At 38.9% G+C, this 144,179-nt stretch overlaps 1 protein-coding gene across 2 annotated transcripts; it reads left to right on the top strand.

Moving 5' to 3' along the window:
- The first annotated feature begins 60,152 nt into the window (after positions 1–60,152).
- Positions 60,153–133,559, top strand: TFEC (transcription factor EC). Of its 2 annotated transcripts, none has more exons than XM_054225017.1 (8): positions 60,153–60,286; positions 91,165–91,416; positions 93,675–93,770; positions 113,928–114,042; positions 114,916–114,969; positions 119,013–119,088; positions 127,564–127,711; positions 128,615–133,559. In XM_054225017.1, exons 2-8 carry the CDS (start codon positions 91,336–91,338, stop codon positions 128,993–128,995), a joined length of 951 nt encoding a protein of 316 aa, XP_054080992.1. In that variant the 5' UTR covers positions 60,153–60,286; positions 91,165–91,335; the 3' UTR covers positions 128,996–133,559. The 2 variants fall into 2 exon arrangements, with proteins under 2 accessions (XP_054080992.1, XP_054080984.1); XM_054225009.1 differs by having other exon boundaries at positions 114,913–114,969.
- Positions 133,560–144,179: the final 10,620 nt, after the last annotated feature.

Below are 144,179 nucleotides of genomic sequence, written 5' to 3'. Positions count from 1 at the left end.
TGGGTCATAATACGTGTTAATGCCTCATAATACTGTGAGCATAATATCTTGAAATGATACTGTTTTTATCCACAAGAGCAGTAAAGATTCTACAAACTAGTCATGTCTAGTTAGAAGACTGTATTATGATATATCAGTTTAGTTGGGAATTTTCAAAACACTCTCTATATTAGTGTTTATACAGAACAAAACACAACTTTTTGTTACAAAAAAGAGATATAACAAAATCTTTACCGTCTTCTTCGCATTTTCATATTTGTATTTTTATCTCAATTGCTTATGCTGTTTAAAGATGTGAAATTAAAAATCACGAAGGGTGAATGGTATTTCCAACTGCCTCTATAGAAGAAAAAAAAAATGTTCAGCAAATTGTAAGGAAAGACCACTTGCTCCTATTTCCTGAGGCCCGGATACACTAAAACATTCTGTGAGTCTCCTACAGGAAAGGGTTAGTACATCTTAGGCCGACGGGCAACTAGGTGTCACATATGCATACAATATAGTATTCATGTTGGTAGTTCCTCATACGGGATCCTGGAGCTATATACGTGTGTTAGTCTGTGCATACCTTTAAACTCGTTACAGTGTTAGCTATTTGGCCTGTCCATGGAGTCTTGAGTTATGGTAATTTGGACGTTCTTTTTGAGAGTGCAATTTAACTTAGTGTTTTCTTGGTTTCTAATTTGTAATTTTTGAGCAGTGAAGTGGTGGGATGGTGGAAGTGCTTGAAAGTAATGTATCCCCGTTTTCCAAACATGCCATATTTTGCAGAGGCACAGACGCGGCAGGCGACACTAACCTTTTCCAGGACAGAAAACTGTCTAGCGTTTCCAGTCCTTTTTTGGCTCAGTGGATCAACTGCTTAGCAAGCCTTATAAATCATGGCATGACTCTTTCCTTTTGAGGCTCCTTGAGAAGCCCCAATTTCCAAAAATATTAGACAGTGGAGGGGCAGAGCAGCGACTTAGGGGGAAGCTTTTGGTAAGTAGGACTGAAAGTCATCCCATCTAATTTTTACCAAAGAAATGTTAAGCATTCAGTCTGAACTTGTTGTCTAGACTTCATACAGTGAGAGAGAGAGAAGGGAAGAGGTAGAAAAACTCCTCCCAAAGTTAGTAATTTTATCCTCTGAAGTTTTAAAACAGAGATGAAATTAATCATTTTCTATGTCTCCATTAAGGAGCCTAGATGGCGAGCTTAGACCACACATGAACTTTCAGCAAGATGAATTTAGTCTGGAAAAAGATGAGAACGATAAATAAGGCAGAGCTCAACTCTGTAGAAGAGGATAATGAGTGGGCTTATGTAGTCAACGAATTTTCCCTGCTTTATGGCATCAGGACACTTGAGGCATGGAGGAAGCATATGGTTTTCTAATAGGGACAGGACAAAGCAAAGTAGTCAGGAATGGGGAGGGAAAAATTTAAAAGCGCAGCACATGACAAAAAGAAAAGCTGAGGTTTTTACATTGTCTGCCAGAAGAACTCTATGGGTATTAAAGGGGAGTTCTAGTCCAGAGGAACCTCAGAGGGCCTTAGACAGTCTGCAGACAGGAAAGAGTAGAAGAAAACAGATGATCTGATATATCTGACGATATTTCCCCTGCTTGAATTCTGCAGAAGGGGAACCCCCAGAGAGCTTTAGTCAGCCCACCACGTGAACTTCAGGGAGGAAACGTTCTCCTTTTACATTGCCAGACATCCCTTGTGAGCAAGTTACATTTTGAACACTTTGAACATATTTTCTGCCACAAAAAAGTCAGAGAAATTTTGCACTGTATCAGTTCAGGTACTCTTCTAGTTTTGGAGAAAATCCAGCCACCCACAGATCTCCTCAGCTCTCTGTTTTGGTGGTATTGGGATGCTTTTGCAAATTTTAGGGTACAGAGGAGGCAAAAGTAAATCTCTGCACATAATTAAGGGAAACCTTAACTCTGTGGTAGCTTACCTCACTCTGAGAGTTTGTTAGTCTATGTAAGATGCAATGAGCATGCAGAACATATAAAAAAGATTAGTTCCTAGAAGCTGATACAACGTCACAGACTCCCACAGAGTTGGGATGGTTGAGTATTATCTCTGCTTTGCAGATAGGGATGCTCAGACAGGCAGCTCTTCAGGGACTTGAAGGTGACACAGGAAGCCAGCAGTGAAACTGTGCTGTAAGATCTTGTGACTTTTGGCCTACTGCCCTATCCACTTATTGCAATTTGTTTGGCTTAATTTGCTTGAGGCCTAAGTGAAGAAGTGCCAAACTAGTTCTGCTTCACATAGACCTTTCAAAAGGTGCTGCCTCCAGCTAGCAGTATGTAAAATAGGATGCACGCTACTCCAGCTGGCTGAGTTAAAAAAGGAGGAAAAATAAAGAGCCAGGGATCTCATCTGGCCTATGTTTAGCCAGGACAGATACTTATTTTCAAGATATTTGTGATATTGATGATGTTCTGTTTGACTTCTCTGACTGACCAGGAGGCAACTGGGGCTGCATGTTGCTGTGGGGGGGAGAAACTGCCCCGTTCGGTGAGACAGGGTGAGCAGACGCTGCTTTCCTGTCCTTCCACCATTTTGCCTCTCTCATCTCCCCCATGGTGGCTGCCCCACACTGGCGTGGCATTCCCTGTCTGCTGTCCTCCTGTCCCACCCCACAGAATCATAGAATGGTTGAGGTTGGAAGGGACCTTAAAGATCATCCTGATCCAACCCCCCTGCCATGGGCAGGGACACCTCCCACTAGACCAGGCTGCTCAAAGCCCCATCCAGCCTGGCCTTGAACACTTCCAGGGATGGGGCATCCACAGCTTCTCTGGGCAACCTGTTCCAGTGCCTCACCATCCTCGTAGTGAAAAATTTCTTCCTGATATCTAATCTAAATGTCTTCTCTTCCAGTTTGAAGACATTACCTCTTGTCCTGTCACCACATGCCATTGTAAAAAGTCTCTCTCTGTCTTTTCTGTAGGCCCCCTTTAGGTACTGGAAGGCCACTATAAGGTCTCCCTGGAGCCTTCTCTTCTCCAGGCTGAACAACGCTGACTCTCTCAGCCTGTCCTCACAGGAGAGGTGCTCCAGCCTGTGGCAGGGGTCCGGCAGCTCGGCTGTTCCTCCCCAGGGCCACATGCTGCCCCTCCGTCCGCTCACCCCATAGCTGGAGGCGGCAGGCACAGACTTCCCTGGGGGCCCCCGTTGTGCCCTGGGGAAATGGCTTGTGGTGACGTGGGAGTTTGCTCTCCACTCTACCGTCAAGGTGAGGGCGAGGGCAGGCGGCTGGGCCAGAGCCTCCCTGGGCCAGTGGTAGTCCCCAAGCCACCAAAACCAATCCAGCCTCCAGGCCTCAGCTCCACCTGGCCCACGTTCCACCTGGCCCACGTGCAACCCAGCGGCCGAGCGACAGGGCAATATAAGTGAGAAGGTGTGGAAAAGTTGTAAAACTGTGAAAATTCAGGCTGGTTCGTGAGGAGTTATTACTGAACCCCAGGCACAAGCTGTTGTAACTGACAGCAATTGAGAACATCTCATGGGCCAGATGCTCAGGTCCTGCTGCTGCATACGGGGACCAGAAAGCTGCTGTAATGGGGTCAGTGAAGATTTTCCCTGGCATGGGGGAATCCCTTCGTTGCTTACATATTAAGGAAGAGAAAGCAAACAACAGAAAGTTTTGAAAATATTTCACTCTATTCACTTTTATCTGCTTGGTTTCTGCTTCCCTGAATCTTGTGATGTTGTTTCGTCAGTTTTTAGGACAGCACTGATCGTCTGGGCTACAGAGGAAATTATTTTGAGAGGAACAAGCTGAAGATTAGACACCTAATTGTCTTTCCAAAACCAAACCCTGCACAAACCCTCCAAGATTCCTGTCATAAAAAAGCAGAAAAAGCCTTTCAGCAGCCTTCTCAGCCAGCTCAGTTTTAAGACTGCTGTTTTTCCACTGTAGAATTATTTAGAATGTTTTACACAAAAGGAAAAAAAGAGACAAAAAAAAGCCTGTTTCTGGTAGCGCATAGCATCTCACTTGAGTTCTGGAAACTGAAATACCTAAGTATCTGTAGCAAATATGCGGCAACAAGAGCACCTGGCTTTATTTCACTGTTTCTTACATCTATTCTTTGTTGGTATTGGCAGAATTATGCCTTTTATTGTCACAGTAAGTCCTGGTGGCTCTGCTGATGTGCCGTGAAACCACTGGAGGTTGTGGACCCCCAGTCAGTGTTTACCATTGTTCCAGGGATGTGTGTGAGCTGCAGAGTAAAAGGTCACTGAGAGTACTTGCTTTGGTGGGTTTTTTTTTCTCTCTGGGACAGGAACTGCTCATCTACAGAGCACTAATGTTTTACCTGATGCCCTGAGAGTCAGAAACATGCTGCTAGAGTGCTTCCAGTTGGAGACCCACTGGCGCCTTTTAGAAATCCTTATTGCATCCCTGAAAGCAAGAGGCACGCAGCCCTCCACTGCTCTAAGCCGCGGCGGAAGCACTTACAGCCGAGCGAGTGCAAAACCCAAAAGCTTCACAGAGCTTACTGCATTTGCAGAAAAGCCAAAATATTGTGAGATTAGTTCTAGCCCTGTTTACCTGCTTTAAGAGTCTATGTGACAGCTTTGTTTTCAACCTCCTACGCTTTGTTGCAGAGGCCATTTTGGGGAGGTGGGAAAGGCTTAAAATGAGATTTGTGATCATTCCAGATTTTGTTCTCATCTTACTTTAAAGATCCATTAAAGCTCAAATTAAGCAAGACTCCTGCTGTTAGCTCAGTCAACTGTGAATGGGCCTGTGCAACTGTTACGCATCCTTTGAAAGTGATGGAGTAACAAGAAAAAAACCTGCTAAGGCTTCCCTTTTGATATAGAAGGATTTTTACTGCAAGGATTTTCGTTTGTTTTAAGGCTTTGATTGCTTAAATATTTTCAGAGAAGAAAGCATGCATGATTCTTAATTGCTTCCTAAATTGGGAAGCTGCTATATCTTAAGCAGAGAATTAAATTATTGTGTTCTTCTTGAGGATTTGTGTCTTGCTAATCTTCCAGATAAAATGAACTCTGGAGTGAAAGTCATTAATCATGATATTTTAATAACATACGCTTCAAAAGAAGTATATACCCTTTCAGATTACCAAGATACCATCAGTGAAAGCCATACGTAATGTGACATGCTGGGGACATCTAGTGGAGAAAAAGTAAAATAGTAAAAACACACGACAGGAACGTTGCCTGCTGTTACAGTAAAATCAAAATCAGGACTCACACGACTAAGTAAAGATTCACTCTATTTAAACCCTAAATTAAACGTTTCTGCACAAAAGAAAACTGTTTTCTATTTCTAGAAGAACCAACTATCCCTCTGTAGTTGCCTTTAAATAATACATTATAATTAGTTTAATTTCATTTTGGATGTGGGAGTTTATTTAATGTTTTTTTTTTTCCTACAGTTTTATTTATTTGAAAAATAAATTGTTTACATATATTTCAGGTTCCTTTCCTGCGGTAAAAAAAAAGAGATAATACTTGCCAAATAATAGTTCCCAACTATTTTACTAATTCTGAGATACTTGGGTGGAAGATGTTAAAGGCGGTACATAGAGGTAGCTCAAATATTCCTTTCTTGTCAGAATTAAAGCTTTCAATGAACTTGATTTGTACCACTAATATTACCAGTGTTATTACATTTAATCTTTGACTTTTCGTATATGTCCATACAACTCAACTTGGTTTTGGAGCTGTACTGTCATATTAAGGAGCAAAACGGTTACTTTGACTACCCTCACCACAGATACAGACTGCTGAGCCCTTGTCAGGAATAATTTTAAGTGTTCAGGAAGTGATATTGACTTGCGTGGGATCCAGTGAGACTGGTAGACCCTGAGGCTGGTCAACTGAAGAACCCTGCAAGGCTTCAGACTAGAAAGCATGGGAGGGCAGGTGTTACAACATAATCGTAGGGCCACAGAATGGTTTGGGTTGGAAGGGACCTTTAAAGATCATGTTTCCAACTCCTCTGCTGCTGGCAAGGACATAATACTGCAGTATAGCTAGGACACCACTGATATGTGTCGATTTGCATTTTGGTTGGTGAAAGACATTTACATTTTGGGGCCAACAGTAAGAGTGGTTTCAGACAAGGACTTTGGGTGGTGCCTCTGTAAAGAAGCAGAGAAGCGTAGCTTGTGAAGGAAGCACCTTAAGGAAGAACCGAGTTACTTTGGATCTGAAACTAGAGAGAGTCAGGAAACAGAAGTTCCTCAGAGGTATTGTTCAAGCTAATCTACTCAGCCTATACTGTATTTTTCTCAGTGCATCAAGGGATCTTTGGATAAAGGAAACGGTGCCACAGCTTTTCATTTTAGCATAGAGGTTTTTGAGGTAGTTCTTCAGAATAACAAAATCTACAACTACAGTTAAAAGGGAAAAGTCAAATAAATGTACACAAGCCGTGAGCCTTCCCCATTGGGAGTTATTATAAACAGCATTAATCAGGAAGGCAGGTAGGTTGAGGAAGAGTTATCTGTAAGCAAGGGTAAAATTTGCTGCCTTCCTCTCTCTAGGTAAATGCTATGATAATCCTCTCTCCCACAAAATGGGTTACGCTAGCCAGGTTCTCACTAGCCCTGACTATTGTTTTCCAAAGACTTGTGAGAAAAATGTGCGATCAGGCATTATGTCTAGGGAGTTCTACTGTAAGATCAGCAAATGAAGAGACTCAGTATATGATAAAATTTTCAGGTATTGAAATCTATGGGACTGTGATAAAATGTTACTATATCTGCTGTTTGTTTACGGTAATCGTCTTCGGAAATCTTCCCTTCTGCATCCTGCATTTTTTAAGGGCTGAGGGGATAGTAAAAGTCTCTTTGAAGGAAGAATCAGTAGTGAAACTCTGACAGTTATTTGAGCAAAATTTTAAGCTTAAAAGAAATGTAAGATTTGCCAAGATTATGCAGCACATAGCTACATCACAGAGTATTGAAGCCCAACTCCTACTCCAGTAAGAACCAGTCCACTAGCGTCTCTAAGTAGCTAAATGAGGCAATCTACATTTTTGGGGTGTTTTTCAGATATTTCACACTGAGACAGTTCTCATTATAGTTCTGATGAAACTACATGTGAACTGGAAATAATTTGGACCTAGTTGTGTCTGCACAGTGGATTAAGAAAAAAAAAATCAGCTTCTGTTAGTCCAAATGGGACCAGAGATTGCTTTCCTGCTGTAACCAGAGTCTATCTTGGATCAGTAGACCTTTTTGATAGAAAGAGAGTCTGTCTGTCCTTCCATTAAATCAAAGGGAACAGAAATCAGTTCTGTAAGCAGGTGGTTGTCTCTGGGTGATGACCAAGGTCAGATATGCTATTTCTAACTCTTATATGAGTTACTGGAGAAACTGCCCATGGAATTGGAGACATTGTGAAGACAGGTTAATCAAGCTTTTCAGTATACAGTGTTCCCCTGCTAGTGTCACTGTGACCCAACACTAATGGGTCTTTACGAAAACAGAAAGGCTTAAATTCTCACCCTAGGACTGCAGAGATTTTAAACAAGCTGCACAGTGCATTCTTCCTTATAGAAGAATGCTATCTAAGTGTTATTGGCCTCTAGACTCGGTTTCAGCAGCTGGTGAACCAACTCATTAAGGAGAGTGAAGATATTTGCTCAATGATATATTAATAGCATTTTGTTTCTATCCAAGCAAAAGAAAACATGTTCCCAAGGGTAACGGTGAGTTTGATCACCTTCAAGATAAGGCACTGACTGCAAAGACTGAAAAATATAAAGTGAGATTGCTAGAGCTCATTTGTCAAAGTGACACACAGTCATATAAAGCCACATGTAGCATAGGCAGGACCTACTGAGGGTCGGTGAAGACCCCAAGAGCATGCCTGGTCCCTTTTAAGACATTGGACCTTTATGGGACATCTGTGCCCTGTTCAAATTTGCTTGGCTTAGGTAGTAAAAAGCCAACATTTTCTGAACTCGTTAGTGTGAAAAGTCTTTACATGGCACTCAGAGTAGCACAACATAAAAATCCAGGTCTGGTAAGTACAGATTTTGATTAAACTTCCAGAAACTTCTCAGTCACAGATCTGTCGAAGTACTGTGTTGGTGCAGAGTAGTGCTAGGGCAGGAATGTAACTAATTCTGCACTCAGGAAAACAAGAAAATCTTGTTTGCCGAGTAAGTTACTTGTAACTGTAGAAAAAGAGGGCCCTGAAATTTTTGAATCTTTAAAAGACGGGAAGCCTGACAATATTTTTGTCTAGGCACTGATCTTTTGCCCTCTGTGCTGTTTAAAACAATCACTTCTAATATTTTAGCTGCTTGATTTGAAAAAAGTGGGCATTGTAAATGCAAGCTTATTCGCTTCTCACGTCATAAAGTGATTTTGGAGATGCTGAAAAGTTTTTGGAAGAATAAATGAAACAACAGTCTAGTGAAATCTTGATATAATAAAGACAATGTAGGGTAATCAGTACAGGGCAATACCGTGGGGAAATCAACCGGGTAGTGGGTTGGGGATTTTTCAGCCCTGTCATTCTGTTTATAAAACTTGCTCCTAAAAACCTCCAATGATGTTTTCCAAGTAGCCTATTGAAATACTCAACTATCTTCATCCTTAACAGGTTCTTATTGGTAGCGAGCCTTAATCCTTTTAGTTTTCATCAAATCTGCAGAAGGCACAAAGAGCAGTGGGTGTCACACTAGCTATAATAACCTTTCATGTATTGAAAGAATATTCCCAAGTTTCCTCTAAACATTTTATCTTTTTTTTGAATTAAGCCAGAACAATTCTTTTAACATACCTTGCAGATCATATTTTCTAAATCTCTTAAATCCTCGTTATTTGCTGGGCTGTCTCCCAGTGGGGAGGTAATCTCTGTATTAGGTTGCAGTGCCCAAAAGTGAACACTGCAGTGTAGGTGACATCTCTCCTATGCTGAACAACTCTCATGTCTTGTAGATGATGCTCCTCAAAATACGTCCTGGAATGTCCTTTTGCAATAGTATCACATTCTGGACTCAAATTAAATGTCGGATTCACTGAAAGCCCACAGCCCTTTTTTTCAGTATTGCTGATTAGTCAGCTATTCCCCTGTTGTATTTACACATTTGAATGTTCCTTACTAAGCACTTTACTTAGTCTTTATTGAATTTCAGCATGTTGATTTCAAGCCATGCCTTTTGTTTATTAACATTACTAAAAATTTGAATCCTATTCTGCTGAGCGTTCGTAACCTGTTCCAGTTTGAACTTCACTGCAGATATTACAAATATGCTCTCTAGTCAGTCATCCAAGGTGTTGAGGAACATACTGAATGCATCCTACAGTGGATCTCTGCAGCTTCTTGCTTGGTATCTTCTGACAGACATAATTTTTGATAACTCCCTTGCGAGTGCTTTCTTTTTCCTGGGTAGTTACACAACTATTTCATCATGTTTGTCTATAGGTACTCTGTATTTGTGTATTTTGCTAGCAAGAATGATATTTAAAACAGTGTCTGTAGCCCTATATGCAGTGTATATCAAGTATCTGATAAAGTCTCACCCTTTGTGAGTGCTGAAGCAAAGATGATACTAACTTTTCAGCCTTTACTATCTGCTATTCTTTTTTCTTCCTTGTTAAGAAATAGACATTCTTTTCCTTGTCATCTTCCCATTTCTAAAATATTTTTATTCTTGCATTTTATGTTTCTGGTTAGATGAATTGATATATGCTCCATCTTATTCCTTTATAATCTCTTTTACATCTATACCTGTGGGTCCATGTTCCTGCTTTTGTATTTATATTTATATTTTTCTGCTTTCCTTTTTGTTGTCCTGGCTCTTAAAGAGCTTTTGATGGAGCCATATTGGTCTCTTACTATGCTCCATGTTTCCTTTGCATCATGACAGTCTACCATTGTATCTTTAATATAGTCCCTTTCACTAACTGCAAATTCTCTTGCAGTCCTTTTTTCCTTAGAATATCTTCCCAAGAGACCCTACCTTCCAGTTCCCTCAGTTTGATGAAGTCTGCTTTTTTGAACTCAATTGTCCTTATTCTGCTGCTCTCATTCCTCTTTTTCTTCAGATTTGTGAACTCTAGTTTTGTAATCACTTTCACCAAAATTACCTTCTACCTTCTACCTTCAGCTTCTCAACCAGATCCTCCCTATTAGTCAGAATCAGTTCTAAAACAGCTGCAAGCTCCTCAGTACCTTCTTCCATCTTCCTAAAAGAAAGTTGTCCCCAACATGTCCTGAAAGCTTACTGGACTTCCTTCATCCTGACATTATTTTCCAGCACGTATCCGTGTATAATTCAAGTCTTCCCTTACTATAAGTAAGAGGGCACCCTTTGGATGCTTCTATTAGTTACAAAAAACCCACCCTAAAAAAAGCACTAAACCCCACTCTTCTATGTCCTTCTGATGAGGTTATTTCTAGCAGGTCTCTATTATGACATTGCCTTTATTTTTTATCCTTTTTACCTTTTTCTTGAGATGCTCAATGCACCTCTCACCTCTTCTGGCAGCTGAGCAAGGATCTACATTTTTGATGTACAATGTGGCATCTTCTTCCTTTTCCCCAGAGCCTGTCTTTCATAAACAAAGTGTACTCCTTTATCCCGGCACTTAGAGGAAATAGCATGGAAACATGACCATTACACAGCAGTCATAGACAGCTGCTTAGTCCAACTGGGACTGTTTCTGTCTCACAATCAATAGCTATCTTAGTTCTAGGGAATCAGAAGACTTCAGAAATTTCCTCAGTTTTTGTCATACCCTTATCTGTGATTTTTTTACCTGAATGAAAGGTTTTAACAAGTTTGAGGCTTAGTAGAGTTGGAAAATTAACTTCTTGAGCAAAATACCTGTAACGATTTACACCATACACAATTGTGGTGAGAATTCTTAACTTAAATCTAGAGATAACTGGTATTAACTGGCCAGAAAATCATGTAATAAACAGGGATTGCAATATAAACACCAGATCTTAGGGGATGGAGACAAGGGAATTTTCCAGCAGAGCAGGGCTGATTTTTTTTCCCTTTCAAAATTGCAGCCCATTCCTGCTGCAGTAGGCTGTCTTCAGCTGTGAGTATATTTATTTGAAAAGCTACAGAAATACTCGTAAAATTGATGTACCTCTCTAACCTAGTGGTGGTTATTTGGATTACCTGGGTTATCAATAAGCCATACCAGTCCACTGACATCGCCCTTCCCAACACTGAAAGAGTTTTTTATGTTTCCATGATGGAAAATACAGCCTCTCCCTGTCTGGTAAATAGTTTTAATCCAAACAGCAAGTGATACCAGCTACAGGGCTCCCCTGGAATTATTCCATGATTGTGGAAACTTATTGAGAATGTTTATCATTCTCCCAGAAGTTGTTTCTGGTGTCTTTGACTCTCCTGCACTGAAAAAACACAGAATCACTGAATGGGTGAAGCTGAAGCACCTCTGGGGATGACCTAGTCTACTTCCTCTGCTCAAAACAGGGTCAGCTACAACACATTGCCCATGGCCAGTTTGTTTTTGAATATCTCCAACGATGGTGACTCCAAAACCTCACCAGGCAGTGTTTGAACAGTAAAACAGTTTTTTTTTTATGTTTGACTGGAATTTCCAATATTTCAGTTTGTGCCCACTGTCTCCTGGGCCTGTCCCTAGGCACCACTGAGCAGAGTCTGGCTTTACCTTCTTTACTCCCCTCCATCAGGCATTTAGTCTTCTCCAGGCTGACCAGTCTCAGCCCTCTCAGCCTCTTCACATAGCTCATATGCTCCAAGCCCTTCGTCATCTTTATGGTCTTATGCCATACTCCCTCCAATATGCCTGTGTCTGTCTTGCACTGAGGAGCCCAGAACTGACCCCAGCACTCCAGCTGTGGCCTTCCCAGTGCTGAGGACATCACACTCTCAACTTGCAGGCAATGTGATGCTGTTCCTGATGCAATCCAGGAGCGGCTGTTGATCTTACTTGCTGTAAAGGCTCGTTGCTGCTTCATTGTCTTCCAGGAACCCCAGGGGCCTTCTCTGCAAAACTCCTTTCCCACCAGTCATCCCCCAGCCTGTACTAGTGAATGCAATTTTTCTCCCCAGGGCTACTTACCTTTACTTGAACTTCTTGATATTCTTGTCTGCCCATTTCTCCAGGTTACCATGGTCCCTCTGAATAGCAACACAAACATCTACTGTATCAACCACTCCTCCCAGTTTTGTATCTTCTTCAGTCTTGCTAAGGGTGCAGTCTGTCCCATCATCTAGGTCATTAATGAAGATGTTAAACCACATTGGACCAAGTATTGACCCCTGGGGAACACGGCTAATGACTGGCCTCCAGCTGGACTTTGTGCCACTTTGAGTCCAGCATTTCAGACAGTTTTTAGTCCACCTCACTGTGTGCTTGGTTAGTCTGAACTTCATCCTTTTGCCTATGAGTATGTTATGGCATACACTTTTGAAAGCCTTACTGATGTCAAGACAGGCATCCACTGTTCTCCCCTTGTTCACCAAGGTAGTCATATCACTGTAGAAGGCTGTCAGGTTGGTCAGACATGATTTCCTCTTTGTAAATCCATGATGACTACTCCCAGTCACCTTCCTGTGCTTAATGTCTTTGCAAAAGGCCTCCAGAAGGATTTGCTCCATCAGCTTCACAGGGATCGAGGTGAGACTCCTTCTCACCCTTCTTGAAGGTAGCAGTGACATTTGCTCTCTTCCAGAAAAGATAATCAAGAGTGGCCTCACAATGACATGCTATAAAGTCACATGCACTTATTTATGTCCAGTTTTTCAAAAGTTCCCTAATCTCATCCTTCTCCAACAAGGGTAAGTCTTGTTGCTCCAGAGAAATGCCATAACAAGACTTGCCAGAGTGTGACGGGGTGACCAGTCTAATGGTATATTTTCAGTTGGAGATGTCTTCACAAAGCAACCTTATTTTTAGGCTAGAGTTCACTTTAATGTAGGCTATATTATTTATTTCAGCCTTAATTTAAAAAATCAAACAGAAATACCCCATCATAAAATCCAACCCAATGATCTTTCTCTTTCTTATGAAAAATTTAAGTCCAGACAAAGTCAAATACACAAATTATATCCTCTAACAAAACTTGTTTATTCATATAAAGTAAGGAGGAATCATGTTATAAAATGAAATTATCTCCTGAGAAATATGGTAGAAGAACATTAACTTCATTCTGAACAGGACTGAATAGAACATTGTTCTTTGTTGTTGTGTAGAAATATAGAACAGGACATATTAACAAGAGAGTACTCGATGACGATTCACTGATGCACACATGTACATAGGATATTTTATAATAAGTAAGGATGTTATGAATATAATTCTGCCTACTTATTTGGAATACTGAAAAATATAATTTGTATTTGCATGTCTGTTCCTCTTAGAATGCAAGGTAGAAAGTTGTCTTATAAATTTAAGATTATTTGGATTTGAAAAATTTACACCAACTTGCAAGTGTTGGCTGACGTCTTACAACCTTTTTTTTTTTTTCTTACCGTGCCCTTTTGAGAAACTCTCTGCAGCCCAAGAAATTAGAATGAAATTTCAAGAAGAATATTCTAGATCATAGCCTGGATCCAGAAATTTCCTTTCTTTGTAGAATATACAGCAGCAACCAGGAATAGTTAACTGGTGGGGGCTTCATTTTCTCCAGATAAAGGAGTGGTTCATACTTCTGGAAAATACCCAGTACAATATTAAACAAATGAAAAAGATGGTTTCTCAACCTCAGCTCTCCCACCTGCTTCTGCAGGTGAATAGCCGTCGTTGGGAGCTATGGATACAGGGAATGCTGCTTCTGTGTCATTCCAATCCTTTCCATCACTCCCAGAGGCCATGACTACACTCAATAGCTTGGACGCCATAGTTCTGGAAACAGATAGCCAGGATGGGAGAACCAGAATGGAGATTTACAGCAGACTTCCCTCAAGAAGGGTGGATATCTTCTCAGATGCCCATACGCAGTGCTGTGGTAGCAGCATGCTGGCAGTCCCTGTGGACAGGGGGTCTGCTCAGGCGTGGGGTGGCCCCGGCCGAACATCTGCCCGCAGAAGGCACAGGAGCGCAGGGGAGCGTTCTGCTGGGCAAGGGATTTCCCATCTTGCAGCTATCCCTGGGCTCATGAGTCATAACACTGAGCTTTTCTCCCTTTAAAAGGCAAGATTTAGTACTTTCTCTCCAAGAGGTCCCTGTCTGCCCTCTCTCCTTACTAGAAAAGCCTGAGAGAGGCTAAAAGAAGTGCTGACTTCATTACTTGGACTGAAATCAATGGGAGCAGAACCAGGTTCTCCATGGGTTTAGATAGGTTTGGATTTACAAAATGTATATTTTGTGTACAAAGTATACATTTCTCATTAAAACATTTTGATTGAAAATTAAATCCAAGTAATAATGCCATATTTTTTTTTTTAAATTTTTCAGCTCTCTGAAAAAACCACACTGGGTTGTAATGCAAATATGCCAACCCATACAGCCTTTCTTTCCAGGTATATGTCTTATGTTTTAAAAGCTAATGGCCTTACAGTTCCTTCTAACAATTTGCATACACTGAATCTACCATGTGGAATAAAAAATACCACTTCCATAAGGAATTGCACACACACAAAAAAGAAGGTAGGCAAAATAAACACATCAACTAGCTGAATGCTAATTACCTATACACAAATTCTGGAGACACTCAGTATGCAGAGCCAATCAGTTATTGCAGCGAACCCCTATAACTAATTTCCTCCAGGAAGAAAATTTTCCATTAGCTTTAGTGAATTTATACCCATTATAGAAAGGTTGTAGCTAAATAAATATTATTTTAGTTTAATTGGATTAAAAATTAGAAATGCAAATTCTGGTGCACCATGTCTCTAAGTCCTTGTCTCCCTTTTTATGGTAATACCCTTCTAATGGTTTAAGCCTATGAAGAAAAAACACTGAAGATTTTAACTAGCAGCTTTGCAGGGGGGCAGAAAGGAGCAAAGAAGATTTAGTGGTGAAAAGAGCAAATAAATAGGTGCTCCAAGATTAAAAAGAGGGTAGAAGTGCATGCTGAGCTGTTGAAAGACCTCTCTGTGTTTAAAGAAAAATATTGTTTGGTTCTTTCACCAGTGCATGATCAAAATAAGAGGTACAAATTAGTTCATGGCTGCTGAAGCTACAAAACATCATGCAGAGAGCTGTCTTTGGGAACGTTTTAATGAGGAGAAGAGGTCATCAGACTGTGACATTGCTTTTCAGAATTCTTCAAGAACAACACAGACTTCCTGTTCCAAATGTGGTAAAGAATAAAACAACCTTAGTAGTAATCGTACAACTTTTGAACCGTGTTCCTTGGAAATACTGTACCGTGCTCATTTTGTAGCTTTAGTTAGCTATCTCAAAGGAACTCTTCCATATTTTCCATGTGCCCTTATTTCAAAAGTACAGTGAAATGGTAGAGCTTCAACAAGGATTATATTTATAAAATAAAGTTTTATTCAGTCTTCTAAAGAGATTTTAATGTTTTCATTGCTCTAGGTGAAATGGTACACTGTGGCTCTGTTCATTAACATTTAGCATCAGTGCAAAAATCAAGGATTACCACATACAGGTTGAAAGGACATCCAAAATGACTTTGAAATTAAATTCACCACAATCTTAGTTTTGCAGCATTTCAAACGTGATTTTAAAATGCATAAGTTAAGTTAATGGCATTCCAGGTCAAATATCCCCAGCCCAATAACAAGTCCCACACAGAATGGCATTATTTAAATTTGTGGCATACAGTATATGCTGACTAGGATTGAAGAAGTCCACTGTAAATTTAATAAATAAGATGTATACTACAGTGCAGTTATTGGAAAAAAGCTTCCTTGAGGATATTTAGAGAGACTATTAGCACATACTGGTAAATCAAATAATTGTTCTAAATTATGGGCATCATTAGCAGAAACCTCACAACTGGAATGGCTTCAGGATTGCCAATAATTAGAAAAATGCCAGTAACTAGCAATTGACAGTGGGTTTTACTCCTGATAAACAATTGCTCCTGTGAAAGAAATAGGTATCAAAATCATCATTTCTAAACTTCTTTTTCAGAGGTTTCTGGCAGCAAGAAAGAATACAAATGTATGCCAAAAAACTTTAATGAATCAAGTGCTATAGTTAATAATTTTACTAAAAAATGACTTACTTATCTATTCATTAAAAAAGGAAGAGCTGTATTACAAACCAGCCCTTTTTCTTTTTAAAATAGTTGTAATAAAATTTCATTTGGAAAAGCATCAGCAGCAATGATACAAAGCTGGTGTAGAGGGACTATTGCTCATGCCATAGAAATTCGATTGTAATTCTTTCACTGCATATTCTTTTAAATTATAATCACTATGTTAAGAGAAGAAAGGATAATATAAACCATACTGTATGCCACCTGCCTCTTCCTTTTCCACCAAATAAAGGGAGAAAATGAATTTGGTAACTGCCTTCTGTAATCAGAAAGGAAATCTCTATCGTAGTGGCTTCACTCAGCTTTTCCCAGGTGGAAAGAGCACTGGCAACTGTCCGCCACCTGAAGAACATAATTCTAACCTGAACATTGAAAGTCTACAAAAGAAACATATATGTATTTTTTAACAATGGCATGGTGTCATTGACAAATACATATATTGAATATTAATGATTACCAGGTCATTGCACCCTGCAACATTCTCCCGTGAATCAGTTTACTTAAGCATTTATACTGATTTCATTTTCTGAGGTATAGTTTTCTTCTCTTTCACATGATGTACTAAATAGGCATTTAGAAATATTTTAGTTGGCTGTTTCACCTCTAAAAAAATCCCAATGCAAATTTTTCCCACAAGAGCTAACAAGTTTGTTGGTTTTCAGTTTAAACCTTTAATCCTGTTTGAATGGATTGATGTCTTTTTCCTTGATTTACCAGATTCTTCTGTCAGTGATTAGGACCTGGGAGTTTGGGCTAATCTGAGATTTCTCCTCTTCTTGTATTGTCATTCTAGTGCCCATTATTCTTCTCTTTTTTTTTTTTTCCTTTCCAAGAATACCACTGTATTCTATTCAATAACCATTGCTTGCTGAAAGAAGATGTCTTAGATAGCCAATTAGCTGTTATGCAGAGTTTTTAGCCAGCATGGTAGCAGTATTTGTTACAGGACTGTAAGCAAAGCATTGAAAAGTAAATGTAAAAAAGAGAGAGGGAGGAAAAGGAGATTCTGAAATTCTGATTTTTGCTTTCAATTATCCCAAACTACATCTACAGCCAGTAATGACAAATGTTAAGTTTTGCGAATCAACATGATAGGAGAAAAGAATCTTTGATTCAGTGGATAAACTGTGATGTAGAAATCCTGGAGCAGTTTTACTAGTAAGTATGCTTTTATAATTAGAGTATCAATGATTCTCTGTCTAATGCAAAATTGTTGCAGGGTCCTTTGATAGCAAATGTGGGCAGCTCTTAGAAACTTTTATATAGCTGTCATAAAACAAGACACTACACAATGTTCCTGAATTAAATGCCATGAATTCCAACGAATAACTTCACTGCAACAGATTTCTACTCATGTAAACAAAATCAAAAACTGCTCCTTGATACATGTAGATGTGAGTTTTGAACAAAATCCGCAATCATAGGCAGTTATAAAGTAAATGGGCATAATCTAGGAAAAAATGTATATATGTGTTTGTTGTAGTCAGAGTTTAAGCTACCAGTCTTCTGTCCAAATCTTTTTTGAGTAAAGAAAGCAAACAAAACCCATAACAACATCCAAAAGGATTATGTTAATTTTTTCATCAGCATAAAGTGATGTTTTTCATTAAATGGCAAACAGATATCCTCAAAATAGAATGATACGTAAGATAAAAGAATAAAATATCTGTAAGATTGTATAAACATCATGGTATATGCATATGACTAACATTATGTATTATTATTATTTGAGTACTTATTTGTATTACTATTAGTTATTTGCTATCTATTAATAAGATTATGGTTTTCATGCATATATTTTATCTTTTTAATCAAAGCATATGAACTGCAGTTTGATTTCAGAATGTCTCCAAAAATATTTTATATTCTTTCATTTGGCAAGTGACCTAAGATGTGCTTACATAAGCATTTTGTTTAAAAGTTTAAGAAATATTTTGTAAAATTCATATCTTTATGTAACTCTTGTGAAATTTTAGCAAATATCAATTGTACAGAAAAGTCACTGGTAGTTGTATCAAAATTATTTTTGCAGCTTCATTTAATCCAGTTTTGGTTTTCAGTGTGAATTCTTTTTTTTTTTTTTTAGTAAACAAAAGTCTGCAACATTTTTTAAGCAGACTTATATGCCATTTTGGGCAAAGTATTACAGCAGATCTTGAAAAAAGAAAGGGCGATCTCTATAATAAAGAAAAAGTTCCTTGTGAACTTTCTATTCTAGAACGTGATGTGTTAAACGCAGCATTTTCTATGAAGATGCCACTCTAAATATCTACTGGTGCTAAATGAAATGTCTGTTGGTACCGAAGTAACTGCGCCTGTATTTTAATAGTGCAGGATTAAATCCTATATACTCCACGTCTTGTTGGATTGTTCCTTAAAATTTTAACTCAGTGAAAACAAGCCATTCCAGTGAACCACTACTAAGCCATGCTTCGCAAGCAGATGTATACGTCTATGTATATTACTATGCACTGCATAAAATAACATACTGCTTTATCATGCTGTGCATGCTTTATGATCTTGTCAGGAATTAGGAAAGGTATTTTATGAACGTGAGACATACAGAAGGACAGTCTAGGTGCTGTACACTGCTATGGAAGTGATTTAGCGAATGGTTAGTTAATTATATTAAGAAAGTACCACTGTTACCATAGGGAGCTGTGAGATATTATGCATTGCCATGTTATTGTTCGGATGAAACATAAACCTTAGATCGGGTTTCATTGCAATCGCCACAAATTCCGTGGTAATTTTAGCAGGAGTAGGACTGTTGCACCCCGTACCCTAACCAAACTCCAGATGAATTGGTTAGATTCTGCTATTGCAAGAAAATACATCCATGGGGTTTCTTACTTCCTAACCTATTGCACAGTGCTGCACTGCCTTTGTAAAAAGCTGTTATGTGTCACAGGCCATCTTGTATTAATATTGGGAGCAGTGGCTCACATACATAAAGCGTACGGCTAAATAATTCATCCATAAAGCATACTTTGGCTTTGGGGATGTACAAGCAACCCTCGCAGAAGGCAGCGCTTTGTGCAAAAATGGGAGACACCATTTCTAAAATGGGTTTCCATAAGGTACCCATTAGCGGTGGGTACTTTGAGACAGGTGAACAGGGGGAATCCTAAATCATAGCATTCTGTAAAAGGTAGCAGCTGTAATTAATACAGAATAAGTCTTAAGAGCACAGTATGTGGTGTTTCTTCTACTGATGTTTATTTTTACATATATATATATATATTTAAACCTCGATGTTTATTTATAGCACAACAGTGTATGTATAATCAATCAATTAGATGCAGGGTCTCAAGGGTGCCGAGACAGGAGCGCTGATCTCCGCTTCCATCAGCAGAGAGCAATTGGGTGGCATTTAGTCTTCTCTCAACAGTAATTCTGCTTGTCCTCGGGACCTTCTGCGCATTCCTTCCATGCAGCCCTGCGGGTTCATGCTCAAAGACTGAAAGGTGAAAGAGAAGAGGAGAAAATCTTTCAGAAACCTAACAGAAGCAACCTAATAGACAGTCAAAGTGCAGCGAGGCAAGGGCAGCACAGTGCTTGAAGGGGCCCTGATACGTGAAGGTAAATGGCCTTCTAGTCTGTTGTAAGATGCAGTAATTTAGGAGGTCAAACTTCCATTTTGTGGCAGTCCTGGGAAAATAAACTGTATCCCAGAAGAAGAAGAAGAAGAAGAAGACGAAGAAGAAGGAAACTCTCTGAGTAAAAAGTATTGGCCTGTTATCTCTGTCAGTCCAGCACAGAAAGAATATTACTCAGGGAGAATAATAAGAGATAGACCCAGAGGGAAGGCGAAGAGTGAGATATATAAAGAAGGTACAAGGTCCTCATAACTGATGTTATTATCTTGATGCTGCCAATTTCATACTCAAACTGGTAGCTTAGATGGAGTAACTATGCATTAGTAGTGGCATTTATTAAAGCCTCATCACTAAGATTTAAAATCCTGGTCCTAGGACTCATTTAAATGGTTATAGCTATGGGTAAGCAGAGGCTTTGATCCTCTTCTCTAGAACTTCGAGCCTCACACCATGGGTGATTGCTGGTGAGCTGAGAGAAAAGTTCCACCTTGTGCCACGCACATACCATATCAACACCACCCAGTATGAGAAGTTAGGTGGCATTTGCTTATATTTTTTTCCAGTCTACTGCAGGACACTTGTCCTACCTATATTAAACAGAAGTTTCAGACATTTTTCTGTTTCTTTTTTCCTCAGACTTGCAGACACGTATCTTAGTTTTAAAAATGGGATGTGTGCCCTGCAAGTAAACCCTTGTTCAGTCTCTAAGCTTTGAATATGAATAAAGAGAAACTGCTTATAGTATCCACAGTCCCTAAGTCTTTTCAGCTACGTGGGGAGACGCTTTTCTAATCATAATGAAGCATGTGCAACAAGAGGGGGGTAAAAACATCAGGGTTTTGTTCCTCTAATCCTGTAAAGCAGTTTGCTGTATTCACAAAATAATATTTATAATCTTGCCCAGGTTAAAGTTTGACAATTTTTGCAGATATTATAACTTTCTAGCAAGGAAGCTGCAAAATTACATATATCATTTTTACAACATCATAGGTTGGAGTAGAGTTATAAGAGATCAAGTGTCCTGAGAAGGGAGCTCTGAAACAGGAAAATATATCAGCATTCACTCCATAATATAACTCAACACTGAGTCTATCTATCCGCCTCCCTCATCACACCAGCACCTATCATGAGAGAAAAGAAATCTTGAGCAAGGAAGAAAGACATCACAAATAAATATATTTGTCAGCATAGAGACATGATGTTACGTTAGAGAGAATGATGTTATGCTGAAGTTGTTGCGTTAGAATACAAACTATCCTGAAACAAGATGAAATACCTGGGTTGCATTAAAAGTTATTTAAAAATGTCTGCGTACTCTGGTGATCCTGACAGCAACACCTATTGTTTAGATTGTCTAAAACTGTTAACCATGTGATTGTTTCTGAACTGTTTGTGTTGAAATGTTCTCATTGCTGGACATGGGCCCAGGCAAATTTCTATGTGCATGTGAAAATTTCTGTCGAAGTACCACCATCATTTCTGAGAGCAAGGTTTTGGAAAAAATACATTAGGCCAATGTTAAAACCTTTTATAGCTCTCTGTTTGAAAAGTGGTTGTGCTGCCAAGAGGTGGAGATGGTACTTTACATTTGCCCAGCAGGCTATTGAGGATCAGAAATCTCTTATATATGTAAAAAATCCCCATAATAATAAAACCAGAAAAATCCTAGATTATTACATTCAATAGTTGTAGATTGTACGTAATCTCTTGGGGTTTGTTAAACTATATCAACAAAACTCTTGTATCCCTTTGAATGCATATAGTTGCGGAGACTAAGGAACAATTTTTGCGCAGCTGATCTTTTGCCTGCTGGAGGTCACAAAAACAGGAACAAAGAGATGCTTCAGCTTCAGTTCCAGGACTCCCCTTGGTACAGAGACAGGGAGTGGAGAAGAATACAGAGGCAGGAAAGTCAGCTATTGAAAAGCTGGGGAATGTCAGGAACTTAAAACTGGCCAGCAGGTATTCACGCGGCGTAGTTTAGGATGTCTGTTGGAGGAATTTTTATGCTCTTCATCTAATTTAATATGTAGCAACTGTGCTTCTGGTAGCAGGTTGTGCTACACACCCTGTTACAGATTTCTCAGCAAAAACGTTAAGAATGACAGGATTCTGCCTTGCTCTCACTTTATGTGGTTGGCTGCTGCCAGGCTTGCCCATGGTCTGGAGCGTGGTGACCTGTTATTTTTTCATATACAAAGGTCACTTTTAATGTATCAGAGTGCAAGGCCTCTTTCGGACACCATGACATAACTACTCATGTCACTGGCAGGTTTTATCAACTATATATGGCTGTTTATTGAACATGTTACTTCCTTTTCCCCTCCTCCCTCAATATTTGGCCTTAAAAAGTTTAATACTTGGTGTAAAAGTACAACCTTATCTATTCTTCAGAGATGCAGCCCTTAATAAGTATTGTGATTGTACATACAATTAAGGTATTTTTGTTAGTATTATGCTCTTTTATGTTTTTCTTAATGCCTCACTCCCTTTAGTTAGGTGAATACAGTAGTATCGTACCCTTATCTATCTCTTCCAAAAAAAGCTTTAGGGCCTTCTGAGACAGAAAAAATTCTGAAGATTTAAGAAGCTTAACCCCGATCTATGTTTTTTATTTTTATTTAATTTCATGAATTAGCATGTGGTTTTGTGCAGTTATTGAATTCATAACACTGTTTTAGATAGACTTTGGATAAGGAGAGACCATCAAACTTATCTGATCTGAATTTGTACTATGTACTGGATACAGCGGATTTTCATTAGATGCTCTGTGAAACTTGAATTTGTTCTTCATTCATCAGAAAGACCCTTATTCTAACACAGATCAAGGAGGACATTGCATTGTGTTGCCTGGGAGGTCCTAAGGCCCCTAGTGGGAGGGGACTGGGACACCAAAGGACTACATGAGGCCCAGTTGGATCAGGAAGCAGCCTGTCCCTGTCCCTGTGGTGCTAAGGCTTCCACGCCAACATAAAGTTGACTGCTTCTGGGTGGAAGTGGGAACTCCGCAGGATGCCTTTGGATTTGAATGAGATGCTTCTGTGCTAGGGCAAAACTGTGCTTGCAGTGCAAAGGTATCCATTATCTAGCTTTGGGAGGGGTGGGCAGGTCAGACATAGTCAACTGGGCAGTGAAGCGGTCCCCTGCAGGGATCCAGAATCAGAGTTGCTGGCAATGCACCTAGTTTTGGTCAGGATGCATGCAGACTGTCAGCAAAGGTGGACATTCATGCGAGGTAAGCTGTGGGAACGAAGATGGAGAGGGCTGTGTGGAGCCTTCCTCAGCATCTCTAGGCCACATATAGCCCCATGCATTTAATATAATTAATACTGCTGCTTTGATGAATCAGGGACTTCATGGTGTGGTGCCATAAATCAGGAAAGAGAGGTGTTTGGAGGACACTCTTGCCTTGACAGTATCAAGCATATCAATCAAAGGACCGTGTGTTTATTTCTTTACTGTTGGAGACCATTAATTTCTTTTAGGGAGTTACAGAGTTCCTGAAGCGTGTATCCTTACAGGCTGCATTATTAATGTGCGTGCTTTTATGTTTTCAAACATAACTAGCTGCATTGATTAGCGAGTTATACAAATGGAAGAAAATAATAAACCACATTGAAGAGGTACATCATTCATCACTGGACTCCAGATTGCTGGTGAAATTTGCTTCCTTCAAATAGCCCTGAGGAGCACCTTCCCAAGGCCTGAACTGCCCAGCACAGTGGAGTCGTCTTGCCTCTAGAAGCCCTCACACAGAAGAGCCGGCATTGTAGGGGTAATTACCAGGTCTTCTGGTTTTGGCTCTGTGAGCTGAAAACCTGAATCTCAGCAGATAAACAGATTTCTCCCAAGGTGAAAAGAAACTTTTCAAATAAAACTACACATTCAATGTCAATATCCAGACTGATCATTTATAACAGCCATAATATTTTAAAACTGATGCGTATACATAATATTCAGAGTCCCTAAAGTTTTCATTAACAAAATTGACAGTACTAATCAGCATTTTAACATACTAATTGGCCTTATGCTGTCTTAATTTACACTTTGAGTGCTGTAAGGCAATGCTTCTCAGTTATGAAGTGTGGATTGTTCCTGGTCTGTAAGATATGAAGAAGTGATTCATGAAATTATTGCAAAACCACGATATATGTAGATGTACAATTGAAGAAAATAGAGAAAATAAGTAAAAAAAAAAGACATTGTTGACATTTTAGCATGTGTTTTAGGCTAAGAGATTAGATAGTCTTTGATTAAAAAAACCCCAGAAAATACTCTCTTTTTTTGGTGGGGGGAGGGGAGTAGTCCATAGGATGGATTAGTATCAAGGACTCAGGGACAAACACTCCAAGGAACTAAAACTCCTGGGAGATTCTGAACATCCTCTGCCCTGGCAAGCGCTTTGACAGCTGAGGGTATCCAGAGCTGGTGATTTGAAGTTCTCTGTTTGTCATATTATAGTCTCTGATGCCTGTTATCTTATTAAAATATTCCTATGAATAAATTATTGGGATTCTATGTCCTGTAATCCTGAATCTTCCATTGATGCTGGAGGCAGGAAGAGTCACTGATGTGGGATTTTCAACCCCCCTTGCTGACGGAGGAGCGCACGCCCTACTGAAAGGCAGTGGGACTTCTGCTATGAAAACACTCTTCTGAGAATTACACCACAAGATTATGTCAGCTCATAAATATAGTTCATATTGTAAACCAGTGGTGGCTCCAATGCATTTTAGGTTGGGGGAAAATGTGCCTGTATTTACATGAGTTTGCATGTATGTTTTCAAAAAACACAAGAGAAGTTGAAGGGAACAATATCATACAACGCAAGTGGGTATAGGCTATTAATTATTAAGATAATGCTAATAAGGCAAGAATATCTAGTTATACATTGGAGAACTTAGGTCTAAACTGTGGTACTAAACTGTGGTATTTATTTAAGTTTAAATGTAAGTGAAGTTTTTTTTTTCTTTTGTTTGTTCTGAGCCTGTCCTGTGGTCATTTCATCATGGGCACGACAGTTTTACCTTTTAATTAATGAAAAGTATGAAGTGTTTTCTCTTCACCTTCTTCACTCCATGCATATTTTACACTTACCTGTATCCTGTCTTGCCTGAGGTGTCTTTTCTTCAGGATGGAGAATTTAATCTGTTTACCTTATCCTCATGAAGAACTCATGGTATACCTTCAACCACCTTGCTGTTCTTTTTAGCACTTTTCCTGGTTTTCAACCTGATATTAATCCTGATGAGGAGCTCTCTTATCCTGCACTGTAGTCTTTTCAGCCACCTTTAAGGCTTTTTAACGCCTTTCGGAAGTCCCAGTGAACTGTACAAACTACCTCCGGTTTTTCCACATGCTCGGTGACCGCCTTAAAGAAATTTAAAAGATTTGTAAGGCAGGGTTTTTATTTTCAGCAAAACCCTCAGCAGCTCTATCACCTGATATTGATACAGGTATTGTATGTGTCTAACAGTCTTTCCCTTTTATAACTCTAACAGTTTGCCTGGTGTGAACATCACATCCATATGTACAGTCAGCTTAAGAAAACCAACACTGATCTTGTCGCTCAGATGAAGCTAGTAGAAAATCAGAGGGCTTCTTCCTCAGCTACAGAAGGAGGCAAACAGGGTGACTACATGTACAGCTGCCTCCGTTTCTGTAGGTCATTAGCTGGAGGCTTATTGATGCTGCCCTTTCTCTGTCCTTTTACTCTTGGGCTTCAGGCTGGCCGCTTCTACACAAGGTCAGCATGACACACAGCCTTAATGGTGGTGTAGGCAGTAATATTTAGTTGTCCCATTCACGCGCTGTTAGGCTGGCACCCAGTGCATTTGAACACACTGCTGGTATATTGTGGAGGTAGGAAGCCCTCAGTGAAATCTAGGGCTGTGGTCAGACTCTGTGGTCACAACAGACTCAAGCATTACAGACCTTTATAACCAGTAGTTGCTATCCTGTCTCACCGCCTTCTGCCTTCATAACAAGAAACTGTAATTGTCATCAGGATACTGAATTTTCCTGAACACCTTCAAATGAAATAGTTTTCTTTGGTTCTAGGTTATTTCTCAACCATTACTTTCTAGTGCTGTCATTTGTTAAAGAAAGACTGGAAACGGCATAGATGGGCAGCAATGAAAATTTTATTAGGAGCTTTTCTTCAAAAACTTGTTTCTATGTGAATAGTAATCAAGGAAAAAAAAAAAGGTTGTGCATGAAATCCTGCTACTGTCTTGCCTTTGAGACCTGCATTTTCAAAAAGTTGGTATCACGGGACTGTACTTTTCTTTTGCTGCTGCTCCAGCCTGATCCCTCTGCAATAGTGACCTCTACACTTATTTTGCCTTTCAATGTCTTAAAATTTAGTTTTCTGTGCAGTCATTCACACTGAACCCTGAAAAAAAGATACATATATATTTATAACAATAAAAGAGAAAGAATTTCTTGACTGTTATGGGCTTCTGATATTTTATTAGTCAAGTCTACATTCACCCTCACCCTTACAGGTCTCCCTGTGGTAGCTCTGAGCTCTGCTGATCTCGTAGACAAATGATGGAAACATCTGACTTAGAGCCTTTAGAATCAAAGAAGTTTGAGAGGGAAAAGTCCTGCTAGGTCATTTTGTCCATCCCCTGCCAATACAGGATCATGACCTACTGTACAATAACTTCATTAATGTTTTGCCAAGTCTCAATTTAAATGAATCAAACGATGGGGATTATACCACTTTCTTTGGGACAATATATCCCTGTTGCTTTGTATTCTCTATGAAGAATTGTTATGATATTCTGCTTAATATTCTTAATATCACCATAATTGCAAGGATAACTTATTTTCTTCTTCGAATAATCGTTTTCTCTTGGTGTTCATATTTTTCAAATACGTGATGTTAAAGGTGCTGTATTTTTCATGTAATTCTTTGCAGCTTTCTTTATAAGTCAGCTTTTTAGTCCCTTATCAATATTTGCTGTTGGCCTTTATTTAATTTCCTTCCCTTTCTTCATCTTTCTGGTATAGGCTGCTCAAAAACACATGTATTGCTCATTAGGTTATTTTAGATGCGATTCTCAGGTGTTAATGTTCTACCGCAAGGCTTTTGCCTGAGTCGTAATGTGATGCGTCTGGATATGTAATTCCAGATATCCTGGGTGTCCCCCTTTATAGCTTAATGCAGCTCTCTGACCAGTTCTTATTCTTGCCTTTTATTGCACCAATATACCTTTTACGTGCTGCTGAAATTCTATTTTACTGAATCATCCTTCCAATTCTCAAGTAAGCGCACTTGTTCATTATCTTCGTCATTTAGTATTCTAACTCATCCTACATATTTCCCCTTGCCCTTTTGTAAAATGCAAAACTTTTTTCTGCAAATTTCTGTATCTTATGTTTTACTCAAACTGGAAATAAAAAAAAGTTATGCCAGGCTTTGAGTTACATAAACTGTATTGAATTTTTAAAAATCAATTTAATCTTTCCTGAAGATGCAAAGACTAAACTGCTATCAACATAAATACACATTTATTGCTTGGCATTGCTACAGATCAGAGTTAAGGTTCTTTGGATAAACTCACTCAATAGTTCCAAGCCAGTATATATTTACTTTTCATTTAAACATAACCCTCATGCAAAATTCTTATGAGATTTTTTTTACTCTTAAATAACTCAGAGAGAGATACTTTTCATTTTAACACAGTTTTCAATTTTTTTTCATTTCCAATGGAATTCTTTGACTTGTTGGTCTGACTAGTACATTTTTAAAGCCTCACACTATCCACAAAAATAAAAATATGAAAAAGATATTACATGATTTTTTTTTTTGTACTACTTCTTGATTCGTTCTGAAGAAAGCATCATGGGAACAGACAAATTGTATTTTAAATGACTGCAGAAATTAAGTAGGATTAATTTTGTTAAGCTATTTGTAAGCTATTGTGCAAATCATAAGTTGGATTTCAGTTTCAAAATATTAATTTAACTTTTTACTTTTTTAGTTGTGCAATTGCTGGGATAAATGAAACTTCTATTAATGGAAATATACTTGAAATTTCTGTATGTCTTTTCTACATAACATTTGTATATGTGATTGTCCTTGTCCTCCCCCACTAATATAACTAATGGGTTGTAAGTATGCATTCCTTAATAAACACAGATTCCTTCACTGGCAGAAGTTGTTCCAGGCAAAAACTTGGCAAGGAAAGAGTTAACAAAAAGTTCAATGAAATATGAAGAAATCTGGTCCTCAATGTGTACAAAAATAATATTTGCAGTTTTAGATGTCTTTTATGTTTCTATTGCTCAAAAATAGATTTTTTTTTTTGATTGAACATTTTCAGCCTTCCATTGACCGAAATAGATGACTGCCTTAGAGCATTTTTGAAGGGGGAAACTAAAAGAAAAATGTCTAAATTCCTTTGTTCAGAACTGCTGCTCTGCATACCCAGTATTTTTTTTTAAACAAAGACATACCAGTCAATGGGGAGTTTTGCTTGCAAAAGGACTGCAAGATTAGGTTCTTAGTATGCAATTGTGACCAGCAAATAGGCATGATAAGACTGCAGTGACCAGGAAGGGGCAGTTACAGCCATCTTCTCAGTTTTCGTATTGCAGAACTTGGCAGGTATTCGCATTGGAGTAGTTTGTCCATAACAGGAGAGGGGGCCAGTAAGGGAAGGAAGAGAAACTGTTCATGCTGCAGAAGAGCTAGGGAGCGATTCTCCTCCCATGGTTGAGGCAGCCTGGTGCTCAGATACAGGAACAAGGTGACCTCTGGGAACATAGCAAGACTTTGGGTTTTGCTGAGCTTTAGTATGGAGCTGACTACGCACGTACCTGCAAAGCAGGTAATTAATCCAGGCACAATGGATCAAAGGCTGTGTAGAGAAGGACTAACCGTTTACTCTTTGTGGCTGAGGAGCAGCACTAGCAGTTAGGAGATACAGCACATTTCTGTTCTTACTTTGTTATTGAATCAGTGCAGATGAGTTAGCTAAACTGTTCCTCAGCTTTCCCTCTTGCTAAAACTCTCTATTAGAAGAGACTGCTGTGAGAAGTAGTGCTGTAGTTTTTGTGATGTATTTACATCAGAGCCTCAGTTGAAGATGCTCTGAAAGAGCAAAGGCAGATCCTTGTCCTGGCATTTATTCTGGACATGCAGGCAGTGCTCTGTGCAGAATTGCAGGGGTCACATTACCAGAATAAGTGTTAGAAGTGATGTTTATTTTTGGGGCAAAAAGATGAGGGGGTGTCGGAGTGCTAAAACTTACATTTTTATTCAATTACAGTTATCCCCTCTTTAACGCATATTAGCCAGCAATAAATGCATTGAAAAAGCCTTGATTAAAAGGAAAAATCTACAAGGCTTTCTTCTCCATTGCTGCTTCTGGCACTACCAAAAATGTTCTATGTAATGTTTTAAAATTTTTGTTGTGTTCTTGGATATGTATTGACAGCTCATAACAGCTACTTAATGGCTATTATAGTTTAAGAGTTTAATAAAATGCATTTTTTAAAAAGACCCTAAACAGTCATTTACATAATGAGGGAAGGAATTCTAAGCATCTGAAACTTAATACATGTTTTAAAAGGTCCTGTTGATATACACTGAAACACTGGTTAAATTAAAAAATTCCATTTTAATCAAACCAAACTGAACCGAACTGAACAGAACCAAATAGAATAGAATAGCATAGCATAGCATAGCATAGCATAGAATAGCATAGAATAGAATAGTTCAGTTGGAAAGGACCTACAGTGATCATCTAGTGCTACTGCCTGACTACTTCAGAGCTGAAGGTGGTTGGTTGGTTTTTTTGGTGTTGAGATTGGAAAGGGACATGAATGGTATCATGAAGGATTTCTACAGGTAGATCAACAGCAAAATGCAGTCTAGGGAAAAAGCAAAATCATGCCTGACCAACCTGATAGGCTTCTATAGTGAGATGACCAGCTCAGTAGACAAGGATAGAACAGTGGATATAGTTTAGCTTGACTTTAATAAGGCCTTTGAAGCTGTCTCACATAGCGTCGTCATAAACAAATTGATTAATTACTGATGAGCCAGTAGACGGTGAAGTAAATTGAAAATTGGCTAAACTGCTGAGCTCAAAGTGTTGTGATCAACATCACAAAGACTGTCTGGAGACCAGTAACTAGTGGTGCTCCTCGGGGATTAATAATGGGACCAATATTGCTTAAAATCTTCATTAATAACCTAGGTGATGGGGCAGAGTGCAAGTTTGCAGACAACAGAGAATCAGGAGGACTGGTTGCTATACCAGATGACTGTGCTTCTCTTCAGAGGAACAATCCGGAGAAATGGGGTGACAAGAATCTCAAGAAATTAAAAAAATGGAAATGCCAAGTCTTACACCTGGGGAAAAATAACTGCATGCACTAATGCAGGCTGGGGCTGACCATCTGGGAAACAGCTTTGCTGAGGAGGCCCTGGCGGTCTTGGTGGACCATGAACCAGCAACACACACTTGCAACAAGAAAGGCCAGCATTCTCTCCTTGGATGAATCAGGAACAGCCTTGCACCACCTGCAGGTCAAGGGTATAATCCTTCCCCTCTCCTCATTGCTAGGGAGGCTGCAGCTGGAGCGCTGGGTCCAGTCCTGGGCCCAGTGTGAGAGGGACATGGATGTACTGGAGCAAGTCCAGCAAAGGGCCACAAAGATGCTGAAAGCCTTGGAGCATGTGAATTATGTGGAAAGGGTGAGAGAGCTGGGATTGTTCAGCCTGGTGAAGAGAAGGCTCAGGAGGCTTCATGTGTATAAATACTTGATGAAGGGGGGACATACGGACTAAAAAAGGTGGCGCCAGGCTCTTCTGAGTGGTGCCCAATGACGGGCCAAGAGGCTATAGACACAAACTGAAATGGGGGAAATTTCAATTCCTCTTTAAGAAAGAACGTTTTTTATTGTCAGGGTGGTCAAACACCGGAACAGGTTGCCTGGTGAGGTTGTGGAGACTCTGTCCTTGGGGATATTTAAAACTCGGCATTTAAAACAGGCCCTGAGTGTGGCTGACCCTGCTTTGATCAGGACAGTTAGACTAGATGATCCCTAGAAGTCCTTTTCAACCTCACCCATGGTGGGATTCTGTGGTTCAGACAGTTCGTCTTAATATACTCCACTGTGGTCATGAGAGATTTATTTTTTTTCACCAGAGAAAATCATGTCATCAGTAAACAAAAGGTCACTCACACCATAGTGTGCCACTTCCCTTGTTTTACTTTCTGATTATCTGATAGTGCTTTCTGCCAGGGCACGGGCCAAGGAGCAGGAGATCTCATGTCCCATGCTGTTTATATTACAAAAAAATGCACACACTGCAGTGAATTAGTGATGGTGTTCAAGCCTCATTGTGTTTCCTGGGGGCAAAGGCAGTATACACCAGTAGAAATGTGCTTTTATTTTAAAGGGTTGGAGGCTGATCCTACAACCCCTTTCTAGCGTGAGTAATTCTGATATAAAGTTTTCTTCCCCAGAGCTATTCACTTTTGAAAGGGTTACTCTTCGCAGGAACCAATCCTTGTGTTGTGTGTGGCAGTTTAGAAAGTGGAGTGTGAAAATATTTCTTCTTCTAAACATAGAATAATAATGTGGATGGTTGTTAGCAACGCAATTCCTCCAGCAAACGGGAATGGTTACTGCATACAGAATCAGTTTTACTTTCATTACTTTTCAAGAGGTTACTTAAATATATATCGTATCTGCCATAGAGCAAGTAGGAAACAGAATGTGGAAAAATGAAGGCTTCTCATATCATTTGTGGTCCTTTTTTTTTTTTTTTAACTGGCAGTTGTTCCTATTTTCAAGTGTTTGTTTCTACTTTAATGAGGATACCAACTTTCATCCAGTGAGATGTGTGGGTCACTTTGTTAGCGCACTTGCACACACCAAGGCAATGCACCAGCTGGAAATTTTGACTTTTAGCTGAATTATTTTTTCCCCAGCAAATGGCTTTCCTTTTGACATATTTTAATGTACTTGCACACTGAGAGGAAGAGTGGGTGAACAGAAAACAGACTGTTTTATTAACCCAGCAGTCACCTTTGAGATTCATACATGTCCACTTTTTTCTTGCCTTTGTACCTAATCCCAAGAGACTGGTACCTGGCTTCCCTTGGAATAACAAAGTCAGTCACAAACCTCCAAACACGATTGTTAACTGAATGCCAACTGTTTCTTCTCATCTTTTTTTTCAGTAGTATGTTAGGGATTGTGTCCTTATGGGTGCCCTATAACCATAACATTAATTTGGTTTTATATTAAAGAATTTATAAATTTTTTTTTCGATAGCAGAGGTGCATTGTGCAAAAAATTAAATTGCTGCTTCTATTTTGTGTGTGTGTTTTATAGTGATTTTTTCAGCTCTGCTAATAGTGGAAGGGGAAGAAATAAAGCAATGCTGCAGGCACTGACTGGACTACAGTTTCAGCTCAGAGGAAAGCTGCAGGACCAAGAGTGGACAGACAAACACCCTCGAGAAGAAGCCCACGCACGTTATTCACAGTGTCATACGCCAATTTCGCAGTATCCTGGGTTCAATGGATTTTTCCCGGTGGGAACACACTTTTCATCAGACAAAGCTCCAGCAATCTCAGAGGTACCTAAATTATCAACCGATATTCGCAAAGCAGTTTTCTGAACGCTGTGTTGTCTGCAGAAATCTATTCTTAATTGTAACAAAAGTAGCTCATTTTGAAGTGCACCTAAATGAAATCTAGGAGGGAGGTGAGGGGTGAAGCTGTTGGAGTTAATGTGTCCTAAAAAATACATAGGGCTCAAGCAAGCAAATGCTGGGGTATCAACTAATAGGTCTTGCTCCTCATTCTGCCTTAAAACATGCTCCTTGAATCTTTAATCTTTGGATCAAATCTCTAATGATCTAGGGCTGACAACTAACACCCCATCTGCCCTTTGGATAGTGGAGTGTCTCTGGAGTTTTCTTTCTGCATCACTCCGTATTTCCAGGCAGCAGACAGGATGAGGTCCAGCCGGGAGGGAGCAGGAACAGGGCCCAGCAGCTCCATGTTTGCTCCCAGGCAGCTTCTCATGACATGGGGGGACAGGATGCTGCCTCTTGGTACATCTGTGTCCAGCTGATGTGTTTTTGGCATCAGTCATTTGGGAATACACTTTTTTCATGCACTGCTGTTTGCAGCCTGGGGCGGTCCTGGGCTGTGGGTCCCGTCTCCCAGCTCCAAGGATGAGTTATGGGGACGTGGTTTGGTACAGTGGCCCCGCTGTCGGGGCAATGTCGCACAGGCTGCCCACTCCTTGGCCTCAGCAGGGCCTGTGCGGGGGTGCAGAGCTGCCGTCCATCAGCCACGGCGTCTCTTCCGAGCTGTGCGTTACAGAAAGGATGCTTAAAAACCATCACTGAACAGATCAGATGATGCCACCATATTTCTCTCTATTCGAATGGGAAGTAACTGTGGTATTTCAGATACCACATGGTGGCAGCTGTTGATAAAGGCTGATACTAGTTTCTTTTTCACTTTTAAAACTGAGGAATGCTTAATTGCGGTGAGTGGAGCCATCAGGTAGCCATTTCAGAGATGCTACAGCAGAAATGTTTTGATAGCTTGTTATCATCTGATGCACTGACCCTTTCTTTCTTATTTAGCCGTGAGAAGGAAGACATAAGTGGAGACTCAGTTACTATCCAAACTCTGAATCCAACAATGAATATTTTAAAACTTTCTTTGACTGCTAATAAACTTTCCCTCCAGTTCTTGCCACTCCCTTTCACTTCTGGGCTCCCTCCGCTCTCACGTTCTTCCAGTATTCCTCGCTGTAGCCTGGGGAAAAGAAGTTTAAGAAAAATAATAAAGTTTTTATTTATTCCTTACAGCTTTTCTGCCCCTGTGGGCATTTGTCTGCCTGTCTGGCTAATGTGCTGTAATGAATCTGCTCTCTGCCACACACACGCGTATCATCCTATCAATCAGTGAGAGGAAATGCTGAGTATGGTGAGCGCTAACAAGCACTCAGAGGGGTCACTACACCAGCGCACTACAGTGGCATGTTACTTTCCCTATAGGCTGCTTTAATTGGGGGAACATAAATGAGGTGGTGTGTGGCTCGCGCCATGTCTTCTTGCCAATCTCCCCGCTTTGGCAAGCTGACCCTCTCTGATCCAACTTTTGGGGCTCTGCTAACCCTCCTCTGGCTCCTGCTGGAAGGCAAGTCCCTCTCAACCCCTTTGGAGTCTCTGGGTTAACTGGGGCAGGTAGAGCTGCTGGAGGGCTTGCTGCCAGAGGCTGGCAGGTTATCAAAGGATGCTGAAGAGCCCATAGGGATAGTGGGTTGGAAATCACCAGGAAAAGAGAAGTGGGAAAAGGTGGAGAAAGAGTAAAGAGGGGGCTGAGGACAAGAAAAGCAAGGTGGGAATAGGAGAGGGAAATGGTGAAAGAAATAGGAGACAGGGAAACTGGAAGGACTGAGGAAAAAAGCAAGAAATCAAATAAGAGGAGAGAAAAAATAATAAAGAAAAAGTGACAAAAAAGACATGGAAAGTTACTGCAGAGAAATATGAGAACTAGAAAAATAATAGAAAAGCTAAAAATATTCCTGTGCAGAAGTCAGGATGGTCAGGAAGCAACATCTCCAAAAGGTCTCAAAGAAGATCAGATCACCAGAGGAATTTTTCAAAGGCAGGTTTCAGGTTTTAGACAAGAAATCATGCCCAATCCATAATTAAGTAGCAGTGTTTTAAGTTATTTTCCTATAGACAGGTTGACTTCTAGACATGATTTCTTTTCACCCATTTGCGGGCTGCCAGCACGCCGTTAAGGACTGACTGTCATTGCTCTGTGGCAAGACTTACAATTGAGTAAATTTTCTACTGGAGCTTCACAGCAAAGCCAATCTGTCCTTTGTTGGCTGTCTGGAAGGTGAAAAGGGAAAAGGGATTTGTTGGGAAGAACAGAGGAATTATAAATCTCTGAGGGGTTATAAAGTCTAAGGTGGGAACTTGGGGTTAACAGTATGTAAGGACAGATCATTATACTTTTCTGAAAATCCCACATTTTCTTTGCATGCACAGAATTTCTGGGGTTGATAGGTGTAGCACATTTGCATGTTAGACAAACGATAAAAAAATCTTAAAGCAGTTTTTCATTGCCCAGAATGAGCACTAAGGAGGAATCCATCTGGAGTGAAAATTTACCACAAAATGCCATTGATAACTCTGTCTTTGAGATCAAGGATTTGGAAAGGTAACAAAAATGGGTTAGTTTGGTGTTTTAGAAAAGCGGTAGCAAAGGCCTAAGAAACAGAAATCAAAGTCTGAGGCCTCATGCTGAGGCCTCTTTTTGTGACACAAAATCTGGATCCAGACTAATTTCTGCGTTGAATAAGAAGAGTCGCCTATACTCTCCAGGAAGGCAGGTTAACCTATAGAAATACCAGAAGCGGTAAAAGAGCGACCAGATTTTCTCCTGCAGTATTTGAAAGCCCTATAAACTAAGAAACTTTGGCTTTAGCAAACATCTGGATAGAAGATTTTGAAAGAAAATCTAGAGGAAAATAGGATGCCATTTGTGACTCAAAAAGCATGACTTCTGCTCCTGAATGAATGCCTGATGAGGTGAAGGACAATGTGTAGTGAGAAATGCCATCCTTCAGTCAGTCGGCAAAGGCCACGTTCCTACTCTCTGTGTTTACACCCTGCTGCCCTTTTCTCAGGAGTGTGCCAGTATCTTAGTCGAAGTTCACCTTAGATAACAACTAGGAACACCCTTCGAAGGAAAACTTATTTTCTTTCAGAATGGCTTTTATCAAAGATTAGTCTGTGTAGAAATTTTAGTGTCTTTTATTCTTCAGGCAATCAATCAAAGCAAACTAATTATTTAGCATTTCAGCTTCCACTTGTCTTGTTCCTTCTCTCATCCTTTAAGATATATTTGAGTGGAGGTTAAATTATTTAATTAATATGTATATTCCTTCTCAAGCCTCTCCCTTCTCCACGGCATGCTTCTTTGCTGTCGGTGATAGACTGTGTTTGCAAGTTCAGAATTGCGCATGTCCTTTGTAAAAACCGTTGGCGAGCTTTAGGTAAAAAGAGCAATATTATGTTATAGTAATTATAATTGCTAAAACCAGAAAAAACCATTAAAATACAAACATTCAAAACAAAATATATTCCCTGCTAAGAAGGTGTTGTGACTGGAAGAACTGTGTTGTTATGACAATATTTTAAAAGAGTTAAAAGGTTATTCATCCTAAATAGCAAAAGATAATGTGGCTTTTGGAAAACTGATTTTGTCAAAATAACTTCCTATCTGTTTTGATCCAATTTCAAGTTTGGTTGATAGAGATAAGATTGCTAATATAATATAGTCAGAATTCTTCAAGGTGTCTGATTAGTAGCCATGGCAAATTAAGTTTCCATGCAATAATTGGATTAATAAACTAACTAACTGACCGACGTGAAAATGGATTTGGAAATGGGGGATCATTGCTGATTTTGACATAGTCCTTTGGAGTAGCACAAGAATGAGTTCTTGGTCCAGTGCTACATAAATATATTACCAACTACTGAAAACAGTTTATATGTGTAAGTGACTTCTTTGCTGAAGGAGTGGAAAAGGGTGCAGAAAAATGTCACTGGTATAGAATAGCATGGGCTTTTCAAACTGTCAGACTGTGTGAACAATTAAATAATGTGTATTTTAATGAGAAGTACAAAAACTGCACCTTCAGAAAATGATAAACTCTATCAGGCCATAAAAAGATGTGAGACTTTATACTGGGAATCTGTAACTTTTTGACAAAGATTTGGGAGTCAGACGCCTTGATCAACTGGAAAAAAGCTGCCAGAGCAGCATTGCAGCAAAATAATTAATCAAATTTGTATACCTAAAAATGTAAATACATAAATGAATAATCCTTGAATAGGACCAAGGATACTGGCGTACCTGTGTATTTGTGGCTGGTCTAACCATTACTGGATGCCGTGTCAATTCAGATCTCCCCAGATCCAGTAGGAAACTGGTAAGAAGGTAAGGACTAGTTAAAAACTCCCAAAAATTATTAAAGTATAAAAAGATCTAAATTATCATGAAAGATTTGGGGAGCTCCATCTGTTTAACTAATGTAAAATAAAGTTTAGAAGCGACGTGCAGAAAATCCAACGGCTGTAGAGACACCAAAATGTGGAGAACAGTCTTGCCAATATGCACAGCAAAGGTATGGAGGGGACAGTGGCTGGAAGCTGAAGCTGGAGTCCCTGGATAAGAATCTTTTCAGAAGAGTTCAGGCACCTACAAGGTATGTATTTGATAAATACTTTCCCATAGCTCCCAGTGAGGCCAAAGTGATGCTTCCCTGCATATACTGGGAAAAGCTCTGCGTAAAGCTCTCTCTGTTAACCAGTTTAGAATCCCCACCCTACTACAATTTTCTGTATGAGTGGCTAAGAGAGAATAATGCTATTGCAGTGACCTGGGATACTGGGGAAGCTTGAAGGTAAGCTTCTCACAAACATGCCTATAAATGGCTACATTTCTTTCGAAAATAGTTGTTTTAAAGCTGCTGGGGCTTAATTTTAATGCTTTCTCTTTTAGAACATTTCTGTACACAAATTTTATATTTAAAAACAGAATAAGTCCAGTCCAGACATTACTAGGAGGCAAGTCATGGCTTTTTAACACTATTCTCATAGTCACAAGTATCTGTTATACTTAAAAGTCCTGTGCTGCCTGCTGTGTATTTCCCAAGTAGGGAGTCTCATTTACCCAGGATCTGCTACATCTTTCCAGTTCCTTTTTTGATGTCCTCTGTTGGTTCCAGTGACTCCCTATGTTCCATACAAAAGTGCAAAGACTTCCTAAAGCTGATTAGTTTTTTGGCGGATAAGCACATAATTTGATAGATTTTTGACAGATTAGGAGACAGTAGGGAAGGGAGAACAGAATGGCAGTGTCTTACTACTCCCACAAAAATATATCGTTTGAAAGCATGAAGATGCACTATATATCCAAGAACATCCTTTTCCGATCCAGGTATATATCTCATCTGCCTCTGCAGGCTCTGTAATACCATTTTAGGGCTTTGCTCCAGGCCACAACTCCTGTGTAAATGAAATATTAGCATCACCCAGGAATATAAAGAAACTTAAGCTAGAATAGACCAGCCACCCATATAGTTCAATAATCTGTTTTAGAACGCCGTCCTTGGGATCTCTGCTATCTCTGAAACAAGTATCTAAATCTGAACTAAGTGTTTTAGCAACTTTTTGTAAGCAGTGGGGCAAGCAGGTCCTTTTAAGACCCAATTTATCTGGCTTATCTCAGGAGTTTACTTTCAAGTAAGATGGATCGCACCCTCAAAGTGCCTTTTTTCTCCCTGTTGACTCAAAAAACCTCTAGATAATTAGCTTGGATGTAGTTATCTTCATTTTCTCATGCACATAAAGCCAAGTGAATTCCACTTCTATGTCTTTTGCTTCAGAGAAAGGCTAGAAGTCTCAAACATTCTTGATTCCACTTTAAAATTAGCTTATGAGCTGATGCTTGAGGCTTAAAATTTAATTTTATGTCAAATAACCACAAGTAAAGTAATTGAAGTTATTATGCTTTTTAAGTCTTCCTGAACTGTTTGCTGAAACATTTTCTAGCAGCACAGCTGTCTGCGTGATCACTGAATTCACATAGATTTTTTCATGGCAGTCATTTGAAATATGTTACTTTTTAGTTTTATGGACTATAATGTTATTATTTTTTAATGTAATACTTACATTTATTGATATTAATTAAATCCTTGTATTTGGCATTGATATTTATATAATGAGAAAGAGTATATAGAGAACAGGAAAGGTGGAAGTGAGGTGACGGGGTTCAGAAATAAGAGGGAAAAGGGAAATGGGAAGGAGAGCAAAATACATTTTGGAAGATCTGGAAAGAGGAGGAGCAGAATGGAGAGCAAAAGATACGGGTAAGTAGGAAATAAATAGAGAGATCTGTGTAGGATCCTCAGGCTCACTCATTATTTTGTAGACTTCTATTATCTCTTCTTCTCCTTTTCAAACTTCACAGACTTCATCTTTTTAACCTTACAGTGTGTAAAGTCCACAGTCTCCATTCTTCCTCCCATATACCTCATCATTTTTTGTCATTTTTTTAGTCCTTTTTATTTTTGCTGTGTCTATTCTTGCACACACCTCTTCAGATCTGAGCACAGCTGTTGACCTACTTCTGTGCGATAATTCCAGTAGCACGGAAATCACTGATGTCGCTGCTACTGAGAGAGTAAAGTTCAGCAGGTCCATCACCTTCATCAGTCGAAGAAAGTGTTAATGCTGGGTCAAAATTTGATTTTTGACTCAAAATTAGAATCACAGGTAACAATTCTCTAAGGACTTGAAGCTGGACTTTTACTGTTAGGATGGTTCAGGCTAAAGTGCGTTGTGATTCTTTGTATGGAGTAGGCCAAGAAGTGCGGAAGACAGGTCTAAGAAGTAAAATAGTCATGCTTGAATCACAGGATCTCCTGATTTCTTCCCATGTATTCTCAGCTCAGAACCCTGAGCAGCAGTGAACTCTCTGTCTGCACCTGTACATTTAAGTATATCCAGGACGTGTCCGGGCAGCCATCCTCTCAGTAACTCTTAGAAGAGTTCTTGGCACAGTTTTGGCCAACTGGTGCTTTCCCTCAGAGACGTAATGAAAGTTACAAGGTCTTGGGACAGGTCATAATGGCATTTCACAAATAGTTGTGTTCTTATAGTTGGTAAAGAATTTACTACGGGCTCTTCCATGACTTCTGGACTCAGTGCCTACTGCCATTCCCAAGTATATCAACTTTATGAATAAAATTATAGCTTGAGAGGGTCCTGTAAAACTTCTCTTTTGACAGCCATGTGCTGTTCAGTGTATATTTCAAAATGGACGGTGCAAACAGGGGCAGATCCCGTTTGCAAGAAGGGAAAAGTAATTTTTTTTCCGTGAGGAATATTAACAGGTTCCCACTTGCAATTAACAAAGTTTTTGCAATTGTAAAGTAGAGAACGCTAGTGCAAACATTCCTGGCCTTACCTTGAGGGTGTGCAGGCTTTTCAAGTGTTAATGAAAGGAGGCTCATTTTCTTGTCACCTGCAACAGAGAAAATGAATCCACTCCACAGACCTGCAAAGCAGATCAGCATTTTTTGAAATGTTGGCCCAGGATCAGCAGCATAACAGGACTCCCAGCTTCCTATTGACTTCAGTGGAGAGGTAGGAACCACAATGGGAATCAGGAGTCCGATATAAGTATATTCTTGACTTGACAGTCATACAATTCCTGAACTGACAAATGGCAGCCAAGCAAGAAGTAGTCAAGCTGAAGGGTCACTAGGGAAAAAAGAGCTTTGAAACAGCAGTGCTAGTCTCTACGACAAGAGCTATAGTAATTGAATTTTGAAGAGACCTGACTGTTGAGATATTAAGCTTTATACGCTGTATTAGTAATTACATAACAGATGATATTAATGATTCTTATGCAAGTGTTTGTTAAACCTGTAATTCAGATTTAATGAATAACCAATGGCCTTTGTTATAAGAAGGAAACCCACACTTCATTTGTGAGATTAATCTTATTTAAAGCAAAAATTCTCTCTCTGAATAGCTGGCGGTATTCAGCCTAAATTAGCATCTGCTGAAGTGAGCAGTTGAGCTTCATCTGACATTTATTAGGACAAATGCATAAAGGCTGTGCTGTGGCAATACCATTTAATTGTCAGGGCAATTAGTTGCCACTTTGGATATCAGAATTGTCACTGAGGTACAAAAAAAAATTAAGGGAAGAAGCTGTTGGTTGCTATGAAGACCCAGCAGAAATGGTTTCCTTTTTAACTGGAAATTGTGTCTGAATTTTATATTGCTCATAAAAGTGAGAATCTGATGGCATAGACTGGACCCAGGCATAACAGGGAAAAAGTAATCATTTTAACAGTGGTTGGTCTACTTCCTGTGACTTCAAACCAACGCTGACTTTTATAAAAAATATGTAAATCACTGGATGCTAGGGGCAAAGTCCCTGTAGTGTTTATGATTCCCGTACCTCCCTAGAAAAATCAGGATTATTTATTTTCTTTTCAACTGTATTAATATATTAAAAATAAAAAACCTTGTGTCCTCATGCATTATTCCATGAGCCTTCATTTGCTCTGCAGTTTGCGTAGATCTCCTTAAGCAAATCAGATGTGCAAGTTGTCCAACAGTTTGACTCTTATCTCTTAGAAGAGCTTTCTTACTTTGAAAAATATTCATATGGTTATATTCTTCCAATATCCAAGTAAACTGGCCATTGCATGAAAGACTGCTCTTCAACTGCCCTCCTTTATTGCCCTTGTTGTTCTCAAATGGTTTCTAAGGATCTTTGCCAAACAGTGTTGCTTATCTGCCATGTAAAGTTAACATAGCAGAGCCAGAAAAAATCTGGCATGGAAATGGAAGTCCCTTTAACTCAAGTCCCTAATCACAAGCGCAGTGTCTGGAAGCCTATACTCTGGCAGCTTGTACAATCGCTGGCCTTTGGATTAATATAGGAATGCAGAGCTACAAGTCCCTTAATCTTCATAAAGAATGACAACCATCTAAATGGCTGGAGTCTCTGTGTTGCATGTTCATCCTCTCCTTCTCCCCTCCTCACCAAAGTGGGATTTGTCAGTTCCAAATCTGTCCAGATCAACTTCTACAGCCTGTCTTTTTCATATGTTGGTCACATGCGTGGCTGAACAGGTCTGAGAAGGTGATTAGGTGATTGTCTTTGTTATAAGGGGGGGCATTTTAAATCAAACTCTAGAAAGAAGATAGTGACATTTCTACTTTGGGTATGCCAGAGACCTCTAGGCTGTGTTGTGATCCAGCTGTGTAGAGGGAGAATTTTTGCTATCTCAGCTGCCATTTACTAGCCTTGAAATGGTGGTAATGCAATTCACATATTCATTCAAAACTTTCCAACGAACCCCAAAAGTTCAGTATGTTTTTACCATGAGGTGGATGATCCTGTCTAATTGAGAGGTCTGTCTACTTTCTGAGCAGTGCCAGACAGGGTTAGGTTCATTTAAAGATGTATTATAATTGAATTAGCTTCCGTACATTATTTTCTGAACAGAGATCTAGGACCTGTGGAGGCCAGCACTTCAAAACTTAGGAAAGTAATACTTATTCAGAGGCAGGACATTAAAAATGTCTGCTACAAAAACCAGACTGAAGTCTTTGCAATTTATAGATCAATTGATTTCAGGTTAACTTCTTGTGTTGGAGTGAGAGGCAAAGAGATTGAAATGAATGAAAACTCCAGATAGCCTCTACAGGTAGTTGAAATCAGACTGAAATATGACTGAAATGGTGTCAAGATGTCATGATTTATCTGTGATTACCCACAGTCCAGCAAAACAACAGAGACTGAAGCCAATCTGATTCAAGACATCGCACACTTTTAGCTTATTTTGAAAGTTTGTAGATGAATAGACCATTTTCTTGGTACTCTGGATTGCTGCAATTGGTAGCCTATACAAGTTGAAGTATCTCTCTGTATATCCATCATGGTGTTTCTGCCCCTTTTATTCCCAACCCTGTTTCTTCTAAACCCTTGTTGATCTCTGGCATGTTGTGATCTTGACTACACCGACTTTCCTCCTATTGATTGCTGTTATATCCACTCCCATGAAATTTTTTTACTAGTGAACTTAAATACAATGCAGTCTTTAACAATTCTCTAGGGTAATCAGCTTTACCCATGAAAGTACTACTCTTTTTTTTCTTTTGTGGAGTTCTTATCTGTCCTAATATTAGGGCCAGGTTTTGGAAATATGCAATCACTGATGCTCATTTCCAAACCTCTGTAGCATCTTCTTGTACTATTTTGAAAAAGGGCATTTAGTCATTCTCTGGTATTTCCCGAAGGGCATTTTTCCAGAAATGAAGCACATGGTTATTGTCAACGGAAACCTGTGGCCAATATTGGGCTTGATTTCTCCACTAGTTGGAAGGAAATAAAAAAAACCCACTTAAGTGTGTCACTTACATCTGTTGTGTGTCCTGACTGACAGTTGGTTCTGGATCTCTTTAGCTATACTTCAAATGTTCTGCTATATGAGTTTTTAATAAGTAAAACTTGATGTAAATCTTTCATATTTGCTTCTGAGAAAAGGATACAAGTAGCTCTTTATAACTGAGGTCAAGCAATTTTTAATTTGACAGGGAATTTTAAGATATTTCAGTTTTATCTCAGAAGCCAAGTGTACTCCCTGAAATGGAAAGCATCTTCAGTTTGGGGCATTGTATCATACATTGCAGAGACAGATACTCAAAATGCAGTGAAAATGAAGAGATTCATTGCCCGTCATATGCAAATACAAAATAAACCACAAACAAGTCCAGCATGGGTAAGGTAGTACAAGAAGTCTCTTCCACAAATTCAGCTGCGGGTTGTTCACATACGTCGTATAGAAACATAGCTTTGGTCCCCATGACACTTTTCACCTATAAATGAGCACATTTATCCTTTCTCAGGAGACAGCTATTTGAATGCAGTAATTTGCATCTGTGGGATTGCTTAAATTTCACCAAGCTGAGAACCATCCAAATTTAGTACTGTTGAAAAGTATAATGGATAGAAATGACTTTGGTGCTCTTCAAAGGAGAACACCTGTTGTGTGTGGAAGCAACTTTTTCTAGCGTCCATAAACCTAAAGGAAGAAAAAATCCTGTTATTCTACAGCCATGATAGTTTTCAAAGCAATGCAACCTGCAGAGGTTGTCAAGAAAGCAAAAACCCCGCAATAACCCCCACAACTCTAGCATACCACATTCCACTTCACCCAGGGCTGCATATTTATTTTGAGATTAATTTGGTACATGTAGTGTACATTTGCCAAGGTTTTTTTTTTCCTATTTAAATCTTCAGTTCCAAAGCTATGTTTTAATCCTATTACTGCTAATTGAGTGAAGTCTGCAGTCTTTTTGAGTTAGGTGAAGTTCAAGTTGTAATTGGTATCAAAGAAAGGCACAATGCAAGAACTGAATATTAATATTTAACTCTTGCCATTTTATTATTTCCACTTGAAAATCACAGCAGTGGTTAAAAGACCTTTATATGAGTTCATGAGGGTAGTGAATTGGAGACTATGGGATGAGATTTTTCATTCATGCAGCAAGATTAACAAAAATTGCTTTGTAAGAAGTGTAAATGAAATGTCATACTGGTGCCCAGTAGTACTGGTTATAGCTACAGGTCTCTCAGTATTCCCATTATGAAATTTTGCTTGTAGGTTAAGTAGCTGCACTGTAAAATTTTGCTCAAGGCTAATACAGCACACAAGATTCTAACCCAGGAGCTATTTTGTTTCAAATCTTCCATTGAGCCTTTTGCAGATAATTGGAAAGTGTGCCAGTTTTGGATGACGTTTTGGATTTGAGTACTTTTTAAATGACTGTGATTTTAAAGCAGAACGTCTCATAAAATATGCACACGATGTTGGATTAATTGCTTATGACTGAAAATAAGGACAAAGACCACCCACGACAAAGACCACCCCTTTGATTTCACATCCAGAAACAAGTACATTTGTTTGCCTAAAATGAGTTGTTCAAAGACACAAATGGTTAATTTGTTCAAAGGTCAAAGAAATTAAAAGAAAAAACGACCATTGACTTGCTGGCTTTGGAAATACTTTTTACTTGCTGATTAAAGAATATTTGGAAAACCAGTTAACAAAGAATTTCTTTAAGTAAGTTTTATTTTCTCTGTTATTCTGATTTTTTTCATTGGGAATTACAGGCTCTTGCTTTTATCGTACCCTTGGTGCATATTCACCATTATACCCTTGGGACTGCTATAATCAATGATTTCGATAAAACCGGATAGAGACCATAATGCAGGAATCATTCCATCAGCATTGTGATAGCAGCTAGGTTTCTCAGAACTGTATCTTGCTGAAGTATCATAAATACCAGAAAAAAAAAAAGGTGCCTGAGAGGAAGAAAAATGATAAGAAGTAATGCTGGAAATCAGAGTAAACAAGCAAAGAGATAAAAACATAGAAAGGAAGCCAGGAAGAGATGAAAAATTAGGCACAGAGAAAAACATTGACAACAGCAGAGCAAAAAGGACACCGCTGAAAATATTGTATGTCCACTATTTGCTTCCTATTAGATACAATAAAATGTGATAATCATTGTTTATTTTTTCTATTGAAATTGTTGCCCACCACATGAACATTGCGGATAGTCTAAACAATTCATTTGGCCAAAATATATAACCAGCAATGGTAGCAAAGCTGGCTCCAGAATCAAGATTTTTGATTCTAAACACTTGCTCTGTGCACTATGATTCCAGACCAATGTACAGATAATCAAATCTTTGTCGATTTATATGCCAATTTTCCCACTAATGTTTTATGTTAATTTACCGCAGGCTTTGTTGCATTGAAAGACCTTGCAAGGTTGGACCAAAACTGGGGTCCATGCAGGCCTAGTAACTTTGGGAGATGTATTAATACGACTGTAGTCATAGACAATTCCTTATGCAGAACAGTTCTCCATTGCTTTCTAAAGCAAATGGGAGGGTTTGGGGTTTAGTTGGCTTTTTTTTTTTGATAAAAGACTATGAAACTAAAACTGGATTGGAACCACATGATAAATACAAGCTTGTAACTTTCATTAGTGCTGTTACAAATCATGGAAATATTTCTAAAGAGGAACAGGCTCCACATTTTATTCACATCTAAACCATAAATAATTGAACCGTGTCCTGCTTTTTTAATATCCAAAGAGGCAGATTGCAGTTGCAGGCCAAAGGGTGTGAATAATTAAAAATAAGTTGCACTGGGTCTTGAGATAAGCTACGGTATCTAACACACAGAGAATGAAAAAAGCCTTGAATGTTGCTACAACAATGCCAAACTGACTTAGTGAGAATTTTGCCTTGAAAAATGCCTTGAAAATTTTGCCTTGAAAAATTCAGTGGGACTGAATACAAATAAGCAATGTCATCCACTTTGTGCTGCTGAAAATGTGTAAATTGTGGCTTAAGTGATAATATTAATAGTTACAATACTTTGTATTGTAACTTGTACAAATGTACGAGTGCTTGAAGTATCATACAGTTCATTCAAACTCCAAACTTAGTCCTGCCTCTGGATTTTTCCTTTAGTTAGCAAAAATGCCAACATTAGAATAAAACCATGCAGTTCATACCTTTTGGGTGTTGGGGCTCATTGCCTCCAGCATCCTTTTCTATCTATTTTTCTTAAGCAATTTTCTGGCCCCCACTGACATTTTGACAACATCATATAAATTCTAAAGTTTCACCCCCCACAGTCTCACTGTAAGGAAGGCGTCACATTTTACAGGTAAAAATTTAAGACACAGAGACACAAATCCAGTTCCTTATAGTGTAGGACTTAGCTTCCACAAATACCTAAATGGATTCAGTTTTTTAGTCACATAAATTATAGGCATCTAATTCAAGTTAGTTGCCTAAGTCTCCCTCTGTGATGAATGGCAAGAGATAGGCATGTCCAGAGGAATAAAATGAATAAATAAATAAATCAATCCCTCCTTTCCATAAAGTCTTTCAGAGGTATCTGAAGGCGATTCACTTTCTGAAGGTCCGTTCTTTTGCTATTGTCCAAAAGACAGACTTTTTCTTAACTTAGACTAGAAAACTATCTCCTAGAGATGGATATTACTTGTGATGAATGCTTAAAATTATCCAGGGACCCATGTTCAGGCAGGAAATTGCACCAGACTCTTTGAAGTCTCTATGTAGCAGGTAACCACTGAGCCATTCTTCTTGCAACCCAGATGGTCTTCCTCCAGAGACTACATCCACTTCTCTTACATCCAAGTGAAGCACGAAGTCTTTTCTCCCCTTCAAGTCAGTAATATGTATTTCATTCTTTCAGGATCTTACAACAAATACTGCTCCGCAAATGACTGTGGGATGCTACAACTCATATTTTAGGATAGTGATATGGACAACTTTATGACCTGCCTGACAGTATGCTCATCTCACAGATTTCTGCTCCTCTGGTGCTGACTACTGGTAGAAGTAGGACAAGATGAACTGGTAAATGTGATGTCTTCCAATACCTAACACAAAGTATTTCATGTTAGATGCTGTGTGTTAATTATGTGGAGTATTCACAATGCAAAAAAATTTTTCTACCATAGTTCAGCAATTCAAATGTAGCTTCTCTGCAGGCTGCCTAAGGATTGCCATCTGCAAACTGAAAGACTTGGGATGAGTTCCAAAGCCCACTGAAAACAACCAGGCTTTATTGAGCTTTACTTTGAGTCTACAAAAGCAGCATTTTTAGGGTTACAAGAAGAATCATTCTGTGTTCAAAAATAACTCTGAAAACATTTTGAAAGCATTCCAGCCAGTGATACTTCCAAGAGACTTGGTCTGATCAGACACTCTGCTGATTTGTATTTAAATCACTATTAAAAAAACATGCTATGGAAGGTATTATTTTGGATCATAGGTAATAAAACAAGGGGAATCCAGCTCTTTAAAGCCCCGTGTCTGTGTGAATAAAATTCAACACACACAAAAGGAAAGAAAAAAACCCAAACCCACGAAACTTTTCTGTACTCTTATTTGAAATCTTTTTACCAAGTCAGGCCTCCATGTGTACAGGGCTATTTTAAGTACACTTTCTACCAAAAGAAGTGCTGATGACATTTCAGAAGTGATTCCCTCACTGCTGTGCTACAGTTAATGGGCGACTCTTGTGATAACAGCAGCATTGCTTCTAAAAATGTGATGATCCTCTGCAGATAAAATCCTCTTTCTCTGCATTATGGCCATTGATTCAAAAAACAATTCTCTGTGGAGCACGGGTATAAAGAAATGAGGCTTAACTGGACATTATTCTCAAAAATGACAAAAGAATAAAAAGGGAATATAGTAGGACAGGTAGGCTATTGCCAATCATTTTTTCTCCTTATTATTTGGTATTACGGAATATATAAATATACATATCACCCCCCGCCATGCACAGATATATCTGCTTAAAATATCTTCTGTGTGAATGTGTGGAAGTGTATACGAAAGTCAAAAGCTGTGAGGAGTGGCCCGTTGTCACGCCATTGAATAAGACATGGTAAACATGCATACGGGCAGTCAGTCAGGGTCCCAAAAGGCTGCTATCTAAGAGTCTAATCTCTGGCTGTTTCTAGTGGATCCACAGCAGTTTCGTTGCAGAAATAAGGGCTCCTTCACACATAGCACCTTGTAGTCAAACAAACAAGTAGCATGTGATTGCTGTTAAGGTGGTTGTGATATTTACTATATTCGCACTTTTATTTAAAAAAAGAAAGCAAATGGCTAGAATTGACTCACTGGTTATTGTTGCAAAAGATAAACTTTCATAATTAAACTCCTAGATCAGATGCACCTAGATCAGATGCTTAGATGAGGCACATTAAGACGAGATTCTCAAAAATGCCTACATGACTTAGAAATGCAGTCTCCATGACTTCAGTTAATTAGTGGCTGCCAAATTATGCAGCAACAGGTGAATATATAGTTTTCTTCATTCAACAGTAATACCTAAATCTCTCTCTCTGATGTGTCATCAGCATTCATATAGTTAACCTGAAATACACTATCAATTATTTTTTCTACACTTATTTCTTTCACAGTTGGAAGATTAAAGTGGATTTTCTTTATAGCTTTGTGAAGTTCCTCTAAATATGAGCATATTCTTAGTCTCTTATACTGTTTCCTTGGTGCCATTGTTGGCCCTATGGAGCCATTCGGTTCACTTGCTTTCTTTGCAGCTCTTAAGTTCATCATGCATGTTAGTTCTTTTCAGAAAGTATTTCTGAAATACTCACTGAAAAGGGAATTTTCCCAGGTGAAGTATTAAATGGTGCTTTTCAAGACTTCAACAAATATAATATACATGTTTAATGCAATGTGTTTCAGTAAGCAAGTCACTAGAACTTCCATTATTCTTCAGCAACTGGATTACACAAGACACTGATGGTATGTTTGAACAAATCCTAATACTTCAGAAACTTAATAGTTAGAAAGATTTGAGTTTCCATTCACCAGCTTGAAAATCCAGTTTAGTGTAGACTGATTCATATCTGATTTTTGAGGGCATTTTTTGGTGTTTTTTTTTTCCCCTCCATTATTTTTAATGTCAGTGTTTTATGGCATCAGATTTTTTTTTCCCTGTACATGCCCTTGCTTAAAACCTTTTCTACATTTTCTGACTGTTATATGCCACATATTAAAAACTTTGAAGTTATATTCCCAATCATATCTATTCTTACCTTTCAGCTAATGTTAACATAAGGGAGTTGTTCCACAAGAATTCTTCACATTATGAGAAAATGTTTTTTTCAAAATAATACTGGTTTAAAGAGTATTATTACTTCTGTATTGTCTCATCTTCATATCATTGTAGATATGTGGTCTTGTGACGTGTAGCTTTTCTGTGTTTCAAAGGACTCCATGGTGACTTCATGACTTCTCTGAAATCAGTTGAGAGTTTCGTATTTTGGATAAATCCCCCTAAAAAGACCCTATGAAATCAGATTAAATAAATGTATTTGATTTTCATTTTTGTAAGGGACTATACTATGGAACTCCATTTTTTCTTCTGTTATCTCCCACAGGATAAAGTCTGTAGTGCTTCTTCAGGTTGTGTTGTATTAAATAAATAAGAAACTTCTGAATACGCCTCATAGTGAAGCGGCGTTCCAGGAGGCTCAGTTTCAAAGTTGCATCCATCGCTTTCCCATGGCAGCAATATTTTATCATTTTTAACATATCTTCCTAAAGAAATGTGGCATTTTTTGATGGCGGTTGCAATCTATTTGCGCATCGACAACCTTTCTTTCCTTCCACCTCAATACTTCTTGAACCTGCAGGCCAATTTCAATGGAAGTGCCTTGAGGTGTCATGGAAATCCACAGGTGCGTAGGGAGAAAAGCATAAATTACACCACAGGGAAGGAAAGCTCTTAATGACTCTGCAGAGTTGTGAGCAAGGACAGCTGGTGTGTGGGGGCCCACATGGGGCTCTGGCTCGGGAGCCCGTGTGCTGCAAGCTCCCTTCCCAGGTAGCAGACCCCATACGCCCTTGGAAGGTGCAGTGCGGTGATAATGACAAACAACCCAAAATAGGTTAACTGGGAGTCCTGGGAAAGAAAGCTTTAAGGGAGATATAACAAAAGTCCGTAGGAAACAGCACTGCGTCTGTTTTGCTATTCATGGCCCGGCTTGTTAATATGCAATATTCAAACGATATTGTGTATGTGTAACATCGCCATGAGACGAGGGACAACTGCTACGTTTTATTTATCATATTTCTTCAGCTCACGCTCATTTTCAGGCTGATCGTCTGTGTCTACTTTTGTACTGCAGGTTGTTAGGGGAGTGTAACAAATCAATGCTTTTGACTTGCGTGTTGAATTTTGAACTGGGTTTTGTATTTAGTTGCCATGCTTACAATGTTCCACACGTGAAAATAGACATCCTTTTCCTCTGAAAACTTGAGGTGCCTCATTTACTTCATCAGAGTCCTGTGCAGTGCAGAAAGTTCATGGAAAATGGCCTCTAATGTGGAAAAGTTAATAATAGCAGTAATAATAGTAATATTAACAATAATTATTATTTTTCTGTAACTATGATTCAGACAAAGACCGTAGTCAATGGCAATGTTTTAAAAGCAGAATGGTAGGCCTTTGCCACTGTTAAAATAAAATATACTGCTTATTAGCTAAGAGAGAGGATCTAAAAATAAGATGCAATTGCCAGGGAAAAAGCTCAATTTCTGGATCACATTACTGAAAGAAGAAAGATGCACTAATGTGACTAGTTTCAGAATCATATAATATTCTCGCTGTATTTATCAGACAGCTAACTTTGGACTGCAACATTTTAAATGAATTTAAGAGGAAGGTTGATATAATTCTTAATGTATCTCATTTATTACATTACTGAGAAGGTATTTAATTTGTTACCACTTCAGAAAAAAACGTGGGTTTAGCCTAATGATGCTCAGTTCATACAGGGTTCAGACACTCAGGCTTAAGTCCACCAGGGCAACATAATCTATATTTACATACAGTTAAGAATCTGACTGAGAATAACCTGGACTTTTTCTCTGAGCAATTTTGTTGCTGTTTGCACTTTTCTTCAAGTTCAAAGCAATTGCTCTTGTAGGGAATCAACCCCTATTTCTGTTCTCTGCTGTACTACATATCTAGCGCAAGTTCAGCTTACGTCATGGCTCTTGGAGGCCCTGTATTAAAGTGTTCTGAATTAGGAGTTAAATATTAATCTGTAAACTGTAATAACCCTCTTCACATATGAATTTCTGTTCTTCCTGATTACTCAAGGGGGAAATAATTTATGTTTCATACTGCTTTATTTATACTGAAAGGAGTCTAGAAGACTTCCAAACTTCACTACCACATATGAGATGGGACTTCTGAAGGACCTCTGCACTGGCCTGCTCCGGTGGAAGTTGTAAGGAATTGCTATTGACCCCAGCAACAGAGCACTTTCAGAAGCCTCAGCCGTGACTGAAAGAGCTTGTAGTCAGAAGTTATTGGATAATTCTAGTTTCTTCAACCAGATCAGTGCCCCGGTGTGCAATGCATTATACAGGCACAGTGAGCCACTTCCTTAAGGGCCTTACAGCTAGAAAGGACTTTATTGACAGAAAGCACATCTTAGACTTCTAAAGTCTCAATGTCAAATCCAGCAATACAGAAAAAAGTGGAGAGGATAGCAGGAATCATTCAGTGCAGATACTTAAGTTGTACGTTTGTTTAAGTGCTGTTGGCAATGTTTTACTTTTCTACATTAAAAAAGTAGTTGGAGGTATATCCGAAATAAAGCGCTGTTCTCTGAATTAAAGAGCTGTTCTCAGCTCTGGGGCTTACTTCAAGGAGTGGGGCTGGGGGTTATGGAAAGCCCTGAAATATGTCTGTAACAATGAAATCTTCCTTAAAAACTAGGACTCTGCAAAGTATTTTTTATTAGATCCTTCAGTGTAGAAAAACAATATTTAGAAATTTAGAAAACCGATGTATAGAACTTATCTGATGCACAGAGTCTGCAAATCCTCCAATTTCTTGCCCCAGATTGGGTTATTTCATCCCCACTTTAAATGCTGTGACATGGTTCAGGAGAGTGAGGTGTGAACCTGCACAGTCAGATGCCCCCGCAGCTGAGGGTCGTGTGATGTTGCCTTAATTTAGCAGCAATGTAAGTAGTCGTGTCAGCGGCGTTTTTCGAGTAAGAGAGGAGAAACAAGGAGAAAGTGGGCACATGCTGATCTGTGGATAGTCTTTTGTGAGCAGCTCTCTGAGGCCAGATCCCAGAGGACGAGAGCTCCTCTTGGCCTCCTCGACGTGGTGGAGGTATTCCTCAGCACAGAAGCTGATAACGCTATATATGGGGGCTCCCCCTCTTATGTGGTACATTCAGCATTATCAAGGGGTTCAGAAACTGAAGGGTAGATTTTCCAAAATCAGTTTTGACAGTTTATGGATCTGGCATAAGTCTCTATCTCTTTTGAGGAATAATTCTTCGGGAATATTTTAGCCTTTTGAATTTTTAACTTTTTAGTATTACAAGCCCAACTCTGCACCAGTGACTCAAGGTACTCTTCTTTAGTGTTAGATAACGTTCTCCTATTTCTATAAAGTATTTTCATTTTCAGATATTAAAAAAATTACTGTTCTTTGAAGACAAATGACTCGATATCTTGTTTTCCCGGATTACGTATTAATGAGACAGAAACCTTATGTTTGGTCTATCTAAAAAGGAAGAAGTCAAGTCATGGAGTGTGAAAGATCCATATTTTATGCATGGATACAACTTCATAAAAATAAATTACTTCACAGAACTCTGTTTTTTTTTGTTTTGATGATAATGTAGCTTATGACAACAAGTTTGAAATTCAACACTTAATAATTATGGATTCATGGATGATGAGTTTTGCATTAGTCCAGTCAACAGGTCAGTGTAAGAAGTGAGGTCAGAGATAGTATTTTGTTTAGACTAACAGAAATTTTGCACACTGTTTACCTGAAGATGGAGCTTGAGTGGTTCTGAATATGTATGCAAAGTATAACTCGTTTCACAGAACTGTGATTGATAACTTTCTGTTTGCACTTTGAATAGGGAAGGAAGCACCATCTTAAGCTTATTTAGATTCTTGTGGCAGAAAAATGAAATCTATAAACAAACTTTCTTTCTTTAATCTTCCTCAACTACCCTATGCTCCTGGGTGTCTTACAGATTCTTATATAAGACTCCTGTAATTATTGAACTGTTCTTTTGACCTGGTTGCTTGAAGGATATTGGATTTCTGTTATCTGCAAATGGAGATTAGCAGTCAGATCACCTGAAGTGCTAAAACACTGCTAATTTTTTAAAACAGATTTATTACAAAATCTTTCTTTTTCCCCTACCTTGGACTTCAGTATTCACATTTAACTCATTGTAATACCTGTTCAGTGTAATTCGAGGATTCCATTCCCTGCTTAATTTTACCAAGCACTCTTACGTCTGCAGTACAGTGTTATAAAGTAACTGGTATCCCTGAAAAACAATAATTACATAGTTGGATTACTACTTCGGTACCTAATATTATGTTTTCAAATGATTAGAGCATGTTGTCTGTAGCTGCTGCTTTCTGTTTATTTTGGTGACCACTTTCTTAAAGCACCTCTTGTCTGTGCATCCTGAATCTCAGAGTACTCTCAGGGGATCCAGTTTTACCTTTATTCTTTAAATATCCATCGATTTCACTGTTCCCAGCCACATGGCAGTGACTATGAGGACCTAAAATTACTGACATTGCCTGCAGTGGAACTACTTAAAAAATAGGGTATACCTAGTTGTGATAGGCTTGGTCCTATTTGTGTTGCTTCTGATCTGTGCCCCCAAACTATTGTCCCAAATTCCTAATTTTCTAGGGTCGCAGAAGCAGGAATGTGGGTACCTGTGGCAGCAGAATAACAAACATGGAATTAGTGGCCAAGCCCAGAAAATAGATGTTGTCTTTCCCATTTTGGGTGAAAATGAAGAGAGCCCTAAGTGTTCTTTTTCTGGAATTGGAAGCTCATGAACACTTACTGAGTTTGTGAATGGGAGCCTGGTCACAGAACAGAAAGCTTTTATTTCCCTTTTTTTTTGTATTCTCATGATTACAATTTATTCCTTTTTTTTTTTTTGTTATGAAATTTTGGACAAAGAAATGTGATATTTTCCTTTTTTTAACTACAAGATTATTCCTAGACATTGTTTCTTAAGATACGCAGTGATACATACCTCTCAATTCAACAAAGATCCTTCCCGACAAAAATGAAGAGTGGGGAGTGGCAGGGAGAGGAAAAATGAAATATTGTAAAATAATTCTCATTTCTACATATGCGATAAAAGTGCTAGACACTGTGCTTGTAATAAAAAGAGAAGCATGTGGGGAGGGAAACAAGGTCGCTAAGGCCAGTGACCTCCACAAAGAATGAAGACAATTGCAAAATTTTATCTATCCAGTTCATAAATCTTCTTCAGCCTCTGTTGTACAAGCCTGAGTGAAAACTTTTTAGGCAAAGCTTTAAAAGAACCTGGAGAACTGTACAAAAATGCCAAGAATTGGATTAATTGGCATAATACAAGGTGGCTGGGCACAGTTGGGGAAAGTGTCAGTGTAGGGAGAATCCCCACCAAGTAAGACTGTCTGTGCAATTAGCTATCTGAACTCTAACCCTTCCAGAATAATTAATGAATAACAGAGGGGATCAAGACAAAGACACAAAGTGATTTGGTGGGTGCTAGCAAGTAATACATCAAAGAATGCTGGTAATTGGCCCTGTGGCTTTCATTCTTTGCCCTATTTCTTTCAATTCATTGACTCAAAATAATGGGTTCAGGTTCATTATCAACAGGTTTTAGCTGCAAGAGCACAACACTTCAACAAAGCTATGATTGTAGCAGTGCTGGTGGTTAAGTAAAAAGTTGTAGACTGTAGCACACTCCCTTGAAAGGGAAAGTAGCAGCGTAGTCATAGGCTTTGTCTTACATGAAACAGCTGGTATTCACGAATTTGCTCTGAGTTTTCTAAGACTTGGTGTTCACTGAGGTTACAATGCTGGAATACAGTTGGTATGGGCAGGTACGTATAACTCCCCTTCAAACCCGATTATAGCAGCAGCATCTATATTCTGTTCCTTCAGCTGTAAGAATTGAAATAGAATTCTTGACATCATGTGTCACATGTACATGACATTATTTGCATACTAATGGAGACAGTTTAGAGGCTTCTTTCTGCCATTTTGGGGGCATTGAAGTAAAAGGAAAGTTGCTTATTTTTAATCCATAAAAATATCTTTCTGATCCCCAAAATTTGACTAGAGGGTTTGAGGTTTTTTTCGGCAAAATCAGAAATGGAATCTACATTGTTCTGTTTTGTTTCTAATGTAAATGCTGTCATAAGATGTTGATTTAGCTGATGAGGGTGTATTTAATTAATTAGAATATCTTTTCATAAAGAATAGAGAAAGAAGCAGAATATTCGATCAGTCATCTTCAATGAGTGAATGATGTGTATTTTTGCTCCGCTGTTTCACTTTGCCATCGTTGCTCCTCCCTGTTTACGGGCTGTAACATATGTTGTTTATTATTTTATTATGATCACATTAAATGAACTTGCATTGATACTTAAAAGCTATATGGTAGTATGGTTGAAAATTGCCTTTTTGGTTTAGTATTTGAGAAACATTAGAAGTAGTTTAGATTTTAGAAGCATGCTTATGAGCACAAATGACTGTAAAATTATTTTTAAGCTAAGAGATGCTATTTTGAATTTGGGTTCATAGCAAATATACAAAAGGCTATAAATATTTGTCACCCAATTGTGCTCCATATTCTTATGGGCAACACTCTGACAAGTCTGTTAGGAGGTAGCTGCTGGTGCAGCTGTTGGCTGCTTAAGTGTTACAGGTTATTTTCTGATCTCCATTATATCACTGTCTTTTTGAAATAACTTGAACAAAATTTATTCAGATTTTAATTTCAAGAGGACTGTATTTTGTAATTGTGAAATCATAAAGTAGAATCTTGAATAATAATAAAGTTAGATAAAAAGTTTCTGGTAAAACTCGTGGTATTTCATTTTGCTCTTAGTCATGTTTCTGAGAATAAGAATTATGTATGAAATATTCAAACAAAGGTATGATTTACCAGTGTATAAATGCAGTTATAAATATTATGCATGACCAGAGGCCTCCTCTGCTTCAAATGCACTCACACCGTTTGAAATAATGTTGTCACCAATCTTTGTGTAGTAGTTCTTTGCTGTTATATTCTATCAGGCAGATTCATCCATTAGAATACTTGCCTTATCCCTACCTTTGTCCATGCCATGGTCAAAAGTATTCTGGTTTGGAAAAGCTTTATTAGCACATATTCTAAATTGAATAGGTTTTTTTTGATAAATTCTAAGTAATACTTCTTAGATTTTTTATTTTTTTAATTTTAAATATTTGTACTCCTGCTTAGGACTGGGAACACTGCTACAAACCTGCTGTGACAAAGCTGTTGGAATGTTTGCTTCCCCCTCTCCCTGCTTCCAGCTGGTTTTGGTTGAGGTTCCTTGTGTAAATCTCAGTATGACTTAGACAATATATGAAACACTTTGAGACAGTTTCAGGATTGTTGTTCTTTTAAGTTCAAATCTAGTTTTTATGGAGACTTCTCAGCACTGAGGAAGTCTTTTCCGTTCTTTCACATTGGGACATGGATGCCATAAATATATCTATCGCCTTCACAATAATTAATGCTAAAGATGGCAAACAAACACTTAGTAAACTGCTATTTATTTATAATCTGCTATATTTATTTTAGTTTTGCCACTGTTGTGTATTGTTAAAATAAATTTAAAAAAAATACTTATATTGTGAAAAGCCATACTCACAGTGCCTCCTGTCACACATACAATTCAAGATCCTGAGTTGACAAAATGCTGGTTGATCTTGTCCCAGAGGTTCTGATACTTTTTCAGAAAAGTTGCTCCTCTTTTTGTATAATTTTACCTTCAAGTGAATAACAGGACTTTGGGAGAGAAGGAAAATCGTTATTAAAAATACACACAGACTTGATCAAAATAACTTTGATGGCTAGAATGATGAGAACAGTCATTCTTTTCCTTTGACAGGTATTTTTTGGTCTGAGATTTGAGGGCACCGATATTGATTTAGAAAGCTCTGTGGCTCAATTTTAAATGAAATGTAAAACTTTTCCATTTTCTCACCTATCAACCTCCATAAAAGAGCAGCTGCTCTTGCAGGGAAACGCGCTATTCTCACTTTGAGTATCACAATGCATTTATGATGTGGGACTTATCTAAACAGCTCCCCTTTACGTGGAAAGAAAATCTATCTTTATTTAGGGTAGGGGTTCTGATTATAGCAGCGGAATACGAGCCTGGATCCCAAGCTGGGATGTGGGATCTGGACCCCCTTGAGGTGCATCTTTTCCAGCAGTTTCCCCCTGCTTTGCTTCTCTCTCCTGGAAATGGCAATAGCAGAAGGCTGTTCCCCACTCCCCTTCCCTGTCTCCTGCAAGCAGCTGCACCCCTGGCCTTGACATCCACTCCTTCTCTTCTCCAGAGAAAAGGCAGCAAGATGAATGTGCCCTGGAAGTTGCTTGGACCCTTGTTGCCCACAGAAAGTTTACCAGAAACACACAGGGAGTTCATACTTTCTGCTCCTGATGGTGAAAATTACTCTTATGCACTGAAAATGGATTAGGTTCGATAGCAGAACTAACCATATATGGGAAAGGCAGAGGAAGAGGAGCCGAAGGACAGTCCTGTCTCTCAAAAACACTCAGTTCCTGTCTTTTAGTGAGAACAGGAACAACTCCAGGCTTTTAAGGACGTTTTAGCAGATGAGAATTAGAATATACCCCATTGTGTTGCTTTCTAATAGAAAGTGCATGAAGGCTGCAAAGGAGAGGGGAGTCTTGGTTGCTGAAGGTCAGTTCCTGTTTCAAAGGCTGACCTCCTTTGAAAAGAGGTCTCTCTGCCTAGTGTTCCCATAGGAAGGGACCCAGGGGCTGGATCCACGCTGGCCTGCGGTCAGGGAAGTGCTGAGCTTCTGTTCAAGTCAAGAGCCCTGAAAAAAAAGGCATTTCAGCATACCCTTAGGTGTCTTTGACTAAAAACCAGATGGTTTCTAAAGTAGGGTCTTCATTAGGCTGGTATTATGTGCCTGAATATCTCAAAGGCTGTAAACTTAGCAAAATTCAGATTCTTCTTAGGTGTTTTTTTTTAATCTTTGTTTGGTGCGGTTTTGTTTGGGCTGTTATCCACTGCACAGTGCCTTACTGGGTACTGGGACTATTATTAGAATGTGGGCTAAATGGGTCTGGGAGAGAAAATCATATTTTTTTCAAATTTTTAGACGCCAGAAAGGGAAAAGCATAGGATGGCTGTAATTAGACTCAGGAAGTGCAATCTGCGTTTCTGAGTTTTACCCCTAAACTGTGTCAAATACCAACTTTATTACCCAGTCTCTCAAAGATGATAATATTTACCAGGACAAAGCCTTTTGAGATTCTCAGGTGAAAGGTTTATTTAGCAGGGAATTGTTACAATAATGACATTTTAATTTAATTATTTCTCTAACAGTGAAAAATGGAAATATTCGTAGCTTGGGCAGGGGGGGGAGTTAGCCTCTGTTATCAATACTGTTTGTACTTTCTTGCAAAGTGTATTCCTTAAACAAATGAATGAGAAGTCACCTCTGGATCTCAGGGAAAAGGGTGGCAGAATGCTGGAGGGCACAGGGGTGCTGAACAAAGAGTTCTGATCAGCCATTTCTCGTGGAAATCAGTGAGGTGGAAGCCAGAAACAACAGGGAACACACCAGGAAGAATGTACTAGATAGATATTGTGTCTGCTAATGTGTCATCAGCCAACCAAGAAGAAAGTGACTAGTCCATCTCTCTTCTCTCCGCTAAGGACAGGCCTTCCATTTTTGTACCCTTTGCCACCCTGATCTCCTCCATGATGGTTTTTATATCACCTGCCAGAATTTTCTCTGGCTGAAGGTCCAAACAGGTTTTCTCATGAAAACAAACAAACAAACAAACAAAAAAGTTTTGTGAAGGTTGTCTTGTTTGTGGAGTTTTGAACCCATCTCAGCTTTTCAAGTGCCCCGTGGGGAGCCAGGCTGCCCCTGTCTAGAGCAGACAGAGCTCAGGCGAAGGCAACCAAGGTCCCACAATTATTTTTTTTTTCAAGTTTTGCAATGCTGTGAGAATAGCAATGACATTGTCAGCAGCTTTAAGAGAAAGCAGCTCTGTTTCAGTGTCCGAGGTGGACAGTGTCCGCGTGTTTTATCTCTGTCTGCTGGTTTTGTCCCTGTATAACTTTTGTCCATACTGGACCTCTCTCTTGCTTGGTGAGATCAGAGACACTATTAACTTCTTCCAGTATTGTTAAAAAAAATTGTGAGCTGCTATTTGAATCTCAGCCCCCTTGGCTTTTGATTTTGTGCAATGCACCAAAAACTTGAGTGTGAGTGAGACCTTCCAAAGTGTTTTAGCATCTTTCAACCAAAGAATAATTAAACCAGGAAAATACTGCGCTAGCTATAGCTCATCTGTCATTGCTTGCGTATCCCAGTTCTTGCCTCTCATGAAACGTTAGATGAATCCTTTACTCTAATGTTACACACATACGGTGTAAGAGAAATGGGTGTTTTCCAAATATTACTTGGGGGTGTAACTCCCAACTTTGAAAAGCATTTGAATCTGAAGATTCAAATATGCCCATCATAGTTACAGCAGTTGTAAAAACTGTCCTTAAAAGAGACAAAATTGCCTCCCTCAAGGCTTTAGCATATAGGCACTACTTTAAGGAAAAAATTAAAAAAAAGGCTTAGGGGACTTAGTGTGATTTCAAGTTATTCATAATTTGGAGGAAATCGTTGCATTACAAGAGCCTATCCTGATTACAGGATTTTTTAATCTCAATCCAAGATAAACACATCTTCAACACCACATACACCTGAGCTGCCCTTTTAAGTACCCAAAACCTTGATCCATATTCAGGGCTTTTTTTTCTTGAGTCTCCCTGCTGTGATGAAAGAGTCATCTCATCTCGTATTAATTTTGTCTCGGTACATGCTATAGCTTTTGGGGCAGGTTTTCTCGTGTATTTCTGAGAATTTGAAAGCTGTTAAAGTAATAGCTAAAATTTCCACCTCACTTCCAAAAAGACATGTTTTGTTTGTGAGAGGAAGGTGGTGTTACGCAAACTCTGCCGTGAGCAGTTGTCTTTAACAGCCATCGAAAGTCAAATATAGAACCAAATTTCTAGTAGTTCCTTAAGAGGCGAACTTTGTCCCCACCCTTCATGGGAAGGGAAGCAGGATCTGTGAAACCCCCTGGTGCTTGCTTCCCTCGGCATTACTGACCTCCAGCCAGCCGGCCATGTCTGCCACCCCCGCTATGGGTGAGGAGCCGGGGTGAGTATGGGGACAGGCAAGTACCTGCCTCCAGGGATCATTCTGCTTCTTGGAAGTGGGGAAGACTAACTAGCAGGGTCTAACCAGGGTTCAGGGACCACAGGAGTGGGTGCAGGGCCTCATAGTGGCAGTGACAACCTTGTGGAGAGCCTGAGTGCCCATCCCAGCCTGGGGGGCAGCATCCCGCTTCCCGGAGGGGGTGTGCGAGAGCGGCAACTGCACAACAGGGCTTATTTGTGTACTCATTAATAATTGATTTTAATGCTCCTATTTTAACTGCCATTGAACTTGCAGTGTATTTTTTTGGCACAAACTGGTTGCTTAACAAGATATTTTCGATGCCATCTGGATTTGGACCGCATTACAATGAAATTATTGTACTTCTATAGCCATAGCATTGCACCATAGCTACCCGGGTCTAAGTTAGACCATTAACTTAATAAACTGCTTTCTGAGAAGACAAGGAGATTTCATTTCCCTATTTTCTAAAATTAAATTTGTTGTACTATATAAAACAGTCCATGGTCTTTACTGCTTATTTACACAAAGCTTCTGTTGAATTCAGTGCAAGTTTTGCTGGCAAATTCAGAGCAAGACTGCATTCAAATAAAATTTACGTCGCACCACTCTTTTCCACTATGCAGTTTACCCCTTCCCCTCATCCATTTTGTATTTAATTATGAAATAATTTTAGAACTATGGGGACTTTAACAATCATGTGTGTACAGATGTTAAGTCCATGTACATAGATGTATAGACAGCTATATGCATTCATAGTTAAATTCTCCACCATGAAAACTCGATTCTAAATATAGACAATTTGACCCCAAGGAAAAGGAAAACAAAACCCCCTGATCTAAGGAAAAAACCAATAAGACCCCTCAGTCCCCCAAATCTATAATTACTATTTGGTATCTAAAAAATTTAGTTGTACTTGGTCTTTTTGCCTCCACGGTCATGGACAAAGCTCTCAAATTCAGATGTCCAAAATGTAGATGAATTTTCAAAGCCTGAAAGTGATTTAAGAGCATGGGCTACAATAAGATCAGTGGAGACTGGCATTCTTGAGTCACTTTTTTGTTTCTCACAAGAATATCCTGAATGTATAATTTCACATCAAAGTCAGTGCGTTCCTTCCAATGCTGAGGGGAGCAATTGACTTTTGGAGAGCTACTGTGGCAGCTGACAGGACTGAGTACTAATTTAGATGCCTAATTTTAAACCAAGGTAAATTACAAAAAATCTGACTGATTTATCCCAAGTCATATTATAAAACTTCTCCTAGTTAGCTCTTCTTATCTGGGTTGTTCTGAAAATTTGACAGCTGGGCTAAGTCAGTTCTCAGTGTGGAGAAACAAGATCTAACACAGAGCAATCAACCTACCTGTTTTAGACATAATCAGGACACAACTCTCTAATTTAATCCAAAATCCATATTCTGGAACTGATGTGCGTTTGTATGGAAGAAACATAGCAAGAAAAAAAAAAAAAGGTAACCAGGTTAGATTTGAAGCAATTCTGTTCTCTTCAAATTGACCTACTGCATGCTCCCCAACCTCAAGAATGCCCAACACCTTTGCTGAGTGGAAGAAGGCAAATGTGACCACCAGTATTGGGGAATAACACCTGCTTACTAGAGATGCACTTACATACTCTGCTCTAGGGTAACTGGTCATGTTGGGTTAATGCAGGTGTGAAGGTGTACACAATTGTAAATGCAAATGAATTTAAGAAAACAAAGGTGTGATTTTGAAGTGTCTAATGCAGGTCAGTAAAAGGCAAGGTTGCCCTTGAGCTGTGTTTTGCCCTGGTGTTGTGTTTTAATCCATTGCTCTAAGTTGCTTTGCCTTTATAGAGTTGTACTTCCAGTGCACAAGACAGTAAATTTCCCTAGCATTTGCTTTCCCTGCACCAAAAGAGAAAGGGAACATCTCTATGAGGATCCTTCAGCACAAATGTATAAAAGGGTTGAGTCACCAGAGCACCGCAAAGCTACCTTGAAGTGGTGAACCAGTGGGCAGAGGCCCAGGACTTGTTTCGTGGTCATTCTCTTACTTTTGGCAGCTTCTTGGGACTGTAGCAGTATGTTGCCCACCTAGATGATAGGTAATCAGCTGGGCTGGGTAATGTTGTGGTCACATCTGTCTGTAACTGGCCTTGTTCCAATGGGATAAATCCTGCTGAGTTGTGCACGCAGGGGTAGCAGCACACGGCTGCAGGCTGTTGTCAGCACAAGGCTGGGAACCGAACAAACCCTTTCCTGCAAGCGATAATTATACCACGGTTCGGTAAAGAAGCGGTTGCAAAACCAGGCACAGCCAAGCGCAAAATAAGCTTGCTGATCAAGCAGCCGTACCCATTGGGATCTATTAACTTTTCATCCTGGCAGAGACTATATAGGTGTGTTCAAAACCTGTTGGTTTGATGTTTCTTCAGGAAAAAGTTAAGTGTGGGCTAAGGGAAAGCTGCTTCTCAAGTCTTAGGCTACACATATTGTAGAAAATACTCGTCGTTTTCCTGAGTTATGCATGGTGTTTCAAAGCCTCCCTTCTTCAGAGGGTATTCAATCCAGCTGCTGTCCTTTGCAGAAGTGGAATCCCCCTCTTCACCTCCCTGTGTGGCTGGGTGTGCCGCAAAGCCTTTAGGGATGAAGCGAGATATCACAGCAGAAAATAATTTTCCCCTTTTTGGGTGTTTAATGAATTGTGACTTTGAAATGAAGAGTAAACCTGCTCAACTAAAGCAAATCCATCCAAATTCAGATAAAACTTTACTTAGGGTTGTATTAAGCGTCTAAATGGCTACACTGGATATAACAAAGGGACTTCATCTGCTCTCATGTCCGTACCCGGAAGTCGTATGTCTTAGCTGGAGCTGCTAGTGCCAGGTTGCCTTCATAACAAACAGAGCAGAGGAGTGAACTCAGGAGACCTCTGTGCAATCCTCAGTTAGTTGTCTATGGTCCGTGAAACAAATCACCTCCTGGAGATTTCTTTCCAGTCAGAGGATCATCTCAGGTAGAGGTGTCTAAGTCTGAAGTGTCTAAACTTTGGAGTCCTGTCAGGTAAAACTGCATGGCAAGAAATAGGGTTTGCCTTGAAGAATTTAACTAGGGAAGGCAGGCAAAAAGGCAGCAGAAGGACGGCACAGAGAGGTGGCAGGAATTGACCAGCATCTTAGTCATTGCGCAGGAACACACTCTTGCTGTCCTGAGACAAAGTTCTTCACCATATGTCTTGAATCCATTTCAGTCTAGTGTATATTATTAATTTTGCCATGTTCCTTCAAACTTCCTTGTTAAGTCAGAATCTTAAGCAACAGCTGAAAGCCTGAGGGTGGGGAAAGAAAGAAGGAAGGATGAGAGGAGACTTCTCACACTTCACAGCCTAATCCGAAAAAGGAAGTGCTGAAAGTTTTGCAAGATAATCAGACCCTCAAAATAAGGTTCAGCCTGGTTTGTAGCCAGTTTCACGGATGCAGTAAGCTAAACGCAGTTCCATTGTAAACCAGTTTTGCAATGGACTTTACTGCAGCTGCTTTCACTTGTACTGATTTGAAAATGGCCAAATAAACACAGAAAAACTTTTTTTTTTTCTGATTATTATATAAACTGATGAAGATTGTGCTGTAAGTGAAAATTCACTGAAAATCTACAGCACAATCTACAGTTATGCGCTGGAACTGTGGAAATACCTTTCAGATCACTTTGCACTTTTTCTCTTCTTAATTTCCATTGGTGAAATGTAATCAATATGCCTGATAAGCATGAAATATTATTCTAATTTTGCTTTTTACAGAAATGCAATTGCTTTAGCTGCATCATAGATGGTGTTTGAATGTAAATACAAGGGTCCAGTGTACAATATTGACAGTCTTCAATATTAGATGTATTCCACACTGGGAAAAAAAGGAGGGGAAACAAAATGAAAATAGTTTCAAAACCAGACAAGTACTGTGTCCAGTTTTGTGCCCCTCACTACAAAAAAGACATAGAGGTGCTGGAGCAGGTCCAGAGAAGGGCAACGAAGCTGGTGAGGGGTCTGGAGAACAAATCTTATGAGGAGCAGCTGAGGGAGCTGGGGTTGTTCAGCCTGGAGAAAAGGAGGCTGAGGGGAGACCTTATCGCTCTCTACAACTACCTGACAGGAGGCTGTAGCCAGGTGGGGATCAGTCTCTTCTGCCAAGTAACAGGCGACAAGAGGAAACGGCCTCAAGTTGCGCCAGGGGAGGTTTAGACTGGATATTAGGAAAAATCTTTACACTGAAAGGGTTATTAAGCATTGGAACAGGCTGCCCAGGGAAGTGGTTGAGGCACCATCCCTGGAGATATTTAAAAGACGGGTAGACACAGTGCTTAGAGATATGGTTTAGTGATGGTTTTTGTCAGTGTCAGGTTGATGGTTGGACTAGATGATCTGAGAGGTCCCTTCCAACCTAGGCGATTCTGTGATTCTAATTCACCACCCAACAGAAACATGAGTGAAATGGCAGACTCAAAAGATGAGAATTAGGAATGACTTGTAGAATGAAATAAAAAGAAGGATGTTTGTAAAATTTTAAAACATCAGCATTCCAGATGTTTAGTTCAACAAAATTTAACCTGTCAATCAAGTACATTTTGCCTCCCTGTTCTACAATGGGTCTTCTAATGAAAAACTTCAGTGTTCTTTTTCATCTTAACTTTCCTTAATCTTCAGTTTCTGGGCTTGACATCTATTTAAAAAAAAAAAAATGTCTAAAAATAGGGCAGTGAAATGTAATGACTTTGAGCAATAATGGCATGACTCAGACTACTTTTTCTTAGAGTCCACTGTCAACTCAAACTCAGAGTGGCCTCTGTTCAGTTTTAATTGCTAATGTTAGGCTATCTTTCTTGCAGGACTTTGGTAAAGACAGCTGAAATTTTGATTGTATAAATTATGATGCCATATAAGCTTTAATTAAAGGGATCCAGATACTCAGCTACTATATCTCAGGATTTAATGAAATGAGTTATAGTAAGTCATGATCTCAGCCAGTGTGACCAGCATACAAAGAGGAGGATGGTCATTTACCTTACTCATGTGAGATAACTCCAAGACCATATAATTGACAGCATCTGTATCTCATTGGCATTAATATATTTAATGATGATAAAACAAAGCCTTTCCACAGCAGCATGGGAAATTTTCAAATTCTTTTTCTGTAAAAGTTGCTGGATCTTTGGGGTAATGTAATTCCCACTGCTGGTGTCTGGGTGTTTGAGACCCCACTCAAGGAGGGGTGTCTCAAGGTGGGTGGTGATAGGTGTGAGGCTGGTACCACACAAGGAGGAGCTGTTTTCCAGTCTATTTAGGGAACCACAGGCAGCTGGGATTGACTCTGCCACGTCTGCCAAATGCCTCTGGGTGTTTTCTGCTCCCTCTCAGAGTGGATGACGTTGGGGTTGCTGCTCAGAGCATGCATGAGCTGTTCATCAGGTGGAAAGTAAGTTATTCTTTCTAAAAAGGTTCACTGAGAAAAGCCAGAGGTAAACACTTGCTGTCTCCCCGAGGAGTAAATAATTCTGGAAGTGCCTGTGGCTCTCACAGGTCAAGCGAGTGTATGTGTTACTTTAGTGCCTACAGATGCTTGATCGGGTCTGCAGCTTCTCGTGCTTTATACTGAAGTCCTTGAAAAAAGATCTCCAACCAATTATAAATACCAACAGGAATTTTAATTTATCTTTGTAGTTATTGACATGACAGCAAGTTGAAATACTTCTACTTTTTAACCAAACTGAATTAATCAAATTTATCCTTTTCTTCATGATGGCGCATGACTTCTGTTCATTCTGCAAAATGCTCAAAGGGTTAAATTAAAGATGAAATAGAACACGGTAACATGCAGGAGAGCATCCCCCTCCTCCAAGTCATGTTTAAATGATAGAAAGCCGTTCTACAGGGTTAGAACCAAACTGTGGGTTTCCTGTTACATTTAATAATGTAACCTCATACATAATGATAAAACTTAATTCTTGTAAATTCAATTTTTGGAATCACTATAATTATTTATGTCATAAAATAATTGAAACGATTTGTTTTCTGTTTGTTTGAATATTGTTTAAAGTTGACTATTTTTATGCACAAACATCTTTCTATCAATTTTTTTTTTCACAGGACTTTAATTTTAAAGATCTTCTTTCCTTTTAATTCTATTGACTTCATTATTTTTCTCCACATTGCTATTTCTGAATTCATACCATTGTAATTAGATTTATTTTAAATGTTAGCTGAGGAGAAATTATTTTACATTTGTATGTTAGAGGGCTGTGCCAAGAGCGTGTGACAATGAGGACAACCACAATTTTGTATTTGGAAAATGTCAACAACTTTATTAAATGAAATTAAATAAGATAGCTTCAGAGAAATACATATTCAGCAGCTACTGAAGGTCTGGAGTACCAGTACTTTTTTGCTCATTTTTGTCAAAGAGGTGAAAGAAAAACTGTCAAGGAAGTTAAAAATATCATATAAATGTTGTTATTTAAGATTTTTGAACACAACTTTATATGCCCATGGAATTCATCAACACAGATGTGGAGGCTTTGTGCAAATGAGGAATATTCATAACTGAATGTTATGGAACATTAAAGTAAAGCATCTTCGGAGAGCACCTATTCAGAACTTCGTATTTCATCATCACTAACTTTCAGCTGGAAGTTGCCAGTCACTAACTTTCAGCTCAGTGAATCCCATCATTATTTGGATGGTCTGTATTGCTATTATCATGATCATATAATTACCTGAGAATGGAAACCATTTGAGACAAGTAGATACATTTTTTCTAATTTTTATGTTAGCTTAAGCTGCCTAAACTGAGTCTGATTTGCCCAAACATGATAGGAATTCAATGTTAAGTGACCAAAACAAACTCTGATTAGAGATTTGCATATATATATTTAATTCATGAGACAGGATTAAAACACAGACCCACAAAGGTGCCTAGGGTATATTTAGGAATCTATTGGCTTCCACAAAAATTAAGTATTTAAAAAGGAGTGATCCAACCGGGACATGGAATAGAGCTCTCTTGTTCTGATGATGGGACATGACAAACACACTGCTCTTCAAATTACACTAATGTCTCCAGAAAATATAATTACAACTGGTGGAAGTGATATTTCAACTACTCCTACAAAGACCAAGATAATGTAATGTGATAAGAACTAATAAATTGCTGAACTATTGCCATCCTCATAAAAACTGACAGTGGGATTGAGAGTATGCACGAGAGCTCAACAAAGCTGGGTAGTTGCTGTACGTAGTATCCAAAGGAATCCTCATAAGTCTGCATCAAACAGTCGTGCTTCTTTTTGAGTGGTAAAGATCAACACCTGGCTCCTCTTGCTGCTGACTCTCACGTTTCCTTAAAGTACTTGTGTCTGTACAGAACATGAAGCTGCACCTGCATCCAGGACAAAGGAGATTCAGAGACTGATCCTAACTTTGTTCTCCTATAATGGCCTTTGTGCTCTTACTTGAATGTCAACATTATGTTCTGTTGGGGTTTTTTGAAGTGTGTGTATTTTCAGGTTTAGCAGGATTAAACCAAAACAAAATCTAATGAATACTATCATGCAATTCATGTTACAAGTCACTTGAATCTATGAGAGTTAGTGTGCTAATTAATTTAAATTTGACTAAGAAATTCGAAACACCCTCCCCAAGTTCATGAGCAGATGTCTAGGATAGCAGAAACATGTATTTAATGCTAGCTTTGTGTCCCATGTCTGCACATGGTCTTTGATGCCTGAGCTAAGATTGTCTTATGTCCAGACTTCCCCCTCTAAGCTCACATTCAGAAACCTAGACAGAAGTGTTCCTGAGAGCAATTACTGTCTATGATATTTTGTAGCCCATATAGTTTACCATGGTGGTGATTTTCCATACCTATAAGAAACAGTTCATTTGCACTGAATGTCCTAAAGAAATAGTGAAACATAACTCTCAAAGGACATGAGTTTGAATATTTTGTTCCATCGCATGTGTGAAGTGCATAGATCCTCAACAATCAAGAAGTAGATGAAAAGCGGGACATGACCCACTAGTGTGTGTTCACAGCCCAGAAAGCCAATCGTTTCCTGGGCTGCAACAAAAGAAGCGTGGCCAGCAGGTTGAGGGAGGTGATTCTCCCCCTCTACTCTGCTCTCGTGAGAACCCACCTGGAGTCCTGTGTCCAGCTCTGGAGTTCTCAGCACAGAAAGGGCATAGACCTGTTGGAGTGGGCCCAGAAGAGGGCCGCAAAGACGATCAGAGGGCTGGAGCACCTCTCCTGTGAGGACAGGCTGAGAGAGTTGGGGTTGTTCAGCCTGAAGAAGAGAAGGCTCCAGGGAGACCTTAACGCGGCCTTCCAGTACCTAAAGAGGGCTTATAAGAAACATTCAGACAGACTTTTTAGCAGGGCCTGTTGTGATGGGACAAGGGGTAATGGTTTTAAACTTAAAAGAGGGCAGATTTAGAATAGATATAAGGAAGAAATTGTTTACGATGAGTGTGGTGAAACACTGGCACAGGTTGCCCAGAGAGGTGGTAGATGCGCCATGCCTGGAAACATTCAAGGTCAGGTTGGACGTGGCTCTGAGCCACCTGATCTATTTGAAGATGTCCCTGCTCATTGCAGGGAGACTGGACTAGATGACCTTTAAAAGTCCGTTCCAACACAAACCATTCTATGATTCGATGAAGTGATGTCAGGATTGTTATTACCATGTGTTAGTCGATGTCCTGCCCCATGTATAACACATGCTGAAGACTAACAATGTGCTTGCATCCTGTGAAACTCCACAATGGAGAAGAAAATCTCATTCCCATTGTGGTCTGTTCAGTCTGTTCATTAAGGTTGAAGTAGCACTTGAAGATTTTGTGTCTTTTTTTCACTGTGTAAGAATTTAAATAGTGCTTCACCAACCTCAGAGTGTTGATTACATGAGGTGGCTCTGTGTACTTACTTCGGCTATTTGGGTGTGGTTTATTTTGATATGTCTTATGCTCTTTAAAGCTGTGTCTTGTAGTTTTCTTAGTTGTCATCATCGACTAATTCATAGGGCTGACTCCTCCTGCCCTGCTCTGAGAGAGCTTTTGATGTCTACAGAGTCCTACTGATAGAAAAGTGGTGAGAGTGAGCAGGGAGCTAAGCTCATAATTTGAAGCACACAAAGAAGGCAGACTTTTGTCTCAATTCGAGGGAAAAGCTAATTTAGAAATATCAGTAATCATAATAGACCTCACTTTTTCATTTCAGGATATAAAAAATACATGTTGAAGCCAATAAGATTAATTAATATAATGAGATGAGAAACTCAAGTGCATGGAGAGTTTTGAGATAAACTGCAAGTTTTTTATTCTACTTTAAAAGCTCTCGGTGTCTTTGCCCGTCTAAAGGAAGGCATGTATGAGAAACAGAGAGCTACATACATATGTTTTTGTATATTATATATATACTGTCTATAAATTACCATTTAAGATTATGATTTCAGTTACTCATTCTTTACGGAACAAAAAGACGTGAAGGAGATTTTCTCTTTTACAGTTGAGTAAAGGCCAGCTGGGTCGACCTGCCCTACAACTTGGTCGTCTCCCGTTGGGGGATCTGTTACCAGTGCCAGGGTAGAGCTGGATCTGAAAAGATGGCCTGTACAGGAGGAACATTTGTGGAAAGGGTCAGAATAAGAGACAAACCCATCAATAATAATAGACACTTTCATTTATAGAGAATTGTTTATTAGATTTTTTTGGTATGAATAGGATATTACATCATGATGTCATTGCCATTTAATTCAGTTCACTCAGTCGCAAGGAGGAATTCTGATAAGTGTGTAAGATCTAATCAGAAAAAAAATATTAAATTAATCTTCTGAATATTCTAAATGTCTGTGCTTTTGCTCTGTGCTCAGGGACAGAACTCTCATTTGGAAGAGAGGGTGGAGGGGGAAAGGGGTAGCAGATGTCTTCAAGTTAGGCACTGCCTGCTCGGCTGCATGGTATCTACACCCCTTTATCTGTCTGAATTCAGACAAATTAATGAACTCATCTATATATAAATATAACTAAAATCAAATAAATTCACCTCAAAATGAAAAACACCCTTTGCAGGGCAAGTGAGACTGCCAGAGACAGCCTTTTTCATAAACAGCAGCTTATCCGCCCTGCTTTCCCTAGAAGAATAGGAGCCACACTTAAAAAGGAGTCACTGTGCCTTTGTATGTTTACCGTACCTCTTAGATACATTTAGGAACTGTATCCCTTTGATATACTACTTGCAGGAATGTAAAACTTCACATAACTTTTCGGGTCTAAACCAGCCCATAAATGGACAACATTATTTTTTTGGTCCCGGTCTCACTGAGTGCTCTTGTCTCATAATTCCTACATCGACAGAGACAGTTCTACAAACCTGCTGTAGTTTTGAAAAGTTACCTGCAGATATTAACTAGTCCTTAGCCCCATAGTCCTGCTGTGCAACTGCTGCATGAGGCTGCGTGGGTTGTAGAGGTGAGCCCTGGTAATTGAACAGCCGGTGTTCCAGGTGGAGCCTGAGGTGACATGCAGGTGTTTGCGGTGCCTGGCTGCCTTCTTCCTACATCTCTCTCACTTTCATGAACAACACAATTCACACGCAATTATTTTTTTTTCGGTTAGAAAAGTTGAACAGTTGGTGCCAGCCTACATAATGGCTGGCTATTATAATGGTGTCTTTTTTTTTATTAACAAAAGCACTCTGAATATTCATAAAAAGTTGACGTTATTTCATTAGCTGTTGCAGGTGTATGGGTAAGCCTGCTGAAGAGAGTATCATGCTCTCTGCTGGATATCCGCCTGAATGTTTCTAAAACATGACTTCCCACGAGCACAGAGGACCATATAGCAAGGCAATTAATAGGCAATGAATGTGTATTCCCTGTCTCTCGTTCCTGCTCTCTTTCTTGTTAGTTCAGAGCTGTATTTATTATTACTTCTTTCATAAATCTGTGAGATCCTAATCAAGCTCTCCAACAGATAGACAGAAATGGGTGTTTGTCAAATTTCTCAGCCCTTTTGAATTCCTCAGTTTTAACAAAGATGTTTTTATATATCGGATTTTTACCAGTATTACAGAAACAGGAATTTCAGAGTTTATTTCAAAATCAGAGTTGCACTCCAGGAGCTCAAAAATTTTCAGTGATGTTCAAAAAGCAGGAAAAGTGCCACATCGTAAAACTGCTGGTTATAACTATTGGTTGATTGTGCCTCCTGAGCAACCTGTGACACGGGGCAGAGCCTGAAATTTTGTTCTGTGTGTGTGAAATGTATGGGGTGAGGGATTTCTGGTATATCACGGGCTGTTAGGAGTGATGTAGCTGCTGAGTGTGCATGCAGTGAACATGCATGGATCAAGCAGGTTGCAGGTGGTGGGCTGCCAAGGTGGCAGGAGGTGGATATAAGTGGTGATGATGGGCTGGAACCCCATTTCATTCCTTAGTCGTACTATACCACCACTTCTCTGTGCTGCTATAATGCAATAAATAAATAATAATAAGGTATAATGGGCAGCTTTGGCCTGCTGACATTTTGAAGTAGTATAAATGGGTGGAGAGCTTGTGATGAGAGAGTTAGGATGTGCAAAAATCATCCTCTGTTGGGCTCACGGAAGAGCTATTAGAAAGAAGGATCCATAAATCTCTGCTGTAGTGAGCATTAATCAGTCTGGGGACCTGATGCATAGAAGCAAATGTCCTGGTTTTCCCTTGAGCTTTAGAGTTATGCTTTCAAGAATAATAACCATGTTCTGCATTTTGGCCTCCTGCCCCAAGAGAACCTTCTGCTCTCTGGCCGTACAGGCATTGCTGCCTGCCTTAAATACACCCTAACTCTGCCACATCCTATATTGAGAAAGAGAGTGCCCATATTCAAAAACAAATAAAAATGACACAGTAAAGATGAATCATCAGATTTCTTTTTCTAAATTCTGAGTTTTGCAATAAAACTCCAGCAGCTCAAGTTTGTGATTCTGTCCATTATTTCCAAGTCCCTATGCTAATTTTTATCCATTGCTTTTCACCTCCACGTGGATTAGCAGCTGCCTGTGAACTCACAGCCGGCAGATCCACAGAACATGTTGTAAGAGCTGCAAATCAATAAAAAGCAGCTGCTTAGCATCCCTACATGACCCTACGCAGAGCAACACGCTGATGCCACATCACTGGGGGGGTCAAGCAGGCATGCAGAGGGAGTCTAGTGATGCTGAGCGTCTCTTATCTCTTCCTTGCCCTTCTTGACCAGGGTTCAATGGTTCCAGAAAACATAACCGCTGTAATAACGATCCAATAGGAATAATTTGCAAGAACTGGACCCAGAACATTTTTTTAACATGTACTCTTCTTGTGAACTGAATGGACAGATCTCTTATTATGGAAATTAGTTGTCCCCACGCCTCTCTGTATGTTGTCTTGCTGCTATGAGAGGCAGGTTTATTTCTAAATTCTCAGTATGACACTGTGGCTGAGTTTATGGTTTATATACATATATATACACACACACGTGCACACACACAGGTGTAACAGAACTAGGTTTTAATCCCAGCTCCATCTGAACTAGCTTTATATGAACTCCCAGTTATTTTAGTTGTGAAACTGGTGAATGGGTATTATCCCCCAGTGTATGAAGCCTTTTTGCATACTAATAGCTGTGAGCATTAGTGAAATACTAAGAGCAGTCAATGGACTTGCTGGGACTACAAGTTGCAGTGTCTGGAGTTAGCTGGGACTTGTAACCAGCTACTGCTGCAGGGACTGGGAGAAGAGAAGAGCCATGTCTTCCTGGGGTAGATTCATAATCTATTTTTTTTTTCCTACAGCAGGCTGCAAAAGCCATAAATTTGAACAGAACAGGCAGCTGTGCTCCACACAGACGTTGGGGTTGGGGTTGAGGCGAGACTGCGTATAAATCATTCAGTTCTGGAGTTTTTTGCATGGTGCTGGTTCTGCTATTTGTGTAAACAAAACTTTTTAAATGCAAGATTTAGGAATAAATAGGAATCTACGAATAACATTTTCCTAATAAGTGAGGACACCTTAGACATTCTTGAAATCCATTTGGAAAGCAGGGTTGACAGAAAGACATTTTGTGGGCACGCTCCACCATTTCACAACAGAGGTGTTCTGAGCTACTAGAACTATCTACATTTTTATTCACTAGGTCAGATCCCACTACTCTCTTCCTCAGCTCTCATATAGGTATAAAAGTGGAGAGAAATAAAAAGCCCCAAATAGATATTTTTTGTTTTGAAGACACTGACTTAAAAAAATACCGAAGTGTAACTTGTCATCAAGTGGAAGTGGGCTTGGCTGCCTTTGACTCCACTGCAGCTGCATTGATTGACACAACCTAAAGGCCCAAGTCTAATTTTTTTTTTATATTTCTCTCACAGTTTTGAAAGCAAAACCACTGTTCAAGTCTTTCTTTTAAAACAAAGAATGCATGTAATACATGTCCTCTCTGTTCGTCAGACATCCTGTTGAATTTGATAGTCCTATCATTTGTAAGCCACATATATTGTTGCTTTAATGCATTCCCTCACTACTTTGATAAAAGCCTTAAGATGTTGCCACTAGTCCTTTGATGTTTCCTTCTGATGTTACAGTACCTCTTTTTTTTTTTTCTTCTCTTCCAAAAAATCTGTTTTGCATAAACATGAGCAGGCAAGACATTTCTAGTTAAGGACAGAAACATCAAGTTCTATCAATAAAAGGGCAAAATGAGAAGGTATATCCAGAATTTTATATACTCTTGTCAAACCCTTATAGGTGAAAAAGTACCCTGCATGGATGTTTACATTGCAAACATATTTCACTAATTTACTGGAAAAAAAACCAAAACAAACAACCAGCAGCCTAGGCTGCGGTGAATTTTCTTGTGATGGAACAATTCATTTCTTAATAAGCTGTTATAGAAGCTCTGGGAGAATAAATCTTATACTGGTAAGAAAATACTTGCATGTCTAGTCCTGTCCATAAGCTATTAGTCTACTAGCAGGAATTAATTGGTTATTACACAAGAGAAAAGACTAAATTTTGATATTTAGATTCAAAGTCTTATCTTGAAAAATAAAATTCCTTAGTCTGCAAGGGATTAGTAGTAGGAGTAGGAGTAGTAGAAGAGATGTTTCAACTAGAGGTCCCAGTGAAGAGGAGGTGCCGTTGTTCCAGTGAGACTGAAATAATCCTTTCCCCAAAGATTTTCCAGAATGAAAAAGATACCATAATAGTGATACATAAATATTATTATTCACAATTATCAAGGAAAATAGATTAAATATTTTACTCAAGGCCATATAAGAATAACGCAGCAAGGGTAGGGATTGAATACGCAGAACTCCTGAGTCCCAGTCCCCTGTAATTTATATTACTGGCAAGTGTTGTGGAAAGAGTGATTTTTCCTATGAATAGCATGACTGTTTTGCTCCATTCAGGAAGAACCCAGTGTAGTGGAGCCACAGCATGGTCTGGTGATTAAAGAATGTTAACTTAAGCCAAGAAATGCCAGCTTGTCATCTTGCTTCTTCCAAGACATACACGTTCTTTGGCGAGTCAAAATTTTTACTGGTTTCAAAAGCAGAAGATGAGATCTCATAATACTTTACAGCTATAAACTGAAATTGCAAATCCTTTTAAAAAGCTTTTATGATCAATTCTCAGTAATGTAAATAGGCATAAAATGTGACTTCTTTATCATACCACCGAAGCGTGGTACACTTCTTAAGGACTTGTTTCGTAGCTCGCTAATGCAGGGTGCCCATGACAATTACTGCTTAAAGCTTCAGTCCTACAATCATTTGTCCATGTAAGTATTTCCCTGAAATCAGTGAAAGCCCTTTGTAGGATAAAATGGGAAAAGTGTAGGTACTTGCAGGATCAGAGCCTAGAAAGGTATTAGCAAGGATAAAGACATTCTTGTACCCATAAGCAGTGATTAAAAAAACCCAAACAATCCCCCCACTTTCACCCTCTCCCCGAATGAGATGGAAGTAAGTAGAGACAAAGTAAGCTCCTGCTTAGCTAAGGGGAAATTTGGGAACTGGAAATAAGTAGGTTAAATAAAAGCTACGTAACTGTGGAATAAAAAAACTATGCAAGCACAAAAAGTTCTAGAGGAACAGAAAAAAGGAAGGAACTAAGTGAATCTTGAGAATTAATATTTGTTAAACACTTATTTCTCACCCTACCTCAAATCAACTACTACTTTTGTGTCCACCTTTTGTCTTCACTGTGTCGTTAAAGCTACTGACTTGGGAGGACGGACACATGGTCTTCAACTTTCATTGATTACTAGTAGAGAATGTCATAACTCTGAAAGGTCCCTTTTTTTTCTAATCCACAATACTCTATATACTCTATTTTAATGCTGATTGATTTTACTGTACAGCTGTAAAACAGAATCTGGAATTTATGCCCTTAATCAGAGTGTTAATGGTCATATATACGAAGGCTTATATGTAGACTTCTATTTCCTAGTGCTGTGCAGGCCACTTCTTGCTGTAATCCTCTGTTTTCACCTTCTTACCAGCGTTTCTCTTTTGCTTACCCTCCACACACTTTCTTCAGAGACGGTGTCCTGATCTGAAGCCTACAGTAAAAAGACTTAGAGTTTTACTGTACAGCAGTCCCTGGTACCATGAGTCATTTTGACTTGCCTTGCTTCTATGCGGAGACTTTTTTCTGTATCTGTCACATCAAGGGAATCCGAGTGTCTTATATCAGACCTCCCAGATGGTGGGCTTTAAACGTAGGTTTAGGAAACTGATATCCATGTTCATCTCTTTTGTAATACACAGTCATTATTGAAGTCTAAATCCTAAGACTACTGGACACCTGGTACACTGAAATTGAGATCCGTTTATCGGGATTGAGAGAATAAATGTTTACCATGGAGTTTTCTGTGGCTTTTACTGAATCTTCTGCCAAAAAACCATCCTTAGGTCCCTTACTTCTCAGTATTTAAAGTATGGCTAATAACCAAATTAGCTGTCGGTCCAGGCTGTTCTTCCATGAGACACCTTTCCCCTCCCACCCATGGCAGTTTGTGCACAGCGGACACACACCTTGCACACTTTGCCATAAAATCTATTTCAAATAAGTTTCTGTGTACATCCTCTAAACAGTGAAACTGTACTGCTGGTACTGCCTTCTTGGCTATGAGGGAGGATAGACTGGGATTTGCTTTAATGGAGCAGTTAAAGCTTTAAATGTTTTGCCTGCTATTTCACTGTCTGGCCCAAAATTTTTTATCTTGAAGAAAACCCTAGCAACAAAACAACCAGGTCAACTTTAGATCCATAAGATGATCAAAAAGTCCTGCTGGGAGTATCACTGTTTCTTGTTTTGCTGGCAGTCTTTTGTATGATCCGCAGCCCAGGCTGGTAAAGGACTTTCTGATGTGCTCCTGTGGTCTCTTCAGCTTCAGCTGTAACACCAGGATCCTTTGTTCTGTGCAAATACAGAAAGTGAGCTAATCAGGATTTTCTGCATCCAAGCTTGTTTCTTATGTTGAACATAGTTGCTGTATTTCTTTGTTTCGATTAATAGCTAAACATTTCTTTGACATAAACATCCAGGACATTTTCTTGTGCCAAACTGGGAACTCCAGTCCTTGATGTTTATTACGGCAGCACTGCTTTGTGCTGCTTGCTGCCAGGGCCAGCTTTAGGCTTGGCACCTAAGTAAACTATCCACCAGAAAACTGGCATAGGGACTAAATTTCTTCTTATTATGTTCCAGCATTCTCTGGATGTTATTGTTTTGTCTCCTTCCCAGCTTGTGTAATTGCCTTATCTTGGTTTTCCTTTTGTTCTCTGAAGATTGTTTAGTTTTCATTATGATGACAGATTCTTCTTTCTTTTCCTTCACAGTTTTATTCTATTTTCTTGGCGAAGGGCTTACTTTTGCTTTCAGGTATTCTGGCTAGGAATAGAGGGATACCCAAAATACCTTCTAAGTAGAAGCTGAATTTAACTTTCTTTCCATTGCTTAGTCTTCTGACAGCTTTTTATAGAGCTCTAATTTTTTCTACTTAGATTATCAGCCTATTCTAGCCAGTTGGTCTAACTTTTCTAATTTTCTTAGTCATAGTGTTTTCCTCTTTTGTAATCATATTAAACCCAGTTCTTGTTTTGCGCCTATTCATCCTGAGTCAGTATTTTCTGCTCTTCCCACTACTCTGAACATTGCCTCAAAGCCTTCCAGCAAATAGGAGGATAATGGCATCTGCAAATCTCAGGTGACTTGAGTGTTCTCCACTGATACTGCTATGCTTAGTTTCTCATTCAAGGTTTACGGAGACCTTCATGCAGGAGAAGAGGGGGCTGGTGGCATAATTGAAAAGGACCTTTTCACTTTCCCTGTCAAATGTAAATTTCAACTCAACCGCACTATAAATGTTTTTGAAGAGAGAAAAATCGACAATAATGTAAAGCGTACCTTTGGAAGTAAAAAAGAAACTTTAGTAGTCGACATAAAAGTCTTGCTTCAGAAATTGAAAATGCATGTTAAATTTAGCTTGGCTAGAGACTCATAGATTGATGTGACAAGCTAAATTCTTCTACTGGAAATCCAGCCATGGGGAGGGAATTCTGCACTTCAAGTAGTGGAATTTTGTAATCTTTAGGGAAGGAAATTCTGGCCCATTATAGAGACCGTCCTGTCTGTACCAGTGAGCTGTGCACTCATGCAGCTGTAGTCAAAGAAGGAGAGACAAGGCAAACAAACAGCTTAGAGACCAGCACAGCTACAGTCTGAGGCCACAGTTACCTATGCTGTCTTTCCTATCGGTTTTCTGTAAGAAAGCCTTCCCCACTCTGGCAAGCATTTATAGAATAGAATCATAGAATTGTCTAGGTTGGAAGGGACCTTTAAGATCATCAAGTTCAACCATTAACCTAACACTGCCAAAATCACCACTAAACTACGTCCCTAAGCATCTGTTAACTGAGTGGGATGGTCCTGAGGGCCACCAATTGAGGGTAAAATCGGGACTGGACTGAGAAAAATAAGGGTGTTACCAAAATGTAACCTTCTTACATATGTGCTCTGCATACAACCAAGGAAAAGGTAATGAGCCCAAGGAAATCACAGTAAATTGTGTTGTTAAACTACTTTGAAACAGTGCTGAATCAACTAGGACTGTGAACCGGGTTGAGAATTACCCTACTGTTTGATGCTAAAGATAAGTAGCTCATTCTAGATAATAATAATAAAAGACTGTAATAGGAAGAGTTCTCCCTCTGTGTTTGGGCTTTGTGGCCTTTTGAATGGCAACAGCGATGACAGACTGACAAAACGATTGAAAGAAACTGCTAACATGGCCATACTGTTACACTATTGATTTCTTTCAGCATCTATTCTTCAGTTAATAATGCATTTAAGACACAGATAGGAAGTTTCTTTCCTTAAAAGTGCTGTATCATTTCTTCTTCTTTAACTGAAATTCCAGCCAGAGTTAAGGAAATACCCTTACGAACCACTTCTCCTTTTTCTCCCTCGAACCAACTGGATACACACAAACAGTGAGATACATTATTCATGGCCAGATTTGTATTGGTCTTTTCTTCTTTGCCCTGCTGGTGTTCGGGTTCCTGGCCTCTGGGGCAATGCTGTTTTGTGGAGGTGATAAAACTGATAGAAATCCAGCTACTACGGATAGGTAACTATGCTGGCAAACCAACGTTTCTGCATTTTCACTGTGTGATGAAAATCAGGCTAATCGGTTCCTGCTTTATTTTGCACGTGTGATGCAATCGCAGTTTTCTCTGCCATCTTCTTAAGGCAGACCAAAGAGACTACCCTTTGACTTCTTTCCATAACATGGCTTACTGACTGTGCCGATAAATGCTAATTAGCTCACTTGATAATTAAATAAATTTGTTAATACTAATAAGCTCACTCACTAAATCTTAGAGTTAACATTCACAGCACACTGCTTTGTTGCAGTACAAACAGTGACATGTTTTCCTGATGAAAGTTCTGTGGCAACATACCGAAGACTCTTTAAAATACCATTATCATTATTAAATATTCTTACTTTCAACTAAAAAAATTAATTTGGGGGGCAGAAAGATTTCACACAGATACATAGCTATGGCAATTTTTTTTCTAGGCAATTCTAACTTAACTTATTTTTAACTTGTACATTCCTTTCCACATTAGGACCGTTGCATTTGAAAGACTTGCTCTGTACAATACAGCTTATGATTAATACTCTTAATAATGACTTACCAGAGTAATCTTTAATTACATATTCGCACAGAGCTCTCATTTAAACTGAGTGGGAGTTTCTCTTGATTAATCCTAGAAAAATCAATCATCTTTTGTTAATTAACATGTTTTTATTTAGTGGATATTGGCTGAAAACTGTTGAGTAGTTTGAGCTTACCCTAATGTCACTCCTCCACCCCCTGTTCTGTAATGTCTAAGCGCACAAATGTTTGTTGTACCTGAATTGAAATGGAAATGCCGTAAAGTACAACTCTAAAATTGAAGGACATGGACTTGTTTCTGCTAGGCAGCGTTTTGATTCTATTTATGGTGTTTTTACAGCAGGTCTTGTTCTAAAGCTATTTCCAGTCTGATTTCAGAATTTAAGTGATTATAAAAGGAACTGAATTTTGATCTGTTGTACATTAGAAGTGGTATTAATATCTTCGGGTTTTTTTGTTTTTTTTTTTTTTGACAATTCAGTTACTGCTGAATGGAACATGTTATGGACTAAGATTAGTTTAAATATACATCAAAAGCCAAGGCTGCTTGCTCAGTTCAGTACTGAAAGTATCAATTATGCTATTTTTGTGAGATTTCCAGTCAACTACAGAGCACAGCAAAACATAAATGTTTGCAGCCTTGCACTCTATAAGTGTTCTCTGAATGAATTCTCTGCTTCCCTTCTCCTCTTTAGCAGATATTCGTCAGCGCTTGGCTGAAAATTACGTTTTCAGACTCGAACACACAAAACTATAGTTCAGAAAAGACTCCTCAAAATGAATTATGCCATTTTCAGTAAAAAATTATATTCATTATAATTTCTGGCAACATTCAGTGTTTTTTCACTAATGGCTAGGCTCTTTATTTAACTCTTATTTGTAAGAATAGTGACAAAAATAAATCCTATGGAATTATTAAAATATTTCAAGGACCACATAATAACTGCACTGTAAATCCACTGTTATGACTCTCAGAATGTAAGTGGGAGTGTATTGCCGAAAGAATATACGGATTTGTAGTTGGTGTTCAAGCGCTGAAGACAACGTTTGCTACCCCCACGAACAGCATGTCAACAGCATCCTGAAGCACGAACGTGGTCAGACTCATTGCCACTTGCAGCCATAAAACATATTTGAAGACAAAATGGATCAGGAGGATTTAAAAAAATGCTCTTAACAACTAATAAGAAATATTTTTTCTTACTTTTTTCTCATATAGCTACCCTTGATGTGCCATTCCTGTTTTTGACGGAAATGCCACCTACTGCTGTCAGCTAACCCAATCTGCTCCCCTTGTATGAAAGCACACTTTGTGGCCAGATCCTAAGCTGGCTCAAAATGATGTTGCTGCCTTGATTTCACAAAAATCGTGTTGTGAGGCTGAGCCTAAGATGCCTACTTTGAAAGCTTCCCCCCTTGCCCTCTTTATCATTCTGAGACCGAGGAAAGCAATAGAAAGAACATTTCTTAGGCTGAAGCTGGTTTTGTCTGTGTCTTTACAGAAGCTATAACCCTTCACAGACTTAAAATAACTCGTCAAACAGATTAGCCTCCCTGATGTGACTACCTCACCAAACCACCTTATACCACTGGCTTTGTTTCCTCTGGTCTTACAGTTCATGGGCTCGGGGGTGCACACCTCAGCACAGTTCATTTTCAGAATGAGGGAGGACTGAAACACACAAAAAGGGGTTAGCAATAAACAGTGCTGTCATCTGGTGGTGAAATTGTTACCGCTTTTAACAAACAGATCAAGTTTTTCAACCAATGGTTTTCACTTTTTGGGGGGAAGTTGATGTAGTCCCTTTGGCATACAGTCATGAATCTTTAGAAATTAGAAACAAGTAAAACCAGTGGTTTTATCCCAAATCACTAAACCTTTTGAACGTACTCTATTTTTGAAGAAGAATAGCATGCCAGAGGTAGGCTTGCTGTGTTCAGGTTTTGTCTTTTTCTTTCTTAGCTTGGGCTGCCAAAACATGACAAAGTTACTGGAAGTGCATTATAAATGTTATTATTTGTGTGCAAACACTACTTATCCAATGGAATGAAGAAGTAAGGACAAAAAGACATATGCCCTGCCAGAAATATCGGTATACTCAAATGCCAAAGTACTATTTTCTCCTCTTACAATTTTTAAATCCTCCTGGTCCATTTTGTCTTCAAATGTCAGTACTTTTTTCCACATTATATTTGATATCCATATCCATACACAACAGGAAAACACACTTTTTAGATCTAGCTTCTAGGATTGTTTTGCTGTCTGTAATTGAACAGGAGGGATGCTACTGCCGTCACTGCATCTCAAATGATACGGTGTCTGCTCACCTGGGGAGCCAGAAAAAATGTGTAGCAATGAGAAACTTGTTACTTCTTGCTCTTCATAGTTTTTAAGGCTGACTTCTCTCTGAGTTTGGTTAACCTTTAAAGTGAGATACAAGTGAGAAAATTATAGTTGTCACAGGAAAACAATTAGAAATTAAAGAATAAATCAGAGTCTTTTGAAAATATTCAGGAATTTCCTAAAGTAGCACTGACCTTTTTTCTTTGGTTCATTCATTTTGAAGTTCAGCCACCTGACTTTCTCATCTACACATAAAGGTAGTACACATACCTTCTGGTTCTCTCCAACATTAGACCTATATTCCAGACTTTACCTATGGATAACAAAATAGACTATATAGATCTTCATAATCTACTGTAATCTTTTATCTTTTATGAGTTCTTTCATCTGAAGTTAAATAGTTGAAAATGCTGGCATTAAAATATAAACTTTCGTGTCTGCAAGCATTTTCATTATTCCTGATCCCTGTGTTATATGAATCTTATATTTTGGATCTATTTGAAATCTATATTTTTCTTTTTGATGTATGATATTTTTCAGAAAATCTTGGATCTCTGAATATCATACACTAGTATCATAATCTAGTTATGGATTACCCATGCTGCTATAACTCTAATTTTTGTAGGTCTGAGTTAGTTGTTGTGGTTGACAAATACAGAAGAACTTTTAATACTGCTGTTTTATTTCTTCTACAAGGACCAAAAAAACTGCACTGGTAGAAGTTCATTAGCAGAAGATTTTTAACTAGAAACCAGATAATTGTACTTTCCATATTCGAAACTGGTTTTCCTTGAACATGAGGAAATTCTTCTCCTTTTAATAACATCTTATTCACTGATCTAATTTGAATAACTTCTGGAGATAGAGACAAGTAGTTAAGTAAAAGTATCAGGACTTTGCTTTTTAAACATAGCTAGCCATACAAAAAGTTTCTTTCCATTCTTCAAATGCAAGAGTCACATTCTCTCTCCTTTAATAACACCAACAATAAAGAGGAACTGGAACAGTGAAGATTTATTATATTCACAGATCTCATGAATCAATGAGATCTGTGACAAGGTCACTGTGCAGAGTCAAAGTAAGGATATTAGCTGGGGTTTCATAATTTGATTGTGGTCCACTGTTATGCTTGTGTCGCCTATTAACCGTAGTGGTTGGTTTTATTCACAGTTTAGATTTTCAGCTTACATTCTAACTTAAATCAAAGGGATAGTTTTGTAAAAATACTTCCTGTAGTTTGCTTTGCTTTACTTTATAGGCTGTTTTTATAGTGCAATGTTAAAAACTTGAGTCTTTTCTGCCAGCGAAGACCACAAAGTCATCGAGACTCATTGTTATTTTAAAACATGACAAGCTGACCTCAAGACCTTGGGGATCATTTCTTCAGAAGTCAAGCTGGTGATGGATAAGGAGCCATCAGAGCTGTGTGTATCTTAACTGCAGGAGTTCAATTAAGAAGCCAAGAGTGTCTCAGGTATACTGGCGCAAATGGAAGTGCTTGCTTTGATAGTGCCTCTGTAGCTGCCCAGTGCAGGTAGTTGGCTTCCCCCAACTCATTTCTGATTGCACAAGGAGGTTAGCACAGAGGAATACCTGAAAGGGTGAGCTCCATCGCTGCTCAGCGAGTGCTAGAGAATACCACAATGGGGAAACGCTATCAAAATCCCTGCGTCTGCAGAGGGATTTGACAGGAAATGGCTAGCTGTAAGATCCAGCCTCTAATAGCCACAGCCCTGAGCCCTGCTGCCTTTCTCTCCCCAAGAGAAACCCTGTTCTGCTGCCTACGCTGTGCAGAGAAAGTTTCCTTACCCAGTACTGGTTTCTTCAAACTCCATTCTGCAGTTCTTTTGCTCCCACATTCCTCTTGCTTTTCATAATGGTGGCCAGTGTGATGGATAATTTCCGAATGCTCCCATCCTACCCCACGTTTATAACTATCAGCTATTTTTAGACATTGAGATACCAAAATACTGAAGCAGTAGTCATTGTTGAAGACATGGCCTTTGTCAAAGAACTTGAAAATGTTTCTTCTTCAGGCTCTTCACCCTTGAAAGAACATTCACAAGTTCCTGATGAATATGATGTCAAAGGTTAAATAAGATGAAAAACAGTGCATTGGAGTCACATGAGAATTTTTTCTTTACTTGAAAGCTTCTATAAGGCATCAACTAAACACAGCTTTGAGTTGCCAGACTGGATGTCTTTTGCTTTGTATTCTCTCTTCATGCATATTAATGGAGAAGGTCTCATCTAGTCAGATCAAAGTTCCAATAAGAAAAATATTCACATTTAAAAATTAATTACTATGTTTAGCTTAAGTTATTAATTGACATAATCACACATGCTTTTATAAACTAAACATTAAAGTGAACAGCTACATTATTTGGTGATAGTTTTTAAGATAGAACAGAAGTGCATAATTGCTAAGTTAAATTGAAATTTCATTTTATTATGAAATAATTTCACAAATACGCTTTTCTCAAAAAGTTTAATAGGAAGAGTAGGACAAACAAACAACTGATGTTCATTTGTAATAGTAGTTAAAAAGGATTATTTAATCATCAAAAATGTTTTTTTTTCTAACTCTCAAAATCCATTTGAAATTCCTCAGAAACAGCTAAAATAGTCTGTGTTGTGACTGTGTTTCTTATCTTAAAATGGAATTAGACTTTTTGGGTACTTACAGAACATTTTAATAATTAAAAAGTTCATAATGAGATGCTTATTTTCTGGTACAGGGGCTGAAAAGAACATGAAGCCCCATAACTCAAACAGTTTCAGAGAGGTGTTTTGTTCAGGACTAATGATAAATCATGTGATCCCATCAGGGTGACAAATTTAACTTCAAAAGCTATTAAAAACACTGGAACAAATTAACATCCAGCGTAAATGACAAACTGCAATAAAGTCTACTGAGTTCTGTCCAGCGTACTATGACCATATTTAAGCATATTATTTTGTAGCAGAGATTTAAACATTTTTAAATTCAGAGTGAATTTTCAACAAAGTTGCTATTATAGTAGCTAGTTCTCAGATACAAACCCCATAACATTTAAACACAGAAAGGGCTATTAGACCACTCCTCTTAATTCCTGTAGAATCACAGGCTTTTGTATTCCATTCTGTTATTATCCTAGTACTCCGCTTTGAGTCCAAGAATGTGTTAATAAAAGTATATCTTGGGTTTGGCTGATGCATCTCTTCCAGAAAGTCATCGACCCTCAGTTTGAAGGAACCAGCAGTTACAGCATTTCCTTTTGAGTATTTCACTGTTCACTCACATAATTTCCGATACGAGCTTGCCTAACATCAGCTTGTGGCCAGTGGCTCTTGCCACGCTTTCTGTGCTAGCTGAAAGACTCTGTCACATTCAGCATCTCCCACAAATCTCACAATTTTCAATAAGAACATAGCTGAACTTCTTTAAACTTTCACTGAAACACCCCTTCCTTGGTCTTCAATTACTTCCATATTTCTTTTCTGCATCCTTTCAAGTTTTTCGACAGTGTTTTAAAAATGTTTGGGGTAGAAATATTTTTAGGATTCCATTATTGATCTCTCCTGAGCCATAAATAAAAACAGAGTAAAGCCAGGCTCCTATTCACTACCTCCTTTATGCCGTTTTCCCGTTCTTGCTATAGCATCACCTGGACACTCCCTCTGAATTGCTGGTTTGTTACAACCCCAAATTCTTTACAGACTCGTTGCTTCCAGCATTTTCTCCATTCAGTTTTCTCCATTCTTGCAGCCTGTATTTCTTCTTCCAGCATATGCATATGTATATTTGGCTGACTGGGAACACATTTTCTTTCAATGGGATCACTACTCTAAAAAATTTTTATTCTTTTTAGTCAGTTTTATTTTTCATTAGCCTCAAATCATTGAGGGAAAGGTTGAGTAGTACAAGACAGAAGAACCCCTCTTTCTGATGCTGAGCCTGTGCTGATTACTTTCTTATGCATGTTCGTTAGCCAATTCTTAATCCAGTTAAAACACGCTTTATTGATATTGTGTAGTGCTATATTTTTAATTAGAATATTGAATGATACTAAGTCAAAAGGCACACAAAAGTTGAAGTGTATTATACCTACATCGTTACCTTTGGCAACCCAACTTGAAATCTCATCAGAGAACAGCAGTAGATTTGTTTGACAAGGCTTATTTTGCACAGAACTATGTTGACTAGCATTAATTATATTCCTACCCTTTAATAATTTATTAATTGAATCTCTTTCCAGTTTTCCTATTATTTCTCCCAGGACTGATGTTGGGCTAAGCAGCCTTGGTAGTACAAGTATAACCCGCTTGCCCTTAGTGGAATATCAATACAGGACGTAGCACTGCTACTTACTGGAATATCATTGACATTGTTCCATCCCTCCTTTATGTCCCCTAAATATGCCCTCTTTCTTACTTTTGGCATGCTAGGTATTATTTTACTAATGGGGGGAAAAAAATCTCATCAGCAAGTGTGCAAATAAAATAGTTTATTTAAATAAACTATTGAAGGCCTAGTTATGCCATTGTGCAATATATTAGAAATGAAAGTAAAATTAGCGTGAACGTGGGAAAAGGTATTACACAACTCTACCGCAGCTTTACAACATGATGATGTGCACTCAAATTAGAAAGAACAATTGAAGAAGTTTGAATATGCAACTGTAATTCTGAAAGGCTGTTATGTTCTTGTTCTCAGAACTGGCTTGTTAGTGAGACATAAAACAGAAATAGGTACAGTCAGTTACATGTGCATTGGGGTATTTTCTGGATTACAAAATCCATCTCAAAGTGTTCATTTCTGTTCTAACTTCGTTCTGGTGGAATTGTAATGATTGAGTTTGGGCTGGATGCTTTTGGCTCCCTGCATGCTTGATGTTTCTGGTTCTGAATAGGCTTTAATTTCACCATGATTAGGAAAGCCAGATAACAGAAAAAAGTAGTGCCTAGGAGGGAGCGGATAACCTATTAACTGTTGAACTTTATGCTGTCCTTCACTCCTCAAATAATCTGAAATAATTAGCATTTAAAGTACATGGCCACAGCCACTGCAAGAGAATACCTGGGAGGAGAACCAGCACTTCATCTGCACAAATTCGTCACCTGGTTACGTCTTGCACACACAATAGTGGAAAGAGCCTATATAACTTCAGGAGCACTTGGCAGGAAAGGTCAGGTCACTGACTATACCAAGAGATGGAAAAGATATGCCAGTAGGACAACACTAAGTCCTGAGCTCTGTCTGAGGCTTGTCTGAGTCGGGATCTGGATCATCAGGTGGTCACCAGGTGCCCCTTTCTGCTAGGGATTCCCAGAAATCAAGCATGTCAACAAGCAATGTCATCTGTTTCAGAAAAAAATAGGAAGGCAGAGAGACATTTAATAGAAAACCGTCTGCTGAGAGCTAGAAGATATGCTTTATTAAATCACACTGTTTAATTAGTGTCAGAGGCGAGAACCCAGGTTCCACAGAGCCAACAGCTTCTTGGGTGCTCTACCCTGAAAACCATCTCAGGGTCTTCCTTTAAAGCTGTTCTGCTTTAAACAAATGATTGACTCAGAGAGAGGAAAAAAAAGAAGAAAACCCTATATTCAGACTGTTGTGGCAGTAACGGGTGTGTCATCATCAACATTGCAGGTCCCCGGTCCAAAGAAGCTTTAATGATTTTATCTACGGAAGGGCTCCTAGGCTGAAAAGATTCAGAGATCCTCAACTTAAAATGTCCTCACAGACTATGTGAACTCCTCAAAAGATGAAGAATTAGAAAATTAGTCTCCCAATACTGCTGGAGGATACCCTACTGGGATTATTGGGCAAAATAAGGATGCTTCTACTCTGAAAAATATTTTTTTTCTTCAATTTTCTCTGGAAAGACCTTCTCTGGTGGATCTAAGCACATGGTCAAGGTCTCTAAGCAGCTGAGTGCATGTCGATCTGGGCTGTTTTACTTGTGGGATTACTTAAGTTGGGGAGTGATCTTTCAGTTCTTTTGTTTTTTGTGTTTATTTCACTGAACCCCTAATTTGATACCATTTTTTTTCACAGACTTAATGATTGTCCAGAGTTTCAATATTTAGACTACCAGTTCAAATTTCCCTGGTTATTTTTAGTTTTCTTTTGCTTCCTCAGGTACTCAGAACCTTGTCCAGTCAAGTTTTGAAAATCTCCAAGGATGGAGATTTCACAACCTCTGTGGCCACCCTGTTTTATACCATTAAAAAGAAGCTCAAAATCAAGTCATGTTGAATGGTTGTAATTACGGCAATAGTTAAAGAGTTTACATCATCTAAAACTTTCAGAAAACCTAAACTGAAACTTAGCTTAATACTACTGAGATTAGAAGTCATCCAGCACTCCAGTGGAGGATAAACCAATCATACTCAGTATTTGACACTGGACTATCTGATTTCATAAAATTATTAAGTTTTGAGTTTCTGTCCTTATTTCACACATGTTGCATGGGCAATTTTAACAGTGATTTCTAATTTTTGAGAGCTGGACTTGCAATCTTGGTATTCCTTTGGCATAGCATGACTTTTTTTCCCCATTTATTATACACTAGCAGTGTAGTCATAAAAGCAGGATTCTAGCTCTACTTTGTCTCTACATAGTGATTTGACTTTCAGAAGTGCTTTACTTCTTATTAGCATTGACTTCTAAGTCTTATTTAGACATATAAAGATGATCAGGGATTGCAACTTTAGGTACTTTTGGAAATCAGGGCATAGATCCCTTTTTAACCTCAATGGTTCTGCTTTGTAATGGCTGCAACCGGCACAGTAAAGGGGATGGAGAGGTTTGCAAAACCATAGCAACAGATCCCATCAGTGAAGCTTTAAAATCTTTTCCTGTTTGTGGAACCTCAGTACTGTACTGACACGATATAAGCACTGAAAGAATATCATACAAAATAAGCACTCCTGAGAAACTCGATTTTTTACTTAGTCAGCAGTTAGCTGATTGTCTTTCACAGATCAAACCCACCCCCAGTGGGATGATCCTGTGGTGGTTCGCTATGAAAAAGGGCTGCACAGAGGTTTCAGTCTGCCACTGGCAATCTGAAGTCCAGAGAAAGAAAAAAGCAAGCCATTGACTTTTCAGCAATCTTCTTGTGGCAGAACCCACTTCCTTATTAAAATTCCTTATTGAAAGAAACTTTTGAAACAAGGTAGTATAGACTTTGGACACTGCAAACTTCTAATGCTTCCCATATAATCGGAAAATATTTGGTATCCTGGATTTCATGCTTCAGGTAGACCTGCAGAATTTCTAAGACAACAATTTGTTGCTCATTACGGAGTGATCACCAGCTTCACTTAAGAGAAAAAACCAGATGGGCTGAAATGCAGAAGATGCATTTGCAGCCGGTGCATTGATTCCACTCCCATTTATGCCATACGAAGAAACTGTGCCTTCAAAGCTGTTGATTGCAGTGCTCTGCACTGCTGGAACTAGATCTTCATCGGTTTAGGCAGTGCAAGGGTGCAAAAGGTACAAGCACAAAGTGTCCCCGGGTGCTTCTGAAACAGCAGCAGCAAACAAGGGTGCACAGCAAATCCCTGCTCCAGACGTACAAGGGGAGATATTTTCTTTCCCTCAGCACATCCCATTTCACCTAAGACTGATGCTCTTGTTAAACTGTCATGCAGTAGGTTTCATGTTTGGCTTCTAATTTAAGAAACTGCTTGAGTGTCTAACTTTCAATATGAGCTTAAGTCTTACTGAAGCTGAAGGAGTAAATAGATGCATAAGAATCTGAATGATTTGGGATGGTTTTACACGTACCCGTATACACATGATAAATCAGAGCTTAAATTAACAGTCCGTTATACACTTTCTAAAACTAACACAAAGATCTCAGTTAAGACAAGTAATATCATGATTTAAGCCAGCCCAAAATACACATGTAGTTTTTAAAACCTTACATGGAATGCATACTTTCCTAACATAAAACAGGGGCAAATCTAAACAGCTTTTTTAAGACTTTATATCAATATTTTAATGGAATATTACTTAATAATGTTAAGACTTGCATTAAAAATTATATTTATTACTGCATGGCGTAACATTTTTTTAATTATTATAAAATTAGTTTAAAGAAACAAAATTAAAATAATTCTAGACATGTCACTGTAACACTATTAAAAATAAAGTAGGTACTTGTACAAAAACACAGCTAATTTAAATGCAACCCCCCTTTATGGGCTATTTATCTCTGCTTATGTATGTTAGGGGAATTAAAAAGAAGTTTGTTTAAATGACTGAATTTTTTTTTGGAGCAAAAAGGGCTGCAAAGCAAGTCTTGCTATTATTTAACAAATATTAATCATGCTTACACAGAGGCCACTTGAGAAAAATTTATCGCAAGAAATTTGTGACCAGTCATGCCATAGGAAGAGGAGAAAGCCACAGGGCTGAAATGACAGTAAGGTTTGTGTATGCAGTGCTCCTCTGGTAGTTAAATTGCAGGAATGTGACATTGATCTGAAATGGGAGCTGTTTGAAGTAGCAACTGTCAATCTCTGTAATCAAAGGATGGCCCAAAGTCTTACTCAATTAGCCATTTTGGCATGACCACTCAGTTTATAAAGTCCTACCAACTCAAAAAGTGATCTGTCCTCAAGAGGCACTTCAAGGATCCTGTGCAGTTTGAGGACAGTGAACGGTCATCCAGGACTATAGTTTGAACTCTTTATTTTTATTGGGTTTTGGTTTTGGTTGTTGTTTTTTTTTTGTTTGTTTTTTTGTTTTTTTTTTCAAAAGTGCAGCAATGCCTCATTTATCTGACCGTACTTACTACAAGGTGAGCAAAATATGCATTTAGGTATGAGTGAATGTCTGCTGCTGTTGATATTACTTGAAGTTAGCTGGATTATGTTTTTCTTTATGCATTTATTTACTCTTCCTAGTACAAAAGAGTAACTACACTGTGATATTAACTTGATTGTAATGATGAGTGATTTCAACAGAGATCACTCTTAAATGAGAAGAGGAAAATGTGTAGCATACTTCTGGTCTTTTCTCATGATCATGTTTATCTTTTCTAATTCTATTTTTTTTTAAATAGTTATTCAAAGGTTTATTCAGCTGTGTTAGGGGAAAATAGTATGCAAATAAGAAATGTGTAAGGGTGCAAAACTGAAAAAAAAAAAAAGATTTAAGGTTAATAATAAAAACTCTCCAAGTGTTCTTAAAGCTGACTCTATTCTTTCGGAGTTTTTTAAGTGAACATATGGGCAACTACTGGTACCAGTAACTTGAAACTCAACAATTATTTCGTTTCTTTCCCAGGTACAAACACACTTGGAAAATCAGTCTAGATACCACATACAGCAAAGCCAGAGGCACCAGGTGAAGCAGTACCTGACCCTCGATACCAAGCTGTCCAGCCAGACGCTCTCCCTGTCCCACTCCCACACAATCCAGCCTGCGGGAGTGACCTCCATTTTAAGAAACGGACACATGCCTCCGGTCAGCGATATTGGCACACCAGAAAGCCCCGTTACCAAGCTGCTGGCCCTTGGAGGAGAACATGAAAATGCGGTAGGGCTGGGATGGTGAAAGGAATGGGGAAACGGGCTTCATGTACTTCTACGAAAGCATCACACGACCCACACTGTATTGGTAGTGGGCAAGAGATGACTTTCTTCACTTTCACGGGGCCTTTGGTTGCAATACTTGCTCCCTGAATCCTTTTGGGTTGTGTGCGTGATTCCCTTGAATGCCTGTGAATAGCTTATTGCATGACTAGGCCTCTAAATTACTGCCAGTTAAAATGTACTGCTGCATCTTTTTATCTATGTGTCATATATTGCTGTACATTTTTTGAATATGTACTTTGCAATGCAAAAAGTTTTTTTCAGGCGAGAGCTATTTCTGTCTAAAAGTATTATCCTAGCTGCATAACAAAGTTAAATACAGATTACCTAAAGGATGTAACTGAAAGAATCGCTCGTTCATTTTTCAGTCAGCTGATATATTTATATATGGGTTATCTTGGGTAAATTGGCGTAGATATGCTAACTTTAGTGCCACCATCGATTTTAATAGAGGTACAGCTATTATACAATGTCAGATTCTCAGCCAGTGTGAGATGTAGATCATTATGGCCTTTAATACTTCAATAGGTTTCAAGAGAGAGAGCTTATTAGGTAAAAGGGGAATTCCTACAGAAATAAGAAATGGAGACACTATATAATATCTTGGGCTTTAACAGAACAGAGGAATCTTACAAATACGCCGTGACCCCTTAGAGCATTTGGACGTTATGCAGTTAAGTGTGAGGAAACTGAAAAAAATAAACCCAACAACGCTTCCTGGAGAGCTCATCTGGGGCCCCTCCATTCCTTCTTCATTGACAACTGCCATTTTATGTCAGGTTTATGGATTACTGGAGCCACTAGTCTGCAACGATTGTTTTCGATGGCCTTCGTGGAGGCCTTTGTGGTCACCTCTGTGCTGGCAAGTGACCTGTGCTGGAACTGTTCTCAGGCACTTTGGGTGAGGAACAACCAGTGTCGCCCTAGTACCACTCTCTGTCCTTGAGAGCAAGACATCTGCTTGTAAACCACTCTCCTCAGCTGTTCATGGTGATGACTGGGAGAGCGATAGTTGGCACAGGCCAAAACCCTTGTAGGTATCACTCCAACAGTTTGGATAATCCCGTCCCGGAGCCTCAGGGAGACAACTGGCACAGTGCAGTTTCCTAGTTGATATTAGTAGATAATACAGAACCGATGCACGGGTTGGTGCACTGAACTGTATTCATTCACATTGTCTAATTGCTGGCATTTCCTGGCATCCTTTTGGCCCAGACAGCACTCTCCTACATAAGTGTGGGCACAACTCCTCGGACGGCAAATGTCTGGTTTTTGGAGAGGGCGAGGAGTGCACATATGAGCCGTGCTGGGCCATACAGCCTAAAATTCTGTTTTGAAAAGTCCCTGGCCTGTGTGATACTTTCTTTCTTTGCATAGGGCCCTCTACATTTTCTTCAGCTGCAGCTCTTCAGAGAGCTCCCAAGAGCTGCCTGAAAAGCCTCAGAGCACGACTCAACTGCCCCTGCCGACAGTAGATTTAACAGTGACAGGTTCATCATGAGATCTTTCCCAAAGTTATTTTGTGAATGGAACCAGACCAAAATTATCATTGAAAACTCATGCTGTACCTTGTCCAAATCTGTATATGTCTACATGTCTGCAAAGTATTCACTGTTTCATCCCAAGTAATGAATTAATTAGCTATTCCATCTGCTTTGGTAGCTTTTGATTCAGATTAGAACAAAAGTGGGACCAGAAGGCTGGCTGGAGAAGTATCCAGTGCACTGCCAAACACAACACAAACCCCTGCCTGCTGAATCTGGAGAGCAGTGTGTAACGCCGAACCTGAGGCGACTCACGCTCTTGCAGAACCACAGGTTCCTTTCAGCCCTCCTGCACTGATGCAACAATACACTGTGGATATGACACGTTTGACGAAGGTGATAGATCACAGTTACAACTTAGCAATGCACTCCTCCTGCCACCTGGTCTCGGTGCTGCAATAAGGGATTAAGAAAAGGGGAATAGGCTGGTGTTTGGCAGGAAAGAAGTAACTTGCTAAACCACAACTGTTTTCACAAGAAGTAAAAAATGTGAATATTGTGTAAAAGTGCTTGAATTATTTGAATTTTAAGACATAAGCATCTGAAATTCAGCTTCATTGATGTAATAAATACTCAAGGTTATTTCCTCTGTATTTTAAGAATAACATTGTTTCCATTATTATTTGTAATGACTGGTCTTAAAACATTATTTTATCAGATGGAAGAGGTGATTGAAGACATAATCAATATGGAATCAAGTTTTAATGATGAAGGGATAGGTTGTTCTGAAACTCCTCTACTAATGCAAAGAACTGTAAGTATTTTGTGGAATTTCGTCCTACTGCTTGTAACAGAGAATTTCACTGAGTGATTCAAACACACATTGCACTTCAGAGGCTAAAGGGGTACTATCAGTGGATTATTCTCCTTTCTCTTCAGTTGCTTGCCTTTTTGTCAAGAAATGTTACAGGAAAGGGTTCCAATGTGGTAGGACACGGCTATTTTAAGTGGTCTATATAGCATTTGGGGTTCTAGCCCAATACTGTGTCTCGTGCATAAGCCATTGGATGTACTAATTCCCATGCAGGACTATGGATAGGAGAAGTAACAAGCTGCTATAATTTTGTAATATTCTTTTGTAAAGAAAAGACTGAGGATTAACAAAGACTACATATATTTCCATATTTATTACACATTTGAAGAGGAAGGATGGACCTTTAATGGACACAACAATGCATAGAGCATTATTATTTATGAAAATAACACCTATCGATGACTGTAATGCAACACACTTTATAGAAGGAATGTTCCTTGTTCTCTCAACCCTGATTTATCTTGGGAGCCTTTTTCCACAGATTTTGTCCTCAGGGCCTTAAAATGGGTACTGATAAAGGGAGACTTCACTCTGGTGAAGGCTGCAGGATTTTCACAGGCTTTGACAGTCTACAAAGTTCACTTCAGAATACAGAATCAGGTGCTTGCTCTTAATCACCCACTGGAGGAACATCTTTTTCTGACTACAGAACATCACTGACTACAAAAATACATTAGGAGATAAGACCTCTACGTCTCTCTGTTCCCCACTACATAGTCCGGTGTTAATGGCAATTAATAGTTCCATGAATACCTGGCATTTGCATGCCAGCTACTGAACTAATAGTCAGTCTGATTTATACATACCTCAGTACAGAACATAGCAAAGAAATGCTCCCTGGGGAGTGAATTAATATTTTGGCTCAAATTAACACGAGGCAGGGGAGGATCCTTTCAGGTGTGGTACCGTGGGATGGTGATGAGAGGCATGAATTCTGGGGTTTGGATTAGATTCACACTCCCTCAACAGCTTTTAAAATCGGATGATGTTAATCTATGCTAATTCCGGCCTCATTAGCCTTTATCTTCAGCCATGAAGGACATATCTCTCTAAAATGTATTGAATACCCTATTCTTGATGAGCAACGAAATATGCAGTGACTTTTAGGCCTAGCTGGTATCTTACTTGCAAAGGTTTGAGACTCCTGCAATGCCTGCAGGTCAGGTAATTGTATTTGGAAGGCAAAGGGGCTCAAGAAAGCTGGCTGATATTCAAAGACCACTTCCTCCAAGCTCAGGATTGGTGCATCCCTAAGAGAAAGAAATCGGCCAAGTGATGCAGGAGACCTGCATGGTTGAGCAAGGAGCTTCTGAAAAAGCTCAAGTGGAAGAAGGAAGTCTACAATAAGTGGAAGAAGGGACTGACCCCTTGGGAGGGTTACAAGAATGCTGCCAGAGCGTGCAGGGATGAAACAAGGAAAGCCAAGGCCGCCTTGGAATTAAATCTGGCCAGGGATGTCAAGCTCAACAGGAAGGGCTTCTACAAGTATATTGGTAGCAAAAGGAAGACCAGAGAAGTTGTGGGCCCACTGTTGAATGAAACAGGAGCCATGGTGATGGAGGATGCGGAGAAGGCGGAGTTACTGAATGCCTTCTTTGCTTCAGTCTTTACTGCTTAGCCCAGCCCTCAGGAGTCCCAGGCATTGGGGGAAGTAATGGGGAAAGAAGAACACTTCCCTTGGGTTGAGGAGGATCGAGTGAGGGATCAATTAGATCAATTAGATATTCACAAGTCCATGGGCCCCGATGGGATGCACCCGAGAGTGCTGAGGGAGCTGGCAGAAGTCATTGCTGGGCCACGCTCCATCAACTTTGAAAGGTCCTGGAGAACAGGCAAGGTGCCTGAGGACTGGAGGAAAGCCAATGTCACTCCACTCTTCAAAAAGGGCAAGAAGGAGGAGCCAGGGAACTACAGGCCGGTCAGCCTCACCTCCATCCCTGGAAAGATGATGGAACAGCTTGTTCTGGGCGTCATCTCAAGGCATGTGGAGGAAAAGAAAGCTGTCAGAAGTACTCAGCATGGATTCACCGAGGGGAAATCATGTCTGACTAATCTGATAGCCTTCTATGATGGCATGACTGGATGGATAGATGAGGGGAGGGCGGTAGATGTGGTCTACCTTGACTTAAGCAAGGCGTTCGACACGGTCTCCCACAGCATCCTCATAGGGAGGCTTAGGAAGAGTGGGCTTGATGAATGGACAGTAAGGTGGATAGATAACTGGTTGAAAGACAGAGCTCAGAGGGTCATGATTCGGGGCACAGAGTCCAGTTGGAGATCAGTGATGTGTGGTGTTCCCCAGGGATCAGTGCTGGGTCCAGTCCTCTTCAATATATTCATCAATGACCTGGATGAGGGGATAGAGTGCACCCTCAGCAAGTTTGCTGATGACACAAAGCTGGGAGGGATGGATGACACACCAGAAGGCTGTGCCGCCATACAGAGAGACCTGGACAGGCTGGAGAGTTGGGCAGAGAGGAACCTTATGAAATTCAATAAGGGCAAGTGTAGGGTGCTGCACCTGGGGAGGAATAACCCCATGCACCAGTACAGGTTGGGGGCTGACCTGCTGGAGAGCAGCTCAGCTGAAAGAGACCTGGGAGTCCTGGTGGACACCAGGATGGCCATGAGCCAGCAGTGTGCCCTTGTGGCCAAGGCGGCCAGTGGCATCCTGGGCTGCATCAAGAAGAGTGTGGCTAGCAGGTCGAGGGAGGTCATCCTCCCCCTCTCCTCTGCCTTGGTGAGGCCGCATCTGGAGTACTCTGTCCAGTTCTGGGCTCCCCGGTTCAAGAAGGACAGGGAACTGCTGGAGAGGGTGCAGCAGAGAGCTACCAAGATGATTAGGGGACTCGAACACCTCTCTTATGAAGAAAGGCTGAGGGATTTGGGTCTCTTCAGTCTGGAAAAAAGACGGCTGAGGGGGGATCTTATCAACACTTATAAATACTTAAAGGGTGGGTGTCAGGAGGATGGGGCCAGGCTCTTTTCAGTGGTGCCCGGGAACAGGACAAGAGGTAATGGGCACAAACTTGAGCATAGGAAGTTCCATCTCAACATGAGGAGGAACTTCTTTCCTTTGAGGGTGGCAGAGCACTGGAACAGGCTTCCCACAGAGGTGGTCGAGTCTCCTTCTCTGGAGACATTCAAAACCCGCCTGGATGCATTCCTGTGCAACGTACTGTAGGTGACCCTGATCTGGCAGGGGGTTGGACTAGATGATCTCCAGAGGTCCCTTCCAACCCTATGATTCTATGATTCTATGATTTTGTTTGTTCTGAGGAAGTCACCAGGCTGCTAGGTAAGCCAGGGAGTAGCATGCATTTCCAAATCTCTCTGTGTAATACTATGGCAAAATGAAGCCTGCCTTCAACAAAGCACGTGAACTGAGCCAGTGTGGAAGCAATCAAGCAGCATCTCTGTCTCTTCTGTCTTCTGTTTTAGCAATGTGTACTCCAAAAATATATGAAAGAAACGGGCAGATGGAGGTGGTTTCAGACATTTAGCTTGTGACTCAGGGGTTTATGGCATTTTCCAAGCAACATCCTAAACCTGCCTGCAAAATTCTGGTCATAAGCTGTGCAGTAGAGAAAGATAAAGAGGCAGGTAGAAAATATGTCCTTTAGATCCAGTTTTTCATCATCACATTAAACGTAATGACATTTTGTTTATCTGAGTTTAAAATGTATATATTTCAACAGTGTTGGCCTAGGAGACATGATCAGGAATAAGAGAACACCTAATTCCCCTGAGAAGAGGAACTGAGGTTGGGCTGTACTTAAACAGAGATTCATATTACTTCTTATGTACTTATGTACTTCTTGTGTACAAGGTGCCTGGCTGTGGTGGCTGCCATCAACATAGAGTAAGTGAGATCCCAAGTGAGATGGAGTTGCCCACGTGCCCGGTTGATTCAGTGTTTCCTTCCTCCTTACACTTCTCCAGTGTAGTGCTTAAGAATTTTTAGGATTGCATCTTAGATTTTCCCTTTCTTGGCATTGCATTGAATTTATCCAAACTACGCAACGTCCTCTCTCTAAAATTATGAAAAAAAATTAAGTCTCCTGTTTTTCTGAATATGATATAAGGCTTGGTTTTTTTTCAGTAGAATCTTTTATTGCACAAGCCAAATTCATGAAGCCATTTTCTTTTCTCATTTCTCTCAATAGAAAGTGCCTGAGATTAGAGACTTTGCAGCGCTACCTGTTGTGTGTTGCAGTGAATTAATGTTTGCTTTAGTTAGATGCACCCATGTACCATTTTAACGGCACATTAAATGAGGACATTGAATTCTGTGAGACTATTCATGTGAATAATTGCTCAGAGGCTCATTGTCTGACCCTGAATTAATGAATTACAGTAATATATTAGTAGAATCAGAGAAGTGAAAACAAGAACATCCCTCCATCTCTCATCAAAATTATTACAGTTTCCGAAGAATGGATTGTCTGGCTTTTATTGTGTTTGGCCCCAAATTTGTAATTTTATAAAACTTTCTGGTTTTGGGTAGCAGCTTAAGAATTGCTCAAAGTAGGGAATTCTCTGTTTGTGTTTCTACTGCTCTTAACAGAACCCTGATTGTAGAAACCTACTTTTTATAATTATTTTTTAGAAGTTGAGTTAAAATATAAGACTAGGTCCTCCCTACATGCAATAGGTCTTGATTCTTCTGAAATTATTTGTAAACTCAGTTATATCTTTGCCCAGAAAACATAGCTGAAATCAAATCATAACTATTCTTATGAACTATCACTTGATGAAAATTGTTTGTTCACCACGGAGAAGGTAGGATTTAATAAAGAAAACTTGAAGATGCCACCAATTTAAAGTAATTTTCCCGTGTCATAATAATTTAGTCTTTCGAAACTCTTTATTAACAGACAGCAACATATTTATCTATATTGTAAGAAATCAATTTCTTCTTTGAGTATCGTATTGTGAGAGACAGGTTTCTTCCTAAATTTATAGGAATCATTGAAAAAATGAAACAAAGAATATATGAGGGAGTATGAGATAAATAATGTTATGTGTGTCAGACATTTGAAAAGTAAACATTTTTCATTTTTATCAGAGTTTCATTCTTATTCAAAATTCTCACAGTCTATTCAGCATTCTGTAATGAATTTAAAGTTAATTAACTTCCAAATGCTCAGAACATAGGAAATGTCGATGTGCAGGTCTGTTAATGTAAAGCACATATGACACCATCATTAAGAGTTTGGGGCAAGTTCTAAAAAGCTGTGGTCTACATTCCTTTTAATATATGAAAAAGGGAAATTTAAGAAACTTGCTGTATCAAGGGAGATGTGGAGAGCATTAGTCACAGTGAAGAGAACCAGAAAAGAGCAGACTTAAAAAATAGGATCTCTGTGCTTTTCAGGGTTGAATTCGACAGTGTGTGACCTAGTGAACCTCTACTTGTTACTGAATGTTGTTTTGTTTTGCCAATATATGTATGCAGCCCTAGGACTCACCAGAAAACCCAGTAATTTATCAAGCACAACAGTGATCTCTATGAAAACATTTGGCATTTTACCAGTACTTTCATTCAGAAATAACTGCTGTAGCCCAGATAATCACTGTACAGCTACTGGGATAATGTCCTCTACTTGACATGCAGACCACTAAAACTTACAACAAAAGCATTAGGAGATTGACTGGCTTGGAATGAGAAGAAAATGAGAGGATATTAATGTTCTGCAAGGGCACAGGCTTCTCTTGCAACGTGCTGGGTGGGACAGACCAGAAAATAATTTGATTTTGTAAACATTTCCAAGGATTCTAAGTTGTCTCTCGTTCTAGCACAGAAGAAAACAAGAGCTTTCAGAGGTATTCTTGAAGAAGTCCAGGGAGAGAAGCTCTGTAGCAATTACATGGTTGGCGGTGAGAGCTAAGTAGTGCTGAGTAGTGCTTGGGGCAGACCACTATCATAAAAATGGACTTCAAAAAATCCCTCACAGTGGCCCAACCGTTGATCTATTGAACCAGGTGGGCTCACTGTCATTGGAGCAGTAGGTATGGAATGATTAAACAAAATGGACCAGTTCCTTTCGGATTGCTTGGGAGAAAGTGGAAAGCTTCTCCACAGAAAACCTTTTCATTGATGTTTTTACCATGTCCAGTGGCAAAAGCTGCAACAAACAACTGTTAAAACAAGTTATCTAAAAAAAAAATCTGCAAAATATTTTCCAAAATTCTTCTTTGCTTTAAAAGAAAGAAATACTTAAAGATTTGAAACAGCATTAATTCCTCCAACAGCTCCAGCTCTGACTGTGTACTGAAATCATTATGTTGTCATTGGTGCTTTGAAGTTCACATCACCTCAGAGATTTAGAGCTGTCATAAGCAATGAATGTGTTGTTCGGAACTTTGTCTATTGTGAATCCAGCTAAATGTCTTCAGTCCTTCTCTGAATCTGACTTGATGTATGTGATATTTATGTGCTGGGAAAAAGAAGAATTAAAACAACAAAGTAAATATTATTGCTGCTTGTACCATTTTAATGAAATGGTACTGCACCTCAATTGAAGCTTGGTTTAATTATTAGATAATCAGATAATAATTAAATAACTTTAAAAGATTATATCAGATAATAATGTATTATTATTTGTTCTGATTGGAAGCAACAGCTAAGGGGCAGCAGATCCCACAGATCCCATTGTTAGTCATCTCCTGTTTGTGTGGTGTAGGAAGAAACAGAACAGCACAGATCTGGCTCCATGTTGTCCACCATTGTTAACAAGGGAAGGTGTAGATAGATTCTTCTCAGCTTTCACATCTGCTTTGCTGCGTCTCCAAGAACTCAAGTGTTTGTCTGTAAGATAAAGTGAAATCACTAAAAGGCCTCTGTAACTGACCGGGTGTAAAGACTGGGAGAGAGAGGCACCACTAGCAGTGAGGGGAGGAAAAGCACCCGGGCATGCTGGAAAGGGTTTTGCTAGCCATCTGATGTCAGGGCTGAGCCGGTGGGCCAGCTGGGCTGGGGGATGGCAGCAGCTTAGGGTGTGCTGTGCCAAGGCGCTACCTTGGAACAGGTCACCTTCTTGACGGATCCTGCAGGGCTTCGCTGCTTCGCCTGCACTGCTTCATTTCACATGTTCACAGCGCGCTGTGTCACTAAGGCTGGGAGGGAGCTGTGGTCTGCTTCCAGCCCACTTGGGCGTCAGTTCCACTGGGACGGCTCCACTCCTGTCACTCTTGCAGGAAAACGGCTTCTGGAGAAAATCCTCAGTTGCCCTGTGGCTCACTTGTGTTCGGTCTGCTCCTTTGACATTTGAAAAAACCTCATGTTGTACAGGCAGGCACTACAGGTTAGATCAGGAGAGGGCAGATGTTTTCCTTCTCTAATCTTTACAATCCTGTTAACTACAGCTGGTATAAAGTTCTGATTAAATCTGTTAAGTCTGCATTTGATTTCGTGGAGACACTATTGATTGATAAAAGCACAGTGCAGTCTGGCTGTGAAATCTCACAGCTCTTACAAGGTGTTTGAGGTCACAGTTTCTCATCACGGCATTAATAATTTGTATTTTTATTAATTATTTGTCAAATATGGATGGTTGTCATCTGGATGGATTACAAAAGCTGCTGTCTGTCCCATTGCCAGGAATCATGCAGAAAAAAGAAATTCAAGCAGGTATCCTCCAAAGTATTTTATTCGATAATTGCTGTGATTATTCAATCATGAAGTAAAACCAGGTTTCCATTAGAGGTGCACATAGTATTGCTGATCTAGGCAGCCCCCTGCTGCATAATCATGAGTATTTTTTATTTAGTGAATACCAATGTCATTTGGCAACCTTTATAAGTTTATAAAATCTGCTGAAGTTTGAAACCATTTTAGAGAAAGGGCCAGAGTAAACATTAACAACCTCATTTGCTTAGGTTGGGTAACTTGAAAAGGCTGCATAACATCAATGAAAATGCTTTGTCAATCACATTCTACACTAGATTAGTCTGAAAGTCCAAGGAAGAATCAAAGTTCACCTAAGTATATAAACTTCTGTCTAGCACTCCCTGGTATCGTTTCAAAGTTTAACGAAAAAGAAAAATGAAGGAGAAAGAACAGTCGGTAGCTATTGAGGAAATAATAGACTCCTCAAAAATAAAACTGGTGAGCAAATATTTTCTTTGTCTTTCTTCAAAAGTATAAAGGTGCTAGATAGGAAATTGTGTCTTTCAGTTGCAGAGAACTATCAACGAAATGCACAAACTGAGAACTCCTCAGGTCTGTTTTCTGCAGCTGGAGGTGTCTTTTGACATCACTGCCACTGCTGTTTTGAATGTCATACAGATGCCAGATGAAGGTCTGTTATCAGTATTTCACACAATATTGTAGTTTGAGGCTGAAATGGGCAGCGCACAGCTCTCTTGCAAGCTCTGAGTCCTCCAAATATATTGGGTATGAGTGTTTGTGATTTATCTCGTGCTGTAGAAAAGGTCTTCATAGCATAGACCGTACAATACTTTGGGTCAGGAGAACTGCAACCTACTTTTACATAGTTGCAGCATTCAAAAGCTGTGCAAAATGCCCAAATAGCTCAGCTCTGTCTCTAACACTCTAACAATACAATGTCTAATAACCCCTCTCTATTTTGAGAGTAGATGTCTCTGGCTGAAGGGAGCCAGAAGACTCAGGCTTCATACAACTGGAGTAATTTTTTTTATAGCTATAAATTGAAGGAAAAGTTCATTTTTTTCCTCTTTGTTTTTCTCTTTTGGAAAGGCAAATAGGCACAAATGGAAGTATTATTCTACAGTACACAGTTTGTATATAAGTACCTCTCACAAACACGGTCTTCATCTCAGAGCTTAACACATGTTGAAGAGCGGTAGGAGAAAAGGATAGATAAAACATGTTTCTAATTCTCCTAATATGCTCATTTGTTTTTAGTAAAAATGTGCTTTGATAGCATATCCTGATCTTTTAGATACACTGCATGTCTCTGAAAGTCTTTGTGGGCTCTGCATATTGGAAACAACCCATAAGGAAATTTTAATGCTTTTTAGCATTAGACTAACTTCAACATCAACATTGGCTAATATGGTCCCTCACTGAGGAAACGTGCTAGTGGTATTTTACTGCAGAAATACACAACTAGGATCTGTTAGTTTTACAGAAATCAATGATTTATCAATGTTTGATTAACCTTATCTCATTATCAACTAGTAGGACAACAAAGGAAGTTGAATTCGTCTCACCTAATCCATGCACATTTAGTTCACTTACCTGCAGCTGAATGTCTCACTCTTGTCTCCATTACTATACAGAAGCAATTCCAGCCTGCAATTTATCTCACTGATTTTAGATGTAACGTTTAGTATGAAATGAGTAGCACCAAACAAGCCTATGTTTCCCTCCTTGAATCCAAGGGGATTCTAAAGAACTCGCTCAAATACACATTCACACTGTAAATATCTGTATTCGGTCATATTTGCAGCCTTTGAGGACAGTAAAACAAAAGATACATATGAAAACTATAAAAACAGAGGTTTCTCTCTTCGCTATAAGTACCCTCAATTTCCTCAAGAAATCACAGTGTCTAAGAATATAAAAATCAGCATTTTGGAGTAGATCTTGAACTGGCGGACAAAGGAAAGGATTTTGAACGTGTGTTGTCATATTGCAGTTTGCCTTCGTTGATGGGTAATGCATTTTTTCAATGCCTGGGCACTCCTTGCTAATTCTAAGCTTTCGTGCAGCAGGATCTGCAAGTAAATTCCTGCTGCTTGGGGCCACCAGGCAGATTCTGTCTTATCCCAAAGCCCCGAGGCACAGCCTCTGCTGCATGTCTCGTGATGGTGTCTGTACACAGCAATGCAAGACCTGAAGTCCGAAGTAGATGACAGAGGAGGCTATGTTAAGCTCCTTGGGGCCTATAGCATATAGATTATTATCACTTCTTGAGTTAAACTTTATGAATTTCTGTCAATGGCATTTACACAGGTAGAATAAAAGACTTGTGAGCTCAGATGCAACAACAGTGACCACTTTGTTTTCCAGGCACAGTCAAGCTTCTTACTGCAACATAAAACTAATTTCTGGAAAACACATATTTGTGGAGGGCCATTTGGAGAAATATTTTGAGAAAAATTTCCTGAAAGATACAGCCAAGGCCTTCCATGACCTTTACTATATGTGTACAGTAGTTTACTATGCATTTATGTGAATAAACACTTGTGAGTATATCTGAAATCAACTACTACAGAAAGGAATTACAACCAAAATGAAACTCTGTGTGGGACATGTTAATCTATCTGAATACACTAGATAACAGAAATGATTAGACACTTTGCTGTAACGTATTCAGATACTTAGGTGATATGTGAAATGTCTGAAGATATAATATAAAGTATATAATATGTATAGAGTACATAATATAAATACTGGTAATAGAGATGTTAGCATCTATATTTAAGACAAAATGTCCCATATTCTAATCCTGCAAAAAATCCCCAAACCTAGTTTTCACTTGTCCCTCAGCCTCAATTTTTCACTTTTCTTACGTTTTTGTGCTGACGTTTATTCATTGTTTTTAGAGGGAAAAATTTAGTTATTTGGTATATACATTTACGTGTGGTAGCCAGAGAAATAGAAGTTGTTGGATGGAAGCAGGAATTAGTACATTAGCTGCTGTTAGTAGTGAAATAATCTTAGTAAAAGAGCTAAAAGTGCTGTCATTTAGTTGTCATCTTTGGGTTTCCGACCCTGGAGATTAGTGGGGCAGTACTCTAGTGACATTTGATTTCCAGCTGCCAGTTGGGTGACGGCAAGATCACACCACTTCACTTTTGGTCCGTGCCTGTTATGTTAGCTTTGTAACCAGAAAAACCACAAAAAGATAAAAACATATAGTTAAGAGATGATAACTGAAGGAACAGAAGTCTCCAGCAAAAGGCTGATTCTCCAGAAAATTCGTTTGCTTGGTCATATTTGATCAGACATTTATCTAGACAATGGACTTCTATGTATATGATCAGGGCAGGAATGTACTGTAACTGGGAATATGAACAGAGTTCATTTTTCTCTGATGAATAATGAACCAGCCTGATGATCATTATTTGAAGATAAAAAATGAACCATTTTTCATGCATAATATATAATATGTATTATAATATATCTGAACATTAAGTCCCTGGTTGAGCAGTGTGTAATTATGAACCATGTTAAAGATAAATATAGAAGGAGATACAATTTGTTCTAAGGAAAACAAGTCTGAAAAGGGAAGCATTTGCTTTTCTGCTGTTCTCTTTAGATAATAAAAAGACAAAGAGGAACATTTGGGCATTAGTTATTACTAGAGATAGCCTATTTTCAAATATAAGTATTTTACATTGCAATTACAAAAAGACCTAAAATATTTAGCCGTGAATGAGATCTTCTTGTTCTAGACTCTGAAAACAGTATACTACAATTTTTTTCATAGTTGACAGTGTAAACACATCCTTACAAAGAAAAAAGGATGTCACAGTCTTTGTTGTTCACCTTTCTTCAAGCAACACAGCAATTGCAAAAGAAAGCCAGAGGTTGAACCCCAGTCTCTGAGTACAGGACTTTTATTGACCCACAAGATTATTCATTCTGTCTGCAATACCTGCAAATTAGACGAAAAGTCCCAATTAACTAAAATGTGCATTGAAGATACAAGAATTACCCTTGTCAAAAATTGGAAATACCTGGTATACTACTACCTGGTATACCTGGTATATAATTTAGAAAATGGCTTTGGGTTATTATACACTTATTGATCAACTCACTATTCGGTCAAATTCAATGCATATTTTGAAATTCATCCGTGAACTTCAAAGACTGCAAAGTGATTTTGTTTACCTGTCCTGAATAAATGGGAAAGGAATGAGAAGGAATTAAGTTTGTGTTTTTTATTTTTTTGTATCTCATTATTACAAATACTGAATAAACTGAATTTTACTTGATACGTAAAATGAACTGTGGACGCAGTTCCAAATTTAGGTTTCTACATTTGGGATGCCTATGATATTAGCATAAAAGCTGTGCAAAATCCCCGCTTTGATTCTTAATTAAAATGAATAAGCAAGAACCACATTGAAATGGATGGGTGCTAACATTTTTTGTGGCTAAGAGGGAGAAGTAGCCTCATTTTACAAAACTGTTCTTTGAAGTGATGCTATCAATTAGGTTCATGAGAACATGATTTAAGTGGGTTATATTTAGGGGTGGGAAAGAATAAAGTATTGTGCCAATATTTCACATGTGAACATGTTAGTCTAGATGCAGTCTGCGCAAGTACTAATTTTTACCCAAGTACTAATTTTTACCAAGCACCAAAAGAAATTTTCTCTTGCAGATACAGTGCCGAACCTTTCAGGTTCTATATAGTTTCTTCTTGTGACAAATAAAGCAGCATGTGCTATGCTTCCCTGATATTTGCGTTTCCCAAGTCTGTAGGTGCAGTACAGGCAATCTGACCATGGGCCAATGATCCTCAGAACGGTCTGTACTGCACAGCAGCTACTCTGGATGTATGCCATACTTCTGTTACCGCAGGAACTATAGGCGTGTAGATACACTTGGTGAGTTGCATGTCTGCGGTTATTAACTTGGAAAAGAGGATAGCAAAGGAAGTTTCTGCTAGCAGGACTATTCCCGCAGCTTGCTTCCTGCTTGCCCTCTTTTTCATGGGCTGTTCCAAGCTGGGCAGAATGAAGACCTCTGGCAGAGGCAGTCTGGTCCTGACCTCTGTATTATCTGGGGATGTTTTCTGATCATAGGCTTGGGCTGGTGAATGTGCCTGGGGAACTAAGGTCCTGGGAGAAATGGTAGCTGGAAATAAGCCGCCACCAACAGGACAGTCTATCCTGCTGCCTGCTCCCAGGTCCCTCAAGGGAAATGATGTCTTTGTTGAAAAGCTCTTGCTATCCTAGGATTTAGCCATTTTAGGTAACTAGAACATGTGAGGTGTCTGCTCTGTAAAAATGTACATACCCTCTGTCACTTCCATGATTAGTGACATCCTTTTGGATGTATGGAGAGCCGTTTGCTCTGTAATTAGTCTTTCTAGTTAGTCTTGCATATCCAGGGTTTGTTGATTGTAGCCTTCTTTCATGAAGGCATATTAGTAAAATACAATACAGATCGTATAGAAAGAAACTGAACAGGATTCTTTTCGGGTTAAAGGGGAAAGCTAAAGAGAGGGTAAAGATTTTGTTAAAAGAGAAGATATTAATGAAGTGCTCCAAGAATCAATCCTCAGCCACAGTTTATTTAATATTTTCATTAGTGACCTTGGTACAAAAAATACGTTTATGCTGATGAAATTTACTGAGGTAGCAAAAGTAGAAAGTATTGCCAATACAAAGGAAGATGAGGATATCATAGAGGAAGAATTATATGACTGTGATGACAGAATAGTATAAATGGAAGGAATGTAATAGTACTGAGTGCAAGGTCATTCATTTAAATACTAATAACAGGAATGTCTGCAGTAAGCTGAGAGCTCATTAACTGGAGATGACAGAGAAAGATCTGGTTACATTAGTTGCTCAGAGGATGACTATAAGCCATCAAAATGATGGGACTGCAGAAAGGAGATAAATATGAACTTAGGATCCATCACGAGAGAGATTTCCAAGAGACACAAGGAAATATCCACTGTGGAATTCACTGGTTACAAAACTTTTCAAATGTTGTAGACCAACAAAGGTGTCCACCCATCAGAAACACTAATTCAAAGCAGGAAAGGTAGACAGATGCCTATTAGGACAAATCATAGCATGGGAATTCTGGCTAAAGCAGCATGGCCAGTTCCACTTGACAAAACAAAGGCTTAAGGGAGCTGTGGTCACTCACAATAATCACATGGGGAGGTTACAGAATGAATTTTATATGTTAAAAAAACATGAAACCAAAATAAAATTTGTCTAGGAATGGAAATACAAAGAAAACTTTTTAACAATAATTTGTGATCATTCAACTTTTGGAACACACTGCATAAAAATTCTGGAGATGTGAAACTTAATTGGTTTTAAGACATAGCATTATTGGTTTGTGAAATGGATTATGTGATGATACGTTAAATGAACCTACTATCCAGGAAATGCTTTCTAGTTCAGGGTCCCTGTGTCTAGACTGGGCATTACCACATTCAGCAGAATTTTTAAATTCAGAAAAATCTAGCTGACTTTGGAACAGGGTTGAGCTGTTATTTTCTAGCTATGCAACAATGACTGATAGAGCCATGATCCTTACAGCCTTGGATGTTAGTGTAATACAAATACAGCATACAAATATTAGCCAAAATGGAAAAATACTTAAATAGTATCCGATTGCGTCAGTGAACTTTATCGTGACATAGAGCTGTCCAGGGACTATGGGTTACAGGCACAGACAATCCTCATCCATGTGTTTTATTATCATATTAATAATCCTTCACTTTTTTTCCTGGAAGATATGGAAGTGCTATTTGGTTGAAGTCTTCCTTGAAATTACATGACATTTACCAATAGCTGCCATGCTATGGGATTTGAAATACTGCATCATTTCCCTTAATGAGGTATCGTTTTTTCCTGGCTTAGTAACGTTTCCCTTTAAAAATAAAGCATGACTTGGTACTAGAGACCGCAAATTGTGATCACGGTTGTCCATTGCTAGACGTCCATGTGGGTAACGAACCCTTAATATTCGCCACACCATCCTGGCCACAAAGCAGTTCAGGCACAAGTATTGAATATAACAAGCTCCTCTGGATGAGGCCTTTACAGTACTTGTCTTGGACACTGCCAGCAAGCACGAGGTCACAGGCTCCTGCGAGGTGCTGCTGAGCTCAAGCCAGGCACTCGCTCAGGTACTCCGGCTGAAGTTTGCTTTTATAATTGGTCTAAGCTTCAAAGTTGAGCATCTTTCAGGACTGAGCCCCATGAATGGAAATTCTCATGTTCCAGTCTTTGCACACAGGCATTGAAGATCCCATGACACTTTACACAAAAGGAAGAACGTTAACCCCAATGTCCTTGCCAAATGCTAACTTCGTTAATTACAGTCTGCTTTCTTTAATTCTCCTTGCAGTTTTAATTAGATATGGTATTATTCTCTTCCTGTACCACACTGTCACTGGTTATTCCCACTTAACCATTTGCTGTGTTAAAGGTTGTTAGTCTTTTGTCCATGCATTTTAGAAGCAGGAAAAATGGCTAATTATATACTGCTATTTTTATTACGTGTGTGCTCACCCTTTATGAGCCACTTGCATCTAAATTCTCAGACACACATACATAAATATGTGTATCATGAATGGAAAGGCTTGGAAATTATGTGACTTACCAGGACTTCTCAGAACAACACAGGTGTGAATCGATATAGCTCATGACACCTGCAGGATAAATAAATTATTTCCTGGGAATTATGAATTTTCATACACAAATGTCTGCATTTCCTCATCTCTAAACCAAAAGCAAGAAGATGCTTTTGATGCAGTATAATCAGCTGGAGTTTTAAAGTGCTTTGGTATTCATCAGATTTGACAGTGCTAGATAATTGTAAGATCATCATTGTGCACATATCATATAATTATACCATTGCAAATGATTTGTACTTTTAGTAAGATTGCATTGAATTTTTGTAAGATTATCTCAATGTATATATTTATCTTGTAATGTAGAACTGGAAACTATTTGAAACCCTGGTACTGAAAATACTTTCCCTGCTTACATGACATTGTAAGAAATAAATTGCATTATGGTGTATGGAGTTTTGGTGCACATCCAAATGACTAGACGTATTTTGACACACTATTTCTATAATATATTGTGCTATATATTTTAATTTTTTGACTTTAAAATCAGTTATTTCCCAGATGTCTACATTTCTAAAAAAGTCTCCCGGTTTGACAGAAAAACCCCCTATCTTTCCTCATGTTATATCAAAATTGGCCAACTTCTATTTTAAGATTGTTCTCAGTGTTCAGTAGCATTAGCACGGAAATTCCTTGGGATTTGCCATGCTTGATATCAATACAGGACAAATTCAGGTAGAGAGTTTCAACAAAACACTTTGATCCATTTTTGACTTTGTATTTTTAAAACCCACTCATAATCAGAAATGCGAATATTTACCAAGAAAGATCCAGTCTGGTTTGCTTTGTTGTTCTTATGTGATTTTTTTAAAATAAGAGTTTATTTGGAAATTTTCACAGTAGGACCACAGTGAGGTTTCATGAGAAGGTACATGTGGAAAGCCTGCAACAGTCACCCCAGGTTTTCTTTAGAGTCAATAAGAAGAAACAGGGGTGATTCAGTTCACTCTAAGTGTACAAGTCGGGTCAGATTAATCACCCCCTATTTCTTCTCCTGATCCTAAATCCTGACAATGAGAGTTATTCCTTGCACACTAATTCATAGCAGATTTTTCCGTGTGTCGCCATTTCCATAGGAACGAAGTGACTGTCAAAGGTAGTCTAATTTATGGGTGAACACTTTTCCCTACTCTAAGTGTGAAAATGCTGGGCTGGTTAACTGAGAATGAAGACAGTGTGTCAAAGGAAGATCATCAGTGGCTCTACCCACAAAGAAGTCACTTATACCTCTTAGTGGCCGTTACAATATGCTGGAGATTTCTGCCAAATGCACAGGAAGAAAGAGGCAGTTGATAGTGCAGTTGGCTCAACTGCTTTTGTACTGAGCAGAATCACCCAGACGGATGGTGAAGGGAAGACAGCAAACCAAAGGCTGGATGGGATGTAGGTATGAAGAAAAGAACCTTTTTTTGTGTGTGTCCTTTTTACAGCCAGATAAGTAAGCTGTTTATTCTGTTATCCACTCCTTCAGCACGCTGAGTGAGACAATGACGGACTTAAGGAGGGTCAAATCATTATCTATTGACAAAAAGTAACCTACCTATGGATTATTGAAAGTGGTCGTATTTTTCACACTGGTGAATGTTTCAGTTAGAAAGACAGATTCTGCAGCTCAGAAATTAGTGCTTTTGGATAGGTAAATGAGTGCGAATTTTGTAGGCTCTCTGTGACAGTGCTGTTGAATAGGGTTATTTTCTGATGTCCAAGTTCTGGAGAATAATTTAAGACAGTTAACATTACATCAAAGTTTCTATTTAATGGCGTGGCAGAACACTGGTTTTGACACTCTTAGTGATTAACACACATGTGAATCATTCTAATTAGTGAGGTTATAGGAATGTATCCATTAGTAGATGAATAACTTGGGTTTGGGTTTCATTTTCATCATCTCCACATGGGAGTTATGACTCTGCTTTCCCAATGACTGAAAAAAATTGCAAAATGATGAGCGGAAAACTGCTGGAGACCATCTGTGTGAAACAAAGACAATAGGGACATTTGTGAAAATATTTTATGCCTTTCACTGCCCAATGGAAGCATTAGTGCAGCCAGACATAGACCACAGACAGATACTCGCTTGCAGCCCTGGCTGTGTGGGATGACACTGCCCCAGCAGTTCTGCTGATGGAAGGAGGTGGTTGGACTCTTGTCACTCCAGACAATGGCAAATGAGTTAGATGGAACATCATGAGTTAGATTACACATCAACTGTGTAATCAAATTCAGCTGAAATGCTTGCCTTTGGCTTTAAGTTGAGTTTACTCACCCTCTTTTGAACCCTCACACATTTCTGAACTTTCATGTATGTTAGAATTATTTTTTCATTACCAGCTAAGTTGGCCATTCATGACCTTTTCTCTTGGATTTGGGCCTTGTCATTTGAATACACTATAGAAATTTAAAAATAGTTCAAGGATAAAGATGAGTTACTGCTTGAAAATTAGAAGTAATCATTGAGGTATGTCATGTGTTTGTGTCAAATTGTGTTTTATAATTCTGATTTTTCCATTAATGGTATTGATAGTCTTATAAATTGAAAAGATTACCACCGATTTCATGCAAGTTATTGAACTCATGTACACAGCTGTGTGAAATATATAAAATATGATAGATATGCATTTCTTATTTGTTAGCTTATTTATTAGATTATATTATTTTCAATGGTTACTATTTCGTAGCATTTCACAAAAACAGTAGCCTAAACCACGTAACAGCCTTATCCAAAGTCCACTGGAACAAGTGTAGGAGTCACACTGACTCTCATTTTTTTATATCAGCACTAAATATGAAAATTCTGTTTTCATATCACTTCAATATTATTTACATGAATGTAGAAAGTCATAAAATATGTGTCTAGGGCTAATATGAGTTCACTCTTGTTATATAGTTATGCTATCCCTGGAACAAAGGAAATGCGAAGGTAAAGCTGCAGCGAATGCTGTAATACTTGTCAGTTTACCACTCTGGAATGAAACAAAGGTGCTTAACGTGCGAATGCGCTTAGCGTTCAAATCCCGCATATTAAACATAGCTTGTTCTTGAGTAATACTCAACTAGATTCCAAACATTCTTTAAAAAAGTGTTTTCATTGAGAGATCAAATATGTAAGAAGATTTTCAGAACTGACTTGCTGTTGTGATTTCTAATGGTGTTTAAGAATTGTCAGTTCTAAGTAATACACCTCTGCAAATATGAGCATGTAATTTATATGTATTCAAAATGATTTCTGATTGCTTAATTTCATTATGGGTTGTACACTGGGAGAATTTAACACAAACTAGGTTCTCAGATAATTTAGTGAAGTTATTAGCTAATTTAGTAAAATTATTATTTAAACACAAACTTATTTACAATTGCAGATTTAATACAAAGACATAGAAAGCACTGCCATGGAAAAATTTCAAACTGAGCAAATCGTTGGGAAAGTGTTTCCATTCAAAATAACTTGTGCTGAAGCTCACACTCTCTACAGGAAGAGAAATGATCAATCTAAAAAAAGCTTGTTCCTAGCAGACCTATTGTTGGTGTCACAGTGACCTGCCTGAAAAATTCCAGGGTGTTTCAGGATCCATGGGTGCAGGGCAGATCCGTAAAAACATGTTTTCTTGTCTATGAAAAACAACTTTCTTAAATAACTCTTAATTTCCTTTCATGTTTTTCTGTCTGAAGTCAGTTGATTTACTCACAATTTTCCTCATATTTTTCACCCGCTTTTTCCTCCTTTCTGTTTCTTGGCCAGGTGGACCCAAACTCAGTGTCTGAGTCCTTCTATGTTGACCCTAAAAGAAAAAAAAAAGTCTGCATAAACTTAATATATATGATAAAATAATAATAATAATAAAATATTGCTCTTATTGCCTTAGAAGGCAATAGGAAGGTAAATCTTTTTTGTGAACCTGGACTTGGACTCTTTTTGTAAAGCTGTTTTCACATGAACATACACAAATATATAAGATAATGGTCAATGCTGAAAGGTTGGTTATATGGTTGTAGAAACTTTACCAAACTTCTACATATTTTACAGCTATTTCAGATATGTAAAATTATTCAAGCAAAATTAATATTTGGAATTTTTGGTTATCTGGAATCCATAGAAAGATACTTCTCTTTGAGAACATTGTATGGATTTATTGAAATAATGTTACATTACATTTTGGAAGGTAATAAGGATGATGGTATACATGGTCATATATGTTATGCATATTAAAACCATTGTGTTATCTGGTCTATCCTGACAACAGCATGGTTTCTTCCCTTAAAACATATTCTTTGATGTTCTATCCACTCTAATTTTAACTATTGCATCTAACTGGGTCACTGAATCTTTAGACTGCTAAACTAGGCGCAGTATGAAGTATGAATTGGGAGTTGAGTGATGTGGTTAAAAAACCACTGCGGAGTAGGTCAAAACCAGCAAGGTTATTTTTACTGTCAACCTAATTCACGTTTGAAGTGCAGTAATGGAAAAACAGACACGTATCCTAAATAACAGGCCATATCCTGCCCTCACTCTGCATCTGAAACCAGCACAAACAGCCCTTGGAAAGCTGCTTGTAGAACAGTGGCAGATTGCGACCCTTCACTTTCAGTTTTACTTAATAGTACTTAATGGCAAACTTTCCCTTTTGATACATATACACAGCTCCTTCTAAAGAATATCAGACTCATATTCAAAAAAGTTAGCTCTTTGTATTTATGTTTTTTTAATCTTTCCAGTCTTTAACTTAATATTTTTTTTTCTTATTCTTCTTTCCTCCCCCTCCCCCTCAAGCTATCTAGCAGCATTTTGGATATATATAACAGTGACCAGGGAATGGCACCAGCTAACATGGGTCTCGCAAATGCTTCTTGCCCAGCTAATCTACCAGTAAAAAGGGAACTCACAGGTAAAAGAAATCTGAGATTTTAGTATTTTATAATTTCAGAAGTGATGATGTTTCTTTTAAAAGGTGAATAAAACCTACCAATGAAATAGATCTCCATAATTAATTTCCTGAGAATTTTAAAGTTTGTAGTTTCATTTAAGGAAAAAAACAATGACCAAGGAGAAATATTTTCTTTCTGTTCTCCTCTTCAGCAATTCAGAAACCATGTTTGCCCTCTGGTTTTTATGTACATCATGCTTCTAATAAAGCTAATTATTTTAGGAAACATAGTGGATTCTTCCACATATTGGCTCCTGATCGGTGGTATAAATAAATTATCATCCATTAAATTTGTTCCAGGGTAGAACAAATAGTTCTTTTAAAAGCTTACAATAAGGCTATTCAAGGTAAATCTATATTAGTGGATTAACAACTTTAAAAGTTACATTCAATTAATCCAAAGAATGCTAACAACCATGTACAGTTTATTAGTGTCACTCAGAGAAAACAGTGAGTTTGTTCAATATCTTACAAATCTGATTAACTCTTGCATTATGGGATATATAAATCCATATTCACATTAGTGTATTGTAAGTTTTATCCTGCTGTAAAATACAGCAAATTAGAGAAAAATACCCCCCCCGTAGCGTTTCTATGTTCTTAAATAAAAAATGTGCAATAAAAAAATCTTAAGCTACCTGCCAGACTTGCTCAAAAATTTAGTACTTGTAGAATATAGATTTGCTTATGATCTTGTTTAATAATAAAAAGAGTAATGAAGTAAAAAGACTAGAAGCCTGGTCTTTGTGACAAGAGGCCATTTTGAAAAGGTGAAAGAAGTACTGGAATTGCAACTTAAGGACTGTTTTAATAAATGTTGCTTTCTGTCAGAAGCAGATACACGAGCAATGGCAAAGGAGAGACAAAAAAAGGATAACCACAATCTCAGTAAGTATATGTTCATCTTCCATCTCATTAAATGGAATGTATGGGGAAAGCAAAAATAATATACATTAGCTACCATGTCTCCATTCTTTTTCTAGGTCAGCATCTTACCAGGGTAATCAAATGGAACTCAGTCTGCAAATATAGCCAACTATATGGCTTTCTACCCTGAAATTAATTTCTGTCTTATTTTTTCTTTCAAAATACTTTGCATATTTTAATGAACTTCTTTCTAGATCATCTCCTGCTCCTGTATTTTTATTCTAGTTGTACATGTATCCTACACTATTCCATTTTATTTGACATCACCTTTAAGAATGACAGTGCAAATCAGACAAGAAAAGAGGTAAATGATGAAAAAAACAACAGCGAAGATCCAGCCTCCTCACACCATACTCACTGAGGCATCCAAGCGAGAGGCTGTATCACTCTATGGGTCATGGGAAGGGAAAAAACATCTACAGAGGCTATCAGACAACTTCCAAATGCTAGTTAAGCACTTAAAGTTGTGGAAATTATATGTCACAAAAGGAGATGGGGGCAGGACTGGGTGAGATACATGATGCTCTGACTCTGCTCTGATACACAAACCCCCGAACTTCTGGAGGCTGGGATCCACTTCTGTTCCCTTCATGGAGAGCAGTGCAGCCACGTACAGATGTTAGGCTGTTCCAAAGGAACAGTCTTCTCTAGTTCAGGCTTAGAACATGATGAAATTCATAGTTCAGTGTCTAAATATTAAACTTATAAAAATAAAAACTGTTTTGGTTTATCCAGAATAGAAAAAAAAATTATCATTTTTATTGCTGAAAGAAGATTGTTTATAAAATTAGGACAACTTTCTGGTACTTAGACTTTCCAGAAGCCATCCTTATTTCTGCCTGTACATTCTTGTGGATTACAGGCAGGCCATGCAGATATTTAGGCCTGCTGCTAGCACATCTTCTCTGAAGTGCCAATGCAGCTGCTGCCTGTCTTTTTTGGGCAGGAATGGGCACTTTTTTCCGGGCAAGGAAAGGTGGTGGGTGGGAGTTGTCTGGAACTGTGAGGAGGGGAAAGACAGGAGCAAGCATACATTAGGGATGCCAGGTCTTACTATTGCCTCCACTCTTTATTTTGGCTCTGAGATCATCCTGCCTGAACACAGAAGACATGTCTGAGAACTGTCCCTCACCACTGGCAACTGAGCTGAAGGCTGTATGCCAGGGTGACAGTGCGCAGATGTGTAACATCTCTTCTTGTTTGGGTCCAGGTGTACACTTCAGAGCTTAAAGTCTCTCTGGAGATGGCTCAACTATTCGATGGCTTGGACATATTAATGTATTACATATAAAGTCTTTATTAGTGTGATTTACTCTTTTATGAGTGCCAGATTTTTTAGAGACGGTATGAAAAATGAGGTATTGGAACTTGATCAGAATTATACAATCATGTTTCAGGTTGAATTAAGGTCCACATTTTACAGGAATGTTCTTGTACCTCCTCATACCAAGGAGGAACTAGAAAAAAAGTTCCTTATGAAAGGTTAAATCCTCAATGAAACCATGAAAAGGGATTTAGACCTAAGAAATGAAACCCATTCATCACGTAACAGAGAGTTTAAACCATTACTGAATGTATTTTGGTGGTGTGTGTTTGTTTGTCGTAAACAAAGGATTAAGGGTGTTATGTTTGTTTGCTATATGGTCATCCTGTCCCTGTAGTTTGAAAAATCATCTTCTGGTTTAGCTTTGGTATAATTTGATACTTGAAATATTATTGCCAACTTAGGATACCAATAGAACTGTAGCAGACATAAATCAGTAAAGCTCCACTGAAATGTGTTTCCAAGCTTCAAAATTTCCCCCCTAATTCACTAGAATAATCGTTGGAAGTTTCTTTTTAGGAAAAACTACAGCAATAGCAAGAAAGAGAATTCTGTAAGTGTCTACTTACGAAGAAATTTTTTTCTTTGCCTTGGTTTATAGCCAATGTTTAGTTGACTTTTTCTGATGGGCATCTGGCAGACCTTTTCCACACTGTAAATACTAATTAAACAACAGCTGTTATGCCATATGACCATAGAGTTAATGCACATCCTTTAACTCTTTTTTCCTTGCTATTATTTTGCCAACATAACTGAAATATCTTCTAAATTACTCTGTTGCTATGTGCTCAGGTACACTGTGCTCTGCTAAGCCATCCAGCGCATTCATGCCAATAGGATGCACGGGGTCACTTAACAGTACGCTCAGGAGGATTATAACCCTGTCTCCTCAATATGACTACAAAACCCAAGATGCTTTAATCTGTTGAGTGAAATTCCTGTTTCTAAAGAGAGTAAGACGAGATAACACATCTCACCAAGGCAGGTGTCACATTCACCAGGGCAAATAACACCCAGGGAGTTTCCTGAGCTGGAATCTGCTAGGAAGAAATAACTGACTGCTGCACAACCTGAAGGCCTCACACAGACAGGAAGAAAAAACACCTTTATGTATTGGAGGAAGTAAAGAACCAGAAGTGATCTATGTGGTGGGGCTGAGATTGAAAGTGATATGCTCAATATGCCTGTGAGAAGGTTGCAGTCAGGCTGGGAAGACCCACCAGGCTTCCCTTGATTGCACACTTCTAATTTAGCTCTATCAGGCCCTAAGGACTGGCTTTTTGTACTTACATTCAAAATTAGGACATTGTACTTTAATTGAACATCCGTATACATGGATGAGAGGAGCATGTATCCCTTCTGCCCATTTTCTAGGCTGACCTAAGTGGGTCTGGTCTGGTCTGACAGAATATAGTGTCACTAGCTTATCAACCCTAAGGTAAAGGCTCCCAAGAAGCAAGGAATAACAGAAATGCCTCAATGCAAGGCTAGTGATGGACCAAAGCTGAATCCTGTCCTGAATTCAGGTGCTTTGGATTGAGTCAAAGCATCATGTGGAGGGAGTGGACAAAAGTGCGAGTTCACACCAGTAGAACATCACTGCTCGTCTTCGACAGTGAGCAGTACCATAGCGGGACTGCGTTCTCACTACGTATACTTTCTACATCACAATTATATACAAGAAATCCCCTAAAGCGATAAGATGTCCATTGGTCCTATCCACTAGAAAATGTGAGGTTTCTGCATATAAAAGCTGGAGAAAAGCTGGTGAGGAAGTAGAGCAGAATTGTCTCTAAATTAGTGAAATGCGAAGCATGAAGGTGACTGTCCTTTTGTGCAGAGAAGGGGCACACACTCCAGTCTGGATTCCAGTCCAATGCTGATGAAGTGGACTGAAAGCATGGAGAGGGGGAACTAATTTTAAGAGGCTTTTTTTCCTTTCTAAGTAAACTGCAAGTAAGCAAAGGTACCATACATAGTTTCTTTTAGGAGAAGCATAAACTTAAATACAGATTTTTTTAAAAATTGTTTAAATGAGGTTTTTCTTCATTTTCTGTGTGTTCTAAAAGTTATTGTAAATACGCTTGTGCTGTACCATCGAAGGAAACAGATGTGCTGGAGATGAAGTGTTCCTGGTACGCAGCCTTTCTCAGTTTCGGTGAAGGGATATGGTTGCAGATGTGTCCTCTCAGTGCTTTGCAATGCTGATAACAATGGATAAGAGATAGTGAAGCTGTTAACTGGGATCTGTAGCAGGAGTTCTGCCAAAATATGAAATGCTGGATGAATTGTCTTGTGCCCCTGTTGAAGTTATCAGCAAAACTCTAGTAAGCTAGAAAACTCCGTTGGGGGGGAGCGGGGTGGAGATAGGATACACAAACATCAGAAAAAAAGAAGTATTAGCTCATATTCAGAGGATGTGGGACTATTTCATTTTCTGGGAGTCTGGTTGTAAATGAGCATAAAACCTACAGGTAGGTTAAGATACAGAGATGGTACTAATCATGGAGTCTGTCCTGAGAGTAAGTCAGAGACAGGTAAGAGATCACGTTGGGATTTCTATTTGAGGGAGAAATTTTCTGTACATTGACTGACTTGTTTTTGACTAATTAAAATGTTTTATGTTGAATTTCTCCAACAATATTTTACCATAAAAATAGTAACTGTTTCTTTTTAACAGTTGAGAGAAGAAGAAGGTATAATATTAATTACCGAATCAAGGAGCTTGGCACACTCATCCCCAAGTCTAATGATCCGTGAGTTCAACAGTCTTTCCTATAATAATGTTTTTAGTTTAAATACAGGGGGAAAACGACAGTTGCATAGACTGTCTCTAGGATTGAGTAATGGGATACAAAATCTTCCATGCCAGGTCACTGGCTCAGATCAGGCTGTTAAATAACGAACCTTTGACAGATTTTTGGTGCTCGTTGGGAAAACTTATGTGAAAGGATAATAAAATGAAAGCAATTCCACAGTGTTTAAGAGAGAATGATAAATCAGGGCAAAAAAAACCCCAAACAACAAACAAAACCAAAAAGAAGAAAAAAAAGATGATAAACCAAACAACAGAAAGTCCAGCTCTCTGTCCCTGGGAGCAATTGAGTGGTGTCTCTGGAGAAGGAAGGAGTGATGCTTTCAGCCCTTGCCATGGGCCCTCTAGTGGGATAAAACAAAATGCATGTTGTCACTGCCCGCCCTTTGCCTAAATAAAAAAAAAAAAAAAAATCAGTTTAAGACTGTAGATTGATCATTTTTCAGAAGTCCTCTACTCAGTACAGAAAAAACAACAGTCCTAAAATGCAAAGATAAAAATAATAATTGCTATAATTGCTATAATAATAGCATTTTATACTAATGCATATACTTACACTAACACAGAATGCATATTTCTCAAACTGTACCTGCATTCCCTTAAAGCTTATATTTGTCATCAATATGAAAAAAGCCATCTCGGCAGGAAAGCCTATTGCAGGATTAGCAATAACAATTCAGTGTGATATTTAATGCTGAACTTTAGCCTTAGATTTCTCACGTCACTCAGGGAAGCCTTAAGACCATGCACTAGCATGGCTGTGACTCGCATAAAATTGATTATACAGGTTTTGTCTTTATCATTTGCATGTCAATACAGACCTGCATGATACTTCAAATGAAAACTTCTATTGATATTTCAGCCTTTTTTTTTTTTTCCTTAGGACTAAGAAAATCTTGATTATATTAAGGATTTCTGTAACAATAGAAAGCTGCGTGAGACTCACATAAGTACAAGGTTGGCATAACAAGCCACTTGGAGTGATATCACCAGAGAGAAAGTTAACATACCGCATCCATTTTAGAGAATTCACAAACTCAACTCCTTCCGCAGCATCCAAGATTAGATAAATGGGCATGTTCCTGTTATTGATATAGAATTAGGTATTACAGCTGAGTTAAAATATGAAGCACTTGAAGTACCTAAATAAACTTTTGGCCACATGTGATTCACTGCAAACACAGACTGGCAGAGGAATTTTAATTTTGCTGGTGCACCTTTCAGTATTCAAGACCATTTGGGCAAATAATTGAAAGATTTCTCAGGAAAACAGTGGATGGCACTGTTGGTTTGCAGCTATAAAGCAATAATGGAAGCAAGTTATGCTGCAAATAGAAACGGGCATGAGGTACAAATTCCAGTTGTGATTTTTGATTATCTACAGAGGTGTTTCAGTTACATGTTTTGGTCTGGATTCAGGTTTAGTTTTTTAGCTTATTCAAAACATTAATACCTAGAGCAATCCCTTTAGCTCTTCTTAAAATGAATGACCTGGACATGTAATTTTGCTCCAGTAAGAGGATGATTGATTTTAACCACAGATTTTGGTGTTGTTGCCTGATAAAAAAGTTTCAAGTATAGATCCTGAAGACATCACCTTTTCCCATTTTAGTCTTCAAAGCCATGATAGAGTTCAACAGTTACAGCCCCAAAGTGGCTCATGTTTACAAAAACACAAAGTGAGTTTAAGTGTCTCATGTTCTGAGGACTGCTGTCTTCAAAAAATGCTGGTAATCAGTACCCCTTTTGAAAACAGGCCAATTTAAAACCTTTCAACTTTGTCTTAAGGTAAAAAAGAGGCATCAAAAGGTGCAGGACAATTTTGAAAAACTAGGTTATAACACAACTTTGCTGTAGCTTGGTGCCAGGTTAAATTAATCCAAAGACGTGTAAACAATTTTTTTTTGAGGGTGGAAATACATCAATTTGACCATGTTGTTTTGTTGGCTGAGCAGATCAAAATTATTATTTCTTTCTGGTACGGTCCTGTGTTGCCAAATCATAACTCAGTGTCCTTACCCTCTTTTTCAGTTCTTGCTTTTTCCTTCATAACACCTTACTGTGCCCCCAATCTGCCCTCTTCTTTGAAAGAAAGAGATGTATCAGCTCTTACAATACTTTATCTGTAACATTTTATCACACGTAGCATTTTCACCTCGTATATTGATTTTAGAACATTCTTCTTATAGTGGGAACTTAGCTGTAAAAGGAGAAACCTTACTGATGCTTGGACTAATGACAGTGAAGCAAATCAGGCTTTGCATTGAAGAGCAAACACTGCCATAACTAAGCCATTGTGGTTAGCATGCCTGTCCCAGATGGCTTGCTTCAAGAAGATTACATTCAGACTCAGGAACAGAAAAGGACATTTTTGATGCTATTTGGAAACCTTTTATGATTTATATTTCTTAGAAGTGGTGTGTGGGGTTTTTATTTCACTTTTGTTTTGTTAGTTACATAGTGAACTTGTTTGGCTCCTGCAGAGCTTCTGCAGGGACTTTCTTTTGACTGGCTTAAAACCCTATTCTTTTCACTTTTTTTTTTTTTAATTTAATGATGAAAAGCGTGGATTACATTGCTTAAATGAATGGGTGTTTTAAGTTCACTTCATCAGCATTAGAAAATGGAGATAAGTAGAAGTTGCAAAGAACTTTGACTCTTTTGTGTAATTTTCAATGCTTAGATATCCACGTGGTAGATGATTCAGAAATGCAAAACAGTCATACAGAATAATTCAAAAATGGTATAAAAAAAGGCCCCAAATACCCGGTAATATTTTGCTGAAAAACTCATAACCAGCTCCTTCAAATATACCTACCTTTCCATTCGTGGTTCCTTTGTGTTCAGCCTTTCAGACCCCAGTTTTAGGTGGGTCACAGGACTTCGCATTCTGACAAAGTCTAGAAATGCCTACACAAGAACTGTTTTATGGTAGCCGACAAGAATGACCAGAAATACTAAGAAAAAAAATGTCTTTCAGAATTCTAGTCGTTTTACACAGACAGGATGTTAAGAGAATCACTGAGGATTTGGGCAGAAGTAGTGTGTTGCTCTCACTCTCTGCGTCTGCCTGTGCCTGACCTTCTGTCTGTTGCCGGTGGACAGACCCTCTAACAGCCGGCACAGCCATGTTTCTTGTAAAGGAAAACCTTGTGTACACTTATGTGATTATAAAATGGAAACTTGCTGCCCCTTTCAGAAGAATACACTTTGTAATTGTGTAGGTCATCAAAACAAGTACAAAGTCCTTCAAAGTATTTCTTTGAGCAAGCATAGGTTAAAGTTAATTTCTTGGAAAAAGGGAAAGAAACGGTCTGCAAACATAGTTTCAGCTTCACAAATGTGTTTGCTATTAGTAACTGCTCTGTGTCTGGCAGACTCTGTGACTATCACCGTCTCCCAAATTCTGTTTTTGTTAATTGATTTTAATCTTAGATGATCAGATGTTCTCATCCTTCCTACAAGAGTTCAACTTGTGTTAACCAGTGGAGCTCCTTTGGCTTCAACAAAGTTACCTGAATGGAAATGAGCTGAAGATCAGTCTCATGGCTATGTTTCTTTTCTCCTAAATGAGAAACTCTCCTAGGTGAGAGTTACATGTTGGGATCTGGGCATTTAAGATTTGAGAAGAGAGATTCAGCTGGTAAAGTTAGGAGGAGCTAGGGTTCCAAGACTAATAAAACACAATGTGTTTGTTACTTACTTGTTACTTTTCCATGCAAATCACGTTAAGTGTGGTAGACCTCTGTTAATTAAACCAGGTAACACATGCGTAGCCTGCTAAAAATTTCGATTATTGTACCACATGCACACACAAAGACACAATCCTCCTTTGCAGAGGTCGTTGCTGATGACCAGACCTGCAAAACTTCTTACTGCTCTCAACTGACTTGTTTCACGTGTAGAGTTTCCCACATGTTTCAGTATTTACAGGAAGGAGACTTACATACACACAATAAAAATGAAGAATAAAGCAGGGGGGGAAAGAAAGGAATTAACAGACAGTGAAAGAGATAAATGAAAGAAAAAAAAAAGGATTCCTGACATCTCCAAAGACTAGTTGATCTATAATGAACTTAGTAGGTTCAAAACAGTTGCGAATGCAACTGTTTGGTCTGTTTTTATAAAGCAGTTTCCAATAAAATGGCTAACATCTGACAGTAGCTGCCCAGTTTTTAAAGGTTCTCAAATGGGTTTGTAGGCCTTGTCATTTCAAATTTTATCTCTATTATATGGTGAGAAAGCACAATATGTAAATCTCTAAAAAGCAAAAAACCCACATTTCCCCAGTGCCACCTTTATAATATTTCAGATAACTTACACCCAATTTAGAATTCAGCATTTTCAGAGAAATAACAGAAAACCAATTACTGAACGGAGAATATCTGAATTCTTAGGCACTTGCTATGCTTGGAGTTAACCCACCTTCAAATGCTGAGGTGTTTTTTTCTTCCCATGATAGATGAATCCGCTTGCCTGCAAAGCAGAGCCAGATGCATTGCAGGCTATTGCTATGCAGGCACCTCCCATGTCCTATTCCCCTCCTTTTCCTTCATCCTCACTTGTTACGTTGCTGCTCTTCCAACCCTGCATGTCTGCACAGAGCTTCTGTTTCTCCGTAGCTCTGTCCCGTGACTGCTGTATGGTGCCCTGGGCTAGAACGGATGGAGAGTGTCTGCGATGCAGAACCAGCACAGACATCTTCAGTATTTTCTGAAAAGAAAATACTGGTATAAATAGAGACACAAGGAGTGAAAGCCATGTTGACTTCTAAGGTCGCCAGCTGATCCTTTGCTGTGTTGCCTTCAGACATTGGAAGATTTAACTTCAACATTTCTCATTTAATAAGACACCAACCAGCATATGTATATATAAGTACAGATGTAGAAGGTATGTGGGATACATGCACAGACACAGACACACACAGAGCATAACAGAGTCTCTTAAATTATGATAGTAGCCACAGCATTTTCATCCTAGATCTCCATGATAGTTTTGCCTCTCAAATCTGTAAATCTTGCCACAAGAGATATCTATCTATGCATTTCACGCAGAAGCTGACCAGATCCATCCCTCTGGCAGTTTGAATCCAGGAATTAGCCCTCTTGTGAAGACTTACTTCAACCTATGAGAAAAAATATCATTACCATATACGTAAAAAATCAAACTATCTAGGCAACATGAACTAAAAGTAAGCAATATCACAAAGGCGGTCAATTATGTGTAACATGAATGCATTTCATCACAAAAAGATTCCAAACACAGTCATGAATATATGGCTTATTCATATGTCAAGCAGAAAGATTAACCAAAAAATATTTTTGTCTGAATTTGATTTTGCATTCATAACATTTTATAACTGACATGAAATTGATTGTGAAATCATTATCATCAAATATTTGCCAAGTATGTGATATATGCATATTTTTCTCATGCTGTTACATGTCTTAATTATTTCCATTTTCCAGTCATGGATTAATTTCTGATTTCATAGTGCTACATTTTTATGTTGAGACCATCAGTCCGACACTGGCTTAGTTTTGTCTTGATTACATGCAGGAGGAGCTGACCCCCCTTGCCTGGGCAGATTGCGTTTCTCCAGAGTTTCGGTTATAGGTTTTCTTATTACTGTAGCACTTTTCATAGTTGCCATGAAAATGTCCTAAATCAGTTGTTTTCACTTGAAATTAAACAAAACCCTACTGTAATTCTGAGCTATATATAGCACATATAGCTCATATCTGAGATGGCAGTGGACATTCATGGTTTGAAACGTTGTTGTCCTCCGGACTTCGCTGCTCCTATTTATTCAGGAGTGCTCTGGTGTAGACAGACAGGCATCTCGCTGCCTTTCAAACTCCACTGCAATTCAGGTATAAATAGGGACCTCTCAGTATTTTACTTAACCTTCCAAAGAGGCCTGAAGAAAACAAGATTATAATGTGGTGATGGCAAAGATTTGTCCGGAAAGTAAGCATTGTGTGTACTAAAAACTTCCTTAACCTTTACGGTTTGAACGTAAGTATCCCACATGTGAGGAGAAAGTCCCCTCCTAGGAGGGAGTCCATGGGATGCTGGCAGGAAAATGTTCTGTCCTCCCCACTGGGCAGGAAGTACAGGGAGAGGAAGAAGGAGACAGAGGAACTGCCAAGAGATGTTTCAGCTGCCGTGAGGTACACAGGTTCTGCTCGTGGCTCCCAGTCCCACCTCTGCTTTAGTTTTTTTGACCAGGGAATGTCTAAATGAGAAGACATACCCACTTCAGCAAGCAGCCTCTGATGTTATGGCTTCGCAGACAGCAGGGTCTGAGTCAATAATTATTTTCTCTCTGACCACCTCACCTTCTAATCCTGAAAGCTGTGCATTCATGGCCCACATCACTGAGACAAGGGGAGGTCCCAGCTTGCTGGAGCCCTGCGGTTTGTGTGCTGCCCAGAGGACAGAGATGTGAGTTCGAGCCCTCTCTGATCAAAAAACTCGTTCTCCCAAATGTCTAGCAGATTATCTAAATTCTAGGATATGGTTAAACACTGTGATGCTTTATCATAAATAATTTTGCAGATTATCATGGAATCATAGAATCATAGAATGGTTTGGGTTGGAAGGGACCTTAAAGATCACCTAGTTCCCACCCCCCTGCCATGGGCAGGGACACCTCCCACTAGACCAGGTTGCTCAAAGCCCCATCCAGCCTGGCCTTGAACACTTCCAGGGATGGGGCATCCACAGCTTCCCTCGGCAACCTGTTCCAGTGTCTCACCACCCTCACAGTAAAGAGTTTCTTCCTAATATCTAATCTAAATCTCCCCTCTTTCAGTTTAAAACCATTACCCCTCGTCCTATCACTCCACTCCCTCATAAAGAGTCCCTCCCCATCTTTCCCATAGGCCCCCTTTGGGTACTAAGCATCTTTAAAGCTATCAGCTCCATAAGGTTTTATCCCTAGTACAGTGCATCAGGGAAGGCCAGGTAGTCTGGGTCCCTAAATCCTGTACCTGCCCAGCTTTTGCCCTGTATATTCAGTAGAAAGAAGGACAGCTGCCTTGGTGGAAGTGTCTAAGGGTGCTGAGCCATAGGGTAAGGTGCAAGGTTCTCTGGGCACTTACTCTGAGAGGCTGAAGTAAAGCATAGACACTTCTGCAATAAATCCACTCCAGGTCACAGTTTTACTCACCATAAGTGAGCATGTGAGTAGAAGCAAGTCTCACTAACTAAAGCAACCAAGAAATAATGGAAAGTGATGATTGACTGGAGTGTTATTTGTATTTCTTTTTGACTCTATAAAAGCCAGCATATAAGTATATGTATTTGGAATAAACACTAAAAGAAAAAACCCACTAAGGTGGTTACTCTAAGGTCACTCCCAACCTCAGATTCTTGCTGGTTTAAATAGCTTTTTCCTTCTCAGGTTTGCTTTATAGGACCAGAACCTCTGCCAATCTTCTCCACAGTCTAAGCCATCTTGCAGTGAAGTGGATCGTTTGGATAAACCCTTCTGTCTGTATATTTCATGCAGCGGGTCCATCCCGTATCATAAAATGCTGAACTTTATTAGAAATTAAACCTTTTGAACAAATTTGATTCTTGTTCCAAGGCCTCAAGACCTAACATAAAGGAATACATGGGAAGTTGATAAATGGGTACATGAAAGTCCTTGAATGGATGCATTTGAACAAGTGTATTGTTGTTAGTAAGACTGCTTGTAAACTGGAAGTTAAACCATAAAACCATAATTTTCTGATGGATGGATATGTTTAATCTTTTTTTTTTTTTTTGCAAGGCTTTTATTTTGATTTGGGGTCTGCATATAGCTGGGGATTTTAACTTGGTTTATACTGTTTCAAGATTTTTTGAAGGGGATTTTTGTCATTCCATAGCCATTATGCTTACCAAAGTGTGATTTGTCTGGTCTATCATCAATGAGGAGTGGCATTCAGCACTGACCATTTTTTTCTCAACAAGCATAAAAGCAACCTCATTAGTAAGTCAGGTAAAAGGAGTAGTATATTCAAAATGATCTTTAAAAATTTAGGCTTAAGTCCTCAGTAATGTATATTTCCTAGTTCATTAATGCAGAAATACTGCACATAGATTTTAATCTTAGAGTTAATAATAAAAGCAATTTTCACTAAAAATATAAAAACTGTAATGGTAGAATCATGATATTGCATTTAGCTCTCCCACAAAAAGTCACTTTATTACTTTCTTTTGACACTTATTTTCATTCTGGGATTAATTTTACTATATAAGGGCTTCTTAACTATTCTATTAAAATTTCCATTCAGAAGCAATAATATCTAAGAGTGAATAATAGTCATGTAAATCATTATTTCATATTAATGTAAAAGATTTTGTAAGTTCTTATGAATTCTGCTGACATGCACAATTGTGAAAAGGTTATCTCTACATTCTGCAGTGATATGCGCTGGAACAAAGGAACTATTTTAAAAGCATCAGTGGAGTACATCAAGTGGCTACAAAAAGAACAACAGAGAGCCAGAGAATTAGAACACAGGCAGAAGAAATTAGAGCATGCTAACAGAAGACTTCTACTCCGAATTCAGGTTTGCACAAGAACGTCGCCATGAACTACAAAGCTTTTGCAGTACTTATCCCTCATCAAATTTTATTAATCTATATCACTTTTCCCCAAATGGCATTTATTAAAAATGAATTGGCTTTCCCTATTTATTGCTGTGTATACTGGGGAGGGGATATTTTTTAGATTTCTTTGATAATTAGACCTTACATAAAGGACTACGTGGAAAGTCAATAAAGTATTTCTACAAAGACTTTCCTTATGTATGTATTAGAGCCAGAGAAAGACAAAAAAGGAAGCAAAAAACTGTATCTCTGCAGCCAAAAATCAATACTGGACACAAAATTCCCTTCAGTATTTTCGTTTTCCCTTTGTAACCATTTCACATGTTACAATTCCTTGGGTATAGTGTGCCATGTTATATCTGCTTGCGACACTAAGCAGCAGAATACGGCTCTGCATGGCTTGAAATGCAAGATTTGAATATAGACACGCATGAAGATGAGATGACAGATAGATAGACAGAAAATCACTCATCCTACATATGGTGATTTACACATACCTGTATATCATAAGCATCATCAAGTGAAGTATCTTCTATTTCTCTGCGTAGCCATGGATAACGAGCTAGAAAGGTGCAATGCTTTTCTGTCACCTTGATTGGGTTCAGTACGCAACGGTTTTAGAGAAACTGTCCTATCTTTTATGGTCCCGTAGGACAGCTGCTTAACGACAGGAGGGGAAACAAAAACACTCGGGTGGCAAACTATCATAGGTTAACAATTTCATATTTCAAAACATAGTCTTACAACTGGATTAAAAATATTATTAATTTGCATGTACTATCCGTATACTTATTGCAATAGTTCTGAAAACACTATTTTGTCTTATAAAGTCACTATCTAATTGTTTTTGTTTGAAATGTTAGGAACTAGAGATCCAGGCACGCGCACATGGCCTTCCAGTCATGTCTTCCCTCAGTGCTGTCGATTTAGCTGCACAGGTCATCAAGCAACAGTCTTATGCAGAGGAGAACTCTGTAGACTACTCTCAACAAATGCCTCTGGCACATGGACCAAATTCTGATGTTTGTGATGGATCTACAGCCTTTTCTGATCCGCTTTCACACTTCACGGATTTGTCCTTCAGCGCAGCCTTGAAAGAAGAGCAACGGCTAGAGGAAATTTTACTGGATGACAGGGTGTCGCCATTTGGAACAGACCCACTCTTGTCCTCCACGTCCCCAGCCGCGTCGAAAGAGAGCAGCAGGAGAAGCAGCTTTAGCACAGATGATGGAGATGACTTATAAAAGCAGAAAGGGCCTCATACTTCTCTCAATCACTTGCTAAAAGACTGAGTTGAACGTAAGCATGGTGTTTGTGCTTATTTTAAATACGAATAAGGAGAGCCACTGTGAAGTTAAGTTACCACATGACAAGGGTTTAAATCATCCCTTACTTCACAGGAAAATGAGATGGACAAGAACTCATATCACTTTGCCCCAAATTCACACCCTCTGTTCACAGCTGACATTTGCACAAATCTTTCTTTGCTGGGAATGCTTTTACTATTGTTTCATGACTTTTTACAGCACTATCAAAATGGTTACCACAAAAGGAATACCCACGTTACAAAAATGTATTGAAACTCCCTCTTCAATCTGCATTCATTATTCTCTGCTATCAACGTGAGTTTTAGTCATTTTTTAATTTCTCTTTTTTATATAACTAAAAATTATACAAAATGTGAGGCAACAGGGAACTATTTAAGCTGGGAACTATAGAGATGTTACAGGTATTAAAATCTGAAAAAACAGATGGTAGTGCTTTCGCACAAGTGAAGTGAGCGTGAAATTTAAACTGCGTAGGCTTCTCTTTAAAAGGAGAAAATCCATTAAGCTTTTCATGGAATTCCATTTTTTAAAAATTTCATTTGTAGAAAAAGAACAGACTTTTAATATATGTTTTAATGATACAGAAGAAAAATGGAAACTAACATAATGACAGAGACTCAAACGAACTCAGACAGAAAAATATATGACATTTAGCAGAAAGACTGTATGGATGTACAAGACAACAAAGATACTCCGTGTTACAATTAGCACAATTTAAAACAAGCACAATAGGTAACAGTGCTATGTCAGCTGCTTATTCCAAGAATATTCAAACTGCGTCCTTTTTTGTGTGGAAGAGATCAGAATTCAGATAGACAAGAGTGTGCTTCTGGACGTCCTTTGGCAGCACAGCAAGGTTTTTCCAAAGGGACTCTATCCATATGCATGCTTTTGATCCATTTGGAAATGGAGGGAAATGACAAGATTCCCATTGCAAACACTTGAAACAAAGAGAATTTAATTTCTAATTTGGTTTTGGATTCAGTACAGAAAAGCTGGAAAGGAAGACTTTTCAAACCAAAGGGGATATTCAGAAGTGTTGATGCGATGCACTGCTTCTCATAACTACCTTGCTAAGAGGGAGCGTTCAGAAAATGTGTTTTGATGAGTCAGTGAAGGCTTGGCAGTTAGACAGCAGGTAGAAGGCATATCACTTCTAGACATAGTGGAATTCTGGAGTGTTCCTGGAGGACATTAAGTGCAATCGTTCTAATATTAATACATGGGAAAATAGGCTGGCACAGGTCCTTCATAGTTCTTCCTCAACCAGAGCCAAAAGGTCACATTAGGGAGTTCTCTTAAAAATTCCAAAACATGTTTCAAAAGTATGTGTTAATTTTGCTGTCACCAAGCCTGCCTCTAACCCCAGAAGTGTCACAGGATTGGAAAGAGTAAGAGGCAATTAAAATGGATTGTTGATTCCGTGGATGTTTTAAGTGCATTTAAACATATTACACAAGAACAGAGCAATTGTTTCTTCCTATTCTCTCTTCTGTTATTGGTACCTGGATCCTCCTCACACTCCTTGTGAAGTTTGTGCTCCACCAGGGCTGTAGGCCATTCCTGACCAACCCAGATTCTTGGGGTTTCTTGGGTCCTAGTTTTCTTGGGGAAACTATTCACAATAGTTTCTTAATTGGAGAGTTAGCAGTGGCATAATAAATTCTATCTGGATGGCTATGAAAGATGATGGAGTATCCAATTTCACAATAATATTTATGTTTTTAGGAAACTCAAGGATTTATAAGAGCCTATGCAAACTACTTGTATATAAGCTGAACAGTGCAGAACTGATCTCGTTGCATACGTGTGGGGTCCCAGACAGCCCAGCACACACCTGGCCCTCCGAAGAGGCTGAGATACGTTTCCACTGCATGGTTAAAAATAATAAAAACAACGAACAGTCCTCTGGTCATTTTATTTTTAGTTTTTTTTAGCATGAAAGAAAGAAACGGAAAGACAAATGAGTATTAACCAAAGGTAATTGAACGTAGAACTGATCACCATTTTAATTGGAGTGCTTCTATAAATTAAGCTCATTAGAAGAGGAACCACTTTGTCATAGTTTTTCCAAAGACTAGCTAATATTGACATTTGAATTCAAAATATGATGAATTAAAAGTAACATTTATGTCCACATTATGTCTAGTGTAGGATGCGTATTGTCCATTTTAGCTGATAAAAGGAGGGGATACTTGGTTGATATCAAATGCCATTTGTCCTTGTACTGCAGTTTCTACTACATTAGTTTTAAATACACCAGTGTGAATTGCTCATAATAGAGAAAAAGAAATTAAATATGAATGTATTACATGATTTTCCCATTGAACTTTTACATGGGAGTTAGACCATACTTCTGAACTATATTGACTTTAAATAACATCCTGAATTTCATCACTTTTATAAGCACTGTTCTAAAAAAACATTATAGTGCATCCATTAAATTTTTTAAAGTTGATTTTCATTCTTCTGACAATTGCTTCTGTCTGAAGCACCAGATTTTTTTTCCTCTTCCTGCATGAGAAACTTAACAGAAGATAGCGAATGCTCCTTTTGCAATATACCGTATTGCATCTATCATTAAACGCATTCAAGCTGTCTGCATTCACACAAAATCCCCAACCCCCTTGCCCAAAACACTAAATCTATCCATACCTGTAGGTGTATATTATGGCAATGTTGTTTCACTACTGTTAGGTTTGTTCTGGTAGGAAGTCATTATAATTAGTATTTTAGCTAGTAACTATAACCTGTATTGCAGCATCACCCTTGAAATCAAGTGGTGATACAGGGTGCAAGAATCAGTAATCTAGGACATCTGGGGATAAATAGGTGGTTCCGAAGGCATTTGAGAGATGCGTGTGCTGGTAAACCATATCCCAGATTTTCTGGAGTAAGCACGCCCTCTCCCACCCCAGGTTCGGTGAGGCCGCGGTGCAGCTGGGAGGACTGTTAGAGCAGAGCAGAGCTTGGTCCTGCTGACTTGCACCGAGGAAAGGGATTTCATGACTACAGGGACAAATCCTGACATCCTTCCTCAGGCGGAATTTCTTTGCTGTCCATGCGAGTTTTATTGCAGTAAAACATGGGGCAAGCAAAATACACTTTTTAGCTATTTTCTACAGAGATATGTTTAATGAAATCTCTTGGAAGAGATGCATAATATGTCTGTGGCTCTGGGCCTGGAAAAGAGTTTAAAGACTTACAGAGGTTGACCCCAAGCAGGGCAGGGGGTGAGGGGAACTGGCTATTTTTGTCAACATGTATTAAATGAGGAGTTCTTGCTTGTTTTCAGTAACAGCTGTTCAAAGCTGGTGGACATATTCCTACAGAATACACAAAACAGTGGACTCATAATTACACAAAAGGAAAGGGAGTTGAAATATTAACATCCTGTTTAATTCATGAAATGGATATAGATACTATACTAAGAACAGAAACATAAATTATTTCATTGTGCATGGTGTGCATAGTGTGAAAAGCTACAGTAAGTGCAAACAGTTTTAACAAACAGGAATGCAGTTGCTTTATACAGTAAAATAACGAAATATAATTCAGTCATTTAATCTTAACAAGAATATTGTTATTATAATACCTTTTGACTTTAATAGGACTGTATATATGAATGGAGGATGTAAAATTATTGTAATTTAAAATTATGTTAAGTCTCTTAGATAAGTAAAGACATTTACATTACTATTATGAGACTGTAGAATATTTTGATAATAATTGCTATTTTTCATTGTTAACCATATAGTATCTTGTTTTCTAAGTCAATGTATGCAGACAGAATGTACTTTATTACACACTGTACATGCAATCTTTTTAAAATTACATTTTATACACGCTGGTATTTTATGTTTATTATATGAATACAATTAAAGGACTGAAATTAAAACATCTCTTTATATGTCCCTGGTGAAACTTCACTATCCAGTCCCTCAAAGAACACCATCACAAGACAATATAATAACATCCGCTAAGAACATCTGAGATACCTAACAGACAAAACACTTCACAACTGCTAAACATTTAGTCCATTATGATACATCATGATCCAGTAGCCTCCCATTAATAAAAATAATTGATACATTCTTTAATATGGTCTCCTGCCATCTGCTTATTCCTGCTGCTAAGGCTTTGATTTATGGAAAGTGTTTTCAGAATGTTGCAAAATTGCTAGCAGGCATGATGATATCAGTTAAATCACTAAGAAGCTCTACAAAAACCTTTTAATGTACTAGATGTTCCCCAGACAATCTAGGATAAACAGAATATTGTATTTTAAGATGTAAAACATTTTTTTAAAGCTGATAATTAGGTAGCATTTGGCACTAAAAGATACTCTTACTTAATGAATTAAGTAAGGATTTGGATTGCATTTTGAATTCCTAATATCAAAAGTGCAGCTTTCTTTAGAAGATACTTGGTGATTTCTGTGCAGGAAATGATGCAGAACTTGTTGAGCAGTAATATATATTTCAGCTATAGTTTTGTAATAGTTCATTGTTTCATGTAAAATAGTGCTCATTGTTTGTGTACATCAGATAAACATTCTATTTGTAATAAAGATGTTCTCCAGGCTCTTTATTTCATCAAATCGCTAAGACACCCCTATCCGTATTAAAACACAATAATATTATAAATATTATTTAAAGTTCAGTGATTAGCCATGGAAAGAAGCTTTGCTTTTTTACATATTTATTATGCACTTAGGATTTGATCATAAAAGGTACCCAGCTCCTTTGTGAGGGAGTGAGAGCCCTCAGTTCACTTTGAAGAAAGGCAGTGCTCAGCCTGTTGCAGACTCAGACGCTTAACGATTAAATAAACAGCGTCAGAAAATAAAATCAAAAGTTATTTCAGAGATGAGAAAAGCACTACGTGATACACTGCTTGATTAAAAGTAGCAATGTTTGCAACTGACAGAGAAACAGAATTAATGTCAGCATCATTTGTACTGACAGCCAATGGGAGATTAGAGGAAAATGTATGAAGTTGTGATAATAATCAGACCAAAAGTCTAATTATAAAGGAGGCTGCAGCAGTGAAGTACGCTAAGGCTTATTGGTTAAATCACTGGTACCCATCAAGTTAAATATATATCAGTTTCATTAATTGGCAACCACAAGACAAATGTTCTATATTCAGGGTGGTGATGATTTTGATATAATCCACCACATTGTGGTTAAGTATATGATTCATGTAATAAGAAAAAGGTGCCTCCAGGCTATTGTTCCTAGCATGGATTAAAATTTACATATTGCTTCTCCTTATGTCAAAACATCTGGTGCCTGCAAATGCTAACATTTCGTTAAAAAGTTTCACAAGATAGGAAAAGTGGATTGGAAACATTGCATGTGAATCATTCAAGCATTATAATGGAATAAGAGGCTGAGTTATGAACAGGCAGATTGAACAATAGTATAGTCAAAGAGATTCATATGCTTATGAGTTTGATAGACAACACTTTGTAGAAGAAGGGGAAATGCCCCAAATCATAAGAAATAACCAATCTGTTTTTTTTTTTTTTCAAATGTCATTCAGGTATCTCATCTCGGTTACTTTCCATACTGCATTTTTCCCCCAAATAAGATCCCTTTACCTAAGTATATGTACTCAGTGCTAAGATAGTGGCTACATTCATTTCATTCATGCAGTTTAGTATGTTGGGATCCCTACCTGCCACGTAGCTTCCTCAGAAAATTTCATTACTCTTATTTGTACTCTCCTATTTTACAGCAATATACCAGGGTATAGCAGGGTAAACCTCAAAATATTTTAGAGGCCACTTATCCTAATCTTCTTACTTCCTTGGAAAACCTAGCAGTCCTCGCATCAGAACCTAGACCCTAGACTTAAGGTCTTTTTTCCCTTTGATTTCTAGGTGGGACTGAAGGTGTTATTTTTCACTTATTAAAAAAGTTATTTTTTTGGTGCTAGGTTATCACAGATTGCTGTGAATACTAGACACATTACAGTTGGAAACTTCCCTCTGTGTGAAAGGAGGCAACAAAAAGTGTTTTCTGTAAAGTGCCTTGATTTAAGTGATACTGTATCTGTTAATTTTCTGGAATCAAAATGTAAACTTTCCTAGGGGGGTGTTGTGTTTGCGAAAGAGGAAACATTCAAAGAGTAATGGCTCCCCCAAAATGCTTTGGCATTTTAAAAATTTACTCCTTGGATTGGAAATTTACTTTCTGATTTAGGCCCATGGAGTTCATGCATGTGACATTTATATGCCCTAAGTTGCTCCCCGACAATACCTCGGGGATGTCCCAGGATTGCGTGTCTGTGCAACGCAGATGGCAGTGGCGGCAATCGCTCTTTTCTACAACCAGTGCCACCGTCAGCACAGTCAAACGTCCAAGTCTTGTTCTCCCACCTCTCTGGGGAGGGACAGCCTCACTTTCTACCTGGATTTCTTCATCGGAGCTGGCACAGCTCTCCTGATCATCCTGACTCAAATCCAGAGCGGGGTCACTTTGCAATCCTGCTAACACCTAACAGGTTCAAAATCCATAAGTATAATATGGAGGTTACACAATCTGGTTGCCCATGATAGCAAGCAAGGACTTGGCAATGCACTTGAGCTCCTCTGCTGATCCCCCAGGCTTCCTCCCACGGAGCCTCAGCTGGGTTTGAACAGGAGGGCAGCCAAAGCCCAGCGCAGGCCAGGAGCTACTACAAACCCTGTGAGAACCCATTAATTATGTGAATGGTGGTTAACAGCAGTTTTGGGTGGGTTTTTTTAAGCATTTTTCATTGTTTGTACATTGTATTTACTTGTAATGGACTTGCCTTCAGTTGCCAAATGATTCCAAATTATTTAAGTTTAAATTGGAAAACATAATTTGGAAAAAAACCTGCTAGCTAAGTATTTTAAATACTGTCCCAGGAGTAGGCTGAGTTAAAGGAAATGCGTATTTTTAAAACATAGGACGATAACATTAAAAATTCTGTGGCATGGTCACCTTAATCATTAGGGGGAGGAACCTCGCCCAGAAGGAAATCCTGCATTGCTACTGAGCCATTATGAAAGTAAAGTGAATACCCAAAGTCATTGCAGAAGTACCGTTCCATCATTTCCACTGGAAAACAGTTTCTGCTGCGGGACCTCTAATCCATATAGCCAGCTTGCTATAAAAAACAAACCGACATGAACCAATTTAGTCTTACTGCAAAGTAAAGTAAGCATGATCAACCGTAAGCATGGACCAGGGAACCAACTTCTGCAATACTCACTCAAGGGACATTGTCTCCACCTGGGAATTTACACTCTAAATTATGTTAAATTTGACCTGCTCTTTTGCAGTTGGTAGAGCATCCTTCGGGCAAGTGAAAAAAAAAAAAGCCTGAGACAACTGAGGATAAGGAGCATGGAAAACAAAAGAAAGTACATTCTTGATCCCAAAATATCACAAATAGATCTGGTGCACCCGAAGGAAATCTCTGCCCAAGGGCAAATGTCAGCCTGAAAAGCAGGCAGGGGAGTACTGGGCTGGCTCTGGCAGAGCCTGCCCCTTCCCGCAGGAGGAAAAAGGACCTGATTTCAGGATATTTGCAGCTTCCAGTGAGGTAAGTTATGAGTACGTCTCCTCACCCACATTTTCAAACTGTGCCAAATTTTGGGGGATAAAACACAAATATTCTTCCCTCCCTTCCTTACTGCTCTTGCTTCTCCAAAGTCTGGTGCAAGTGTGAGGAGCATCAGCTCCTCCTGCTTGTCAGAGACCAGCTGCAGCCTCAGCTGAACCTGGCGGATCAGTCAGTGGTTTAACAGGTTGGTAGCTGTGAAACAATGTCAATGCACTATTGGTGACAAGTAATTATATGATTATTTAAAAGGCAAGAAATGGTTTTCTACACATCATGATCCTCCATATTGCCAAGTGTGGAAATAAAATAAACTTATTTGCGCTTTAAGGCTTGCCATTTCAGAGGAACTAACTTAGTTTTGGTGCTCAGTGTATTGAAATTCAGTAATAAGTAGATGTTTGGTTCTCTTAGGCCCGTGAAATTCCAAGCTGGGTGGTTGCTGGCTCCAGGCGCTTTCACTGTTACCAGGAGGTGCACGTGGCTTGCTCTTGATAACCTTGCTGGTGGGAGCAGACATCACGGGCCTGTTGGCTTTACTGGGGACTTCCTTCTAAATAAGGGGTCTTATGCTTGAGCTTACAAAATTATTTTTTTGATAGGCCTATAAAAATATGCTTATTACTGCAGCTATCAGGCTCATGTCCTATTTTGCAAGGGGGAGAAGTACATTTCACATTAAAATATTTGCAAAAATGTGCCCATGTGGTCTTTTCCCTTCAAAGCCCACTGTCTGAGGCAGATGTCTAGAGTCTCAATACAGGCCATGCATTACTTTCTTTGGGGGAACTAAATTCTTAAGTGAACTGAAAGCAAGTGATTTGGGACTGTTCACAGACTGTTTCTGTGAGACTATAGCTTTCTTATTATTCCTTCTGCCTTTGCGCAACTGTATTTTTAAAGTGCTTGTGCTAGACCATGGTGCCAGCCAGAAAATATAAAAGCACAGAGACAGTGATCTGATTGACAGCCATTGCCCAAAACAGATTTATATATGTACTCTGAAATATGGACACAGATTCTGTGTACTGAAATAATTAAGACCCGCAGTGTCCTGCTCCAGTTCAATTCTGGTATGTGGAACAAAGATGTTGCTCAGAGAGAGGCACAAGGAACTGATCTTGTAGAAAGCATCGCAGTGATATTGCACTTTCCCAGGCTGAGAGACCTGGGTTTCTTTCCTCCTTTATGAAGTAACTTCATAAGCATTGTTTTTCTGTTCCATTACTGGAGCACATCTGCTAGCAAGAGACTGTGGAAGTCCTATTCCTATTTAGTACAAGGTCCTATGGTATCTTCCTTGTCTATAAAATATAGGGATACTTAGGTCTGTATTATAAATAATAATACATGTATGTGGTACGTGATTCTAATGATGTAATTCAGTTTCAGGTTTTTACTGCCATTCATAAACTGCTTCAGCAGACTTCTTGTAATTTATGATATCAATAGAGCCCCTTAAATTACATCCTAGATTCTGCCTTGTATTGCCCTATGAAAGAAAATGGCTTTGTATCCAATATCACTGTAAGAGGAGTGCTAAAGGGAGAATGAACCAGAAGTCAAGTGCCCTTTATTGACAGCGAATATTGCCTTCACAGTGTGCAATATGTGAGAACTGAGCACTTGAAAACAACTGCTGTAACCCTCAACTTAATTGTTTGCTTTGAAACTATGTGGAGTTTCCAGCACTGGTTTGAAATAAGCTTGTCAGGGTCACAAGCAAGGTGAGGCCATCTTTCACTGTGCTGTACTTTTTGGACCCACAGCTTCTAAATCTGAGAGCTTCAGGGCCAAAATAGCTGCTGCAAAGTTTTGCCATTGTCTAGTCTGACTCAGGAGCTTCTTTCTCTCGTCAGGGGCTGGCTGCCATGCCAGGACCAGCTCCCCAGCTGAAAAGATTGGTCCTGAAGCCCACGTTGCCCAGGGTAGTGATGGCATTTGCACAGGAGCCAAATATTCTTGGCTGTAGTGTGAATCTGCGCTGGAGTTTTGAATATTTCCAGTTGTGACCCAAATAGAAGTTGTCTCTTCTGCCTTCATTAGGCAATGGGATAAATCCCAGTGCACCCATTAGGAGGTGGATCACAGCAGAGTAGACTATTGCCTCCACAGCTTTTTTCCCTTTGTTCATCTTTCTCCTATAAAACCCTCTAAGGAGGTCAAGAACTGCAGGTGGTGGGGGGAGTGGAAAGGGGACTCTTTAAAACTAAGCAGGGAGAACCGGCCAATTTAGCATGGAGTTATTTTAATTCAGGTGCTTTTTTCCTCTGCAATGAGTAAACCTTCCTTGAGCAGAGGAGTCCTGGGGGCAGTGGCTGGAGGGGATCCATCACTGTCTTGGCTCCATCAAAGCCCTTCTGGGGACAGGGAGTCAGCGTGGAGGCACTGAACCTCGCTGGGGGACAGCTCGTGTAGTTTCCCATCACACAGATGCTTTTATTCCTGCCTAAGGAATGATTTACTACTGCTAAAAACCAACAGAAGATTAAGTTGTATGGAAGCTGTACTTGCAGAACCAGCTAAACAACTTCTGATTTCACAACATTAAATTCAATTGTTTGCTGTGTTTCGGTAACAAAAACCATTTGTATAACATATTAAAGCTGGATTCAGAAGAAACACTATGACCTGTATACTGGCCAAAATACTTGAAATATTAATAGGATTTTTAGTAGTTTATTTTTAATACTTGCGGATACCTCTGATTTTTCAAAGTATTTAAATGGAGTTTGACCTTGATTGTTACCTCTGGAGGAAGGTGGCTTTAGAGCTGTTCTCTTGCAGAAGGTGCAAAAAACAACTTTAGCTGGTTTTATATATGTAGGGAGTCTCTTGTAAGCACTTCAGCTGATATTAAGGGAGCATAATCTGATTTATTTTCTCTAAACAACAGAAGAGAACTGAAGAAAAGACTTGTTCTGAACAACCTACAAGTTTAAAAATACTTGATCTTGGACTTAACTTTAAGTATTAAACATACTGCTACGTGAAGAGCAGGAAATGCAGTGGAGACAAACAAGACAACAGCATGTGAAAAATTCTCAGCTTTTCAGATAGTCCCCGAATTTTATTGTACCTGTACCTAACTGTTTATATAGGACAACACACCAACCCATAGGAATGTTATCTAGACTACTTTTTATCACATTTACTGTTTTATTTTCTTTCTTTCTTTTCTGTTTTTTTTTTTTTTTTTTTTGGCACAATTTAATTCTACTGGCACTGTGTAATTTCCATCAACAAAAGAAATGAAATGTGTACAGTAGATAATGGATCCTGTTTTAAAATGCTCAGACCTGTCAGGTGTCCATTAATCTATATATATTCCATGTAGGAAGTAGAAAGCGATATGAGTTTTCACATCCTTTGTATTTAATATTTACCTGTGGGCATGTATAAAATAATTCTAATAAATCCACAGCTACTTACAATTTACAGAAGGGGGCTAATGCTGGTAGTTGATCCTAAACTGACACAAACCAGATATTCTCTTAATGTTACTCCAAGGAATTTTAAACTGACTCTGTTAAAGCCAAGGTTATTTGCCTTGGGGATGCCTAATGGAAGGGTTATTATAACACTGTCCACAAATAGGTGTCTTGAGAGAGCCGGGGCCATAATACTTCATTGACAGCTAATAGATTGTGCTATTGCTGTATCATAGTGATCTTTGAGGCCAAAGGTCATACCTCTTCCTTAATATTTAAATAAAGATACTTGACTAGAGCAGAAAACAGCTTATTGCCAGTGATGGCTGCTGCTCAATTTACAAGAACCTTTACAAAGTCATGCTAATTCCCGGCCTCCTTAGAATGCACGATAACCTTTCATAAATCCATCTTTTCCAGATGTCCTTGGAAATGACAGTTATAAAACTACAAATGATTTGTAATGCAAAATGGGACTGACAGACTTGGAGATTAGTTCTCAATGTACTAAAATGACTAAAGACTATAGCTAACAAAAGACTTAAAATGCATCAATAAGTATCTGCCAAAACAGCTCATGAGTATCTTAAACATTCTCAGTATGGTCTGGAAAATAAGAAATACTCATGACTGTAATATGACAAGTGGCCATTTTCCCTCTAAGGGTCTCAAAGCAGAACTTTGTTTCTGTGGGTCAATCTGGAAGGCAGATTTTGAATTGCTCATGGTTCGAATACAGCATTTTATTCGTCTGTATCATCCTCTTCATGAACAGGACTGTTTATGAACCAAACAGAATTGTTTATGAGATGAAATTCTACTTAGACTTATGCTCATCACAGTTCAAATGGATTATAAAGTGTATTTAAATTTAGAAATTGCTACAGTAAATGCACTTGGTTAAAATAAGAAATACTCCTTCGACATTTAGGGAAAACATCCTCTTCAAGATTTTCAAAGTGTATATGTTCAAGGCTTCTAAGTTTCACTGAAAATATACACTATAATTTGTATTTACAAATAATTTCGTTTTCTGCTACTCCAGGGGATGCTTTATAATTCAGAAAAAATACAAATTTTTAAATAGACCTCTATAAGCAATCTATGAATTCTTCAGTATTTCCAAAAGTCTATAGAAATCATAAGAAGTAACAAATGTTGACAGCGTTCCCTAGGAATATGGTCTTCTAGCTAAGGCAAAAAATACTTTCTAACACTAAACAAAAATTAAGAGGAGCCCACTACAAGGCGTATCTGCACCCTCACACTTGGAAATCCCTGCAGGGACTGCCTGGCAGGCGAAGCATTAGGGTGAAGGCTTCCACCTGCTGTGGAAGAGCATCCTGTGTTACGGCTTGTATTCACCACCCCTCTCCTCTTTGATTTTCTCTCCTGCTTTCGATGTACTTGCTCTCACTTTTGTTCTCAGGTCCTTTGTCTAAAAGACTTTAACCCTGGGAAATGTTACTTTTGGAACTTGGAAGCATTCATTGAGTTAATGAAGTATTTGATGAAATAAATAATAAATGGTATCCATCATGCTAAGGAAGTATGTTATTATGAAACGGTCATTTTGTTCATCTTTTCATACTTTCAAAGCTACCTGGGAAAATGATAATATATATTAGAACCAATCACATAGCTAGATTGGTCACAAATGTGTTCCCAGCTTTTGTGCATTTGGGAATTATTTCACAGTGCTGGTTTCTGCAGTGGTATTTGTAATTCCCAAGTTTTATATGGATTAGCAAAACATATTTCAGCCCATTGTCCATTCACACACATTTTACCTCACCTGTACAACATTTCTTTCATGGCAATGATTGTTTGCCAAGATATAATGATGTTGTTCCTTCTCCCAGATTGAATTAGTGAAAATTATTAATCAGTCAGTCCCTGGTTTATAAGCAAAAAACTATTCATATAGATATTAAGGAATGGCATTAATAAAGAAACCTATTTGAAAAAAATAGCTTCAGACTTTGATCTAATGTCTGTGGGCCATGATCTTATTTTCCTCCTAGCTCTATTTTGTTTATTTTTGTAAAAAAGTCTATTTTTGTATTCTGGAGCTCAGACACCAGCTCTGTGATGTCATTTGTCATGATAAGTCAAGAAAGTAAGGGAATAAAGCCATGGTGCCCACTGCACCCCTGTGCAGTAATAAGTTTGCCAGATCTTTTCCTTTCACGGGATATGTTGACCCAAACTGGGCACTCTTTATCAGCTATCACTATTTGTTCATTCTCATTCAATGTCCTTTCTCCTCTTTCTCTGGGAACCTTCAGCTTGCCACCCCATGCCATTTACTCCCTCCACAGCAGCCTGAGGCACCTCTGGGCTTGGCCCCAGCACCGGGCTTCACAACGAGGTGTGCAGGGCCTCCAGCTCAAACTCACCCTAACAAGATGAGGCGGAATTAAACATCTCAGGGTAGGGAACCAGGAGCCAACTGACCAACACCAGAGGAACCTGCCAGAAAAAGGGCAGAATTTCCACCTTTTTTATGCGTGCCTGATTGATGCGCTTTATTTTGTTCTTCTTGCAGACATTAATTTTACCTTGGCATGAGGCATTAGTGGCATTTAGATGAAAAGTCGCAACAGGATTTAACCACCAAGCCTTCCTCAGCAAAAGACTGGTTTAGACAATCACCCAAGGGTAAGAGACCTGGCTTTGAAATACTTATTTTGCCTTGTTTAATGGCAGGCTTAGCACTTTTTCCATCCATGTCACTGACATGGCACTTTAAATAAGGCATTGGTCTCTTCCCAATTGACTTTAGGTTTTGTGTTTGGTTGTTGTGGTTTTTTTGTTTGTTTTTTTCTTTGTGTTGTTTTTTAATGGGGCATGGAACGGTTTCAACCAGGAGAGATTATTAAAAAAACCTCAATTGTAGATAATAGTCTAGTGGTAGGAGCAGCCACCCTTTGACAACGAAAGACCTCAGATGAGGCTCCTCTCTCAAATCAAGTGGCATTAGGTGTTCAGACATCCCACAAGAACGCACAGAGCACTGCTCTTTGAATTACTGTGTATGGCCTTCTTGTCCAAGCACACCTGGTGCAGTTTAGATGTGTGCTAAAGATATTTGGCACTGGTGGGTTAAGTGAAGTGGAGCAAATACATGGAGATTCCTAGATGGGTTTTAACAGGATCTGATGGTCTGAGAGACTGAGGACCACCAAGACTTTGGTAGTTTTGTGTACGTTCGCGAAAAGCACCTGTGGGTAGGCAGAACCTTGTTTGCAAAGTGGCTATAGCAATGTGAGATGCAACTACAACCTAGTCGTTGGTTGTCACCCTTCAGATTTCATAACAGGGCCCCCTAGTGATGGACTCCGGTGCAAAGAAAACCAGGCCAACTTGAGTCGAGCGCTGAAGAGGTTCTGCTGAAGGTGAACGGCAACAGCCTCAGAAACAGAACAGCTCCATATATCTTGCAAGCAAATGTCTCACTACTATGATGCAAGCACATGAGACACGTACAGACCTGGGAGACAGATGAACAGAGGTTTGTGAATGCCACAACATGTCGCCCAGATGATCAAAGTGATATTTATGTGTCCAGTAAGACTAACATAAATTCAATGATTAATGAGATATTCTTTCATGTTTACACTGGAATATTTGTGTCTGGTGGTTTGTAATAGTGATTAAAAGGATGAAAATGTTTCCTAGATATTTTCCCAGATAATTCAAGTAATGATGATGTACATGATTAACCTAATTACCAACAAAAAGCATACTCCTAAACATATTTCTCTCTTGTGAGGGATATAGGGATAGAGTTTTTTTGTCTCAAAAAGTAGGGAAAAGACTTCTCTGACATTTTAAATTTACTAAGTCTCATCTGTTTGTGTTATCAGAAAATGAAAAATAAAAAGTGAGAAAAAACAATCACAGTGAGAGGATTCTGTAATTTGAGATGCCTTGACTCTAGAAAACAGTTTCTGAAGTTGCCAGATATATCCAGGAGACTAAAGAGAAAGGGAATGAGTATTGGATGGCTATATATGAAATGGTTTTACTCTGCCAACCTGTCCTAAACCAATAATTCAATTTCAATGGGA

The sequence above is a fragment of the Rissa tridactyla genome, chromosome 1 (genome assembly GCF_028500815.1).
Source record: "Rissa tridactyla isolate bRisTri1 chromosome 1, bRisTri1.patW.cur.20221130, whole genome shotgun sequence".
NCBI classification, from domain to species: domain Eukaryota; kingdom Metazoa; phylum Chordata; class Aves; order Charadriiformes; family Laridae; genus Rissa; species Rissa tridactyla.
The sequence above is the reverse complement of the archived record's forward strand: the minus strand, read 5'-3'. Positions and strand labels throughout refer to the sequence as shown.

Bases quoted from the DNA above. Each gene is read 5' to 3' on its own strand.
- TFEC (XM_054225009.1), top strand. From the start codon at position 91,336: ATGCCTCCGGTCAGCGATATTGGCACACCAGAAAGCCCCGTTACCAAG. The intron at 91,417-93,674 runs GTAGGGCTGGGA...TTATTTTATCAG, and splicing joins GAGGAGAACATGAAAATGCG to ATGGAAGAGGTGATTGAAGA. The intron at 114,970-119,012 runs GTAAGTATATGT...TCTTTTTAACAG, and splicing joins AAAGGATAACCACAATCTCA to TTGAGAGAAGAAGAAGGTAT.